Below are 144,179 nucleotides of genomic sequence, written 5' to 3' on the forward strand. Positions count from 1 at the left end.
GATAAAAAGAACCAAGGAAAAGCCAAATTGTCCAAGCTAGATGGATATTTTTTTCGCCCTACTCCTCCTCCTGCGGGAGATGAACCTGAAGTTTTTGCCACTGCCAGCCGTGTTTCATCCCCGAGCCCCAGCCCGCCAAAAACGTTAGTGAGGGTTAGCCAGATTTACAGGTAGGCTACAATCACGGACACACACTGTCAACAAGAAAATGTGAGTTTGTGGTAAATGTTGATATCATGGTTGTTGTTACTTCGTGTAGCTCGGCCGCCTAGCTTATTTCCTTTTCTGTATCTCGGCTGTAGTGATGATGATAATAATAATAATAATAATAATAATAATAATAATAATAGGGACGACTCAGCAGCTGCTAGCTGCTCGTCGAGAGGAGAGCCAGGCCTGACGCTTGACCAGCCGCACCCCTCCCCCTCCGGCTCCTTACCTGCTGCGCCGCAAGGTGAAGAAGTACCGGACACTGGGAATGAAAGCAGCAACAGGTCTCCTCCTCACGCTACTCCTACGGGTGAAACTCAGACCACGGATCATGATGTGTCCTGCAATTATCCTCTGGAGCGTTTTCCGACTGATCGGGCAAACTATTTTGAAAACATTGAGGACGCCAATATCAAAAGATATATCCTTAAAATGGGCCCATGCAAACCCAAAGGTCCATTTCCCAAAGACAAGGATAACCGTTGCTTTTCAGAAAGCTATTACACCTCCACCACTAAAGTTGGGATGAAATTTCCACGTAGCTGGATGTGCTATTCCCTGTTAATATAACTCTCACTCTAGCTTCAAGCAACTTGGCATTCAGGGGCCATCGAGAGGTTCTAGGTCAGGGAAAAGCTGGCAACTTTTTGTCAATAATAGAATTATTGGCTCGCTACGACCCTGTTTTGAAAGAGCTAATCAACCGACCAGAAGGGTCAGTGAAATACCTCAGTCACCAGATTCAAGATGAGATTATTTACATATTATCTCAACGTGTGAAAGCTGACATCATTGATGAAATAAACGAAGCCCCATTTTATTCTGTCATCATGGACACAACGCAAGATGTGTCAAAGATAGACCAGTTGAGTCAGGTTTACCGCTACATAACTGTTGTTAAGAACGACATGGATATTGCAACAGATATACAGATCAATGAAGTCTTTTTGGGTTTTGAAGTGACTGAAGGTTCCTCAGCTTCAGAGCTTGAAAACAAAATCCTTGGTTCTATAGAGAAAAACGGATTAGATCTGTCTAAATGTCGCGGACAGGGCTATGATGGGGCGGCTAATATGAGTGGTGTGTATTCAGGCGTGCAAGCAAGAATAGCCGAGAAGGAGCCCCTTGCCCACTATGTTCATTGCGCTGCTCATAATCTCAACCTAGCACTCAACGACTCTGTTAAAAATGTCCCTGGAGTGAAGCAGTTCTATGACACTGTAGAGATGCTCTACAACTTTTTTGGTCACAGTATCAAACGATGGGCATTGCTCAGTGAGTTAATGACGCCAGAGAGCAGAACTATCACATTAAAACGCTTATGTCCCACTCGCTGGTCATCTCGCCATGATGCGCTTGTTGCGTTAAGGCACAGATATGGAGACATTATAAAAGCCCTCGTCAAAATATCCCTTACCAGTGACAAAAAGGATGAGCGCAATGAAGCAAGTGCACTCAAGAATGCCATAAGCAAATTTAGCTTTCTATTTTTGGTCAACATGCAGACCAAGATTTTGGAAAGCATAAATTGTGCTTCAAATTTACTGCAAGCAAAAGACGCGGATATTCTCAAAGCATCTACTCTACTGCAAAATGCCATCAGTGTTTTGGTGGAGTATAGGGGACAATTTGATGAGGCGAAGTCCGCCACTCTTGCCCTGGCTACTAAATGGGGAAGTCAAACAAAGTTTGAAACAACCAGGGCCAGGAAAGTTAAGAGACACTTTGATGAACTTTCTGAAGACAGCCGCCTCACTGACGCAGAGAGCAACTTTCGGGTGACCGTTTTCAATGCATGTCTCGATATACAGATGTAGCGATTCATTTCAGACCGTTTGAAACGCGAGGGCCGTGATTGGTACGTAATCTGCCCTCGCTCAAGGGAAAACCTCCAGCTTGACTTGAGACCGCCCCCGTGATAGATAAACGTAATTATAATGAAGCCAGCTGCAATGGATCATTGATCCACCAGGGGGTGCAGTGGGGTTCCACACTGGAGCTCATGTGAAATAAAGTGAGATACAGTATGCTGGATGTACAGCGGAACTTTGTTAAGATCCATATGTCACGGATATCATACTACTGTGCTAAATAAGAGACATGTAATCATTTACAAAACATCAACAGTACTCTGTTTGCTTTAACACACTGAGGCTAGGCATTCCATCTTGGAAGTACTTCTGCTGGTAAAAGTGTATTGGCTGGTTTTGGGCAAATGTGTTTTGGCGGTTATGTGCTGTGTTGTTTAACCATAGTTTAATGTTCTTCCTATGTTAAAGATATTTTTAAGGGAAATAAGTTTCTCCTTGTTAAAAACAAATCAGTTTTGCAACAGCTATTCCCTAGTGGATTAAGCTGGAAATTAAAATAGCGCACTCTGGTGGTAGTACAGAATTATTACACAAATAGAAGAAACACCATAACATTGTGAAGTATAATTTTAAGTGTTATAAATAAACACATGTTTGATCGCCAAGATAGAATTGCAAGTGGTTTCTAATTATAAGAGAAGAAACTTTACATAATACTTTTTCAAACACCAATTTATTGAAGCTAACACAAGTAGTGACATTAGCATAATTTCATACATTTCGGTATGCACTGTACACAGGAGATTTGGATTTGAACCATATTCATATTTCAAAGTCAAAACCATACACGGTACAACTTTATTTTAACATTTCGCATAATTTTTAAATATTAATTAACTTTATTAATATTTTACCTCTGGTGGCCGGGCTTGCCATGGAGCCCGGCCGGGCACAGCCCGAAAAGGCGACGTGGGCAACACCTCCGCTTCTCCGTCCCGCGGGCCCACCACCTACGGGAAACAGCGATGGGGTCGGGTGCGCTGCCAGAAGGGTGGCAGTGAAGGCAGAGGGTCTCGACGGACCAGACCCGGGCGACAGAAGCTGGCTTTGGGGACGTGGAACGTCACCTCTCTGGGGGGGAAGGAGTCGGAGCTTGTGCGGGAGGTGGAGCGTTACCAGTTGGATCTGGTTGGGCTCACCTCTACGCACAGCGTCGGCTCTGGAACCTTACTTCTGGATAGGGGTTGGACTCTATTCTTCTCCGGAGTTGCTCAAGGTGTGAGGCGCCGGGCGGGTGTGGGGATACTCACAAGTCCCCGGTTGGGTGCTTCGTTGTTGGAGTCTACCCCAGTGGACGAGAGGGTTGCCTCCCTACGCCTGCGGGTTATGGGGGGGAAAACTCTGACTGTTGTGTGTGCTTATGCACCCAACAGCAGTTCAGAGTATATGGCCTTCTTGGAGACCCTGGAAAGAGTCCTGTATGGGGCTCCTGAAGGGGACTCTTTAATCTGGCTGGGAGACTTCAACGCACATGTGGGCAATGATGGAGACACTTGGAGGGGAGTGATTGGGAGGAACGGCCCCCCTGATCTGAACCGGAGTGGTGGTTTGTTACTGGACTTCTGTGCTAGTCATGGATTGGCCATAACAAACACCATGTTCGAACATAAGGATGCTCATAAGTGTAGAGCACCCTAGGCAGAAGGTCCATGATCGATTTTGTTATCGTATCATCGGACCTGAGGCCGTATGTTTTGGACACTCGGGTAAAGAGAGGGGCGGAGTTGTCAACTGATCACCTGATCTGGTGGTGAGTTGGGTCGACTGGCGGGGGAAGCCTCTGGATAGACCTGGTAAGCCCAAACGTGTAGTTCGGGTGAACTGGGAACGTCTGGAGGAGGCCCAAGTTCAGGAGGCCTTCAACTCACACCTCCGGCGGAGCTTTTCGGGCATTCCTGTGGAGGTTGGGGACATTGAACCAGAGTGGTCGGTGTTCAAAGCCTCTATTGCCGAAGCCGCGGCGGGGAGCTGTGGTCTCAAGGTCCTAGGTGCCTCAAGGGGCGGTAACCCTCGAACCTCCTGGTGGACACCGGTGGTCAGGGAAGCCGTCCGACTGAAGAAGGAGGCCTTCAGGGATTTATTATCCCGGGGGACTCCCGAGGCAGTTGTAAGGTACCGACAGGCCCGAAGGGCAGCGGCCTCAGCCGTGGCCGAGGCAAAGCAGCGGGTGTGGGAGAAGTTCGGAGAAGACATGGAGAAAGACTTTCGGGCGGCACCAAAGTTGTTCTGGAAAACTGTCCGACACCTCAGGAGGGGGAAGCAGGGAACCCTCCAAGCTGTACAGTAAGGATGGGACGTTGTTGACCTCAACTGATGGAGTGTTAGGGCATTGGAAGGAGCACTTTGAGGAACTCCTGAACCCGACAACTCCGCCCTCTATGTTAGAGGCAGAGCTGGAGTATGACGGGGGATCGACACCAATCTCCCGGGGGGAGGTCACTGAGGTCGTCAAACAACTTCACAGTGGCAAAGCCCCGGGGGTGGATGAGATCCGCCCAGAAATGCTGAAGGCTCTGGGTGTTGAGGGACTGTCATGGTTGACACGTCTCATCAACGTTGCGTGGAAGTCGGAAACAGTACCGAAGGAGTGGCAGACCGGGGTGGTGGTTCCCCTTTTCAAAAAGGGGGATCAGAGGGTGTGTGCCAATTACAGAGGCATCACACTACTCAGCCTCCCCGGGAAAGTTTACTCTAAGGTACTCGAAAGGAGGGTCAGGCCGATTGTCGAACCTCAGATTGAGGAGGAACAATGCGGATTCCGTCCTGGTTGTGGAACGACGGATCAGCTTTTTACTCTCGCAAGGATCCTGGAGGGGGCCTGGGAGTACGCTTATCCAGTCTACATGTGTTTTGTAGACTTGGAGAAGGCGTATGACCGGGTTCCCAGGGAGTCACTGTGGGAGGTGCTGCGGGAGTATGGGGTGAGGGGGTCTCTACTCAGGGCCATCCAATCTCTGTACTCCCAAAGCGAGAGCTGTGTCCGGGTCCTCGGTAGTAAGTCGGACCCATTTCAGGTGAGGGTTGGCCTCCGCCAGGGCTGCGCTTTGTCACCAATCCTGTTTGTAATATACATGGATCGGATTTCGAGGCGTAGTCGTGGGGGAGGGGGTCTGCAGTTCGGTGGACTAAGGATTGCACCACTGCTTTTTGCAGATGATGTGGTTCTGATGGCTTCATCGGTCTGCGACCTTCAGCACTCACTGGATCGGTTCGCAACCGAGTGTGAAGCGGCTGGGATGAGGATCAGCACCTCCAAATCTGAGGCCATGGTTCTCAGCAGGAAACCGATGGACTGTCCACTCCAAGTAGGGAATGAGTCCTTACCCCAAGTGAAGGAGTTCAAGTATCTCGGGGTCCTGTTCTCGAGTGGGGGAACAATGGAGCGTGAGATGGGTCGGAGAATCGGAGCAGCGGGAGCGGTACTGCAGTCTCTTTACCGCACCGTTGTGACGAAAAGGGAGCTGAGCCAGAAGGCAAAGCTCTCTGTCTACCGGGCCATTTTTGTTCCTACCCTCACCTATGGTCATGAAGGATGGGTCATGACCGAAAGAACGAGATCGCGGGTACAAGCGGCCGAGATGGGTTTTCTCCGCAGGGTGGCTGGTGTCTCCCTTAGGGATAAGGTGAGAAGTTCGGTCATCTGGGAGGGACTCGGAGTTGAACCACTCCTCCTTCGCGTCGAAAGGAGCCAGTTGAGGTGGTTCGGAAACCTAGTTAGGATGCCACCTGGGCGCCTCCCTAGGGAGGTGTTCCAGGCACGTCCAGCTGGGAAGAGACCAAGGGGTAGACCTAGAACCAGATGGAGGGATTATATCTCTTCTCTGGCCTGGGAGCGCCTTGGGATCCCCCAGTCAGAGCTGGTTGATGTGGCCAGGGAAAAGAAAGTTTGGGGCTCTCAGCTGGAACTGCTACCTCCGCGACCCGACCACGGATAAGCGGGAGAAGATGGATGGATGGATGGATGGAATATTTTACCTACAACTTAAAAAAATAAATAATAATCTATAACTTAATAAAACCTTGAGCAACTAAAAAAAAAAAAAAAAGGATTTAAAGTTCGGACGAACAGCAACGAAGGTGCTAGTCAGAAGATTAGTGCTTCATCTTTGATAAGTTAATAAATAATTAGAGAACATGTCACCAAAACAAACTAAGTTGAGACTAGACGCAGAGCCAGGCTCAACAGCAGATATCAAGGGAAGGATAAAAATCAGATCAGATGCTATAACAGTTCCAAATCTTAGACAAAAGACATGGAACCACATGGAGAAACTGTTGGAACAGTGGCAAACGAGAGGACTGTTTCCAGCAGATGATCAGCCTGGACCAACGAAAGCCCATAGAAAAGCTGTAGTTGAACATGAGAATGCTGAATACCTACAACAGGAAAAAGCATGGATCAAAGCCGGACAACCCTCTTGGTATGGACCTGCTAAAAGCGCTATGAACAGAGCTGAAAAAAGAAAATCTAGAGTTACAAGTCTGGTACTCCATCTAAAATATGTCAGCCAATAATCAACGAACAGCATGTATGTGGCTCAAGGAGCAGAGCTCACAGCAAAGGAAGATAAGAAAGAAAAGACAGAAGAAGCTCCAGTAATCCAACCTTCAAAGCTCCTTCCAAACCTGACAGATGCGCCTCCTCCCTACATGACAGATAGCGGCTGGAGAAGGAGGATTGAAATACCAATCATGGACTCACAGAGACATGGAAGCATTAGTGGCAAAGCTACCTCCACTCACGAAAGGAGGTCAGAAGTGGGTGAATGATCTGGAGAGATACACAGTCCAAGACCACCTGTGCTTGGGAGACATGAGGGCACTGCTTGGACGGATAGAAGGAAGACTAGAGGCAAGAGCAGTGGATTCCAAGGCCAAATGCACCAACTCTCCAGATTACATTTCCTTCAACAAAATCAGGTCGAGGTATTGGGCTGCCATTCGTCACATTTACCCAACAACACAGAGTTTACATGCCCTCAACAGCCTGAGAAAAGAACCGGGGGAAGACATGTATGCTTTCCTGAAGAGATGTAAAGGAGTGTGGGAGGACTGCACTGGAGAACGACATAACGTTTCACCGTCTGTCGTAATGCTGTGGAAGAACGCGGTCATTAACGCCCTTCCCCAATCAGTGCAGGCAAGCTTGGGAGATGTGGTGGCATTAGACGCTATACCCATTGAAGAATGAAGACAACATCTCATTTACCACGATATGAAATACCAAGCAACCCAGAGGGAAAAAGACGAAGAAATTAAAACATTACAACTAAGACTCTTGAAGATACAAATAGCTGAGAAAGATACCGAAGCTAATAAAAACAAGAAAGCGGCAAGGCAAATGGCAGCTACATCAGAGAAGGCAGGGCAGATACCTCCAACAATTCAAGCCCAGGAAGAACCAGAGAATGCAGGGCAGACATCTCAAACAGTTGAATCTCAGATAGTGCCAGAGAATCAGATGGAGAACCAACAACCAGGACGTTTCCGAGGAGGCAGAGGCAGAGGAAAAGTTCTCCGGTTTGAGGGATGCTACATATGCAATCAGCTGGGCCATTGAGCTAGAGATTGTCCACAACAACAAATGAAATACCCACCACATGCACCAAACAACGGCCCACCATGCAGTTTCCATGATAACGACGGAGGCAGGGGGTCCCAGAGATGTCAAAGACGTACAGGATTTCCAAACATGAACCAAATGCCACTGACAGCCTGGTATCAACCACAACAATGAGGAAGCTTAGAGGACCAGACCATCAGGTGATGCATCTTCAGCACTAGAGTATTTAGAAATCCAGCTACATAGAGCCACGTATGTCACCACAGGAGGGAGAGGTTGAATGTTATTTAAAAGATAGTGAGTAGAATATTGCATTTACACATAGAGCATCCACAGATTAGAAGTAGCAGAGTAGAACATTTAGCAGACTATTTTTGTAATTATGAGAAGGATACAGATTACAAGTGATGTTGTTCCCCCACACAGAAAACTATTGTGTCGACACAGCTAGTGAGGTCAAGACGATGGGCTTCCACCCAAAATATGCAAGGGGCGGCGATACACCTGACGTGAAGCTGTCCAGACCTGAAAATAGAAACTCCATTCTGCTGTGGTGAAGTCTGGCTACAAAGGGAGGTGTCCGATAGGGTCGCTTGTCTCAAACCAGTGAAGAAGTCAACAAGAACCCAGCTGAACTAGAGAGTGACTGTTAGTGGGAGAACTGTGACGGAGCGACAGAGACTGGCCCAACATTTTCCAGCCAGTACATAGATAGACCCCGTCAGAAGAGCGGGGCTGTGTTTAAAGGGGAACTTCATTTATTCTTAGCCAGAAGTGTAGTTTTTAATCAAACAATTATGTGATTTATGGAGTCAGATTACATTTTTCTCATAAACACAATTTTATAATCGGTCTGAAGTATCTGTTTTAAGGCATGAGCCGCAGATTAAATAACATAACACTGATTGAGAGCTTGGATGAAGAAGTTGTAGGGTTTTTACAACAGTTTCAAGAATCAGTCTTTATTTATTCTTGAGTAACTTTACTGATTTATAGTGTAGTGCGTAAGGCAATATCTCATTTTGAGTGAGGGGCACCAGCCCTTCATGCAGGTCACTCTCTGTGAGAATAGTTCATATTTTCCCTCCAGTTTGGAGAAATATTATTTTATCATAATTTAGTTCAGCAGTGTCAACCAATTCTCTAATCCTAGAATTATTGAGACGCATTAGCGGAACCAGGGGTATTGTTTTTCGCAGCAACGATGATGCATAATACCATGACAAAGGCCATTATTGAAACAAGTAAACTATTTGTTGTGCTAATGGCCGATTTTTTTGTGAATATGCATTTATGCCATCAGAAAGCCATACATCATATGATATTTTTGTACGCCTTGTGGGTACACGGAGAAGTTATATTTATTTAATGCAACGTTATGGGTTTTACATGTCCTGTTCATAATAGGGTAATCATTGCAATATTAATTGAGCATTTTATGCTCAAAGGAGGGAGTGTCATGATTATACAGATATGTTGATTTCAGTGACGTTGTAGTTAATAAATAATAACATGTAGTTAACAACAAGAGGTATGCCGAAGCTTGGGCCTTCTCCAAGGAGGGAGTGGTCCAGTTTTAGATATTAGACAAATAGAAGTGGATGAATATGTCAGAACTCTGAGTAATATTATGCAAGTTTTGTCTACACAGGCTAGGAAAACTAGAGATACCAAACGAGACACCAGAAGAGACTCCTGTTCGGCCAGGTGATTGGGTGAGGGTGAAAGTTCACAAAAGACAGTGGGCTCATCCCCGGTGGACGGAAGCGTGAAAAGTTGTAACAAACTTCACACGCGCTCCGGTTTAAAGGTAAAGAAAAAGGAGTAAATTGACACCACCTCACACATTGTCACCCTTCACTGGCAACTTCCAGAAAATTATTGGGAGTTAGGACTGATTTGGCAGAGTTGGAACAAAACAATAAATAGAAATAAGATAAAGATAGAAACAGCTCAAAAGACAAATTGTCTATAGATTTTTATAGATTGTACATTAAAGTGAAAACCTATTTTTTGTTTTACATCTGAAAAAGAGTCCAATTTTTTGTATGTTATTTTTGTACTCATTATTTAAATTCTGTAACGGACACAACCAGGGATAAAATAGAGATGATGACGAGAACAAAGCCAAACCAATTGTGGGGTCCCCTAGGGATAAGAGTCAGAATAGCATTGTTGATTGTGCTCATTACACTTGGCACCTTGTTGGTTGGATGGGGAGTACAATATCAAGTAAAAAATGGAACCATTAGTTCACTCATAAAGAATGCCCACATCACTAACAAGACTCCAGCTGTGTTTCAGAGACTTTCACTTATCCCCAGAGCCAAAAGGTCAGCTGAGTAACAAAAGGACGAGTTAGAAATACTCGTTCCCAAAGGTGAGGCGGTTATAATCAAGATGATTCACCCCCCTTATATGCAGTTCTTGTATCAAATGATGAGATGGGTTTAAGTGATCGGGATATGTAAGTGATGGGGATTAACAGATTAGGGGAATCTCTAAATACACTGGATCCATGTTTTAGTCAGTAGCAGAAACACCCCCTGTTAAGTTTATGAACAACCGACCGGTGACCTGAGTAGAATTATTGAAAATGATTACAGTTGAAACAGGCTACTAACCCACAAGTACAGCTTTGTACGTACAAACTCTATGAACAAAATTTCCCAGCAGATAGTGGCGACATTGCAGATATGTCCAGTCACCAAAGTTACTTATGTTCTAAATAACAGTGAGATTTAAAGTGATGAAGAAAATATGGAGACGTTCTTTTATAGTGTATGAAATATGTGGTGCTTGAAACATCTAGGTATTTAAATGTATGGAAGAAAGTGGTTTCCTGAAAGAGTTAATTGGAGTAAACATGTTACAGTGGGTGAAAACAATGTTTAGGGATATGGTACAATTATTAGAAGACATTAACTGGGCTTAGATGACATTTAACATCAAAGAAAGATAGTATGGTTAGGAAAATAGAGTGGGAAAAAAGTTTGGATTTATTTTACCTCAGTGTGTTAGAATTAACTATAGATAATGCGTCCCGAGATCTCTCTCTCTATCTCTCCGCCTGTCAGAACGCTACGACCCCAACTTCCAAGCAGACAAAAGACCTCACCACGGAAGACTCCTCCTTCTCCATCGAACAGACAGAGAACCAGAGCTGAACCAATAATGACAAGACTTTATCCACAAAACATCTCCACCTGAGGCATCCAGAACTACAGGTGACATAAAAGGCACACTCTCATCGGTCCCCCACAGGACATGAAGTTCCAAGCTGGGCCACAAGATTTGGACACAAGAGCAGAGTGTGGGACATGAGAGCAGAATACGCCCTCCATGCAACAAAGTAGAGATTGTAAAGGAGGAGATGAAAAGCAAAGCAGTTGGGCCACTCGAAAGAGTTACAGCAGAAGGATCCAAGAGCGGATGGACTGAGGAGAAGGTGGACGGAGGAGAAGACAGGACGGAGGAGTTGGCATGGTCCGGCAGAACGTGAGGGGGTCGTGGCTTGACAACCAGAGGGGGAGAGAAGGAAAACGGGAGTGAGTGAGTTTACACATAAACACACTTATTCACCAACGAGAAATACGTAAAGAAAAATATTTATTAGCCATGAATTAATCAATTGGTGAATTTATAAAGAAAGAAAGAGGAAACTATTAAATAACCCTAAAAACACACTGATGGTAGAACATATTATTCAATCTTTTCATCATATGAACAAATTATTCTTTAAGAGTTTTTTATTCATGTGTGAATTTGGGGAAGATTTAATTTGTTACAGTATAGACCTACAGTTTAAAGGGATGGTTTTAGTAACCATTCTATAAAAGCAGACAAATCTTTATTTGTATGGAAAATGTTAAAGGTAGAGCTAGTACCAAGCCAAAGATAGTATTCCAATGTAGAGTATTGATATCTCCATTGTAGCATGGTTATTACCTCAGGAGGGAAGATTAAGGTGGAAATAACATTTGTTTTTCGTCCAAGATGTAGAGTTTTAAAAACACACTGGGTAAAGAGAGATTGCACATTTTAATTAAAAAAAACTGATATAATTGGGAGTAATACATGCGGGGCCTTGGATCACTCATTGTGATGGTGCATATTTTACAACAAATATCGTTCAGGGAGAAGGGGTCGCTCGACCCACCATGCAGATGTTTTAAATCTTACTTGCAGCTTCAGAGGGAGCGCACGGCACCAGAGTATGAGTTTTAAAAGACAAGCGCCACCAGCTCCTAAAGGTCATCCATTCAATCAGTGATGACCTGACATTTAGAGATGTTATTTAAAGGAGAAACATATCTGCCATAAGTGTAAATTCCTGAATTGAACTGCAAACCATTAATGAAATGACTTCTGTTTTAAAGTCCTTGTTAAAGGAAGGAGTAATTATCACATGCTCGGGCACCCAAGGTTCCACACACTGTTAAAGGGGTTAGCATAGCTATTTAAGTAGACCATAATTGAAAATAAGAGTATAATGCGTTATTGATATTCCACCGGTTCTCACACCATTTTAGGGACTTTATCACTGCATTAGAACAGACCACCCAAAGGTACTTAGTAGGAACATTTAAGTGATGAAATTCTACAACTGTTGTAACTGACCAAAATCTTCTCCCAGAAATGACTGTCTAGAATGCCGTACCCCAGAGTAGAACGTACCGATTGATCACGACGGCCCCTTCTAGAGAACATATTACTTTCATACCTTAAATGGTATGAAAGGAGGGAGGGTAAATTTCCCATGAGGAGACAGTTACAAATGCTAGCAGAACAAGACGACCCACCCCGTATACAGATGTTGATGACAATGATGAGTTAGTTTAAATGATATGGATGTTCGGAGATGAGATTGATCAATGAATGTCCAGCTGATGTGATTCTTTAAATTATGAAATCATGTGAAGAAGTGAGCAAAATAAAATGCTAAAGTGGAGTGAATCCATTTCAATTTACTTTACACTATTCCAAGATAGTTTATTTTTATTTTTCAATTTACTTTGCCAATCCAAGATATTTTATTGTATTCTTTATTACTTTATATTACTCTAATATGGTGGATCTCATGTTGTAAAAATTATTGCTATTCTAAAATGGTTTGTTTCTTTTCACTTTGTAAAAACAAGTGCCTTAACACTGAGCGTGGTATGAGAACAGTTTCTGTGAAAGGAGGGACGAAGAAATGTTCTGATAGCAAGCCATTGCTGTTATTTTGAAGAATGATTGAATGTAAACACCAGAAGTTATGCACAAGGGAAAACTTTTATGTTTAAGCACAGGCAAATAATTTATTTAGTATTTTTGTAAAGTTAAGCCTACTGAACCATTCCAATTAGATTGTATGTTTGTAATATGAGTTATGTATTATGCGAAGTTCAGATGAAGAACTCATTGATTTCAGTATTATACACACCTTTTAGGTGTGTAAGGAGGGACTGTTAGAAATTAAAATCAATGTTTTATGGCATAATTTAGTTTAAACATGCCATCAGTTAAAATGCTGATTTATACTGAAAAAACAGAAGTTTTCGCGCACAATGTCTGATGTCAAGCTTTGTTGTGAAAATACTTCCCGTTAGTTTCCGCTTGTGATTAGAGTTTATTTTGAAAAGCTATTTCGGAAAGGATCTCCGAAATACCAACAGTAACTTGACTTCAGGCTTTACGGAAAACACGATTTATAGCCGGTAAAATGTGTTAAATGAATAGTGTTGAAAGAGAATATGAGGAGGAGAGGCGTGTTTATGTACATGTTGAATGTAAAAGGTCTGAATCCTCTGTTTAAACGCAATAACGGGAGTGATTAAGACGTGGAGGACCGGCCCCAGCTGCGCCAACCGGCTGACAAGGAGGAGCCAGCAGAAGAGATCTAGCAGCTGGAAACCAGGGGCTCGCTCTCTTCTCTTCCCTAACGAGGAGCGGATCACAGCTGTTTGTCTGACTGAACAATATCATGCTTGTGACATACCCGCGCCTTTTTTAATTAAAGTACCCAATTGAACCTTCACAGAGACTCCATTTAGTCTCCTTTTAAAGCTTCTCTCCTGGACGGGAGAATAACGAACAGTGGCGTTTTCTCCTGGAGGCCAAGGGAAGCCAGGCTTCCCCTGTTTTTTCGGATTGTAGTTATAATTTTAATAAATAAATAAAAACACTTCGTTTAGTTTCGGAAATTCTTTGTTGTGTGTTGCTGCCAGCCCGTCTCTCCCCCATTCTCATTGAGTATTTTACAAATAGTGAAACAGCGCCCCTCTAGATGTTATGGTGAAACAGTAGATTGCACTCTCTGTTGCGAGAGGAGGCCAGCCGAAATTTGCTTCCCTTGGTGAAAAAAAATGGAGGGATTGACCAATCAGATGAGGCTCACGTCATGTCCCTGCCAACCTGGGATTGGTCAGGGCCATGCCAAGGGAAGCCAGAGGCGGCTGGCTTCCCTTGCCTCACAATCCAATAAAATCGCATCAATTTAGTGGTGCAGTGACGCGTCCCAAAAAGCGGAAGTAAGCTGCGCTCGGTTTCCCTCGACAAAAAAGCAATGGGATTTCTCCATAGGATTTTGGAAAATAGCTCGAAAAAAGGTCAGTGGAAAACGAACCTGTTAGGTAAATGCACATTTTGTTCAGTCGGATAATATCCACATGTCTACCCTACTTTTATAATTTTCGAATGATAAATCTAATCGATAGAAGATAGATAGCGTCACTGCACCACTTACACCGCCGTTAGAAAGTAGCAAGCAACTGAAGCAAGTGCAATTATGGAGGGTGGAGATTTGGAGTATTTAATCAAAAATAATTGGACTAAACTTCCGCTGCAGCAGCAACAACAAATACAATCTGATGACAGGCCAATGTCCAAACTGGAGCCGTGTACAGCGAGGAACAAAGGAGCGAACCGGACGTAAAACGTTAAAGGTCTCCGGATTTAGTTTGTGAATGAATGCTTATTAGAGTTTCGGCTGGAGAGTGCGTGCGGACCTGTCGGTCAGATAACCGGCGTGTGTAAGTCCTGCATCTGTATGATACAAATGTGTGTAAAATGATACCGGGCGCTGTAATCACTCATCTGGCTACGTTATTACATTGACCACCACACCCCGCCCCCACCCCAAAAGAAAGGACGTATTATTGGCTTCCCCTAATTTTTTCCCCACGCCACGCTACTGATAACGAACACAGTTTACAACCCCCCCAACTAAAAATTAAACATTTCCCCCTTAAGAAAATGATTGACCTCTCAAGGACTAACGGACTCGTAAGGACTCTTAAGGACTAACGGACTCTAACGGACTCGAAGGACCCTAACGGACACTGAAGGACTCCGAAGGACTGTGAAGGATGCTGAAGGCATGGTGGCCTGAACGCCTCATCAATTGCGCTATCCTCCACGTTTGTTGCAACGTTTTTAAGGAGTGCGGCTTGGTTTGGATAAAACCTCTACCTGTCCTTTGCTCTTTCCTGTTTAGACTATGACAGGCGACGATGAGGTGTCCTTGCTCACGGCAGTAATAGCACTCCCTATTATTAGCTGTTTTGGCGCTACCACGGGGAGGAGATCTTACCCGTCTGTCACTTGCCACAGGCTCACGGCAAACTGAAAGATAAAAAGCATATTTATGAGTTAAAACAAATTCATCTACCAGTACTGCGGCAGCAGCAAGCGACACAACTTTTTGTTCATTTAAATAGGTGACAATATTTTCCGGCAGTTGATTTCTAAAATCCTCCAAAAGAATGAGCTCACGCATGTCTTCCCTGGACGTGGCTTTGCTGGCTTGACACCACCTATAAAAAAGGCCACCCTTTCCTCTTGCAAACTCTACATAGGTCTTTCTGACATTTTTCTTACCATTCCTAAATTTTTGTCTGTATGCCTCCGGTACCAATTCATACGCTCAAAGGACCGTGGTTTTTACTGTATCATAGTCCAGGCTCTCCTCAATAGTCAGGGCATTACAGACTTCGTGAGCTTTACCCACCAATTTGGAATGTAATAATAGAGGCCACACTCTCTTTGGCCACTGCAGCATAATAGCAATGCGTTCAAAAGCATTAAAGTACGTTTCTACCTCTGATTCTCTGAAAGGTGGGACTAATGTTAAGTGCCTATTCACATCAAAACTATCATCGGGATTTGTGTGTGATCTATGGGTAGGTGTTGGACTGGATGTTAGAGTGACTCCCCGCTCTATCTCCAGAACCTTTTTTGACTGACTGCATGAAGAAGATCGCAGGAAATTACGACAGAACAGCTAAAAAAGACATCTCACGCACACGAGGAGGGAAAAATCTCTACACACAATACACATAACGACCAGGGTCGTAACACCCCCCCCAACTAAAAACCAAACATTTCCCCCTAAAGAAAATGTTTGACCTCTCAAGGACTAACGGACTCATAAGGACTCTTAAGGACTAACGGACTCTAACAGACTCCAACGGACTCGAAGGACCCTAACGGACACTGAAGGACTCTGAAGGACTGAAGGACTCCGAAGGACTGTGAAGGACTCCGAAGGACTGTGAAGGATGCTGAAGGCATGGTGGCCTGAACGCCTCATCAATTGCGCTATCCTCCACGTTCGTTGTAACGGTTTTAAGGAGTGCGGCTTGGTTTGGATAAAACCTCTACCTGTCCTTTGCTCTTTCCTGTTTAGACTATGACAGGCGACGATGATGTGTCCTTGCTCGCGGCAGTAATAGCACTCCTTCAGCTGTTTTGGCGCTACCACGGGGAGGAGATCTTACCCGTGTGTCACTTGCCACAGGCTCACGGCAAACTGAAAGATAAAAAGCATATTTATGAGTTAACACAAATTCATCTGCCAGTACTGCGGCAGCAGCAAGCGACACAACTTTTTGTTCATTTAAATAGGTGACAATTTTTTCCGGCAGTTGATTTTTAAAATCCTCCAAAAGAATGAGCTCACGCATGTCCTCCCTGGACGTGGCTTTGCTGGCTTGACACCACCTATAAAAAAGGCCACCCTTTCCTCTTGCAAACTCTAGGTCTTTTTGACATTTTTGTCTGTATGCCTCCGGTACCAATTCATACGCTCAAAGGACCGTGGTTTTTACTATATCATAGTCGAGGCTCTCCTCAATAGTCAGGGCATTACAGACTTCCTGAGCTTTACCCACCAATTTGCAATGTAATAACAGAGACCACACTCTCTTTGGCCACTGCAGCATAATAGCGATGCGTTCAACAGCATTAAAGTACGCGTCTACCTCTGATTCTCTGAAAGGTGGGACTAATGTTATGTGCCTACTCGCATCAAAACTATCATCGGGATTTGTGTGTGATCTATGGGTAGGTGTTGGACTGGATGTTAGAGCGACTCCCGCTCTATCTCCAGAACTTCTACCCATGGCTTCCACCTCCAACTCCTTGTTTCTTAGCTCTACCCTGATGCGCAGAGTCAGCTGTAGCCCCTCTACAGACATCCCAGCTTGGGAAGGCAGGCCTTGGAGTGGGGCGGAAAAACCTGCCAGATCATCCACTTCACCTGTGCAAGTTGTCTCAAACACACCCCTCTTGATTAGTTTTTCACACAGGAGTTCTTTTAATTCCTGCTTTTTGGCATTTATAGGCACAAACACATCATAAGACTGGGCAATTAACACCAAATCTGCTCTTGTGCAGTCATCTAAACCCAGAATGGAAGGTTCTGTAGTAAACAACTCCAATTTACTACAAAAAAACTAAAAAACTGTCAACCAGAGATCCAGAATGTACAAGAAAAACAGATAGTAATGCTTACCCTACCCAACGAAAAGAACAGAAGTACCGGACGGACGAGCCCCCAATTATGTTACGCCCAGATCTAGGGGAACCTAGGCGCAACATAAAATGTGCACTCTCTCCTCTTTTCCCACTCCCAAGAACATGGACGCGAAGACAGAGAAAGCTTTCGGTAAATTTAATTACCCAAAATATACAGACACAGGAGTAACAAAACCACAAAACAAAGAAACCTTCTAACAGAAAAAACTTACCTAGCGAATGGGAAAAATAAATGTACAGACGTCTTACCTACTCTAACATTAAACAGGAGAAAACAAATTAACCAAAGAAAAAGGGTTTTGCACTCCTGAGTAAAAAAATACAGCGTGCCTGCAACGACAGGTAATGTGGCTTACTTTCTTAAGTCTCCCCGCGAGGAGAGACTGACAAGGTACACGGTCAAAGTGCGAACACAGCACAACAGGACAGATACAAATGCGCAACAATGTTGGGAGAGAGCAGCCGAGGAACTGCACGGCTGCAGTTAAATATCCTCCCGTCTCCCCAGGTGGACCAATCAGCCTGTTGAAGGTAGCTAATCAGCTAACGGGCACCACCTGCTTATCATATACACACACACACACACACACACACACACACACACACACACACACACACACACACACACACACACACACACACACACACACACACACAGGAGGAGGGAAAAATCTCTACACACAATACACATAACGACCAGGGTCGTAACACTGTTCAGGGCCGCAGTGTTAACCATCATGTGAAGTTTGGTGGAGTTCTGAGAATGTCAGTTGGCGTTATGACATCATCGTGTTCCATGGCGAGGGACCACCTAGCATCGAGCGAACGCGAACTTTGGCGCCAAATCACGGCTATGCCGTGCGAAAGAAAAAAGTTTCCGTGATAACTTTAAATTGCCCATGTCTTGAGAAGCTACCGACTTCCTGCACGTTATTTTATACCTCTCCAAGAGGTTTTTTTGTTCGTCTACGCACCCTAGATATGCATAGCGAGTTTCGTTCGTTTACGTGAAAGTTAAAGTAGGGGGACTTTACGTTAAAAATGGAAGTGGGCGTGGCCTACGCAATTTTTTACGCAAAATTCCAGAACCAATTAAACATTGACATTTTCACCACTTCTGACGCGCGTGCAAAATCACTGTAGTCGCATGGGCTACCTACTGCCATGATTTAGGCCACTTTTAATGGGCTTTTGCCCCTCGTTTTGCCTGTTTTTTGTGGGTTTTGCATGGTTATCGCTCGCTTTGCGAGCGACTAAATTGATCGTAACAATATCAATTATGCGAGTTGCAGTCACTGGGCTCACGCGGCCTATCAGCCGTCATGATTTCCAAACCTTTTCTGTGCTTTTGCCGGTCGTTTTCCCTGTTTTTGGGTGTTTTTCGCAGGTTTATCGGTCGCTATGCGACCGATTTCAATAGGGTCTTTGCCGACCTAGGTCTCAGACCCTAATAATACATGTGACTTGTATAGCGCTTTTTCTAAAAACTCAAAGACGCTTAGACAGAGAATAAAAAACAAAGAAAAATATGAAAAGAGATAAAGAGAAGAACAGAAAATAGGGGGGGGGTGGTCAATGGTTGAATGAAGTGTTGAACAGGTGGGTTTTTAGTGATGTTTTGAATGCGGTGAGGGAGGAAGAGTCTCTGATGGATTGGGGGTAGTGAACCAAGAGAGGGCAGTGCTGGTGATGTTGAAAGTGGTTTCAAGACGGATGAGGAGGATGGAGTGATTGATGATGTCGAAGGCAGCGCTGAGGTCAAGGAGGATGAGGATGTTGAGGTTACCGGCATCAGAGGAGAAGAGAAGGTCATTTTGGATTTTGAGGAGAGGTGATGCTTGAGTTGTGACGCTACAGCGCATTCCAGAACTTTGGACAGAAAGCGTAGGTTCGAGATTGGTCTGAAGTTATTAGGGTTGAGTCCGGGTTTTTGCAGAATAGGGGTGACAGCAGCTATTTTGAGGGATGGTGGGACGATGCCAGAAGACAGGGAGGAGTTGATTGTTACAGTGATGAGTGAAGAGAAAGTAATAATAATAATAATAATGCATTTTATTTATATAGCGCTTTTCACGACTCAAAGACGCTTTACAATATGAGGGAGGGTAGACAAACAAGGACAGGCAAACAAGTAAGTATAGTAAAATAAATAAAAAGGCAGTCAAGAGGAAATTGATTGAGAGGAGGGGGGCTTATGGGTAGGCAGAGTTGAAAAGATGTGTTTTGAGGCGGGACTGAAAGACTGTGAGGGACTCAGAGTCACGGAGATCTTGGGGGAGGGAATTCCAGAGCCTAGGAGCTGCCACTGAGAAGGCTCTGTCCCCAAAGCTGAGTGTGGATGTGGGAATGGATAGGAGTCTGGCTGCGGTGGATCTGAGGGACCGTGGGGGTTGATAAGGAGTGAGAAGGTTTGTGAGATAAGGGGGGGCCAAATGGTGGAGTGCTTTGTAGGTGAGGACCATCATTTTGTAATTGATGCGATGGGAGACAGGAAGCCAGTGGAGCTCTTTGAGGACTGGGCTGATGTGATGCCATGATTTGGTATGTGTGAGGAGACGTGCAGCTGCATTTTGAACCCGTTGGAGTCTGTTGAGGGATGTAGTGCTGATGCCGTAAAGAAGTGAGTTGCAGTAGTCAAGGCGGGAGGAAATGAAGGCATGGATTAGTCGTTCGGCTGCGGGGCGGGTGAGAGAGGGTAGGATTTTTGCAATATTGCGGAGGTGGAAAAATGAGGTTTTGACTGTTTGGCGGATGTGAGGTTCGAGGGAGAGGGTGGGGTCAAAGATTACGCCAAGGTTGCGTGCCTGATTGGAGGGGGAAACAATGGTGCCATCGATGGTGAGTGTTATGTTAGTGACCTTGCTGAGGGTGGATTTGGAGCCAATTAGGAGGAGTTCTGTTTTGTTGCTGTTCAGTTTGAGGAGGTTATGTTGCATCCAAGTTTTAATAGCTGTCAGACAGGAATCGATGTGGGTAAGGGGTGGGTTATGGAGGGATTTGGTGCTGAGGTAGATCTGAGTGTCATCAGCATAGCAGTGGAAGTCCAGGTTGAAGTGGCGGAGTATCTGACCGAGGGGCAGGATGTAAATGATGAAGAGCAGGGGTCCAAGTACTGATCCTTGAGGAACACCTTGGGTGACTGAAGCTGTGGCAGAGGAGTGGTTGGGGAGGGAGATGAAGTGGGATCGTTCAGTGAGGTAGGACTGGAGCTAGGGCTGGGCGATATATCGAGTTTTGAATTTATATCGATATATTTTCATGCGCGATATAGGATTACATCATATCGTATATATCGATATATATTAAAACAAGCTGCAAGTTGCTGCAAACTCCGCTGCAAACTCTCTCTGCCCCGCGGCCCGCCTCTCTGTATCTCCAAGCAGCAGCAACGGCGCCCTGCCGCCTCCCCCTCACTACCCCCTCGCCCTCACCCCCACCTCCCGACATTTGCATGAAGAAGCATGGCAGCAGCAGCGAACAATCCGGAGATAGAGGAGGAGACAGAAAGGAGAGAAGGTGATACAGAAAACGAGGATGAACTGGTTGTTAAGAAGAAAACAAACGGCTCTCTCATTTGGAGATGGTTTGGTTTTCAAGCGGCAGACGTGGAGCAGAAAAATGCACTTTGTAGACAATGCCGGAAAAAAGTTGCAACGAAAGGGTCGAGCACAACAAATCTCTTCCACCACTTACAACAGAAGCACAAAGTGCAGTATGAGGAGTGTATTAAACTGCGTGCTGCAACCCAGACCGTGAAGACTTGTCAGCCTCCTGCCTCAAAGCAAATCACGCTACACAACTCACTCACACGTGGTGTGCCTTATGAAAAAAAAAGCGAAAAGTGGCGTGAAATAACGACGGCAGTGGCATATCACTTAGCCAAAGACATGGTCCCCACGTCGACTGTGGAGCAGACCGGCTTTGTAAAGCTGCTAAAAGCTGTTGACCCCAGGTACGAGTTACCTGGTCGAAATTACTTTGCAAGAGAAGCCCTGCCCGAGATGTACACCGAAGTGAGAGAGCGTCTCCTCGCCCGGCTCGCTCTAGTGTCTCACTTCGCACTGACCACCGATATCTGGTCCAGCAGGACCTGCGAGCCGTACCTGAGTGTGACAATACATTTCCTAGATGGGTGGGAAATTAAAAGTGCCTGTCTCCAGACCAGCTACTTTCCCCAGGACCACACCGGGGAACACATAGCTGAAGCCCTGCAGGATGTCCTCGTAAACTGGAAGCTCAAACCAACGGGACTGGTCGCTATAACAACAGACAACGGGACTAATGTGGTTAAAGCAGCGCGACTTAACAAGTGGATGAGGATGCAGTGTTTTGGACACAGACTTCACCTGGCCATCGGTGAGTGCAATATTGAATTAACTAATATGAAATTAGAAAATAATGTTAATAAAATAAATAACTTAAACGGATAAACTATGTGCATGTGTTGTGTAATGTGTAAATTAAAGGCGTGTTGGTTAAAGCAAGGAAGGAGGGGGAGAAAGAAAGAATTGAGGGAGGAAGGATGGAAGAAAGAAATCAGGGACAGAAAGAATATGAAATGAAGGTAGTAAGGAGAAAAGAAGCAAGGAGGGAAGAAATTATAGAAGGAAAGAAGCAAGGAAGGAGGGGGGGAGAAAGAAGGAACAGAGGGAGTGAGGGAGGAATGAAGGACAGAAGGAGGGAGGGAAAGAAGGATTTGAAGATTGAAGGAAGGATGGGGGAGAGAAGGAAGGAAGGCAGTAAAGAAGCAAGTAAGGCGGGGGAGAAAGCAGTAATTGAGGGAATGAGGGAGGATGCAAGAAAGAAGGAAGAATGGTATCTTTATTTATTTATGCTGGTAGTTTTTGTTCCTGAATTATTTCATGCATGTTGATGTGCAGCTTCTAAACGTTAAATAAAGTGCCTGTGTGAGGTTTGGCTTCAAACTAGGACTGTCTGTTTTGTTTTTACTTTACGGAAAAAATATCGAGATATATATCGTATATCGCCATTCAGCTAAAAAATATCGAGATATGAATTTTGGCCCATATCGTGCAGCCCTAACTGGAGCCATCTGAGTGCAATACCTTCAATACCAATGTCCCTGAGTCGGGTGAGCAGGATGTTGTGGCTCACGGTATCGAAGGCTGCACTCAGGTCGAGGAGGATGAGAATATTGAGGGAACCAGTGTCAGCAGAGGTGAGGAGGTCATTGAGGACTTTGACGAGTGCAGTTTCTGTACTGTGGTGAGGACGAAATCCAGACTGAAGGGGTTCATAAAGCTGGTTGGTTTGGAGATGGCAGTGAATTTGATTGGCTACAATGCATTCAAGAGTTTTTGAGAGGAATGGTAGGTTGGAGATGGGGCGGTAATTAGTGAGGGAGGAGGGATCAAGACCAGTTTTTTTGAGGATTGGAGTAACGGCAGCAGTTTTGAAGGCAGAGGGGACGGTTCCATGGGACAGCGAGGAGTTGAAAAGGTTAGCAAGATAGGGGCAGAGGACGGGGAGGCAGGACTTCAGGAGAGGAGTGGGTAGAGGGTCAAGGGAGCAGGTTGTGGGATTTGAGGAACCGATCAGATGGAGTATTTCAATTGGGGTAACGAGGTTGAACTGGGAAAGGCGGCGCTGGGGAGGAGGAGTCAGGAGGTCAAGGGAGATGGGGGGAGAAATGGTAGCGGTGGAGGTTGGGGGAGATGCTTGTATATCAGATGGAGCTGAGAAGGAGTGGTTAATGGCGTTAATTTTGTCTGCGAAAAACTGGAGGAATGAGCTGCAAGTAGCGGAAGTAGAAGTAGGGAGGTTATCAGCACAAGGTTTGAAGAGCTTGTTAACTTTGGAGAAGAGGGTCCTGGGGTTACGGGAGGGGTCAGTGAAGATGTTGGAGAGGTAGGCAGATTTAGCGGCAATAAGAGCATCTCTGTATGCATTGAGATGGAGTTTGTAGCTTATGTAATGGACTGTGAGGGATGATTTCTTTGAAAGACGTTCAAGTTGGCGGCCTCGCTGCTTCATTTTACGCAGTGCGAGTGTGAACCAGGGTGAGGAGGTCTTGAAAGTAACAGTTTTATTTTTGAGGGGGGCTAAAGTGTTGAGGGAGGTGAGTAGGGTGGAGTTGAGGTGGTTGAGCAGATCGTCAGGTGAGCTGAGGGTTGCGTCCAGGGGGAGATTAGACGATAGCAGTTCAGCGAGATGGTTATGGTCAATGGAATGTAGATTACGGAAGGTGATGTTTCTGGGTGGGCAGGGGTTTCGGGTGGGGGGGGCAATGTTGAATTGTATGAGTTTGTGGTCGGAGAGGGGAAATGGGCAAGGGTGGAGGTCAATCACTGGGAGGTTGGTAGAGCAGACGAGATCAAGAATGTGTCCTTTCTCATGGGTGGGGAAGGTGACATGTTGGGTGATAGAGAAATTGTCCAGTAGGGTTGTGAATTCGGATGCCAGCTTGCAGGTGGGTGAGTCAATGTGAATGTTGAGGTCACCAAGTAGTAACAGACGTTGAGAGAGGGATGAGGCAAGTGTGAGGAACTCAGTGAAATCGGAGAGGAAGGAGGGATGAGGTTTAGGAGGCCGGTAGATGAGGATGACTGTCAGTGAGGGAGGGGCTTTGAAGGCAATGAATTCAAAGGATGATACTGAGGGGAGGGTTAGTTCTGTGATCTGGATGTTCTGATTGTGGATTACAGCAAGGCCGCCACCACGGCGGGAGGGGCGGGGTTTAGTGATGTATTTAAAGCCAGGGGGGGATGTTTGGTTGAGGGAGAAGAAGTCATCGGGCTGTTGCCAGGTTTCGGTGAGCAGAAGGAAATCAAGGGATTTTTCCAAGATTAGTTCATGGAGGATGAGGGCTTTCTTGTTGAGTGATCGGATGTTAAGGAGGGCAATATTAGTTGAGTGGGAGGGGCGTGGTATGGTCACAGGCTGAAGAGGTGAGAGGTTGTCCAGGTTGACAGTGCAGGGAGGAATGTGAGATGGGGGGGAGGAGCGGAGAGGAGGTGGAAGGAAGTGTGTTATTATCAGTTTTTGGTGGTTGAGGGCGGTGGAATCCACTCCAGGTATTTGGGCCAGCTCTGAGCAGAGGGCAGTGGAACCCACTCCAGGTATTTGGGCCAGCTCTGAGCAGAGGGCAGTGGAATCCACTCCAGGTATTTGGGCCAGCTCTGAGCAAAGGGCAGTGGAATCCACTCCAGGTATTTGGGCCAGCTCTGAGCAGAGGGCAGTGGGATCCACTCCAGGTATTTGGGCCAGCTCTGAGCAGAGGGCGGTGGAATCCACTCCAGGTATTTGGGCCAGCTCTGAGCAGAGGGCAGTGGGATCCACTCCAGGAATTTGGACCAGGTCTGAGAAGAGGGCAGTGGAATCCACTCCAGGTTTTTGGTACAGCTGGGATTGTAACGGACCAGTGGTGGGTGTATAATATGGAGTAATAAGTGCGCTCAGATGACATGACAGTTGTGGGACATGGCGGTTAGTCGACCAGATAGATGTTATGGATGATTTTCCGGACTGGGAGTAAACAAATCTGCGTTTGGAACCTCTATGGACATACCTCGGTCTGCGTAGAAGCCCGAGGCAATTGATGACAGACAAGCTTAGAGGAAGCGCAGAAAAGTTGTTGAGATTAAAAAGTTGGGAGACAGAGTATCGTAACATCGTAGTGCCGCGGTAGGATGCTAGCGTTAGCACAGCGCTGGCTATGGTTGTAGACCAGCGGCGCTGAAAGTGGAGCTGTTGGCAGCCGTCAGACAGGATGAGAGGTCAGTTGCAGGCTGTCCTTTACAGCAGATGGGGGGACCGGCAGGAAGAAGAACCAGAGTCAGGGCCCACGGGGAGGGGCAGGACGAAGAATGGGGCTGGTTATTTGATGGATGGAGCAGCGTTAGCAGGTAGGTGTAGCAGGGTAGAGAACCAAGCGTCCGTCAAAAATGGCAATCGGGTGTAACAAATATGTCCAGATCAGAACAAAAAAACAACAGAATAGTTAGCAATCTATAGCAGTAGAAAGTGGTCAGAAACTCTTAGATTAACACAAAGAAAGACGAGATTTTCGGACAGAGAAGCGGCGAACAGTCAGCGCCAGCGTCCTCTCACGCCGAAGAAAAAAAGATGATTGTAGGAAGGCAGGCCTTGACAAAGTTGGAGGGGGATGGGGTCCAGGGTGCAGGTGGCAGTTTTCATTCCTGTGAGGAGATGAGAGAGGTCAGTAGGGGAGAACTGGGACAGGGGTTGGCAGGATAAGGGGGGGCACGTGGCTTGAGGGGGAGCAGGTGTGGTGGTGGTTAAGCTGCTGTAAATGTTGTTTATTTTGCTTTGAAAAAATGTGAGAAAAGAGCGGCATTTGTCAACTGCAAATGACTGAGAGGTGGTGTCCAGGGGGCTGAGGAGTTTGTTTATTGTGGAGAAGAGTGTTTTGGGGTTTCCGGGGCCAGAGTGGATTAACTGAGAGTAGTAGGTGGAGTTGGCATGGGAGAGGGCATCTAGGTTTGAGAATTAATCGTGAGACCTGTTTTATTGCGTACCCTTTCCAGTTGCCGGGCACGGGTTTTCATCAGACGGAGTTCGGGATGAACCAGGGAGCAGAGTGGGTGAAGGAAACTGTTTTGGTTTTTATGGGTGCAAGCTGGTCAAGGCAGGAGGACCGAATGTTGTTGTAGTAGTCAGTGAAATCAGAGGGGCTACGAAGGGCCACAAAGGGAGTGGTTGATATTTTTTCTGAGAGCGAGGTAAGTGAAACACAGCTTAGTTTATGGAAGGTGATTTCGCGTTTTTGCTTTGGTGGTGGGGTGGGAATGTTGATGGTCACGGTGATGACTAAGTGGTCGGAGAGGAAGAGGTCTACAATCCAATCCATTTTATTTCTATAGCACATTTAAAAACAGAGTTTAACAACAACTGTATAAAAACATAGCATAAATACATAAAAACAGACAGGACATGAAACAAATGTAAAACACGAGACAATGAAAACAGATCAGAAGCCACCGACTGAAAAACTCTCCAACATGACGTAAAAACAATACAAAACACTAGTAAGATAAAAACCCACATTTAAAAGCACAGGTGTCCTGGCCTGTAAAGGCCAGGGGAAAGGAGTGGGTTTTTAAACGAGTTTTAAAAACAGGCAGAGTTGGAGCAAGTCTAACCTGGAGGGGTAATTCGTTCCATAATTTTGGAGCTGCAAAAGCAAAGGCTCTGTCTCCTCGCTGCTTTAACCTTGATTTATGGACGACCAGAAGGAGTCTGTCAGCAGACCTCAGTGACCGTGTGGGTGTGTGGTTTTAAAAGATCTGCCAGGTACGGTGGGGCTAAACCGTTTAGGGCCTTGTATGCGAACAGTAACATTTTCAATTATATTCTAAAATTGACTGGTAGCCAATGTAACGAGGCGAGTACAGGCGTAATATGTTCACGCCTGCCTGTCCTTGTAAGGAGGCGCGAAGCAGCATTCTTAACCAGCTGTAGGCGTGACAGGGAAGCCTTGTTTACACCTGTGAAGCTGACCGTTGAGCGGCCCAGACCAAGCAAGGAGGCAGAACGACCAAAAATATAACCCGACGTGGGCATTTATTCAAATATGTTTACAAAGTTCACAGCCTCAATCATGCTGTTCTCCTTCCTCATATCCTGCAGCCACAAGGATCTCACACACACTTCCAGCCAAGGGCGCCGGAAGCAGGGGGGCAAGGGGGCCATTGGCCCCCCCACTTTTCAGCCCTGCCCCACATTTTCGCAGCAGCAGATGCCGCGGAAAACTGTACAAATCCCGTTTCAATAATTCCCCTCTACTCTAAAGTCGCATCTAAAACGCGATCTGATCTAGCTGTGTACATTTTGTTATTTTTGATTGTTATATTCATTCTCACTAGCTTCAGGCATGTTTGAAGCTTGTAAAGGGAAGATGACAGCTCTCACTCGCCACTCTGCTGTTCCTCAGCGCCGCTCCCCCTCCCTCCCGCTGAAATTATGAAGGTAAGGTGTATAGTAATCATAGATAACACGGCAGGGTCCGTTACAGTTTGTTTTTATCTGATTTCAAATAAGCAAAGTCTTGGCTTTCAGTACATTAAACTTGTTTCGGCAAATTCAGATGATAAATAGGCCTACAACTTTGAAGCTTGTAACGGAATAATTACAAGCGGAGAACGGAGTAATTTAACGTCACTGCAGGCATAACAACAGCCGGTGTTTCTCGTGAGTCTTTTCCCCGGGAAACAAACACAATACACACAAACGCAAAAATACACAAACACACACGTATATACACGCGGCGCGGAACACTGTACAAATCCCGTTTCAATAATTCCCCTCTACTCTAAAGTCGCATCTAAAACGCGATCTGATCTAGCTGTGTATATTTTGTTATTTTGTATTGTTATATATATTCAATCTCATTAGCTACACGCATTTTTTAAGCTTGTAAAGGGAAGACCACAGCTCGCCTCTCACTGGCCACTCTGCTCTTCCGCAGCGCCGCTCCCCCTCCCTCCCGCTGAAATTATGAATGTAAGGCATAGTAATCATAGATAACACGGCAGGGTCCGTTACAGTTCGTTTTCATCTGATTTCAAATAAACAAAGTCTTGGCTTTCAGAATATTAAACTTGTTTCGGCAAATGCAGATGATAAATACAGGTTTGAAGTTTGTAATGGCATAATTACAAGCGGAGAACTGAGTAATTTAACGTCACAACAGGCATAACAACAGCCGGTGTTTCCCGTGAGTGCAGTAATCCAAACGAAAATATCTTCCCTCCGTAGTATTTTTGATCATTTGCTCCGCTAATAATCAATCAGATCGATGGATTCCAGAGAAGAGAAACACTTTAAAGGCCTTTTTCTCAAAACGATGACTCTGTAACAGTCATTATATAATGTGACATATTTTGCTTAATATTTGGAGTACAAAAACAATCCTGATCTCATTAGAAAGCTAGGAATCAAAATGTGTCTTCGGGTCAATGCGAACGATTTCGATGGAGCAGGTCACTTTGCATTAGGTAAAATAAAGCAGGCAGACATAACAGGAAGAATATGTACATTTTAACCCAATCAAATAGGACATTGTCACACCATTCAAATGTATCCATGTAAATTACAACCAATAAAAAAGCTTAGATTTGTTTATTTGTTACGTTGTTTACTTTATTTGTTACGTTGTTCTGCTGTGTGTGTCAGCCGTTAACCTAGAGATATAAAGAATATATACACTTGCAAACATGTCAGAAGAACCAGCGCAGAAGAAAACTAAATACGGTCAATCTAAACTTAAATTTAACAACTGGAAGGTCACATCCCTGACATCCACATCTCCGGAGGCTGGACCTTCTTCAAACAGCGAAGCCAGATGAACCCAAAAGCAGCAGCTCTAGTCTGCGGCCGCAGAAACTGTCAAAACCGCCGCCGACCCCACCGCCGCCGTTGTTGAACCGAAACAGGCTGGTTCCAACTGCATGGAGGTTTGCTGTCGGGACATTGAGGCGGTTAAAGCTGTACAGCTAACTATCAGAAAAAAGGAGACCGCTAGTAGATTATTTGGGCAAAGAGAAGGTACTTCAACGCAGAATGGTACAAAAACAGAGTGGTTAATTCTTTGCAAAACCACTAAACGATAGTGATAAATTGCGATGTTAACAACCTCATGATAACCTCATTTTTTTTTTTACTTAGGATCATACCTGTGTTTAGTCTAGAAAAAGGTGAATGTGTGCATTTTATTATAAAATTGTGTATATTTACAGACTGTTGCAAACACTAAGAAGCTTATAAACATCAGGTTTAAAACTAAGAGCTTTACAAAAAAGTAACACAATTAAAGATGTTTGGAGTTTTATTTGAGTTATTCATTTACATTTTTTGTCAAAGAGATGCTGATTTGAAACCGTTGTAGCCGTTACGGCATTTCCTGTTTCTGCCGGAGAGAGGGGAGTTTGTCCCAAAGGTTGCCGCTGTATTTACTCCCTCCATCTGACAGGAGGGAGCCTCATGTGTCACTCCACGGAGTTCACTCCGTCACGGAGGGGGAGTGTCTAGGGCAGGGGTGGGCAATTATTTTTTCCATGGGGCCACATGAGAAACAAAAAATATTGTGGAGGGCCGGGCCAAAAGGCTGAACTCAATTCTGCATAATATTAATTGTATTTCTTTATAAAAAGCAGTAAATAGCATTGTTTTGACAAGCTGGTAAGAGTATATGTTATAGTTGAGCAATGAAAAAGTGAGGTTGCCTTACAAAAAATGTAATTTATTCAATCAAATTTCCCAAAACAATGGTAAACAAAATGTGAACGTTTTTCACAATTTCTGACTCATATTAGTGAATATTTTCAGTCGCATTCACTACAAAACACATTTTGAGTTTAATATACTGTTGGAAAGTTGTGTAAAGGTTCTTAGCATTCTTAAGACATCACAACATTGTCTTTGTGCTCCAAACATTCAGCAAGATACATCATATTGAACTGTCACTGAACATCACTGAACTGTGATTTTGAGAAAAGGCTTCCAAAGAAAGTGTCCCAGTTCACTGCTAGTTGGTTCCTTTACATGCCTACATTTGTAGTCTAACCACCTCATTTGGTGTTTTTAAGTTCTTTTTTCTTGTTCAGTGAGAGAAATCTAGTCTCTGCTGTGCTTTAACGAGTGCATCGAAGTCAGGTTGAATGTCTGAGGTGGAGATGCGAAGCACAGCTGACAGATGATCATCAGTGAGAGAGGATCTATACCTGGATTTCGTAAACTTCATCTTTGAAAATGTTTGTTCACATATGTAGGTAGAGCCAAAGAGAACCAACATCTTCTGAGCATGTCTCCTCATGTTTGGAAAGTTCTCCTCCTCGAGAGAAGAGTAGAAATCCAGCAGAGATCCTGACTTAAAGCGCTCTGCCAGTACTGCATCAGACTGCAGGTCAATGAGTTCCAGCTGAACATCACTGGGTGCATTATCCATACTGCAGGTAAAGGGAGAGGAAATCATGAGCATTTCATCCTCGATTGTTCGGAGATCTTCAAATCGCCTTGAAAACTCACCATGCAATGCTCCTAACATGGATGAGTACCTGCGGAGGTGATCAGCTGATGGTGTGACTTCTTTCATGGTTTGCATGTGAGTGAGAGTGTTGCTCTCCAGTTGGCTTGAAAGAAACTGCATCTTTCTCATGAAAGCCTTCACCAGGCTGTGCATTTCATGAACAAAAAGGCCCTTGCCTTGCAGTTTGGTGTTCAGTTCATTCATCAGTGCAGTCACATCAACAGCAAATGCAAAATCTGCCATCCAGTCCTCGTCTGAGAGCTCTGGGATGTCTTTGCCTTTCTTCTCACAAAACTCTTGAATCTCTGCTTTCAGGTCCCAAACTCTTTTTAGCACTTTGCCCAGGCTGAGCCATCTGACAGCTGTGTGGTAGCCAATGTCACTATGCTCAGTCTCATGCTCCTCCAAAAGTGCAACAAACTGTCTGTGATTCAATGCCCGTGCCCTGATGAAGTTTACTATTTTAGTAACAACATCAATAACATGGTGAATTTTTAGCACTGACTTGCACAACACATGTTGGTGTATAATACAATGCAAAAATACCAATTTCTGATCTGCGTCGATTTCAGTCACTTTATCTTGCATACGTTTCAAAAGTCCAACATTTTTACCTGTAAGATTTGGACAACCGTCTGTTGTGACACCTGCCAGTCTGTCCCATTTCAGTCCCAGCGTGTCCATGCACGCATTTACCTCCGTGAACAGATCGCTCCCTGTCGTCGTCCCTTTCATCAGCCGCATTGCTGCCAGCTCCTCCGTAATCTTGAAGTCCGGCGTTATCCCACGGACAAATACGAGTAACTGCGCTGTGTCGCGGACATCACAGCTCTCGTCCAAAGCCAAGGAGATAAAGTCAAAACTTGCCACTTCATGTTGCAGCTGAAGCTCCAGATTCCCCGCAATGTCCTCGATCCTTCTCGTCACGGTTCGCCTGGACAGCGGGACTTGCTCAAAGGCTTCTTTTTTTTCAGGGCATATTAGTGCTGCAGAGTCCACTAAGCACTCTTTGACAAACTCCCCCTCTGAGAATGGCTTACTGTGTTTAGCTATTTTGTGGGATATCACGAAGCTGGTCTTGGTTGCTGCATCCTTGGATGTGTGAAGCTTGGTAAAAAAGCCTTGCTGCTTTTGCAGCTTAGCTAGCAAAGCGTTCGATGTGCGCGCCCTTTCAGCATCAGTCAAGTTGTTGTATTTCTCCGCGTGTTTCGTCTCGTAATGCCGACTCAAATTGTAGTCCTTGAACACGGCGATCTGCTCCCCGCAAACTAAACACACGGCTTTACCTCCGACTTCAGTAAATAAATACTTAGCAGTCCAATTTTTGTTGAAAACCCTACATTCGGCATCTACCTTTCTTTTTTTAGCATCAGCTGACATTTTTGAGCGCTAAAGTCGTCTTGTGACAATTATCCAATAACGCGCACGTCTTGATTTGACGTATTGCGTCATTATGTACGTGAATAAAAAACAACTTCAAAATAAAAGCATTGCAGCTTTAGTCCATGCATGAGGTAAAATGAGAAAATATGTTTATTTTGTAATTTCCAATTAACCTTACACGGGCCGGTCAGAGTCAACCAAAGGGCCGTATGTGGCCCGGGGGCCGTACAGTGCCCAGGTCTGGTCTAGGGCGTAGTTTGGGATTGGGCCATACACACGCACTTTTTTTGGCCCCCCCAATTCTAAAATGAATCCGGCGCGCCTGCTTCCAGCCCAACAAGAAACAGCACTTAAATACACAGACACTAACAAGACACAGGTGAGGGGGAGCAATTAAACACAGGTGAGGGGGGGAGGAGACAACCCAGGGCCCCAGGTGCACACAATTATTAGCCACAGACATTCAACATATTATTTGCACCCTGATTACACTCAACCGCTGTCATCCTTATACCAGCATCCAGATGACATTTCAATAAATACGGTTTAATCCGTTAATAAAAAAAATACTAATTCAATAATTTGTATAAATTATGTGCAAATACCAATACAATGTTAACTGTCCTTTGCAATCACGCTAATAAAGTGCAATATCACCCGGCCCAAAGCCGTCAGTCCATAGTGACGAAGTTCCCTTCGTCAAATTTCCTTCCTCCTCTCCCCAGGAAGCGCAGTGTCTTACAGTCTCGGTTTCGGGACCACCAGTCAGCCACCCGATTTCACCGCCGCCTCCTCTGCCACCTTCAGTGGGGCCGCTGAAGCCAGTGAAGCCGTTATCCGGAAGCTGTTTTGTCCTGTTGTAAGGCGTTGGTCTGCCTCTATTCCCTCCCAGGTTCTGTCGACTCCTCGTGGGTCCGTTAGCCCGTCCGTTGGCTCGTCCGTTGGCTAGTCCGTTAGCTAGTCCGTTAGCTAGTCTGTTAACTTCTCCTCCTTGTCTCTCGTCTCCTGCTGCTTCAGCAGCCGTGGCCCCCTGGTCAGTTCCAGGCATAGCCACCCCGTCATCGGTCTCCTCCATTTTGTTGTTTTGTTTTCCTCTCGGCATTGTCAACTCCTTACTTGGTCAATCCCACTTCTGACACCATTTGTGAAGCTGACCGTTGAGTGGCCCAGACCAAGCAAGGAGGCAGAGGCAGAACGTCCAAAAATATAACCCGACGTGGGCATTTATTCAAATATTTGTACAAAGTTCACAGCCTCAATCATGCTGTTCTCCTTCCTCATATCCTGCAGCCACAAGGATCTCACACAAACTTCCAGCCCTTCTTCTTCTTCTTCTCTTGCTTTTGGCGGATTGCAAACAACTTAAAAGGTGCATACCGCCACCTACTGTACATGAGTATGCATCATCACATCATTCCAACTCATTAACCTATGTTCTAATCAAAATAAAATAAAAATAAATTAATAAAACCATTAAATAAATAAAAACAAAACAAAACAAATCTATGTTCTTTCCTGACCTAATGTTAAATTCTTTTTCCTACCCCAGTTTCACTCAAAAATTTAAACAGTGCCTTTCTGGTAGCTTTTACTCCCTCTCCTTTTGTTCCCAAAACACCAACCACACTCCACTCCCTCTCTGTCTCTAAGACTTTAGCCTTTAATTGTTCTCTTTCCGCTTTATAGATGTCACAATTTAACAATATATGTTCTACATCTTCTTTTACTGCACAGTTCCCACACTTGTTACTGTCACTTTTCCCCATGATATACAGCGTACTATTCAAAGCCGTGTGATTTATTCGGAGTCTAGCCATCATGATTTCCTCCCTTCTGTTTCTTTCTTTATGAATATTAATTGTAATTGTATTTTATACTTTGTGATAGTCCTTGCCTTTCTGGTCTTTCTCCCACCTTTTCTACCAGATCTCCATCCCTTTCTTCTTAATGACTGCTTTTCCTTCTCCTTTACCAAGTTGAACTGGTAGTGTTATTTGCTTTTGTAGTGCAGTTTTTGCTAATCTATCAGCACACTCGTTCCCTTTCACCCCCTCATGTGCAGGCACCCAGCAGAACTGCAGATCTATGCCGCTTCTGTGCAGTCTTAACAGGCTATGATTCAGTTCTATGAGAATGTCTTCTCTAGTAGTTGTTGTTGATTGTATGCTTTGTAATATGGACAATGAATCTGTACATATAACCACCCTATCTGGTCTGACCTCTTCAACCCACTGCAATCCTATTATTACAGCAAGCATTTCTGCTGTATACACTGATAATTGATCAGATGTTCTTTTTAAAATAGATATTTTAAAGTCTGGGATGTATATGCCAACTCCAACACGCTCTTCCTTGTTCTTAGAGCCATCTGTATAAATTTGTAGGTAATTGTAGTACTTTTCGTTCAGATACATACTTGTTTTAATTCCCACTTCATTTATTTGCCACTCTTTTTTCCTTTCTATGATATTCATATCTATGTTAGCTTCTGGGAACAGCCATGGGGGAACACTGCTAAATGGAGTTGCTTTGGCAAACGGGATATTCTCCACTCCATATGCCCTCGTTCTTTCCTTACTCGTCCAGCCAAACCCACGTCCCTGGAATTTTGCATATTCCCAGCAATCCTGTAATATTCTGTTTGTAATATTTTCTTCTCCACTACCTTGTAGTCTGACCCAGTATGACAGAACTTCCAGCCCAACAAGAAACAGCACTTACATACACAGACACTAACAAGACACAGGTGAGGGGGAGCAATTAAACACAGGTGAGGGGGGAAGAGGCAACCCAGGGCCCCAGGTGCACACAATCATTAGCCACAGACATTCAACATATTATTTGCACCCCGATTACACTCAACCGCTGTCATCCTTATACCAGCATCCAGATGACATTTCAATAAATACGGTTTAATCAGTTAAAAAAATACTAATCCAATAATTTGTATAAATTATGTGCAAATACCAATACAATGTTAACTGTCTTTTGCAATCACGCTAATAAAGTGCAATATCACCCGGCCCAAAGCCGTCAGTCCATAGTGACGAAGTTCCCTTCGTCACAACTCCAATATAAAGAGCATTGCAGTAATCCAGTTCAGTGGATATAAAAAAATGTATAAAACGGACAAGTCAAATCAAGCAATCTGATTGGTTCTTAGCCGTGATATACTGAGCGTATACCACGGGTAGAATTGTAAGTTACTTTTCACAACAAGTCAGTATCCCTCCGCGTCTAAGAAAAACAGTATACCGTTGGGCTGAAAAGCAAACTGCTTGCAGTTTGCTTTTCATACTGGAACAAGAAAGCTGGAGACAAGAAAGCAGCGGAGAAGTAACGGGGCAGAAACCCTCCTTTTTACGCAGCGGTTCAGACATAGACATCAAACGGCAAGACATATTCAGTGTGCAGTTCCTTTGGCATTAGGGCAGGGATATCTAGACACTTTCCAAGGTGTGACATAATGAATTGTGCTACTTTTAAAGCAAGCAACGATTTTTTCAAATCTGTAATCAAAGAGGTCCTGTCGTGAGCTATTGCTTATGTATTACCTTCTCAAAGTCATTAAAAGAAAGGAAAGGCTTGACCTTTGCTAAAAGTCTGAGCTGAAAGAAGCTGGATTTGACCACAGAATTGATCTGTTTGTCTAGTTTAAAATCACGATCAATCCGTACACCCAGGTTTGTGACATTGGGTTTCACATATGGGACAAGAGAATCCAGCACAGGCGGGGCATTGGGTCCAAATATGATCACCTCTGTCTTTTTTTCATTGAATTTTAAAAAGTTCAAGGCCATCCAGGCTCTGATGTCCTGCAGAGAGTCGGACAGACGTTGCTGAGGGTTTGGGTCATTTATTTTCAGGGGCATGTAGATTTGCGAGTCATCTGCATAAAAATGAAATGAGACACCATATTTCTTAATGATAGCGCCCAGGGGGAGCAGGTACAGGGAAGATAAAATCGGCCCAAGAATGGAGCCTTGGGGTACCCCGTATGGGAGAGGAGCAGAAGAGGAAGTAAATTCATTAAGATTTACATTAAAACTTCTTTCAGACAGATACGACAAAAGGTAAAGAGGTCTGAGCCAGATAGATGGTGAAGGTTTAGTCCAGTTGAGCAAACCAGGTCCAGAGTGTGGCCACGGTTATGGCTGTAATTGATAAGCCTTGAAACATGCACTTGTCAAGGTTCAGAGGCAAATTTTGCAAATATGGCAGTAGCCATCGATCATCTTAAGATTTGTTGATCCCAAGTTGGGAAATGTTTTCGTTACAGCAGCATGTACAACATGCAATTTATTGTTACTTTGTAATTCTACTCCACTACAATTCAGAGGTTAACCTGGTATTTTTACTTCACTACGTAGTTACTTTGCAGATTCTGATTAATGATGTGAAATATAAAAAACCCTTAAAGCAGACTTTAGTTACACCTGAGTAAAATTCAGGGAAAGGTGATTGTCAACTGCCAACAATCAGGAGAGATATTTGATAGTTGGTGCTTGAGAAGACTAAACATTTATCTGCAGATCTCTATAAAGTATATTCATTACTCGTTATTCTCTACTAATAGTTAATTAAAGACTGTACATAATGGCTATTTTGAACCTCCCTTTCAAGATTTTCTAAGTTTGATTGAATTTGTATGGGCGGGTTCAGTATTGCACGTCGCGGGGCGGAAACGGGTCTTGATAATCCGACCTATGCAGGACTCTGGTGTACCTCCACCATTAAACTGTCATATTCTGCACATTTCTTATACTATCTACCTACATCTTATAAGAGTATAATTAATATGTATAGTATAAGTTAAAATAAGTGCTTGAGTTAACATTGCAGGGAAGTTGATTGTCAAGTCCCAAAACGAACTATGCAATATACTACACGTTAAGTACTTTTTCAGGCTTAATATTTATCTGTAGATACCCCCAAAACGTTTTTCTTATTTAAAAGAAGACCTTAACCTAAAGTATTTTTTAATGTTTTAATAAAGGTTAATTCGTTTGCCTGTTTTGCACATCCTCCTATTAATATCTTGGACGTCCTGCACTAAACTTTTTTATTGTAAAGATCACTTACAGTATCCTCTTGATATTTTCTATTCAATATTTCTATCATTGACCTCTTTCCCCCTATTTTGTATGTACTCTTAATATTTAAAAAAAATGTCATAAAATATAACATATTTAACAAAACATGCAGCAAAGATTACCTGCATTGCAATGACTTTAAACGTGTAATAACGTGCTTTAACCACGAGATGGTGCGGGTTAAAAAACTGTCAAGTTTAGTGTTAACACAATGAATTATACTGCTGTTTCCGGTTTAGTTTATGACGGATGTATTTTGTTATCCACACATATATTGTTTTGATATCTGTTACACCAAACCGACAGAAAAAGATGGTCTTAAACAGCTCTTTAGTCTGGCCCATGGTGGAGAGGTTGGAATCTGATTGATTGAATCTGTGGACAGGTGTTTTATACAGGTAACAAGTTGATATTAGGAGTACTTTCTTAAAGGAAGAGGAATTATGTAACCCGTCTGTGGGAGCCAGAATTCCTGTTGATTGCAAGGGCATCAAATACTTATTTCCCACAGTTAAATGCAAATACATTTTTATATTTTATATAATGTCATTTTCTGGATTTTCTTTTTGATATTCTTACTCTCACTGTTCAAATAAACCTACCATTAGACCGTTCATTTCTTTTTAAGTGGACAAACTTACAAAATCTGCAAGGGACCAAATACTTATTTCCTCCACTGTATTTCCCTGCATGGGATCAATGAATCTAATGGTATTTCACCAATTAAATTCAAGATTCAAAGGTTTTATTGTCTTATGCACATAAGCTAGAAATGGCAATGGAAATCTTATGACCCGAGCTCCTCCAACAATGCAACAACATAGTTATATAATAAAATACAAAAATACAAGTAAAATATAGAAGTCTATATGCACGTAAATAGAATATAGAATAGATGCTCTCTATGGTGCACCTGTAGAAGGTCAGGATGCTCTCTATGGTGCATCTGTAGAAGGTCAGGATGCTCTCTATGGTGCACCTGTAGAAGGTCAGGATCCTCTCTATGGTGCACCTGTAGAAGGTCAGGATCCTCTCTATGGTGCACCTGTAGAAGGTCAGGATCCTCTCTATGCTGCACCTGTAGAAGGTCAGGATGCTCTCTATGGTGCACCTGTAGAAGGTCAGGATCCTCTCTATGGTGCACCTGTAGAAGGTCAGGATGCTCTCTATGGTGCACCTGTAGAAGGTCAGGATGCTCTCTATGGTGCACCTGTAGAAGGTCAGGATCCTCTCTATGGTGCACCTGTAGAAGGTCAGGATCCTCTCTATGGTGCACCTGTAGAAGGTCAGGATCCTCTCTATGGTGCACCTGTAGAAGGTCAGGATCCTCTCTATGGAGCACCCATAGAAGGTTAGGATCCTCTCTATGGTGCACCTGTAGAAGTTCAGGATCCTCTCTATGGTGCACCTGTAGAAGTTCAGGATCCTCTCTATGGTGCACCTGTAGAAGGTCAGGATCCTCTCTAGGGTGCACCTGTAGAAGGTCAGGATCCTCTCTATGGTGCACCTTTAGAAGGTCAGGATCCTCTCTATGGTGCACCTTTAGAAGGTCAGGATGCTCTCTATGGTGCACCTTTAGAAGGTCAGGATGCTCTCTATGGTGCACCTGTAGAAGGTGAGGATGCTCTCTCTGGTGCACCTGTAGAAGGTCAGGATGCCCTCTCTGGTGCACCTTTAGAAGGTGAGGATGCTCTCTCTGGTGCACCTGTAGAAGGTCAGGATGCCCTCTCTGGTGCACCTGTAGAAGGTCAGGATCCTCTCTATGGTGCACCTGTAGAAGGTCAGGATGCTCTCTATGGTGCACCTGTAGAAGGTCAGGATGCTCTCTATGGTGCACCTGTAGAAGGTCAGGATCCTCTCTATGGTGCACCTGTAGAAGGTCAGGATCCTCTCTATGGTGCACCTGTAGAAGGTCAGGATCCTCTCTATGGTGCACCTGTAGAAGGTCAGGATCCTCTCTATGGAGCACCCGTAGAAGGTTAGGATCCTCTCTATGGTGCACCTGTAGAAGTTCAGGATCCTCTCTATGGTGCACCTTTAGAAGGTCAGGATGCTCTCTATGGTGCACCTGTAGAAGGTCAGGATCCTCTCTATGGTGCACCTGTAGAAGTTCAGGATCCTCTCTATGGTGCACCTTTAGAAGGTCAGGATGCTCTCTCTGGTGCACCTGTAGAAGGTCAGGATCCTCTCTATGGTGCACCTGTAGAAGGTCAGGATCCTCTCTATGGTGCACCTGTAGAAGGTCAGGATGCTCTCTATGGTGCACCTTTAGAAGGTCAGGATGCTCTCTATGGTGCACCTGTAGAAGGTCAGGATGCTCTCTATGGTGCACCTGTAGAAGGTCAGGATCCTCTCTATGGTGCACCTTTAGAAGGTCAGGATCCTCTCTATGGTGCACCTTTAGAAGGTCAGGATGCTCTCTATGGTGCACCTTTAGAAGGTCAGGATGCTCTCTATGGTGCACCTGTAGAAGGTGAGGATGCTCTCTCTGGTGCACCTGTAGAAGGTCAGGATGCCCTCTCTGGTGCACCTTTAGAAGGTGAGGATGCTCTCTCTGGTGCACCTGTAGAAGGTCAGGATGCCCTCTCTGGTGCACCTTTAGAAGGTCAGGATGCTCTCTATGGTGCACCTGTAGAAGGTGAGGATGCTCTATATGGTACACCTGTAGAAGGTCAGGATACTCGGTAGGCAAACTGCATGGGGTCCAGAGAGTCAGGGAGGGAGGAGGTGATGAATGTTTTGACTAACCGCTCAAAGCACTTCATGATGATGGAGGTGAGTGCTACTGGGCGGTAGTCGTTGAGGCTGGAGAATGTTTGTCTTTTTGGGGACAGTAATAATGGTGGAGTGCGGAGGAATCCTGAGGACAGTTCGGGCTGTAATCTGCTGACAGAGACAGATTAAAGCAGATTAAAAACACTTTTTATTTGGAGACATGTTCAGATGAATAATTTCCTGCTGTGAGTGTACCTGATGTTTTCTGAGCAGATTCAAAGCCGACCCCAGATCAGATCAAAAACTTTAATTATCTCAGATTAAAAGATTTTATCTCAGCACTGATTTTCACATTAAAGCTTTTTAGTCTCCAACAGTCTGGAATATTAAAGCTGCTCTCCTCACATGCTCATGAAATAAAACAAATTAATGTTTATTATTTATAACTGTTAGCTTTAATGCTGTTCAAATTAGCATTATAATCAATAGGGGACTTCCTGCTGTCTTTTGTTCACAGTGCACGCTCGGACATCATTCACAATGCTAATTGCTAGCCAGAGGGATGCTAATAGTTGCTAATGGGAGGAGGAAGTTCAGTTGATAGGAGGTATTCAGATCCTTTACTGCAGTAAAAGTACTAATAGCACACGGTGAAAATACTGCACAAGTCCCCACTCACCATTTCATATTGGTGTTAATGCACATGCAGTGTAAAAAAGAAAGGTACCACATATTCAGTAAAATGGCTAAAATATGTTAACATTTCAATGACTTAAAGGATTTGAACCACAGCTTCCCTGCGCTACATGAACTAAAAAAGATTAAAAGATTAAGATGTAAGAGATTTAGAAGGGCCCGGTTAGACGCCTTTTACTTTTATTTAACAGACTGAAGATTAGAGAAAAGTGGAGCTGCAAAGATGCATTTATTCATTTATAGATTCATTTAAAAACAACATTGATTAATAAATAATGTAATGTCACAAGATGATAAATCTAATTGTATACAAACATACTTAATACAAGATCCGCAGATACAACATTTGAAGTACAAATATTTTATACTTTATTTGCTTTTGGTTTTGTGAGCTGCGCTTTGTGATTTCGTATTTCTCTGTACAGAACTTTGGCCTGGAGGTTTTAAAGTGCTTTATGAATAAAGTTGGATTGGATTGGATTTCCTGGTTCATCCAAAATCCCAGATTAAACAGCCTCTTTCATTTTTTTATTCACTTGTTCTAAACCAGGGGTCTGCAACTTTTTGGACCAAAAGAGCCATTTTGCCCCCTTTACCACCAATGTTTTTGGTGTGGAGCCGCAAAACACATTTGATAGCTTATAACATTTTATATATTTTTATATCTTAGACAAAAACTACAGTTTTTTTGCATTGATTGGTAACACTTTATTTTGATATTCCATCTGTTGACACTCTATAAGTCACAATTTAGAAGATTCTGACACAATCTACTGGTTAATAACCTGTTGCAAAAAAACATGTTGACAGTCAACAGACACTTTTTGTAAAATCTATAGATCAACACTTGAGATGTACCTTATATTCTACTGGCAGTTAGTTGAATGCATGTTACTTGTCTGTTGAAACAGTGATGTTGAATGTCAACTGATGACTTATAGAGTGTCAACAGATGGACTATCAAAATAAAGTGTGACCAAAAAAAAGACATAGGCCTACTTTAAAATAAATTAACACAGCACTTGGGGAGTCTGCACATTTGAAGAAAAATAAATAACATTAAAATGGGCCCACTTTGAAATAAATAAAACATATAGCTGCACCCAGAAATAGTTAACGAATTGAATTATGACTGAAGATCGTCAGCTGTCTTCCTCTTCCGTGTTTGTCCTCCAATACGTAAAGGCTGCAGCACCTTTGACAACTTCTCTCCACATATCAAACATACCGGTAAGCCAGCATTGTTTGCTGAGTGTGAGCATATAACTCCAACCACGCAGAATAAAATCCTCTGTGTTCCTCCGATACTTTTCTTTTCTTTGATTTATCCATAGACTCAAATGCATGACCCGGGAGACAGAGGTAAAGTATGAGTAAAATACTTTATTCCAAACAGTAGGATTACAAAAAATGATGGACATTCTTAACGAGGTGAAAAAACGTTCTAAAGGCACAAAAGAAACTCGCTCACTGGGTGAGGAACAAAACAACTCGGGAGCATGAATCAGGCTTGAGACAAGAAATAGTAATCGCTGGTACGCTGACTACAGGCATGGAGACAGGACAAGACGAACTGACACAAGACAAGGGAAGGCTGGGGAGTTTAAAGAAAAAAAGTTAACTGGGCACAGGTGGAAACAATCAGGGGCGGGGCTGACGCTGATGAGAGCGGGAGACACACACAAGGATAGGGAGTCAAGGGACCTGGAATGAAACACAAAAGGTGAGCACCAAAATAAAACAGGAAGTGGGAGACAAGACAAAAAATGACTAAACAAAAACATGAAACATGACTGGACTCAACACTTTTGACGGGACACGACAAGTTCGCTCATCGAGCCGGGGGTCAGGTTATTCACCTGCAAGAAAAAGGCACTGGCCGTAGCAGGATATGACGCATATTTTAGTTGACCTAATTAAAACCATTTTTTATTTGCATTTATGTGTCACAGTAACACCTCAAAATACAAGATACGAAATTTTTTCAACCATGCAACAAAATATAAATAGTCCTACATTTGTATTGTATTGTATTTCCTTCTTATTTTTGGCTAAGCTCAAGGGAGCCAGAGCAGAGGGCTTAAAGAGCCGCATGCGGCTCCGGAGCCGCGGGTTACAGACCCCTGTTCTAAACAAATGATATCTGGAGTTCCCTGCTGCAGTATTGATTCCTAAACAGACTCGTAAAAAAGTTGAACATTTCTCACTCTGAACTTCTTTTTTGGTGTTTAGTGACGTTGTGAGACTGAAAATAGAAAACAGACTTTGAGTCCATTGTTTTAAATCCAGCTGTGGTCCAGGAACAGGAGGGGGCAGGGACTGTTTAAAAGAGCTGCTCCTAACACTAGGATGGGTCAAATGCAAAGAAATCATTTTGTTACATAATACCTGTACTATGTAATGACAATAAAAGTGCAAAAGAAAAAAAAAGAGCAGGCTGTGTTAACTCTTTAAACACGTACTCCTGTTTGTAATGGAGTGGACTTTTCTATAGGAGACAATGTGTGCTGGGACTCAAGCTAACAGGAAGTGTCAAAATAAAACACCTGGACCTGTCTGAGGAAGATATTTAATTATCTTTTGTATATTAATAAACTACATCACATTAGTTTCTCTAACTGCAGTCAGAAGCTTAGATATCTTGTTTTTTAAATGGAACTTGGTGCATCAGGATTAAGGGTTAATTTTCAGTGTTACCTTAAGATGATCAGGTCACATGTGTCCGCTCACATTCAAAGGAATATTTCCCAACAAAACAGTCATCAGTTTATCAGCGAATCAATCCATGTAAATCTAAACTCTTAAAACTTCTTCCATAGTGAATAAAGAAATCGTGGAATAATTTAATAATACCACTCACAACTTTCCAAATGTCCATTTTCAAAGTTAATTATCTGTAGTTTTATATAGGACATCAGATCGTCCCTTTTACAGAGTTGGAAAGTCATGATCTTTAAGTCACTTTATCGCATTGGTTATACATCTGCAGAATTACATGTACAAAGTACGAAAATAGAAAATGTTTTTTTCTTTCTCTTTTCATTTTAATCTTCTTTTCTTTTCACTGTCTGTTCCTTTCCCTCTCTTTGTCTCTGCTCATGTTTGGCAAACAGGAACAAACTTGACAGAGAACCAGAATCCTCCTCTCCCTCTCTCCTCCTCCCTCTCTCCTCCCCTTTTCTCCCCCTCTGTGTGTTCATTCAGGTCTCAGTCGATCAGCCATCAGTTCTCCCTCTCTTTGTCTCTCTGTATTGATCATGTGCAGTGTGAGTCTGCTGTCTGTTTATCTGAGCGGAGCCTCACTCATCCTACTGACTGCTGGTGAGTCCTCTGTGTGTGTGTGTGTGTGTGTGTGTGTGTGTGTGTGTGTGTGTGTGTGTGTGTGTGTGTGTGTGTGTGTGCGTGTGTGCGTGTGTGCGTGCGTGCGTGCGTGCGTGTGTAACTCTGTTTGACATCTTGTTCAAGTGACCTGTGTGTGTTTGGCAGCTGTTCAACGTCCTGTTCACTCATTGTGTGAGAGAGTTATGGTGAATGTATTTTACAGTTTAACTGTAACATGACATGTGTAGCCCCTCAGACTGGTGGCCATGGAGCCCCCCCACCTTTTTCTCTCTTACTATATTATTATACATTTGAAGCTAATGTTTACTGTTGGATTAGTTAAAAATAAAATTAAAATTCTACATCCAACTCACAGGTTTATCATTGCTTTGAGAAAAAAGATTATTAATTTACCCCTTTTAGAAGGGAATATATAGTCATTTGTTCTGGGAATGTCATTTTCGAACCTGAAACCTGTAAAACAGGCTCCGGGCTTAACAGTTTAAAGTGATCTAGTTAGCTTAGCATGGGATCAGAGGGAAACTGCTAGAATGCTGAATTTTTCATATGAAACCAAATAACTTCTCTAGGTTTATGCAATAACACGGTTTGATTAGTTTAGAAGTGACACGTTTAGATTGTTGTTTGGGTTAAATGAGCTTCATTAGGGGTAAAGTCAAAATGAATCTATGCTGTTTGTTTTAAACGGGACGTGAACCTTGCTGTCCAAGAAGAAAATTCTCACAAATTTGATAAATGGTCAAATAAATGATCATCAATCAATTAAATATGATGAAAGCCGTTGAATCTGGTCAGCTTACTTTAATGAGTTGATGGTGAGTTGTTTACTTTGTTATTTATTGAATGGGGATTTTTTGTCGGGAACTAGATCATAAATGTCACAGAAGAGGATATTTAGCAGATTTGTCTAGCAGCACGGATACTAATATTGAAATGTAATTTAAAATCAACCAAGGCTCAGAAAGAACCTGGAAGTAGAGGAAAGGAGAGGAAGTGTTTCCTGCTCTCCTTCCTTCCTGTCCTCTGTAGGAAACGTCATTGTCTCTGTTTGGGCTCAGCTTTGATGCACAGCTGCTTTCTGTAAAGTGTTCCTGAGAGTCATGTGAATCTGCCAACAAACGCCCCCACATGTTACGGCCCCCCCACGCTCTTATTTTCTTAACTTCCTTTTACTCTCCCCCACTTTGTTCCTTTAATTCTCCCTAATTTCTCTTCACCCGGTTTTAATTTCATCCTCCCTGCAGTGTTGGGATGACTCTCAGTGATTGACAGTCTGTTGAAGATGACACACTTCCTGTTTGGTAACAATTAACAGCCCACCCCCATAGTTCACATCAGCCCCCAGTGTGTTTGGGGGGGTCAGTTCACCCAAATCTCTTGAGACCAGAACAAAAATGCGGATTATGTTACAGGACAGGAAGTGATGTGAATCTGGGATTTGGGTGAACTGAGCCTTTAATCCCATGTTAAAGAGCTTCATGCTAACATGTTCAGCTGTCTGAGGTCAAAGGTCACAAACGAGGCGCCGACACATCAGAATTTTTTAGATTAACCATGAGAGATGATCACAGACTGACCCCATTCAGTGTGTGTGTGTGTGTGTGTGTGTGTGTGTGTGTGTGTGTGTGTGTGTGTGTGTGTGTGTGTGTGTGTGTGTGTGTGTGTGTGTGTGTGTGTGTGTGTGTGTGTGTGTGTGTGTGTGTGTGTGTGTGTGTGTGTGTGTGTGTGTGTGTGTGTGTGTGGAGGGAACAGAGAAGAAAAAGCAGGAAGTTGTTACCTGCAGGTTTGAGTTTAAGTATAAAAGCAGCTGTTTTTAAGTGAAAGTACTGTATTTTAGTAAAGTAACAGTACTGTATTTAAATAATAGTCTAGTTTTAGTGTGAACCCGGTAATGTTGAGTAACCCAAAGTTTTTTGTTAGAAATGTATAGTAGGGTCCCCAGCACATAGAAACTGCTGGATGCCAACCTGCATATGTTGGGCAATTTGGTAAATTTGCATAAATTGCATAAATTAGCATGAATTACCCATTATAGCCTATAGAGGACAACAGTACAAAAAAATGGTTTGGCCGATTTGGACAATTTCGAAGTGGTTTTGGGGATTACAAGGAAGCTGAATCCATTTCTGACATTTTCAGGATAAAACCAGTTAGTTTAAACCAGAAAATGGCAATCTTTGTACTCTGTTGGCTGAACTTAGCTACCATGAGTAGTGTTGCGACTATTGAATATAGAGAGCACAAGATGAACATTATGTCTACTGTGGACATTCTTTTTCAAATATATAGGCAATCTGTCAAATTGAAATGATCCAGAGTCCCCTAAATCTTCCAAATCTATCCAAGATGTATCAAAATCAGACCACAGAGAGTAAAGATGTTGCCACAACTTGGTTCAAACTGCATTTTCATACTGAAAATGTCAAAAATGGACTCAGCATACTCAATGATCCCCAAAACCACTGAAAAAACTGTCCAAATCGGCCAAGCCATTTAACTATTGTCCACTAGGATATAATTAATGCAAATTAATTGTGCAAATTTCCCTTTAAATGAAAGTTAGCAGCATGTGCTGGGGACCCATACTTTACAAGGGGGGGCGGGGGGGTGTCCAAGCCCCAGAACATGGGCTGCCAGCTCTACCAACCGTGCCCACTGTATACTGTACATTTCTAAGGACTTTAGGGTACTCAACATTTTTTACAATAGGACTCTATGAGCTCACAATTGGACTATAAAGTAAAAGTACTGTATTGAAGTAAAGTAAGAGTAAAGTACTGTATTGATATAAAGTAAGAGTACTGTATTTAAAGTTCTGCACTGTAAAACCCGACAAGTTAATACAACTCAAGGCGTTTTTTGAAACTGATTATATCGACATTTTTGATAACTTAAGTTTTAAGTTAAAGTATAATCTTATTAATTGTGTTCTATTTACTTTTTGACGATCAAGTATCGTTAACTTAAACATTTTCATATCTTTTGAACAAGGTATTTTGTTAGCACAGTACATATGACAATCAAGTATATTTAACTTAAATATTTGTATTATCTTTAAATAAAAAACACGTAAGTGGTACCAGAGCACCCTAGGCAGAAGGTGCATGATCGATTTTGTTATCGTATCATCGGACCTGAGCCGTATGTTTTGGACACTCGGGTAAAGAGAGGGACAGAGTTGCCAACTGATCACCATCTGGTGGTGAGTTGGGTCGAGTGGCGGGGGAAGCCTCTGGACAGACCTGGTAAGCCCAAACGTGTAGTTCGGGTGAACTGGGAACGTCTGGAGGATGCCCAAGTTCAGGAGGCCTTCAACTCACACCTCCGGCGGAGCTTTTCGGGCATTCCTGTGGGGGTTGGGGACATTGAACCAGAATGGGCGGTGTTCAAAGCCTCTATTGCCGAAGCCGCGGCGGGGAACTGTGGTCTCAAGGTCTTAGGTGCCTCAAGGGGCGGTAACCCTCGAACCTCCTGGTGGACACCGGTGGTCAGGGAAGCCGTCCGACTGAAGAAGGAGGCCTTCAGGGATTTGTTATCCCGGGGGACTCCCGAGGCAGTTGCAAGGTACCGACAGGCCCGAAGGGCAGCAGCCTCAGCCGTGCCCGAGGCAAAGCAGCAGGTTTGGGAGAAGTTCGGAGAAGACATGGAAAAGGACTTTCGGGCGGCACCAAAGGTGTCCTGGAAAACTGTCCCATACCTCAGGAGGAGGAAGCAGCGAACCATCAAAGCTGGTTACAGTAAGGATGGGTCGTTGTTGACCTCAACTGATAGAGTGTTAGGGCGTTGGAAGGAACACTTTGAGGAACTCCTGACCCCGACAACTCCGCCCTCTATGCTAGAGGCAGAGCTAGAGTGTGACGGGGGATCAACACCAATCTCCCGGGGGAAGGTCACTGAGGTTGTCAAACAACTCCACAGTGGCAAAGCCCCAGGGATGGATGAGATCCGCCCAGAAATGCTGAAGGCTCTGGGTGTTGAGGGACTGTCATGGTTGACACGTCTCTTCAACGTTGCGTGGAAGTCGGAAACAGTACCGAGGGAGTGGCAGACCGGGGTGGTGGTTCCCCTTTTCAAAAAGGGGGATCAGAGGGTGTGTGCCAATTACAGAGGCATCACACAACTCAGCCTCACCGGGAAAGTTTACTCTAAGGTACCCGAAAGGAGGGTCAGGCCGATTGTCGAACCTCAGATTGAGGAGGAACAATGCGGAGTCCGTCCTTGTCGTGGAACGACGGACCAGCATTTTACTCTCGCAAGGATCCTGGAGGGCGCCTGGGAGTACGCTTATCCGGTCTACATGCGTTCTGTAGACTTGGAGAAGGCGTATGACCGGGTTCCCAGGGAGTGAGGGGGTCTCTACTCAGGGCCATCCAATCTCTGTACTCCCAAAGCGAGAGCTGTGTCCAGGTCCTCTGCAGTAAGTCGGACCCATTTCCGGTGAGCGTTGGCCTCCGCCAGGGTTGTGCTTTGTCACCAATCCTGTTTGTAATATATATGGATAGGATTTTGAGGCGCAGTCGTGGGGGATGGGTCTGCAGTTCGGTGGACTAAGGATTGCACCACTGCTTTTTGCAGATGATGTGGTTCTAATGGCTTCATCGGTCTGCGACCTTCAGCACTCACTGGATTTGTTCGCAACCGAGTGTGAAGCGGCTGAGGCCATGGTTCTCAGCAGGAAACCGATGTACTGTCCGCTCCAAGTAGGGAATGAGTCCTTACCCCAAGTGAAGGAGTTCAAGTATCTTGGGGTCTTGTTCTCGAGTGAGGGAACAATGGAGCATGAGATGGGCCGGAGAATCGGAGCAGCGGGAGCGGTACTGCAGTCGCTTTACCGCACCGTTGTGACGAAAAGAGAGCTGAGCCAGAAGGTAAAGCTTTCTGTCTACCGGGGCATTTTCATGAAGAAATGACCGAAAGAACGAGATCGCGGATACAAGCGGCCGAGATGGGTTTTCTCCGCAGGGTGGCTGGCCTCTCCCTTAGGGATAAGGTGAGAAGTTCAGTCATCCGGCAGGGACTCGGAGTTGAACCGCTCCTCCTTCGCATCGAAAGGAGCCAGTTGAGGTGGTTCGGGCACCTAGTAAGGATGCCACCTGGGCGCCTCCCTAGGGAGGTGTTCCATGCACGTCCAGCTGGGAAGAGACCAAGGGGTAGACCTAGGACCAGGTGGAGGGATGATATCTCTTCGCTGGCCTGGGAGCACCTTGGGATCCCCCAGTCAGAGCTGGTTGATGTGGCCGGGGAAAGGAAAGTTTGGGGCTCTCAGCTGGAACTGCTACCCCCGCGATCCGACCACGGATAAGCGGGAGAAGATGGATGGATGGAAATGTTTGAGTTAAAACAACCCATTTTCTTTAAGAAGCTTGTAATGTTAGGTCAGTTTGTATTGAAGTAAAGTAAGAGTCCTGTATTCAGGGCCGGCCCTAGACTTTTGGGGGCCCTAAGCGAGCTTTGGCTTGGGGGCCCCCGTCACTCTAGCACGTTCTCACTACACACAACACGGAACCAACTTTTGTCTTATGATGTTAGCATAAGCACACATATTGTATAAATAAGCATGTAAACACCGTGGACCTAACATCCTCTAGGTCTAGGGGGGTCCTCACCTCCTCTAAGGGGGTCCGGGGGCATGCTCCCCCGGTAAGATTTTTTTTTAAATATTGAAGTTAAAAGCATCAATCTGGTGCACTTTGAGAGCAACATTAAGAAATCTATGGATACATCTCTCAACACCCATATGAAACAGAACAGTAAACCGATTTTTCTTTATGGATATTTTACAAATCACTGTATTCTTGTTTTGTCATATCGTATTTCGTAACTGTTTTTCATTTATTTTCTCTGGCTGTCCATCTCATAATGTTCACATAGAAACTTGCTGTCAATAGGAATATCATTCTGGAGAATTATAATTTCTTGCAAAAATCTGTCACAAAAAGAGGTTGCACATTTAAATTCAGGTGTTGTTATGGCAACGTCAGTGGCCAAACAGCCACATTTACTGCTGCAAATACGTTAAAACATGCTGTTGACACGTAAAGCAGTGGCAACTATGCCAAATTTCAGCTGACTTTTTCTCAGAAATACTATCACATAACATCCATATATTTCAGTGCTAGGTTTACACACTTTAACTGACAGGACTCCGGATCAACGGTGTACTGTAAGGTAGCTTCTAGCTTCATGTCGAAAAGTAAGTCAACATTTCCCAGAGAGCTTTCTTTTAAATCACCAGGTAACGCTAAAAAACATTACATTTAGATTGTATGACAAAGTGTTTATTTAATATATCTGGCTAGCTATAACTATTTGTTAACGGTTTAGCTTACCCCCGCGATTCAAAGTAACGTCAACGCAGCTGTAATTTATGCTTTGCTTACATGTTCGCATAACTTGGAAGTTTACTAACATTTACATACCTTGTTTACCTGGCTCAAGTGGTGGCTCTGGGGTTGTTGTGTGAGCCACAAGCGGCAAACTCTGGGGAACAGCCGGGACGCCAATACGGAAGTGCAACACACTGCAGTTCATACATGGGCCGCTAGGGACTGACTGCAGAAAGGAGCAATTTCCATAGACCCCCATTGTTAAAATTCCCAACTTTACAGCAGAAAAAAACATGTTTCTACCCATGGATGCAATAAATATTATTATCAATATAGTTAGATTCCACCTTCATGATTATGAATCTGTGAGTGAATTGTTTTCTAACACACCCGTCTTAAAGTTTTTGCATAAATTAGGGCGTGGTCACTTTGATGGACATGTACATGCCTCACTGTCAGCTAACAGCAACTTGTCCACTCTGCTAGGCTACAACCATAGAGGCTACAACGTTAGTTAGTCATAGTACTGTACTTGACCCTTTAGCTTTAGCCGTGTTCGTGGTGATTGTTCCTTTTAGGGAATATTGTCACAAATACCAGACAATTAAAATGTCGTGCTGTGCGCTTGAATGTACTAACAGAACTTCCAAGAAGTCTAAAATGATAATATTATACATGTTAATCCCTTTCGCAGGTGTTTGTGTGCTTGGTAGCTTAGCTTGTTACTTATTAGCCAGCTAAGGACCAGTGCTTGAATTGGGCCGGTACTCACCGGTACGCAGTACCGGCACTTCTGATTTTTACCCATGTGGTACCGGCACTTCTTACTGAGTACCGGCAAGGTGGCGGTACTCAGTAAAATGCCGGTACTCAGCCGCCGGCAATATACGTATATATTGTAAACGCAACGCAGCGCAAATGTGGGTCTGACTCTGCCTCACAGAGGGTGACTGGCTGTCTACATGACGTGGCCTGCCGACATTGCCACTTTCATACAGATCATACTAATGCCCTCCATTGGTCTCTGTGTGTCATTCAAGCTCGGGAGGGTGTGTGTTGGTGTATGTGTGGCGCGAGCGAGCGAGAAAGCGCGCGCACCGGTTACGTGTATTGTTGTTAGCATCTGGTGCTAGCTAGCTGCGCTAACGGATATACGGAGCTGTTTCAACAACAAGGTGGAGGGAGAGTCCTTTGCTGTCAGACTGAGAGGCTGATAACTACAGCTCTGGTGAGGTAAATTACTCTCTGAGTCTTTAGATAGTTAACTTAGTTTAAGTTATCTCAGTGGGTCTCAAACGGTTCGGTCACCATTTATGTAAACACATATTTCCATTTGAGGGGGTAGTGATTAGTAAAATATGCATGAATAATACAAACAAAATGTTAACTAGGTGAAAAAAGGTAAGATAAACTTGTTGAGAGCTAAAACTAGTCTTTGCTGTTGCCTCAAAGAGGAGCAGGGGGGAGAGGAGGGAGACAGGAGAGGCTGATTCAGGAGCCCAGACACACTCACAACTATAAATGAACCAAAAACAAATAAATAAACAAGTTTCAATGTTTTTTCATATTGGATATTGTATGTTATTGGTTATGGCCATGTACTTATGATTTTATGATTATTTAAATGTATACATTTTTGTTTCATATGGGTGTAGTCTCTTTATTTCCCCCTCAAAATGCACCAGATTGATGCATTTAAGTCCAACATTTAAAAAAAAATCTTACCGGGGGAGCATGCCCCCGGACCCCCCTATAGGATTTGAGGCCCGGCCCCACTGTTCCCAAATAGATTTACATTTTTTTTTAAATAGTAACCCATCTCCATATGTTTCTTTTTGGGTAGTAGATTTAAACTAGAGGGCTATCACTTTGTGCAGCAACGCTATTGACAAATAAATCCAGCAAAATGGCACAAAAAACTGGTAGTGGCCTTAGGGACGAGGAGTCATTTAACCAGCCAGTAGGAGTCAAGCTTTACTTTCTTTTATATCCATAAAGAAAAAGTAAATCTGTTTACAGTTGTTTCATTATGGATGTTGAGAGGTATCCATATATCTCTTCATTTTGCTCTCAAAGTGCACCAGATTGATGCATCTAACTTCAATATTTAAAATGTTCCCGGTGGGAGCATGCCCCCGGACCCCCCTAGACTAGAGGGTTTCAGGTCCACTCCCCACTTATAAAAATAGCACTTTACCACTGCACCCCCTCTAATCTCAGATGCACCCTGAGTCATTTTGTTTAAGTACAGTGAGCCTTTCTAAAATATACAGTAAAGAGACAAACCCACCAGCATTATAGGATATACTATGACTTTGTGCCAAATACTTGTTGCTGATTTAGAGTACTGGCACCTTTTTTATTCCAATTCAAGCACTGCTAAGGACATAACCCTTTATACATACATATACATTTTAGTTTATGATTCAGCCTTGGGTAAGACTTTTATAGTCAATGGCTTTGACGCCCATAATGCTAAACGGGAGCAAATGTTAATAGGGGACCCAATTATCCCAGTAGTGGCCGCCGGAGCTAACGGAGCCGCAGGGGGCTAGCTCCAGCCGGCGTCCCGGAGCTAGCCCACTGCAGCTCCGTTAGGTCCGGGCAATGGAGTCCGTCGTTATAACTGGAGATCAAGGAATGCAGCGAAACGCAGACTTGGTTCACCTGCTGTAGTATTAGCTAAATAAATTATGTTGAACAAGGCTTATTAAGCTGAACATTGCCACAATTGTTCTGTATTGGTACTTCTTTTCTTAACGTGTGAATGACAAGCATTAAGAATAACAAAATATAGCTAATTCTCTTGCAGATTGTCTCATTTGATTATGAATGTAACGTTTATATAGGGGAACTACACTGTTAGCAGTAACTTGGTATGCATGTATTTCATGTTAGCTTAGCTTCTTAGCCTGAGCTAGCTCTGTTTACTTCCAGTTCGGAGGCAGCAGGTCCCGCCTCGGCTCCGCCTCTTTGCCCTTATTTGGAGCAGGCGTGATTAGACTCTGACGTCGCTGTCAAACGTTAGTGGCCGACTCTGCCTACTAAGGGCTTCTCGGCGACTCTGCAGAATCCTATGGGTGACGTCACGGACACTACATCCATTTATATATACAGTCTATGGTGAGCCACCACTTGAGAATTTTCATCTTTTTTAAGAATTGTTTTTCTTATGTCCATCTTCAAAAACTCGGAGTCCGACTGACAGTTTATTTTAAACATTGTCACAGCTCACAGGATAGGTACCTGTCAGCCAATAAGACAGATGTTTATTTCCATTCAACTTTCTGGTTGGCCTGGTGTCTTGCCTCTGTTGCATTCACTGAACACGGGAAATTACAATCCTGCCGTCCTCTCTTGTGTCATGATGAGGTGCAGGTAAAGCACGGTTAATGTATTATATTATTGAATCAATAATATAATACATGACTTTGAGAGTAGGCAATCTAGGCATATTAACAAAATTAATTAAACATACTTATCACTTCGACGGTATACTGAGATTTTTTATTTATTTTTTGCTAGGGGGCCCCTTAGTGGCTGCAGGGCCCTAAGTGGCCGCTTATGTCGCTTAATGGGTCGGGCCGGCTCTGCCTGTATTTAAAGTACTGTATTGAAGTAAAGTACAAGTACTGTATTTAAAGTACTGTATTGAAGTCAAATAAGAGTACTGTATTTGAAGTACTGTATTGAAGTTAAGGAAGAGTACTGTATTTAAAGTATTGTACTTAAGTTACTTTTACTCAGAAACCATGTGAAGAGATGTACTGAGATGTTTTGTTCTGCAGCATCACAGCTGGAACATCACTCCACAATCCAGCTGTGTATTTTACCATTATCATCCCACATGGTCTTCATTGATCAATCCAAACCTTTAGATCAGAATAAAGTTCAGACTGCTAACAATGAAACATGTTTTATTACCCGTGATGCTTCACACAGCTGTGAGTTCATTAAGGAAATTATGTTATACTCTGATACTAACTCTGACCTCCCTGATCTATCACATATTATTATTATTATTACTATTATTATTATATGTTGAGTTTCCTTTGGCAGCTCGGGATGCACAACTTGTCTATTAAAGACAGATGGTGGAAGGCTGAACGCAGAGGGGAAACATGAAAAAGAAGACCATATGAGACACACCTTCAATGGAAGGTTTAATAAACCTCGCTGTCGGATGTTTCTGGTGTCAGTTTCATGTCTGTGTGTCAATGACACTCTTAGCTTAGCTTAGCATTAACACTGGAAGCACAGTCAAAGTCCAGGGGGAATCTGTTAGCCTAGCTTAGCACAAAGACACTTTCTGAGGTGTTTTTGCTGTGTGTTAACATGGCTGCTTGTGTTTTCAGTGTCCGAGGCGCAGTATTACGACTTAACTGCAGCTCCAGACTACGAGGACTACAACGTCACATTCGAGTACAGCTTCTACAGTAAGTCACATCATTTCCACCAAATAACATTTATCATGTGACACACAAATAGCGAAAGATTGTTTTAGATGTTTGCTAAAATATGATGCAAATTTAAGATTTTAAAGGAGGTGTTGCTGTGTTGCGTTCAGGTAACACCAGCATCGAGGACCTGGACAAGTTCAGTGAGCGGTTCATCGAAACGGAGGACGAGGAAGGGGAGGACACAGGGGAGCAGCAGCAGGAACAGGATGTGATTGTAACCACAGTAACTACCCAAGTAACCACTGAGCAGGGTTGGATCAAAGGTCGTAACGCTGCATCACTTCCTGTTTCTCTGGTGAGAACCAGCTGACCTCTTTATACTGGACTGTGTAACCTTAAACCAAAGTTAAACTCAGTTAAACCAGGTATGACATAACCTCAGATAAACAAGGTTCTGTTAAACCTAAGTTAAACTTCAGTTCAACTTCAGTTGAACCTAAGTTCAGTCAAGTTTCATTTAAACCTCAGTTGAACCAGGTATGACACAACCTCAGATAAACTAGGTAAGAAGGCTTGAATAAACCTAAGTTAAACCAGGGGAGGATCTAGAAAAATATTCATGGGGTGGCAAGAGGGTGGCAGGAGCATTTCAGGGGTGGCATCCCCTGGCAGAAGTATATACTGATTTAATCGCAGTCATATCAATCAATGTTAACTTGGAAAGCCACAATATTTATATTTTAACTCAATATCATTAGGTGACATTATTGTGGCCCATCAGTAAAGCCATAAATATATAAGGTGGCAGACATAATTTAATGAATTTTGATTGAATTAGTTGGTTTCACTCTTAGACCAGCAGGGGTACCAAATCTAGGCAGACTGCTGCAATAAGTACATTAATTAACTGTCTCATCGATGTGTGTCTGTATGAATATGATAATATTAACAATCATATTATTCCTATCAGCTGTCAATCACTGTTATGATTCACATATTCAGTGTTATTATTTATTTAAACTATATTTTTGGAGGAGTTAATGAGGAATGTTCCTCAAGATGCTTGCTCACCCTCCTTCAAATTTGAAAGACAAGTAATTACTATCATAAATCAAAATAATCAAAAGAACAGTTCAGCGCCACACAACTTCATTGCAAACACTTACAACTTTGACTTTACATCAGAAAGAACAAACATTAAAGAAGTGACTAACTGCATCAATTAGGGTTAAAAAAACGTGTATTTAGCTAAAACATATACATCGCTGCAGTTATGATCCAGTGGAAAGTCCTTACCTACTGGCCTAGTTAAATCAAAGTGGTTACACGTAAGGTCATCATGTTAACAGTTTTTTATGCTCATCGAGTCATCCGTGAGCAGAGCATCAAGTTGGCATGCCTATAACAGCTGAATGTGGCGATTACCATCTTGTTCAGCAAAACGCCTCACAAACTTATTAAGATTTAAAGCTATGGTACGTTTTGATTCAATGCTGAGTACAGCCAAACTTGACAGGCTCTTCTCTGTCATTGTAGACCGCAAACAGTGGCGGCGTCAGAGTATTTTTGTTGGGTAATCTATGGTAGGGCTAACCCATACAGTGGTGTGGCTCAAGTCAGTATTTGCAATGTAATTCACTTGACAGTGAAATGCCACGCGTGAGGTTTAGATTATTTCCCTGACTCAATCCAAATTTAACTGTAAGAAGAAAAAAAGGCACATTTGTCTTGTAGTAAATAAAAAGGGCGACCTGGAGCCAATCCTCCAATTTCCCCACAGGTGAAAGAGTTGACATGCTGAAAACCCAACCCCTGCAGGGGGGTCTGGGGGGATTCTCCCCCAGGAGATTTTTTGAAATACTAACATAAAATACACATTCTGGTACTCTCTTGAGAAGAAAAATAAACAAATCTATTAATCCACGACATATTTTAAAAAATGAATGCCATTTTAGTTTTTTTTTACTTTGTTCTGAAAGCTGAACCTGCTGCTCCTCACAGAGAGAAGAGGCTGTGTGAATGACTTTACTTTGTGGATAAGGGTCGATGTGGATAGCCCCCATTTTTCTGTGTGTCAAAATGAAAGACAGCCCACACACCTATCAATCATCAAACCGTGGGGTCTTAGTTCATTACGTGTTGATTTCTATCAAAAGTATTCTCCGTCTGGACTTCCTGCAACAACACCACGCCGTTATCGTGATTCTGATTGGCCAGAAGACATTATCAAAGATGTTCTATTGAGAAGACGATCACTAAGTGACAAAAGTTTTCAAAACCGTTTCTAGTCTTCGGTATTTCCAGACAAGTGGCTACTGAAATCAATAGAGAGGCGAAGTCCCTCCCCTTCCGGGAGCCTCCATGGGACCCCGGAAGCGGAAAATTATACATTGAAGTCAATGGAGAGAGAAAAGTTACCTTTTGATCCCGTTTGAATTGTGCCACGAATGACACATATGATGTTTGTCAATCTTAAACAATCATTTCCATGTAAAAAAAAAATAAAAAAGTCACAGTTTGTCGTAAAACTGTTGAAATATAAGACTATGAAAAATACGCAACGAGAAAGACTACAAATCCCAAATGCATTCTGGGTCGCGTAAGTGATGTCATAGGCGATAATGCTCCAAGACTGGTTGCGACGACATTCACTCGATTGCTCGGACAGCTGGACTGAGGATTCGACAACCCGGAAGTGGAAGTGAAGTCGGAGACGCGTGACAGAAAGCTCAGAGAGAATCGGAAAACTCGGATACATACAGAAACGGTAGCATTGGACTGTTATTTTTTGGCGGATTTGCATAAACTGTACATTGAGTGCTTCATCATGTCAATCAGCTCAGATGGTAGCCAAAGAGACGATATGGAATGGATGATATCCAAAGCTGCGAGGAAGAAAAGATCTTTGAAAGAAACAGATAGTTCAGAAAGAGCTAGAAGGTGGTCGGATTGGTCGGGTGAAGCCGACAAGGTTAATCAAAGCAAAAAATCAAAAATCAGTCAAAGTGTCAGCCAAGCAATGTTGGATAAAGAACTAGAACACGAGTGGAAAGTTGTAATATAATTCAATCAGGATGGTGGGCATTACCACCCGATTAAACTTACCAAAGCAATTGAAAAAGAGATTGGAAAAATTAAATTTGCTAAATTCATGAACAACAAGCGGGTTTTGATACATGCCAATAACAAACAGCAGCAGGAAAAGATTCTGGGAATGAACTCACTGAATGGGGAGAAAATGAAGGCGCATGTACCAGGAGCAATGGCAAAACTGAGAGGAGTAATTTCAGGAGTACCATTGGACATGTCAGTGGAAGATATTGAAAGTGAATTAAAAGGAGGTAAAGTAGTGGAAGTCACAAGGCTTAAAAGCAAACGGGATGGCACATTCAAAGAAACATTATCAGTTCTCATTCAGTTTGAGAGAACATTACCTAAGGCAGTACAAATGGGATATTTGAACTTCACTTTTAGGGAGTACATTCCCAAACCTCTCAGGCATGGGCGCGGGAAGTGGGGTGCTGAGGGCGCTGCAGCACCCCCTAGCGGCAGACAGGGGGTGCGGAGCTCCCCTGTCTGAATTATTATTTGACGGTTATTGCTGCTCCAGCTGTGCATAATCTGTGTAATATGTAGCCAATAAATCCCACATTGTTGGTAAAATGATATTTTGGCCTGCCCCGAATGTTTTTTCTGTAGCCCCGGACAATTCTACCTCAATAATATAATACATTAACCGTGCTTTACGTGAACCTCATCAAGACACTAGAAAGGACGGCAGGTTGGTAATTTCCCGTGTTCAGTGAATGCAACAGAGGCAAGACACCAGACCAATCAGAGAGTTGGATGGAAATAAAAGTGTGCTTGTGTCATTCAAGCTCGCGGCTCTGTGTGTGTGCGGAAATAGCGCATTTAGTGTGTGTGAGAGAGGGGGAGAGAGAGAGTGACCGGTGCCAGCAGCAGGGACCTTGTTGTTAGCATCTGGTTAGCTAGCTGCACTAACGGACATACGGAGCTGTTTGTTCCACAACAAGCTGGAGGAGAGCTCTCCTCTCAGACTGAGAGGCTCAGTTGAGCTAAAGGACTCTCTGAGTGTTTAGATAGTTAACTTTAGTCTAAGTTATCTCAGTGGGTCTCAAACGGTTTGGTCAAAAATTATTCAAAAGATTATTTCCGCGGCACACCTTCATATGATCATTATAGTTATGAAAAAAATAAGAGAATAAAGGAAAAACAATTATGAAATACTATATGACAGTAAAACAAGAATACAGTTTGAAAGGGGAGTGATTTGTAAAATATCCATAAAGAAAAAGAACATCTGCTTACAGTTGTGTTTCATCTGGGTGTTGAGAGATGTATCCATAGTTCTCTTAATGTTGCTCTCAAAGTGCACCAGATTGATGCTTTTAACTTCAATATTTAAAAAAAATCTTCCCGGGGGAGCATCCCCCCGGACCCCCCTAGAGGAGGTGAGGTCCGCTCCCCACTCGTAAAAAAAAAGCACTTTACCCCTGCCTATATCCCGTGAGCTGATTATCGAGCCTTCATTGTAACAGTCGCGGGTTTACTGTGTGTTTGCGTGTGGGGAGTTTTTTTGTGCGTGCTCTATAGTGCCCGTAATAGTGTTCACTGGAGTCCAGCACCTCAGCACCCCCACTCAAAATACCTTCCCGCGCCTCTGCTATCAGGTGTTACGCATGTCAACGAATGGGGCACAAAGCGCAGCAGTGTAAAGGGCAGCTAAGGTGTGCGAGATGCGGAGGAAAACATGAGTATGGAAAATGTGAAAAGGATGCAAAGGTTAAATGTTGTAACTGCGGAGGAGATCACAGTGCTGCGTTTGGAGGATGTGAAGTGCAGAGAGAGGCCAGAGAGGTGCAGAGGGTTAAGATTACAAACAAAGTTTCATACGCAGAAGCAATGAAGAAAGTAAGGGGAACAATAACAATCAATAAGACCCCTAGTGTAATGGAGCAGAGCATTACATTACAAAATGGCAGGAACACACCAAAAAGTAATCTTCAAATCCAACCCCACAGCGCCACCAAGAGTAAAGAGGATGATGATGTTCTAGGAGTGAAAAAGGTGAATCTTGTGGTATTCATATGCCATACTGTAAATGTTGCATTACAGTTAAAAAAGAAAAGTGATAGAATCAGAGCCATTGTGGAGGCAGCTGGAAAATTCCTAGACATGAAAGATATTAAAGCAGATCAGATACATGCAATGTTAGCTATAAATGGAGCTTGGGAAAATGAAAATCAGGATGAGGTTAGATCCTTAATCATGGTTCTGCACATACAGTGGAACGCAAGAAGCCTCATAGCTAATGGTCAAGAATTCAAGAAATATATATATGAGCTAGAGGTGGTCCCTGAGGTAATATGTGTGCAAGAAACCTGGTTACGACCTCAATTAGACTTTGTCATTCCAGGATTTAGCTGTATAAGGCATGATAGAGCTAATAGTCAAAATGGTGGAGGGTGTGCCACGTTTCTCAAAGATGGTGTGGCATATAGGGAGGTGCAATCTCCTGATGATATAGAGTGTATTATAGTGGAAATTTGCAACCCTAGGAAACAAGATAACATTAGGATAATCAATTTATACAACCCATGTAAAAATCTAACCACTGATATATTTAAAGAAATAGCAGGCAATAAACATAGGAAGGAAGTTTGGTGTGGTGATTTCAATGCACACAACAGTCTATGGGGCAGCAACCATACAGATAGTAACGGAAATATAGTGGAAGAAATGCTGGAGGAAAGAACACTAGTATGCCTTAATGATGGACATGGCACAAGAGTAGATGTACACAGGGGGAAAGTCTCATGCCTGGATCTGACATTAGTGTCAAACTGTTTGGTTCATACATGCGAATGGTTTGTTTTGAATAGCTCCACTGTAGGAAGTGACCATTATCCAGTGCTTACTAAAATGAATACTAATGTATATATGCAGGAAGGAGATGTAATAACCAGGTGGTGCTTTGCTAAAGCTGATTGGGGGAAATTTAGGATATGGTGTGAGGAGTCGGTACACCTGCTAACATCAGAGGGAAGCATAGAGGTCATTACAAGCCAAATAACGCAACATTGAATGCAGCAGAGAACAGTATACCCAAAACAACAATCAAGGGTAGGAAGAAAGTGGTGCCATGGTGGAATGAGGAATGCAGCAGGGCTATTAAAGAGCGAAATAATGCATTTAGAGAATTAAAGAAAAACATGACGCAAAATAATGTTATAGAGTTTCAAAGGAAAAGGGCATCTGCTCGAAGGACAATTAAATATACAAAAAAGAGAACATGGAGAGAATTTTGTTCTACCATTGGCAGAGGAGTTAAATTGGGTGATGTCTGGTCCATGTTTAAGCGGATGAGTGGGAAAAGGAAATCCATTAAAATTCCAGCCTTGGTGGATGGGGAGAGGCTGGCAGTGACAGATAAAGAGAAGGCAGATATGTTAGGAAGGACACTTGCAGCAGTACATAGTGGGGAGCATCTCAGTGATATGCATAGGCAGCAAAAACAGCAGTTAATAGCAGAGAATGAAAACGTGAAGGAGAAGAGACAGGATAATAGATCGGCTCTGGACGTGGAATTTACAATGTCAGAACTCAAAATAGCCTTACAAGGTACAGGATATACAGCCCCAGGACAAGACCAGCTATGCTATGCTATGTTTAGACAATTACCTATGGAAACTATGAAAATGGTGTTGAGTCTTTTCAATAAAATCTGGAGAGAAGGAGATATGCCAAGTGTGTGGAAAACAGCAATCGTGCTACCATTCAATAAGCCAGGGAAAGATACAGCTAACCCTAGTAACTCTACAGACCAATAGCTCTTACATCACACCTATGTAAATGGATGGAAAATATCATTGTCCGTAGGCTCTCACATGTACTGGAACAGAAAGGGCTGCTGAGTAGTTTTCAGAGCGGATTTCGTAAAGGGCGTTCCACAATGGATGCGCTAGTAAGAGTGAGTAACGATGTGGAAAAAACATTGAAAATGAAAGAGATAATGGCAATAGTGTACTTTGACATTGAAAAGGCGTATGACTCTACGTGGAGGGATGGGTTACTGATCAAATTGGGTAGAATGGGTATTGGAGGGAGAATGTACAATTGGGTAAGGGCCTTTTTAACAGACAGGACATTTAGAGTAAAGGTTGGAGCAGATATTTCCGACTATTTTGAAATAGAAAATGGTATTCCCCAAGGGAGTGCAGTCAGTCCAATATTATTTAACATCATGATTAATGATATATTTACATGCTTAGACACATGCATACAATCGGCTCTGTACGCAGATGATGGGGCTATTTGGATGAGGGTAAGAAATGCCCCATACGTAATGGAGAATATAGCTAGAGCGATTACAAAAGTGGAGAGGTGGTCATATAACTGGGGATTCAAAATGTCAGAAAGCAAGTCATGCTACATGGTATTTACAAACAAACGCAAGATTGATGGCCAACAGCTAACACTATATGAGCGTCCAATGACAAAGGTGAATGAGTTCAAATACCTAGGACTGTGGTTTGATAGCAAATACACATGGAAAATGCATATTAATCAAGTGGAAACAAAATGCAAAAAAGTATTAAATTTATTGCGAGCTGTAGCTGGATGCAACTGGGGCGCAGATAAACAAGCATTAATAGACATTTACAGATCAATTATGAGGTCCACAATAGATTCCGGTTGTATAGTATATGGAGCAGCAGCAAAAACATCGCTTTTAAAAATGGATAGAATACAATATAAAGCATTGCGGCTGTGTATTGGAGCAATAAAGTCATCCCCTATTAATGCAGTTCTGATAGAAGCAGGAGAGACACCTCTGGAGATCAGAAGAGAGAAACTTGCTCTGTCATACTGGGTCAGACTACAAGGTAGTGGAGAAGAAAATATTTCAAACAGAATATTACAGGATTGCTGGGAATATGCAAAATTCCAGGGACGTGGGTTTGGCTGGACGAGTAGGGAAAGAACGAGGGCATATGGAGTGGAGAATATCACGTTTGCCAAAGCAACTCCATTTAGCAGTGTTCCCCCATGGCTGTTCCCAGAAGCTAACATAGATATGAATATCATAGAAAGGAAAAAAGAGTGGCAAATAAATGAAGTGGGAATTAAAACAAGTATGTATCTGAACGAAAAGTACTACAATTACCTACAAATGTATACAGATGGCTCTAAGAACAAGGAAGAGTGTGTTGGAGTTGGCATATACATCCCAGACTTTAAAATATCTATTTTAAAAAGAACATCTGATCAATTATCAGTGTATACAGCAGAAATGCTTGCTGTAATAATAGGATTGTAGTGGGTTGAAGAGGTCAGACCAGATAGGGTGGTTATATGTACAGATTCATTGTCCATATTACAAAGCATACAATCAACAACAACTACTAGAGAAGACATTCTCATAGAACTGAATCATAGCCTGTTAAGACTGCACAGAAGCGGCATAGATCTGCAGTTCTGCTGGGTGCCTGCACATGAGGGGGTGAAAGGGAACGAGTGTGCTGATAGATTAGCAAAAACTGCACTACAAAAGCAAATAACACTACCAGTTCAACTTGGTAAAGGAGAAGGAAAAGCAGTCATTAAGAAGAAAGGGATGGATTTCTGGCAGAAAAGGTGGGAGAAAGACCAGAAAGGCAAGGACTATCACAAAGTACAAAATACAATTACAATTAATATTCATAAAGAAAGAAACAGAAGGGAGGAAATCATGATGGCTAGACTCCGAATAAATCACACGGCTTTGAACAGTACGCTGTATATCATGGGGAAAAGTGACAGTAACAAGTGTGCGAACTGTGCAGTAAAAGAAGATGTAGAACATATATTGTTAAATTGTGACATCTATAAAGCGGAAAGAGAACAATTAAAGGCTAAAGTCTTAGAGGCAGAGAGGGAGTGGAGTGTGGTTGGTGTTTTGGGAACAAAAGGAGAGGGAGTAAAAGCTACCAGAAAGGCACTGTTTAAATTTTTGAGTGAAACTGGGGTAGGAAAAAGAATTTAACATTAAGTGAGGAAAGAACATAGATTTGTTTTGTTTTGTTTTATTTATTTAATGGTTTTATTAATATATTTTTATTTTATTTTGATTAGAACATAGGTTAATGAGTTGGAATGATGTGATGATGTATACTCATGTACAGTAGGTGGCGGTATGCACCTTTTAAGTTGTTTGCAATCCGCCAAAAGCAAGAGAAGAAGAAGAAGAAGACTGGTTGCGACTCGCAAAGCAAAGAGGAAGAAGAAGACTGATTTATTCCCTCCAATAAATATAAGAGATTGCTCCAATAAATGCATTTTTACAAGATGCCTGTGTGCTTTGTACCAGGTTGTAATCACAAAAGAGATCATACCACTTGCTCGTTCTATCGCTTCCCGTCTTATGAAAAGACCAGGAGTCGTTGGACCAAACATATCAGGTAATATACATGTTTTGCATGGAACATAGTCAAGTTAGCTACCTAGCTAGTAGCGAGCATGTTAGTTAGCATTACATTACATTACTTAGCCTTGTCATTTGTATTAGCCTTAACATGAAGTAAACCACAAATGTTAAACAGTAAGAGTAGTCATGATGGTAAGTATTTTGTAAAACATTTGAAGAGTAGCCTATCGCCCCCTCCACCAGGTGCTAAGGGGGCGGGAGGTAGGCTAACGCTACATTAGCATATTTTCTACTTAATGCTATCTGCACAAATGGTTAACATTGAACATTAAAAGGTCAGGCAGTTCAGGGAGGGTCGAAGGAAGGAAGGCAGGCAGCTTTGCATGACATTCTTCTGGACGTGTTTCATTGTGATGATAGTGAGATTGAGTCAATCTGTTTGTTGGAAAGACAGTAGTTGAGTGATTACTGAGAGAAAATTATTAAAATAGATAATTATTCAGTGTTGTTACTTTAAAGTGTTGTTACTGACCTTTTTCTCTTTTATTTTCTTTACCTCACCTGTAACTGCTGAGACCCTGAGGAACATGCACACTGGACTGACCTGCTCTGGCAACCTGATTTCCACTGTACGTAATAGTATTTGGTTATGGTATATTATTTATATACATCAAATGCACAATGCACCCCCCAGAGACACACATGTATTGAGTGATATTTTGCATTGGTCATGTGAAATCATCTTTACATACTAGAAAACTTTAGGAGTGGCAACTTATTTTGAAATGTAATTTGTAATATCCGATAATAAAGTTGATCTGTTTTCTTTATTCTTCTCTCTTCCCAGCTCCATCCATCACCCTTCTCTGTTCCTGCAGGTCCTGCTTGCTAATCAATATTCATATTTTTTTACACAATTACAAATAAAGTCAATGTATTGTATGACATGAAGTTGTGCTTCATTCTGAGTCAATAATAAATTCATTCTGCCTTCAACTGCAAAATTATTGTGGACTGCACCGACATTCATGTAGCTGCCCCCCAGTAAGATGAACCAAGCAAAGCTGACATACTCAACATACAGCTGTGCTCTTAAGTTTACATGAAGAATTTGTGAAAAATTGATAATAACAGGTTAAAATGATTATTAGTAATTAATTATATAATTGTCTCATTGTAGATGAGCAGACAGGGAGCCAGATGAGAAAAGCAGAATATGCAGCTGCCATTTTCCACATGGAAAAGAGAAAGGGCCAAGTGTATTTGAGTGGACAAAAAAGAAATCCCAAATACGAAAAATAAAATTATACAATTTAAAGATATGTATACAAATATATCCTATATACACCATGTATAATGATGGTGTATGATGTAGAAGGAAGTGTGGTAGATAACAAGTAAATATAGAGTTACATACAGATCCATGTTACAGCAAAAGATGGAATAACTAAGAAGCACGCAGTATAATAATAATTAAATGCAACAATTAAATAACTGCTCAGCATCTCCACCACAATCCCAATCTGCTGTGTCCTGTTTTCCTCCCCTCTGCATTACACCCCATCACACATACGAAACACAACGCAGAGTCCGAGGGTGTTAAGAGTATGTTTATTTAAATGTCCTCTCTACTGGACAACACAGGGAGCATATGCTGGGTGTAGAATTGTTCCAGGAGGAGGAGATTTCCATGCCATGCAGGGCCTTTGGGGATGGGGATAATGATCGCCTCCTTCGTGGTCCACAGTAGCAGAGACTCCGGTCTGTGATGTGCAGCTTTTATATAATATACAATACATTTTTGAAAAACATTTGATCAATAAAAAAGGATTTGGTCAGGATCCGCTGTCGTGTCACGTCACGTCTGTCCCTCCGGTGCTAGAGCAACGCTGGCGTCTTGTCTGTTGACTGCCGCTTCTACCCCCGGACTGTTTCTGGATGTTTGTTTGTTTTGTCTACGGGTCTCTATGCTGGTTTTCGCCGATCCAAGGCTGCTCTTCACTCCGTTGTGCATCTCTCCAGCTCCGTTTCCATTCATAGGCTCCCTCACTACTGGACTGTATGCTACGTTAGCCATCAAAGCTAACAGCTGGCTCCACTCCGTCACCTTGACTACCCGGTCTGTATGCTACGTTAGCCACCGAAGCTAACAGCTGGCTCCCGTCACAATTGGACTACCTGATTACACCACTGGATTGTTTTTCCTGGCTCTGGGTGTGTTGATCGCTGCTCTGGACTCGGGTGAGTGGCTGTGTGTTTTGTGATGGTGATTGTGCCAACCTGGTCCGACCTGTTGTGCGCCGTACATCAACAGCAACAACACTCACTCTGTCTGGCTGCCCAGCCGGCGTTCTTGCGGGGAGCCTCCACTCCCCACCAGCTCGTCTACTGTTGGGTAGCTAGGTCCAGACATGGTGCCGCAGGGACGGTCTGGGGTAACCAACACCACACGCATCACTCACTCCAACACCTGGTCCACTGCTGCTTTCACATATCTCACTGCCTACCAACTCCTAGCCAATCAGTTAATAACCACTGCAAATACACTACCTTGGCTACTCTCATCTGCTGCTACCTTTCATCTGCTGCTTGGACTATCTCTCCCGCTGCTTCAGCCTACTACACCACCAACCTCTCGCCCTCTCATCTACACTGCTGCTGACCTCCACAGCCTCAACAACAACCATCGTCTCCCTGCTGCTACTGCCACCGCAGCTAGCGCCGCTGGGATCCTCCGCCGACGCCGCTACATCCACCGGGGCGCTGGCCTCCCCCGCAACCGACACCTCCCTGACGGTTCACTCATCCCCTCACTCTGGACTATCCCCCACCCCCCCGCCATCCCCATCCACCGCACTGCCAACCTCAACAACCTTTGTACCCCCTCCCCTGCTCCACCATCCATCTCCCTCGCACTCCTGAACTGCCGCTCCCTCTCCAACAAATCACCTGTTATACACGAACTGCTACTGGACAATAACATTGATCTGCTTCTCCTCTGTGAAACATGGCAACAGCCCCTGGACTTCTACGCTCTCAACCAAGCCACTCCCTCCAACTACAGTTTCACTGCCAGACCCCGCCTCTCCGGGCGCGGGGGTGGTCTCGCTGTTCTCCACAAACAATCCCTACACATCACTGAACTGAACCTCAACCTCCCACCTATCTCATCCTTTGAACACCTTGCTTTCTCCCTCCCCAACTCTATCACTACTGTTCTAATCTACCGTCCCCCGAAGCCACACCCCTCTTTCCTCTCTGAACTGTCTGAACTACTCACCATTGCATCCTCTCTATCTTCCCACCTCCTACTTACCGGTGACTTCAACATCCACATGGATCAGCCCAATGCCCCCCTGACATCTGACTTCCTCTCCCTCCTTGACTGCTTCCACCTCACCCAACACATTGACTTCCCCACCCATACCAAAGGCCACATTCTGGACTTAGTCTGCTCCTCCTTTCTACCATTATCTAACCCCCAGCCCCTCCCCTTCCCACTCTCTGATCATCTCTGCATCCTCTTCTCCGCCCCTCTACCCTCCCCCCACAACCCCAAAAAACGCACCATCTCCTACCGCAACATCAAGGCAGTCAACCCCCTCACGCTCTCCCAGCTCATATCCTCTGCCTTCCCGCCCGACTCTGCCCCCTCTTCCCCTGACGACTATGCCACCACACTCAACTCAATTCTCTCTGACTCCCTCGACTCTCTGGCCCCCTGGAAAACCTCCTCTGTTTCATTCACCAACCCCGCCCCCTGGTACACCCCGGAACTCCGTACCATGAAACAGACCGGCCGTCAACTTGAAAGATTGTTCAAACGAACCCACCTCACCGTCCACGCCGAAGCCTATAAAGTTCACATCTCCTCCTACCGTGATGCTCTCCAAGCCGCCAAATCTGCCCACTTCTCCACCCTCATCGACAGCACCAACCGGAACCCCCGCATCCTGTTTTCCACCATCAATAAATTGCTCCAGCCACCTGACATCAATCCACCCTCCTCCCCTGACCTATGCAACTCCTTCCTCCTCGCCTTCAACAACAAAGTTTCACAAATCAACAGCTCCCTAACTGCCATGACCACTATCTCCTCCAACCCCCACGCCCCCCCTCCTCTCCCAGTCCACCCGCCCTTCCCTCCCCTCACTGCCTTCTCTCCTGTTGACTCCTCCCACATCCTAGCCATCATCACCTCATCCAAAACAACCACCTGCTTTCTTGACCCCCTCCCTACGACCCTAACTAAGGCCTGCCTCCCTGTCCTCATCCCCCACCTCACCACCCTCTTCAACCAATCTCTATCCCTTGGTCTTGTTCCCTCCATCTACAAACTTGCCTCCATCACCCCCATCCTCAAAAAGCCCACCCTTGACCCAGCCAACCTCTCCAACTACCGCCCCATCTCCAACCTGCCATTCCTCTCCAAAACACTGGAGCGTATTGTCGCCACCCAGCTCCACACCCACCTCCAGTCCAACAACCTCTATGAACCCCTCCAGTCTGGTTTTCGCCCACTCCACAGCACTGAAACAGCCCTGGTCAAAGTAATCAACGATCTCCTCTCCTCTGCAGACTCCGGTGCCCTCAACATCCTGCTACTACTAGACCTCAGCGCAGCCTTTGACACTGTGAATCACTCAATCCTCCTACAAAGGCTGCGCCAACAGGGTGTTGAGGGCTCCGCTCTCGACTGGCTCACCTCCTACCTCACCGACAGGCAACAATTCATCTCCCTCTCTGGCCACACATCCGCCCTCTCCCCAGTCACACAGGGGGTCCCCCAGGGCTCAGTCCTCGGCCCCCTCCTCTTCATCTGCTATCTTTTCCCCCTTGGTCACATTATTCGCAACCTCAACCTTGATTTCCACTGTTACGCCGATGACACCCAGATCTACATCACCACCAAATCCCCTCACAACCCTCCCCTCACCCATATCGAAACCTGCATCTCTTCAATAAAAACATGGCTGACTCACAATTTCCTTAAACTCAACAGTGATAAAACAGAGCTACTCATCATAGGCACCAGATCAACCCTCAATAAAACAGGACCCATTTCACTCACCATTGAGAATTCGACCATCACCCCCTCCCCCCTGGCACGCAATCTTGGCGTTATCCTGGACCCCACCCTCTCCTTTGACCCCCATGTCAGCTCCATCATCAAGATCTCCTACTTCCACCTCCGCCGCATTGCCAAAATCAAACACTACCTCCCCCCCCGTGCTGCTGAATCCCTCATCCATGCCTTCATCACCTCCCGCCTTGACTATTGCAACGCCCTCCTCATTGGCATCTCCTCCCATTCCCTCCATAGACTCCAAATGGTACAAAACTCTGCTGCCCGCCTCCTCACCCACACCCGGACCCGTGAACACATCACTCCCGTTCTCCGCTCTCTTCACTGGCTCCCCATCAAACAACGCATCATCTTCAAAACACTCCTCCTCACCTATAAAGCCCTTCACCACCTAGCCCCCCCCTACCTCTCTGACCTCCTCATCCCCTACAACCCCCCCCGAGCCCTCCGATCCTCCTCCACTCTCTCCCTCACAGTACCACCATCAAGACTCAAAACATTTGGCAACAGAGCATTCTCCAGATCAGCACCCCGCCTCTGGAACTCCCTCCCCCAATCTGTCCGCCACTCTCCCACACTGTCTACCTTCAAAACCCAGCTGAAAACATACCTCTTCTCCCAAGCCTTCAACTTACCCTACCCCCCAACCCACTGACTTCACTCACACCCCACGCTGTATCTCTTATTCACCCCACGCTGCATCTCTTATTCATACATTCATCAACTTTTTCTTTCCTCTTTTCCATTATGTTGTCTTTTGCTCGTTGTCCTATGCTTGCTCCCCCCCTGTGTTGTCCTTTGCCTGTTCATGTAATGTTCATGTTCAATTTTCTTGTCCAATATGTTGTCTTCTGCCTGTTCACCCCCTTTCTGTACTTTTAATTTTTTTTGTAAGCGACTTTGGGTTATTGAAAAGCGCTATATAAATAAAAGTTATTATTATTATTATTATTAGTGTGTAGTTTATTAATTAATCAATGCTCTCTACATTAGGAAAGCACATACCAGTGTACCAGAGGGAGTCACACACAGCTGTGCCTAGATAACCAAACAAATTGACAACAGGGATGCAAACTCATCAGGTATGAAAAAGGTGACAAGGATCCGAGCCCCCTGACCCCACAGAATATCGGCTTTAAAATGAGGAATAACAGAGGATTTTAGCAGTCAGAACAACTAAAGCAGCAGTGTTAATAATAACAGAAACGCCATAGAGTCACATCTAATAGAAATATATAAAAAAGCATTTATTTTAATTGTGTAGCAGTCAGTTTATAATTTTGGCAGCACTGTTGAGCATTTTGAAAATGTATTTTCATGCCTCTGTGCAAGGCTTAGTCTTTCTATCTTTATAGCCACTGGTGTAAAGTAACTAAGTTCATAAACTCAACAAGTACTATAATTGGGCACAATTTTGAGATACTTGTACTTTACTTAAGTATTTCAATGTTTTGCTACTTTGTACTTCTACTCCACTACAGTTCAGAGGTACATGCTGTACTTTTACTCCACTACATGTATTTAATCCCTTTAGTTACTTTACAGATGTGGATGAATGATGTGAAATATAATCAAGTGTTAAAATCAGACTTTAGTTCCACCTGGAGTAAATCCACAAGCTACCGTGCAGTATACGCTTCTCTGCGCTCTCTCCTAGGCAGTCATCCATAGGAATCCCGAACCCAATAAAATATCCAATATTAACGGTGTGTGTGTCTGCCCAAGGACAATTTAAGGTAAAACCTAATAGAGGTGTCATATATAATAACCTAATAAAAGTAAATGTAACAACTACTACAGTGCAACAAAACAGGAAGATTAAATGTGGTCTCTTAAACATAAGATCTCTAGCATCTAAAGCAATACTGGTAAATGATTTAATATCAGATTATAATATTGATATATGCTGTCTCACTGAAACTTGGTTGAGACATGAAGAATATGTCAGCATAAATGAGGCCACTCCACCCAGCCATATCAATACTCATATTGCCCGAGGCACGGGCCGAGGAGGTGGAGTTGCAGCAATCTTTGACTCAAGTTTACTTATCAATACTAAACAAAAATTAAATTATACCTCCTTTGAAAGCCTCATTTTCAGTCTTACGCATCCGACCTGGAAAACTTTGCAGCCAATCTTATTTGTTACAGTGTACCGTGCACCAGGTCCTTATTCAGAATTCTTATCAGAATTCTCTGAGTTTTTATCAGCTTTGGTTCTTAAAACAGATAAAGTAATTATCGTAGGTGACTTTAATATTCATGTTGACGATGATAAAAATAGCCTTACTGTTGCATTTAACTCTATATTAGATTCTGTGGGTTTCTGTCAGAGTGTAAATAAACCAACCCACTGCTATAATCACACTCTTGACCTTGTTCTGACTTATGGTATTGAAATTGAGCAACTATTAGTCAAACCGCATAATCCTGCTTTATCCGACCATTTCTTAGTAACTTTTGAAGTACTGTTACTAGACTACAAAGCATTAGCCAAAAGCTCCTGCAGCAGAAACCTATCTGTTAGTGCTATAGCCAAATTTAAGGAAGAGATTCCACCAATACTTAACTCGATAGCATGTCTGCATGTAGGGGAGGAAACTTATACAAAATGTACACCACCCCAAATTGATCATGTTGTTTATAGTGCTACAGATGCGCTGCGAATAAAATTAGACTCTGTTGCTCCTTTGAAAAAGAAGAAAATAAAACAACATAGATTAGCTCCATGGCATAATGCCGAAACCCGCAAAATAAAGCAAAAGTCGAGACAACTTGAAAGGATATGGCGTTCCACTAAACTTGAAGAATCTCGTTTAATTTGGCATATTACACTCAATGAATATAAGAAAGCACTGCGTAAAGCGAGAGCAGCATACTACTCTTCATTAATAGATGAGAATAAGAATAATGCAAGATTTCTTTTCAGCACTGTAGCCAGGCTGACAGAGAGCCACAGCTCGACTGAGCCTTCTATTCCCATAGCACTCAGTAGTAATGATTTTATGTGCTTTTTTAACGATAAAATTGTTACTCTTAGAAACAAAATCAATGACCTCTTGCCTTTGACCAGTATAGTGTTATCAACAGCTCCCGGAAACGTAAGTTCTAATATTACACTAGATAGTAAACTAGAATGCTTTTCAGCCATAAACCTTGAACAATTAAATTCAATGATTCTCTCTTCTAAACCATCAACGTGTATCTTAGACCCGATTCCAACTAAGCTGTTAAAAGAAGTTTTTCCATTAATTAGCACTTCTTTATTAAATATTATGAATATGTCTTTATTATCAGGCTATGTTCCACAATCATTCAAAGTAGCAGTGATAAAACCGCTTCTTAAAAAGCACAACCTCGATCCAGAGGTTTTAGCCAACTATAGATATATATATAATTCTTGAGAAAGCAGTCGCAAAACAGCTGTGTGATTACTTAAAAAACTATGATTTATTTGAAGATTTTCAGTCTGGCTTTAGAACACAACATAGCACAGAGACAGCTCTGGTTAAAGTCACAAATGACATTCTAATAGCCTCTGACAAGGGACTTGTCTCTATTCTTGTCTTGCTCGATCTTAGTGCTGCATTTGATACTATCGACCATGATATCCTATTGCAAAGACTAGAGCACTTACAGTAGTTGGCATACAGGGAACTGCTTTAGGCTGGTTTAGGTCCTATCTATCTGAACGCTCTCAGTTTGTACGTGTCAACGATGAATCTTCCATGCAAACCAAAGTTAGCCATGGAGTGCCACAGGGCTCAGTGCTTGGACCTATTTTGTTCACCCTATATATGCTTCCGTTAGGCAGGATTATAAGGAATCATTCTGTAAACTTTCATTGTTATGCGGATGATACTCAACTATATTTATCAATCAAGCCTGATGAAATGAATCATCTAAATAAAATTCAAGACTGCCTCAAGGACTTAAAAACGTGGATGACCTTAACTTTTTTGATGTTAAACACGACCAAAACTGAAGTTATTGTACTTGGCCCGAAGAATCTACGAAACAAATTATCTAAAGATATATTAACTATGGATGGCATTAATTTGGCCTCCAGTGAGACTGTAAGGAATCTTGGTGTTATATTTGATCAGGATTTATCCTTTAACGCCCACATAAAATCAATTTCAAGGACCGCCTACTTCCATCTACGTAACATTGCAAAAATCAGGCATATCTTGCCTCAAAACGATGCAGAGAAACTAGTCCATGCATTTGTTACTTCAAGGCTGGATTATTGTAACTCCTTATTATCAGGGTGTACCAAGAAGTCAGTCAAGTCGCTTCAGCTGATTCAAAATGCTGTAGCTCGTGTACTAACCAGAGTTAGGAAAAGGGACCACATTACTCCTGTTCTGGCTGCCTTACACTGGCTCCCTATAGAACACAGGATAGAATTTAAAATTCTTCTTCTCGCCTACAAAGCCCTTAATGGGCAGGCGCCATCTTACCTTTAAGAACGATACCCTATTGTCCTACTAGGGCATTGCGTTCCAAGAATGCAGGGTTGTTGGTTGTTCCTAGAGTCTCTAAAAGTACAATGGGAGCCAGAGCCTTTTCTTATCAAGCTCCACTTTTGTGGAATCAGCTTCCAGATTGTGTTCGGACGGCAGACACCCTATCCGTTTTTAAGAGTGCGCTTAAGACCTTCCTTTTTGATAAAGCTTATAGTTAGGGCTGATTAGATTCAGCCCCTAGTTTTGCTGATATAGGCTTAGTTTTGTCGGGGGACATCTTACTTCTTCCTTCTCTCTGTCTATACCTGTGTACTCTCATGTTCCGATTAACCCAGCTTCCCCAAATTTCTTTCTTTTTGGTGTCTATATACGCCGGGATCCGGAGTCATGGATGATCCTGCGGTCCTGTGTCATGGATTGCGAGTCCTGGATCTTGAGTCGTGGCTGTGGTCCTGGATCATAAGTCCTGGATGGATATACTCGTGGATTCATCTTCCTATTATACACACATGCATTTCCAAACATTTGGACTACCTATGTTGCAAATGTATTATCTTTTCAATTTACACACGGCATCTATTGCACGTCTGTCCGTCCTGGGAGAGGGATCCCTCCTCTGTTGCTCTCCCTGAGGTTTCTCCCATTTTTCCCTTTAAACTGTGGGTTTTCTCTGGAAGTTTTTCCTTGTACGATGTGAGGGTCTAAGGACAGAAGGTGTCATATTGTCATACTGATATTCTGTACAAACTGTGAAGTCCACTGAGACAAATGTAACATTTGTGATATTGGGCTATATAAATAAACATTGATTGATTGATTGATTGATTGATATACAAAGTCATTCAAACTAGCTGCACCTTTACCAGCTTTGAGAACACTTTCATGATCAATCATTATAAAACATATCATATCTATTATTCTGAAATGGACCAATCTGCACAATGACTGCTTTTACTGTCGCTACTTTCAATATATTTTGATAATAATACTTTTACTTGAGGAACATTTGGAATGCAGGACTTTTACTGTAACAGAGTATTCCTACACTCTGGTACTTCTACTTTTACTCAAGTACAAGATCTGAGTACTTCTACTTTTACTCAAGTAGCCTACACGATCTGAGTAGGCTACTTCTACTTTTACTCAAGTACAAGAACTGAGTACTTCTACTTTTAATCAAGTACAAGATATATACTTATACCACCTCTGTTTATAGCCTATGTTTAGAAAACGAAGGCTAAAGCTAACGTTAGCAGATAGTGACAATGTATGCTAGTTAGCTAGCTCAACGATAATATTGCGAAGGGAAAAACAACTTTTCAGTGCACATCACGCTCTGCCGCTCCTACAGGGAGCTCTACTCTGAACACCTGAACGGCCCGTTTTAACAGCTGTTCACCAGCGGTCCAGTCTGTGCCACAGTGACTCCGGACGCACATTTAATATTAACGAACGCACCGTAGGTAATGTAGCTGCTGAAGCTAGACCATCATCGCCGAGCAGCAGAGGTTTATTATACATCGTGAGCAGAGCCGACAGGCAGGAAGACTCGAGCACACAGCTCGCGCTTCATTATAATAAATAAAAATGCTCGCGGCCGCACATTAATCCGGGTCCCAGACCCCCTCCCATACCCCAACATATTTTTATTGCAGATCTACATGAATCACACAAACGACCTATTTTGGATTCAAAACGGAGAATTTCGCCGAAAGGTGACAAGTTTGCATCCCTGGACAAGATAACCAAAATCCTTGAATCTACACACAGCAAATAAACTCAAATGACACAACGAGATGTAAAAAGGAGATCACACATATAGTCGATATAAAACTGGCCGCTTCAATCTGAAGAGCAACTAAAACAAAACACGGGAGTGCATCTTTTTCTTGTGAACACTAATGTTATCCACAGCATACAGACACCACAAAGTTCTTAAGGAGAAAACTAGTTGTTAAAACAAAACACGTTAGTGTACCTTGTTAGCTAGCTGACATTAACCTTAAACATTGCACTCACATTACTCACTGAAACCTTGTAAAGCCGGTCCCGCATGCTGGCTCTTACAGAACCGCTCCCTTTCGTGTATGTAAAGCTCTCAACATGCCCAGACTTGTAGTGATTTTCAGCTCGTTTTATACTTTTTCGCCTCATTCTGAAAGAAACAGGTGACATTTACTAACGTGACAGCCATCTTTGTGATTGTGACGCGTATTGTGCGAGACCAGAGACCTGTAGTTCACTGAGCGGTTTCACACAAAAAAAATTGTAACTTCACAGTTTTAAGACACATTTTTATTTTTTTGACTTGCAAAATGTTCTTTTAATTTGAAAAACATCATATGTGTCATTCGTGGCACAATTCAAACGGGATCGAAAGATGACTTTTCTCTCTCCATTGACGTCAATGTATAATTTTCCGCTTCCGGGGTCCCATGGGTCGGAAGTAGATGGGCGGGACTTCGCCTCTCTATCTTACTAACTGCTGTCTGTGCAATTTACTCCGCGCGAGTTGGCAGACTTTATCTTGCTTACTTTAACATCATTGTTCATGGTGGGGCTAAGCCATTTCTTGGTATGGCTGTAGCCTACCCCAGCCATACCCTGACCGCAAATACCTCATTCCTTCTGTCTACTTGGATACGAAATGCTTCTCGTTTTGCGCTATCCTCCCGTTCAAATGAAATCGCCGCCAATCATATTTCCAAGCTCGCGCCAGGGTGGGGGAGGGGTTACAAGGCTTGCGTCTTGTGCTGCATTCACTTGCACTAGGACATTCGAGATTTTCTCTCATAAATGTCCGATGAGCCACAACTTTTCTTTCAAAACAAAGCTGCCACCCCGTAAAACCGCCACTGAGTTAAACATAACGAAAACAAAATGTAAACATTAATTTAACCTCAGTTCAACTTTACCGAAGCCTATTCTAATTTAAGTCTTCAATTAAAATCACAGCATTTATCATAGGAAAAATAGAATGATCAACAAGTTTCCTCCAAACAACCTTAGGCTCCTAGCCATGAATTGTAGAGACAATCAGTGACGGGACAAACATTCTGAGAAATGTGTAGAGACCTGTTTCCCCAGAGCAGATCAAAAGATGAGTTTCATCTGATTATTTATAGAATTATTTATAAAAATGCTGATTCTTAACACTACAGCTGAGAGCAGGTGGCTCGTATTAAAGTGTGTGTGTGTGTGTATGTGTGTGTGTGTGTGTGTGTGTGTGTGTGTGTGTGTGTGTGTGTGTGTGTGTGTGTGTGTGTGTGTGTCCATCTGCTTCCTATTAATGTGAGGCGGATCTCTGCAAGCATCAACTCTCTTTTTCTTTAAATCAAACCATTTTAACTTAAAGAATAAACGAGATGTAAAGAATAAAAGTGATGTAAAGAAAACAAATGAGAAAAGAATACAAGTGATAAAAGAATAAAAGTGATAAAAGAATAAAAGTGATGTAAAGAATAATGTGAATGTGACAGTAAACAACTGGAGGATAACGAAGAGAAACCACACATGTTTGCAGACATAAAAGGTTCAGTTATTCACAGAAGAACATTAAATCACACCACAGAGGGGTCATCTCTGCTAAACATAATGTCATATTACATATAATATTACATAAAATATAACGTAGAACATGATGCACCGAGGGAGGACAAGTTCATGTAGAGGTTCACAGACTGAAAAACATCCAGAGGATTCTTTTTTCAGTTTAAATATTTTAAGTTCACCAACATCATCTAACAGCAAAATACGTAAATATTAATTTAGATAAATGTCAACAGAACATAAACATACAACCACTACTAACTGAGCGTTTCACATGGGAAAAAAAAACACGTCCGAACAGATCAAATCTGCATTTATGAATATTAGATCAACTTCATTACTGAATCTCTGAGGAATGTATCTCTCACGTGTTAGAAAGATATTCAGAAAATATAAAAACATGTTCTAAAATATATTTCATTAAAGCTCCATTGTCGAAACGTGCCAGATCGAAATCAGGAGAATATACCAACCAATCTGTGTTGTATTAATGATACGAAGAGATAAATAAAAGGGAATTAATCTCGTTCTCCTCACAATAATCAAAACACTTTAGTTTCTATTTCCCTGTGAATATAAATATGATCTCTGATGATGTGTTTAATGTCTGTAGGCAATCAGGAGGCTCGCCTTGACTCTGATGACCCTGATCAGCCTGCAACACACGCTGTGAGAACACACACACACACACACACACACACACACACACACACACACACACACACACACACACACACACACACACACACACACACACCAACTACATGTATGTGTGTACTGTCCATGTTTTTTGTGTGCTACAGCTTCACAAATAAATCCTGCAGTCTTATATCTTTAATTATTATAATATGTTATTCACATCACAATATAAATATGCACACCGATGCATCTGCTAGAGAAAAAAAAGACCATTTATTTGTTAATTGTGTTTTTTTTTTTTATCTAAACACATGATCAAAAACGTATTCAAAGTAAAGCTCCATTCTTTTCCCAATGTAAATCAGGAGCATGAACTTTCATTTTTGTCGTAACATGATGTAATGGGAAATATAGAATAACAACTCAAAACTCAGCCCTTTTTGCATTTGGTTTCCCTGCTGTAAAGTAAAAACATCTGAAATCTAAAACGGGGGGCTACATAATGTAACCCTAATTCTTTAAGCACAGGCTCCACCCTCTACTGGACTCCATGGGTACTACTGTCATCAATGATACGCGAGCGTTCACACACTGAAGTTGTATAAACGTAGCCAGCCAATCAGGGCGAGCCTACCTGAATGTGCACGCAGGCTCACAGTATATAAGGCCGCTACACCTGCTGACTGTCATCCTACACCCTCTTCAGCGAGTGGCATAGGGAAGACAGGGCCCCTAGGTAGAGGGCTCCGCCTGTGCTTATAGAACTAGGGTTACAATACGTAACCCCCCGTTCTATCTCACACAGGCTCCGCCCTCTACTGGACTCTATGGGTACAGTGGGTGGAGCCCCGATGAATAAACGCCCTGTCGCCCCACATATCGACCCACCACACTGCCCCTGACCAGCCTTTGGTTAACAGCCATCGCACCCCAACTTCCTATCACCCGGTTGTGACCGTGGAGAAGTCGGGGCCACAGCTTACTTGGCTGGATAGAGCCTAATTGGTCTGAATAAGCCCATATCTCCACCCTACAGGTGCCAGCGCAAGTGACTACTCACTGCGCACCACGTTTCCCAGGTCCCTAAGGAGCATGGGAAAGCGTAAGTGTACTATGTCCTCCACACTCACAAGCTTACCTCGTGTAGAGTGTGCACGGACCTCAGTGGGGAAGGCTCTCCCCGCCTGCTCCAGCCCTGTATGGGGCTTACTGCGCACCACGTTTCCCAGGTCCCTAAGGAGCATGGGAAAACCTAAGTGTATTATGTCCCAGGGGGTCAGATACAGCTTACCGACCCACAGCCCCCCTCTTTTCACCAGTCCTGTGATGAGAAGGAGCCAGACATATCCACAAGATAGAACCTTATGAACGGGCTTGGCGTAGACCAAGACGCCGCCGTACATATGTCCTCGACACTCACGCTGTCGAATAAGGCTGTCAACCCAGCCACACCACGTGTAGAGTGTGCACGGACCCCAGTTGGGAAAGCCTGTGGGCGGGCGGGGAGAGCCCTCCACCCCTGTATGGGGTGGAAGACTAAAGCCGTCTAGATGTATAACCTTTCAGGGAGAAGAGCTGCAGAGGCTCAAACGGTTCTGTAACCAAAGCCTCGAGCACCAATGGCAGTTCTTATTGCGGGGTGGAGACATGCACCACTGGGCGCTGTCTCCTGATCCCCTGCAAAAAACGCTTCATAAGCGGTTGGCTAAAGACTGGTCTTCCGCCAAATCCCTCATGACAGGACGATATGGCTGCTGCATACACCTTGACTGTGGCATGAGCAAGCCCCTTGTCCACCATTAGCTGTAGATAGAATAGAGCCCGATGTACCGGACAGAGGCTCTAGACTCCTTTCCTCGCACCAATGTTCAGTCTGCCTGAAGCAGGGACGTCTGTCTGTTCTCTGACAGAGTGGCACGTAGCCTGCTCTCCTTCTCGATGGGGCGTACACCTCTCTCTCGATGGGGGCATATACCTCGCTCTCGATGGGGGCTGCATCAAGCAAAATCCCCAGATACCCCACCTGCTGGCGAGGTATGGGACTGCTCTTCTTCCAATTGACCGCAAACCCCCAACTTGGTTAGGTGTAAGATCAATTGGGCTGTGTGGAACATCTGCCCATTCCCTGGACCTGGCCATGACTATGAGGTCATTGAAATAAAATAAAACCCTCATGCCATGGTCGTGAAGCGCTGTGGCCACAAATTTGCTGAACGTGCGTGGGGACAGGGAGTAGCCAAACGGTAGTCTGTTGTACTAGGCTATCCCCTTGTAGGCAAAACGCGAATACTTCCTGTGTTTTGGCTTTCTAGCAATTTCGACATCAAAGTAAGCGTCCTTCAGGTCGATGGTTGTGAACCAATCGCTCGGCTGCACCAGTTCCAGTAACTGCAGGAATCCCAACCACTTCGTCAGACTCTGTGTACCACGGCGACCTGGGGCTACCAGAATGATCGACAACTGTTCTCATCTCACCCCCTACAGGAGTGGGGGAATGAGACGCATCGTTGGAAAGGCGTAGAGCATGTTAATAGAATAGAATAGAGCTCAATGTACCGGACAGAGGCTCTAGACTCTCCTCCTCGCACCAACGTTGGAATCCCAAACACTTCGTCCTGTAACAGGCTGTGGTGGATCCCACTCTTGCTGCCTGGATAGTCTGTATAACGTTGTCAGACAGCTCACCCCTCTTCAGCCTGTCACTCTCAGGAGCCAAGTCTAGAGAGGTTGGCCCAGAGTGGGTGACGCCCCTATTGCACCTGCTTCATGAGGCAGCGCCCCCCAGAACTGAAGGACGGTCCAGGGCTGGCCCACCTTCAATTGTGTCATTTCTGCGTACCACGGCGCCGAGCGGTGACCTGGGGCCACCAGAATGACCGACAACTGTTCTCGTCTCACCCTCTCCAGGAGTGGGGGAATGAGACGTAGCGGTAAAAAGGCGTAGAGCAGCTATCTTGGCCATGGCTCGTGTGCAAACGTGTCCACCCCCAAGGGTGGATTGTCCTGCCGAGCCAGGGAGAAACACCATGGCTGGCAGGGGCCCGCCTCTTGATATGAGGCCGGCCCCACTTTTCTCCAGTCCCGGAATGTGGGGGGCCTTTAGAGATAAAAACATTCTCTGAGGCCCACAACCACAGGTTCTCTGCTGAGCTCAACAAGGCGGCGGAGCTGACTCCGTCCAACTTGTTAATGTAAGCCACTGTGGTGCGGTTGTCGCTCATCGCCAGCACATGTTTTCCCTGTAGTAAGGTTTTGAAGTACTGTATGACCAGTACTACTGCCTGTAGCTCGAGAAGGTTGATGTGCCGGGTCTCTGTCAGAGGCCAGCCACCACCTATAGCTGTCTCTAGGCAGGTCCCTCCCCTTCAGCAAATGCTTTGGGGACCCCCAGTATCGGAGGTTGCCCTCTACTGAAGGGGGGGATGGTCACCAGACGTCGTTTATGCCTCTTGGGATCCAAACGAAGGCTGCCAAACCACCTCTGTAAGCGACGCATGTGCAGTAGCCCCAGCACTACCACATTGTGAGCAGTCGCCATGAGACCCAAGGTCTGCATGATGGTCAGGGCTGTCAGCTGTGGAGCCGCAGCTAAGAAGCTGTGGTACTCTCTGGTGGCCCTCAATTTTTTCTCTCTCTCTTTCTGAGAGCATAGAGTCCCAATAGAGGGCTCCGCCTGTGCCTATAGAACTAGGGTTACGATAAGTAACCCACCGTTTTTGCAACAGGGCCAGAATTTATGTTGAAAGGAAACCTATCTCCTCCTGGGATGATAGATTTGCCTCTCTTAAAGCCCTGAATGGAGGAGGGACACTGCAGAACTGGAGTGAGTTACTCCCAGTGTCCTGTCCACCCATTCTGTCAGTACACAGCTGAGGAAGCATCTGTGGAGTCGCAGCTGAGAAGCTTTGGTACTCTCTGGTGGCCCTCTCCACCGCCAAACCTTCCATGAAAGGAAGATTGGCTCACAAAACGCTTGCGACTCGACTTGGACTTGAACACAAATGACTTGGGACTTGACTTGGACTTGAGCCTTCGGACTTGAGGTGACTTGATAATTTAATTCAGGGGTCTCCAACACGCCGATCACGAGATTACGCTAAAAGAGCAGACTCCCGTCGGGGAGAGCAGAATCTCCAGCCGCTTCTACTCTTGCTGAGAATCCTTGCAGGCAGGGGCGGGACTTTATTTAGCTGGGCCACCTTGCGGCCAATCATATGCGAGGACACAATAGGATCAAACCATTATGTGAAAGAAGGGTGGGGGGCACAGCAGGTGTAGTGGTACAAGCCAGCTGTACAGAGCGACGGGAGCCGGATTTAAATGCAAGCGCATCGGACAAAGTCAAGAAATTAGAGAAAAACAAAAAAATAAGCAGCATTTGGCTGCATTTCAATGATATTGGAGAAAGCATAGCTGAGTGCAGGATTTGTACAATGAAAATAACCTTCAGAGCAGGTTTTTTTTTTGCACTCAGGATTTATTGTCAGAGGTGGGAGAAGTTAAGATTGATTAAAAGTACCAGAGTGTAATACTCGGTTACAATAAAAAGTCCTGGATTCAAAATGTTTCAAGTTAAAGTACAAAAGTATTAGCATAAAAGTACCAACTGCAGAGGGATCTAGATTCAAGTGTTCTTTTCCCCATACAGACCGCCTCGCTGCACATTATCCCTTGCATAAAGATAGATTGTGGGTCCCTTATAAAATTGTGTACACAGTGGAAATAAACATTCTGGTCACCTCAACATCAGGGATCTTGCACATTTAACTCCTTCTGAATCAAACCGTCACGGTAGCCTTACCTTACTGATCCCTCTTAAATTAGAAAAAAAAACACGTTACTTTACCAGCAGAGAGAAAATTGATTATTAAATTATTAATGTGACTAATAAAGAGCAGTTTGATTATTAAGTATTATTCTGTTGATCGATGTCATTACATTTGGTGAAAAGCACATAATAACTTGTTTATGACTCGTTTTGTCAAAGTTTAGGACTTGGACTGGACTTGAACTTGCCCATCCTGACTTGAGACTTGACTTGGACTTGAGCGCAAAGACTTGAGACTTGACTCGGACTTGCAAAACAATGACTTGGTCCCACCTCTGGAAAGTGCCATGCGGCGTGATCCCACTGTGGCCAGGGACATCACACGGCAAGCAGCGGCGGCCACACCGTGGACCAGGATATTAATTTGGCCGATGCTGCGGCCAAATAATCACTCTGATCTGGTGGGGTCAACTTGTGGATGAGCAATCAGCGAGATGTCCAACACACCCGTGTTATTTGCAGCCGCCCTGTCACGCGGCAGCGGGGCCAAGGTTCTCCGCCCAGCCTGCTGCCTGTGAGTAGTAATAATGATCCCGCTTTCGTCTCATTATTATGCATAAAAGGGTGACAGGTCACACCTCCCCCCATTATGCAAATTAGCTAAGTCCCGCCTCCCCTTTGATCGAGGTGTGAGATCTCAAGTAGGTGTGATATCCCAAGTAGGTGTGAGATCCGTCGATAGGAGGGGGGTGATGTGTATTTACAGGTGTGAAAAGCCGCCACTGTTGCGCCTTATGGTGTATAATAAAAAATAAATAAAATGCTGTTAATCACATTAGTATGCATAAAAACAGGTGGGCCTGCCCCCAAGTGTGTGTGTGTGTGTGTGTGTGTGTGTGTGTGTGTGTGTGTGTGTGTGTGTGTGTGTGTGTGTGTGTGTGTGTGTGTGTGTGTGTGTGTGTGTGTGTGTGTGTGTGTGTGTGTGTGAGAGAGAGACAGAGAGAGAGTGTGTGTGTGTGTGTGTGTGTGTGTGTGTGTGTGTGACGGTCTCCCCTAACCCCTGCTGTGGACCGGGGCTACATCAAATCTTATTTTAGCCCCTAAAGAAAAGCCCACCATAAACATAATAATTAAAAATAGTATTGATGTGTGTTACCACTTTCCTTCTTCATCAGACAGCGGGGTGACTGTGTGAGCCTGGCCCTGCCCCCTCCTCCCCCCTTCCTGCCATCTTATCACTAGACAGAGGGGGGATGTAATTTAAAAACACTTACCTTATACTTGTATTTGTTCTCTCTAAAACACACAGTGTCTGTAAAGGTGGGGGAGACTGTCTCCCCCCTTCCTGCCATCTCTCTCTGTTTCTGCTGATGTGTAAAATATACAAAATAACGTTTTATATACTTACTCTCTTGTTAAAAGGTGATGAAGTTTGCAGCGTAAGCCAGCCATCAGTGTTCTAGTTTTAAGGTTTTGCATACCTCAAAGTGTGTCTAAAAGTATCTTGGCAAGAGAAAAACAAGCCAAAATTCGCCTAGGCCATTAAAAAGAAACCGAATTGCTGCTAAGAAATAAGTTCAGAAAGCTATGACTCCAGTGGAACACTGTTAGAGTCAAAAGTAACTCTCAATGTATTCAGACAGAGTATGCAGATTGGGGCTGATCAGAACAAAGAAAGCACCGTTTGCCTTCCTAGTCAAAAGTGTTGATTAAGTTAGTCTGCACACACTCCCTTAATGTCACCCTTACCTCTTCCTATGGCTGTCAGGCCTTTTGGTGTATGTGTGTGTGTGAGTGTGTGTGTATGTGTGTGTGTGTGTGTGTGTGTGTGTGTGTGTGTGTGTGTGTGTGTGTGTGTGTGTGTGTGTGTGTGTGTGTGTGTGTGTGTGTGTGTGTGTGTGTGTGTGAGCCTGGCCCCTCCTCCCCCCTTCCTGCCATCTTATCACTAGACAGAGGGGGGAGGGGTTCTCTCTAAAACACAGTGTCTGTAAAGGTGGGGGAGACTGTCTCCCCACTTCCTGCCATCTCTCTCTGTTTCTGCTGATGTGTAAAATATACAAAATAAAGTTTTATATACTTACTCACTTGTTAAAAGGTGATGAAGTTTACAGCGTAACCCAGCCATCAGTGTTCTAGTTTTAAGGTTTTGCATACCTCAAAGTGTGTCTAAAAGTATCTTGGCTAGAGAAAAAAGCCAAAATCCGCCTAGGCCACACAAATGCAGACTTGACTACTTGGCAGTTGATTAAAGCAGATTTGTCCTTTTTCATCTCTCAAAGGTTTGGGTCCTGTTCAACACTGGGTACAGAAATATATTCAAAATACAGTCATTTGTACGTAAAGTTTTTTTAAGTTGTAAGCACTTAGAAATATACATTTGATTGCATTTAAAGTGGCTGTAGACAACTTATCAAAATGAAGTAGTTGATTGCACAAATTTGTAATGGATGTAGAATAAAGACGACATTAGCATTTAAATTGGCTCCCTATAAGACTCGCTTGATGTCTGGCTCTGAGTAGTGTTCACCCTTTCACAATAAAAGCCCAAACACAATACTTTCTGAATCACTGCAGGAAGTAATGTGCTAAAATGCAAATACAAATAGCTTACAGTAGCTCCCAATTAGTTGAACAATTGGAAAACCGCAAAGACTGTGGAAACACCTACTGGCAAAGGATTGTGGAGGCAAATTATGCAAAGAGGAAGAAAAAACATTCTATCTAAAGCTATATAACACAATCCACGTATTGACAGTATGAGTACAACAAAAACAGTATGCATGTTGATGCAAACGACGATGTTCAGTAAACGATCAATCAAAATCGAAGAATCCAATGTGTTTTTAAATGGAGCAGAAATAGAACTAGTCTCCCGGTTCAAGTATCTTGAACAGGGAGTGTCTTATTGGACTCGCACTTGACTTTCTAAGAAACATATCCAGAAAGTATCAAATACCATTAAATTCAACTTGCAACATTTTAAACAAATTAGACCTTTTCTTAACTGTCAATGCTGCAAATTCATACCTCCACTGTATGATTCTATCCCACATTGAATACTGTTTTACAAACTGGTCGTTTGCTTGTGCCACACACCTGAAACCCATAGAACAGCTGTTCAAGAGAGCTATCCAGGTGTTTGACAGAAAGCCACAGTCATACCACCACTGTACCATCCTTGAAAATCACAATTTCTTGAGTTTTTGACAATTTTAAGTCTTTTAAAAGTATGTGTTTTTTTAAATAATATTTACATGGGCTGGCCCCCCTCCCCTTGGTGGAATTCATCCACAGAAAACACACTGGACGCAGTACTAGGTCAGAAACCAGAGGGGACTGTGAAGTCCACCACAGACGGACCACCTTTGGACAAAATGTCCTCTCCATTAAAGGCAGCTCATTGTGGAATAGCCCCCCAACTGAGATACGGGATTGTCCCACTCTCAATAGTTTTAAAGGTCAACTTAAAGAATGGTTGAGCAACAAACAGACGTGTAATCACCGCTAAATAAATGCACTTTAACACAGGTGTATCTCCTCTTGCACTTTATGTAGCGCTTTTATCTTATCTTGTACTTTATATATCATCGCTGCTACATTGTACTGCCATGTGGTAAATGCTTGTATGCTGCTCATGCTCTTCCTGCATATCATGTATTTATTTTTGCTGTATATATATATATATAAATGTCATGTTATTATATGCTGTAAGTGACGGGACTATAGATGGAAATTAGCTCAAAGCTAAAATCCGGCTCATTTACACTTTTAAGCATTATTTTTGTTTTAAAGTGTTCATCAATGTGCACTACGGTGGCCCTGAAGAAAATTAAACATTAAAATATGTTATCGATGTCCCCATTCCCAGTTTGTTTTGGGAATAATTGCGATGTTTACTATGTTTTGGTAGCTCTTAACAAAACAGAATCTTTGTAAAAGACTGCAACTCGAAAAGGCAAGTTTGTGATTTTATGAACCAATACATTATACAATATTACGACTTTTTGCCATATTTTTAACACAATATACTTGTACCTTTTTTTGTTTTTGTGGTTGTAGGGCTTCAAGATATTTTGCATGTCATGCATAAACACGGTGTCATCTTTTCTTGAAACTGACGTGCTGTCCGTTTTACAAACAAGTTCAAGCTGCCTTTAAGATGTGATTGCGCTCTGACTATTTCCCGTAAAATGGTGACAAACTATTACTTATTCTTAAATTTGACCTCTTGCTGCTTGGTTGAAAATGATATATGAAAAATAACTTTAAAAAAAAAGACTCAAACAGCGAGGGACATTATACTGGTGAAAAAACTCTCAATTCTACAGATGACTCCCCCCACTCAACGCAATAATTCCCACCCCACTCAGCAAAGCATCTAAAACTAAGGACCCCCACTAAGACGACAATTTGAAAACTCGCCATGGATCTGAGAAAAACCAAGTCTCCCCCCGCGAGTTGCAGCCAGGAACAAACTCCTGGACTACCATCATCACCACCATTCTGGACACCCGAATCTTGCAGTACTACTGCTGCGTATTTTGCTCCTTGGGCCAAGACGTCTCTGTTTATGGACACAGTGAAATCAGTGTTGGTTGATATTGTGGAGGGGGTGATACATCGGTACAGAGAAGAAATATGCAACGGATGCCGAGTCAGTCACCCCGGCCAGAGGCAACAGGATTGTCTGAATGACATGCCCGATGTTTTCTTCAGAAACAATTACAACGCGTTAATGAAAAGACTCTGGCTCACCGACTTCATTACTGAGATCGACCAGACTCTTATTGATAAAGACATTTTCACGGATGATTGGAGGATCCAAGGCGCTTCGGAGGCTTTTCTGCACAATCTCAAATATTGCAGACTTCTCAAGGAGAGACTTGAAAAGATCCATGCCGAGTTGGATGGAGAGGAAGAAGAATAATAACCTGCGGTTGATTGAAGCCAGGGATTTTTTCTTTTTCGATACATTGACTTTTTCTTTAAAGTAAAATAAAAATGGGGAACTACTATGCAAAACGCTCGGTATATATTGATCAGAATGTAGTCAATACCCTTTTAATAAGTGTGGTGGTGAGGACGATTGAAAACAGAGTGAATAGTGATCCCCGTTTAAACAGAATGGCTGAAGTTTGTAAACTAGAAGACATTTTGGATATCGTTCGTTCTGGCAGTACTATTCCTGGTCATTGGGAAACGATTGTAAACTAAACATTTAAAGTGGTCCTGGAATCTTCATTTTCCGAAACATTCTGTAACATTACCGAAGAAATGAAACAAACATCAAAAGTGTATCATGTGCTCTCATTGTATGCTCTGTTTGTAGATGTAATGCATCTCTTTGTCAAAAAACGCATAAATATGAATATTTTTGACTGAATTGAAAAAACTCCATCATGATATTTCCAGTAATCTGGGGAATTCTAAGCTGGAGACGGTCCTGGGGATGTTACAATCAGTATAACTGTTGATTTTCTGTGTGAAAAAATGTAAATGTAAATAGGAAAAAAATAAAAAATGAATAAAAAAGTGTTTTTTACATCTTAAAAACTGTTGTCTTCATTATAGCAAGGGGAGCGTGTCTGATACATGTGTATTACAGTCCTTCACATGCACTGTTGTCTTCATTATAACAAGGGGAGGGTAACAGGGAAGATGTATGATACATGTGTATTGAAACATGCGTATTATACCCCCACAGAAACACAGAAACACGGAAACACAGAAACACAGAAAACACTGAAACCAATGAAACACTGAAAAAACACAGAAACACTGAAACACTGACACACAGAAACACCGAAACACAGAGACACAGAACCACAGAAACACGGAAACACAGAAACACAAAAACACAGAAACACAGAAACACAGAAAACACAGAAACACTGAAAAAACACAGAAACACTGAAACACCGACACACAGAAACACAGAGACACAGAACCACAGAAACACGGAAACACAGAAACACAGAAAACACAAAAACACAGAAACACAGAAAAAACAGAAACACAGAAATACAAAAACACTGAAACACTGAAACAAAGAAACACAAAAACACAGAAACACAGAAAACACAAAAACACAGAAACACTGAAACACCGACACACAGAAACACAGAGACACAGAACCACAGAAACACTGAAACACAGAAACACAAAAACACAGAAACACAAAAACACAAAAACACTGAAACACTGAAACACAGAAACAAAAAAACACAAAAACACAGAAACACTGAAACACAGAAAACACAAAAACACAAAAACACAGAAACACAAAAACACAGAAACACAAAAACACAAAAACACAGAAAACACAGAAACACAAAAACGAAAAAAAACAGAAACACTGAAACACTGACACACAGAAACACCGAAAACACTGAAAACACAAAAAAAACAGGCTTGTGTTCTAGTATGGTTTTTGAATAAACACATCAGTATTTAAAAAAATCGATAGGAGGCTGATATAATTTGACTTTTTAAAATGAAACAAAGATACAGGGGGGCAAAGTACAAACACTCTGTTTTTCTGACTAAATTAATCCTGGCAGCTTTATGTAAAGTATAAGTGTCTTGTTCAGATAAATATTTAACTGCAGACACTTATACTTTACATAAAGCTGCCAGGATTAATTTAGTCAGAAAAACAGAGTGTTTGTACTTTGCCCCCCTGTATCTTTGTTTCATTTTAAAAAGTCAAATTGTATCAGCCTCCCATCGACTTTTTAAAATCCTAATGTGTTTATTCAAAAACCATACTAGCACACAAGCCGTTTTTTTGTGTGTTTTCAGTGTTTTCGGTGTTTCTATGTGTCGGTGTTTCAGTGTTTCTGTGTTTTTGTGTTTTCTGTGTTTCTATGTTTCTGTGTTTCCGTGTTTCTGTGGTTCCGTGTCTCTGTGTTTCGGTGTTTCTGTGTGTCGGTGTTTCAGTGTTTGTGTGTTTTTTCAGTGTTTCAGTGGTTTCAGTGTTTTCTGTGTTTCTGTGTTTCTGTGTTTCTGTGTTTCTGTGTTTTTGTGTTTCTGTGTTTCAGTGTTTTTTTGTTGTTGTTGTATTTCTGTGTTTCTGTGTTTCTGTGTTTTTGTGTTTCCGTGTTTCTTTGGTTCTGTGTCTCTGTGTTTCGGTGTTTCTGTGTGTCAGTGTTTCAGTGTTTCAGTGTTTGTGTTTTTTCAGTGTTTCAGTGGTTTCAGTGTTTTCTGTGTTTCTGTGTTTCCGTGTTTCTGTGGGGGTATAATACGCACGTTTCAATACACATGTATCATACATCTTCGCTGTTACCCTCCCCCTTTTTTTTTTCTTTTTTTTTCCTATTTACATTTTAATTTTTTCACACACAAAATCTATAGTTATACTGATCATAACATCCCCAGGACCGTCTCCAGCTTAGAATCCCCCAGATCAGTGGAATTACTGGAATTGTGTATCAGTGTTTCAGTGTTTCTGTGTTTTGTGTTTCGGTGTTTTTGTGTTTCTGTGTTTCTGTGTTTTTGTGTTTTTGTGTTTTTGTGTTTTCTGTGTTTCTGTGTTTCAGTGTTTCTGTGTTTTTGTGTTTGTGTTTCTGTGTTTGTGTTTCTGTGTTTCTGTGTTTCAGTGTTTCTCTGTTTTTGTGTTTTTGTGTTTCTGTGTTTCTGTGTTTCTGTGTTTCAGTGTTTCTGTGGTTCTGTGTCTCTGTGTTTCGGTGTTTCTGTGTGTCGGTGTTTCATTGTTTCTGTGTTTTTGTGTTTTCTGTGTTTTTGTGTTTTTGTGTTTCTGTGTTTTCTGTGTTTCTGTGTTTCTGTGTTTCAGTGTTTCTGTGTTTTTGTGTTTTTGTGTTTCTGTGTTTGTGTGTTTGTGTTTTTGTGTTTCTGTGTTTCAGTGTTTTTATGTTTTTGTGTTTCTGTGTTTCTGTGTTTCGGTGTTTCTGTGTGTCTGTGTTTCAGTGTTTCTGTTTTTTTTGTGTTTTCTGTGTTTCTGTGTTTCTGTGTTTCCGTTTTTCTGTGTGTCGGTGTTTCAGTGTTTCTCTGTTTTTTCAGTGTTTCAGTGGTTTCAGTGTTTTGTGTGTTTCTGTGTTTCTGTGTTTTTGTGTTTCTGTGTTTCAGTGTTTCAGTGTTTTTTTTTGTTGTATTTCTGTGTTTCTATGTTTTCTGTGTTTCTGTGTTTTTGTGTTTTTGTGGTTCTGTGTCTCTGTGTTTCAATGTTTCTGTTTGTCAGTGTTTCAGTGTTTCTGTGTTTTTTCAGTGTTTCAGTGGTTTCAGTGTTTTCTGTGTTTCTGTGTTTCCGTGTTTCTGTGGGGGTATAATACACACATTTCAATACACATGTATCATACATCTTCCCTGTTACCCTCCCCCTTTATTTTTTTTTAATTATACAATTAATTATATAATACAGCGACCTGAAAGTGAGACAAATGAGTTAAATCACTCAGTGAGGTGTTCTGTCAGAGAGAGATGTTTAGCTTACAGCAGCCTGTGACGGCCAATAATAATTTAAATGTCTTCCTTACTGTAAGCAGTTATGAAATACCTGTTTGTGAAAGGTTATTTGTTTTCTTTATTGTTCAGATAGAAACCACTGCTTTCTGCTCACTGGTGAGTTAGCCTCTGAGTGTTAAGCACATCAGGCTGGCAGCTGTATGGGCATTGCTCTATGGTAGCTGTTATTTGCACATTGTTAATCATGAGCAATGCATCCTTACATTGTTTAACTGTGAGGTGTTATACAATTGTACTCTGGAGAGCTTTTAAAGGTAAAAAAATAAACGGCATGATGGGATGTGCAGTACCAAATATGTAAAGCACTTTTTTGTTAATGTATGATTTGCTGCATATAAGGAATAAAATAAAAATCCTCTGTCGTACCATATTGAAGTATCATTATTTTTGCATCGTGTTGAATCGCATCGTATCGCACCGAATCGCATAATGTTGAATCAAATCGTATCGAACTGTATCGCAACAGGAGTGAATCGTATCGTATCGCATCGCCTGGTGTTTCAAAGGTATCGTTAATGTATCGTATCGTGGCAACGTATCGAGATGCGCATCGCATTGGCCTCAGTGATGGAGATGCACATCCCTATTCTACATCCATTACAAATTTGTGCAATCAACTACTTCATTATGATAAGTTGTCTACAGCCACTTTAAATGCAATCAAATGTATATTTCTAAGTGCTTACAACTTAAAAAATATGTACGTACAAATGACTGTATATTGAATATATTTCTGTACCCAGTGTTGAACAGGACCCAAACCTTTGAGAGATGAAAAAGGACAAATCTGCTTTAATCAACTGCCAAGTAGTCAAGTCTGCATTTGTGTATGTTCATTCGTAAAACGTGGAATTCGGTTTCTTTTTAATGGCCTAGGCGGATTTTGGCTTTTTTCTCTTGCCAACATACTTTTAGACACACTTTGAGGTATGCAAAACCTTAAAACTAGAACACTGATGGCTGGCTTACGCTGCCCACTTCATCACCTTTTAACAAGAGAGTAAGTATATAAAACTTTATTTTGTATATTTTACACATCAGCAGAAACAGAGAGAGATGGCAGGAAGGAGGGAGACAGTCTCCCCCACCTTTACAGACACTGTGTGTTTTAGAGAGAACAAATACAAGTGTAAGGTAAGTGTTTTTAAATTACATCCCCCCTCTGTCTAGTGATAAGATGGCAGGAAGGGGCAGGGCCAGGCTCACACAGTCACCCCGCTGTCTGATGAAGAAGGAAAGTGGTAACATACACCAATACTATTTTTAATTATTATGTTTATGGTGGGCTTTTCTGTAGGGGCTAAAATAAGATTTGATGTAGCCCCGGTCCACAGCAGGGGTTAGGGTAGACCGTCACACACACACACACACACACACACACACACACACACACACACACACACACACACACACACACACACACACACACACACACACACACACACACACACACACACACACACACACACACACACACACTTGGGGGCGGGCCCACCTGTCAGTTTTTATTACATGATTGAAACAGAATTTCTAAAATTAATTTATTTTTTATGATACACCATAAGGCGCAACAGTGGGGGCTTTTCACACCTGTGAATACACACCACCCCCCTCCTATCAACGGATCTCACACCTACTTGGGATATCACACCTACTTGAGATCTCACACCTCGATCTGAGGGGAGGCGGGACTTAGCTCATTTGCATAATGGGGGGAGGTGTGACCTGTCACTTTTTTATGCATACTAATGAGACGAAAGCGGGATCATTATTACTACTCCTGTGGGAGCAGATGTGTTGCCAGGCTCTCATCGAGGGGGGGCACGCCGGGATATGAGGTCTCCGTGCGGCCCTGCACCCTCAGAAAACCTGCCTTTCCTGCCACCGGAGCTCTTGCTTTCAGTGGCTGTTGCAACGACGCCTCAACACCCTGCCAGATATCTGGCAACGGGGGTGAGACGAAAGCCGGGTGCCCCGGGCGGGCCGGACCGTAACCGGCTTACCGGCTTCGGCGGCAGTGGTGCGGGGAGCGGTAATCCGACACGACCTGGCAGGCAGACATGTGCGGTGGACTTCCGCGGATTCCGGACCCGGAAGTGTCAGACACCGATGAGGCAAATTCATCTTCTTCCTCCTCCGAAAACAGAGCCATAACCCGCACGGCTGGGATGGCGAACGTTGGTGGCGTCGCCTCGGCCATATCCTGGTCTCCCACGTCCACCACCTGGAGCTCGTCTTCGGCTTGGTTTGGTCCCAGGAACTCCAACCAGAGCTGGTGGGGATCGACGCCCGCTATCAAGCCGGGCATGAGGGACAGGCCCGGGTTTCCTGCAGCCCTGAATGGAGGAGGGACGCTGCAGAACTGGAGTGAGTGACTCAGTCCCAGTGTCCTGTCCACCCATTCTGTCAGTACACAGCTGAGGAAGCAGCTGTGGAGCCGCAGCTAAGAAGCTGTGGTACTCTCTGGTGGCCCTCTCTGCCGCCAAACCTTCCATGAAAGGAAGATTGGCTCATGGGGAACCAACACGACAAGGGCCGAGCCTCCATTCGCTTGCCTGGAGGTAAGATACTTTTTACTTGTTTCGAATGCTTTTCTCAGGTGTTGTCCCGCTCGCTGAAGAGAAAAGGATGACAGCCGGCTACGTTTATAGAACTTCAGTGTGTGAACGCTCGCGTATCATTGATTAGAGTAGTACCCATAGAGTCCAGTAGAGGGCGGAGCCTGTGCGAGATAGAACGGTGAATATGAAATTGAATATGAACATTCATTCTGAATCTGTCAGAGACAGAATGTCCTCCTGATAAAGTTTATGTCATGAAATTATTTGTGATAAATGATCTTGTTTTATTGGTCGAAAATTGAAAGCTTGATTCATTCTAAGTTTTCAGATTTTAAAAAATGTAATCGCAAATATTACGTTTCATAAACAGCTTGTTACTTTATAAGATCTTTAAGTTGTGATTTTGTTTAATTAAATGTTAAAGCAAAGATAAATCATCAGGTTGTACTTTATTGTGATGAAGTATGCGGCCTCTAGGGGACGCTGACACACATCAGACACATTTTAAACCACATTCCAGTCAGTGACATCATCAAGGTTATTATTATTATACTTTTTTACCCTAGTGATGTTTAGAGAAAACTAATGAGAGTTTTATTGATTTTCTTTTTGCAGCTGAGGTCGGGTCACTGTCCCTCGATGACCTTTGACCTCTGCAGACGGGCCATGCTTCCTTCACTCAGTTCACAGACTCTTTGTATTCTTAGAAAAAACGTTTTCACTTTTATTTTAATGTGTTGACGAGCAACAGCAGTGAAATCTCTACATGGTGAGACTTTTATACAAATGCCGTAGGCTATATATATATATAAATATGGTCATTTATAAAAAATATGGAGGTTTAATAAAGATGAATCAACAGAGGCCCTGAGAGGCAAGTAAAAAAAAGGGTTCATTTCAAGTCTGATTAAAAGAGTTATCTCTCCTGTGTTGATAACGTAAGAACAGGTGAACAGATGTTATACTCTTTACAAGTTGATTTTTATGTTTCTTTTTCTGTCAAACAGCTGTTTTCTTGTCAGTCTTATTTTTTAAGTTTTTGATGTTGTCATACTCAATTTGGCCACTAGAGTGCCTCACTACCCCATGTAGAACACACTAAAACCTTAAAAAATATATATACTATAATATATATGTGAGGTTTGATTTTCCTATGTACTGTACTATACACAACATACACACATTGTTTGTTGGCATCAATCTCCTGACAACAACAACAACAACTCTCCTGCCAATAACGTCAGAGTTTAATGTATACAACATACAGTATGTTCTGTAGCAACAGGATTTTGGATAACAAATTATTTCATTTTTTCTATTATTGTTATTTATAATTCCTCCCCTGAACTCACATTTTGTCAGTAAAAATATTTCAGACTTTGCTCTTTGAAGACAGACAGCACTTCACAGTTTCATGTGTGTTTATCTGTTGTGGTTTGTTCTGAACAAGGAAATAATGAGCTGTTTGTTTTAATAAACCACTTTAAACTCCAAACTGTCAAGTTAAAGAGGAATTATTCCTGCTTCTGTCTTGTGCTGCAGCTAGAAGGAGATCACATGTCTGAAGGTCTTTTGAAGAACGTTTCTCTGCAGAAAGAGAATGGAAAACAGTTTTAGAGAAATACGTTTTAAATATTTCAGAAATGATTTTCATTGAAACATGTTGGTCTAAAGTTATTTTTGCATGTTTGATTTTATGTTTCACAATAAAATGTCTGAAGTTACTAACAGCTTCTTGTTTATCATTTAACACAGCAGAATGTCTTCATGATCAAACCTTAGGATGTCACTTTATCTTCAGTTGGTGCTTATTAAATCATAAATATCTGTGTTAAACACTGAAGGCCTCTTAATGCAGTTTGCATTCTCACTTTACACTTTTTGCTCGTACGTCTTTATTCCGTATTGCGGGATCAAGATGAAGTTCATCAAATTAAAATGATAACCCTGTTTATGTATATACTGTATATATATGATTATCCTGGGGCAGATCTTGTAAAGAGTAAGTATTGAACCCCTAAACTTCAGTATTTGGTAGAGCCAGCTTTTGCTGCATAACATCAAAAGCTGGGGGGGGGGTCGGATTTCTGCCGCTCTCTGCAGATCTGCTGGGGTTCTTCAGGTTAGTTGCTTGTTGCTTGTGGATGGCAGCTTTCGAAAAGACCCACAGATTCCGGGGGCAGGGGGGGGGGGGGGGGGTTGAGATCTGCTGTGGTCCCTGCAGTGTGGGGTTTCTGCCACACATAGCAGTTTGAAATCTCCATCTTCTTCTCATCAGACCACTAAACCTAGTCCCACATCTCAGCTGGTTCACTCTCATGGTTTCAAGATAACTCCTGGGTTGTGTTGGAATTGTCAGTTTAACTTAGGAACCTTTTCCAGGAGTGAAATGACCTGGAAGTACCTCAGTGGCAGCCATGATAAGAGCTGTTGTAATTCTCTAGAATCTAGAAAATTACAACAGCTATCTAGAGTCTAGATCAGGGGTGTCCAAACTTTTTTCACTGAGGGCCACATACAGAAAAATATGCGAAAGGTTGGGCCACTCACTAAAGTTAAGGTATATCGCCTCACCTCTAGTGTATTAACAGTAATAAAAATCAATCAATCAAATGTAGGTAAATCATTCTTGATAATTTATTATACTTAAAGAAAAAACTTTATACATCACATCTTTCTATGTATGGGTATTCATTTATCTATTTTCAAATAAAATCAATCAAATGTAGGTAAATTATTCTTGATAATTTATTATACTTAAAGAAAAAACTTTATACATCACATCTTTCTATGTATGGGTTTTAATTTTTTTTACAAAAAGGGTTGGCAGCTCATTCTCAAAACTGCAGCCTCAGATTGCTTCTTTGTCAGGATGGGGACCCCCTTCACAGCCCTGTATAAAGAGGGAAAAATAAAAGGACAAGGGAAAGGGTGGGCTTTATTTAACCTAGTTATGCAAATAATTTATTGCGGTTGTTAACAAATCAGCTAACGTTTTTTAGAAAAAGGTTATCAACTTTAATTGACTGAATTTATTAAGTAATTGGGCTTTTGAACACATGAATACTGTGCAATATATTTTAACTCACCTACAATGGGAACAGCGTTGCACTTAATGGGAGCAGTGATGCTGCGCTCTGGACTGAAGGATGGCTGGCAGGTCAGGAGTAAGTTTGGTGGTTGAGATGCGAAGGACATCACCGAGATGGCTGTCGGTCATTTTGGTTCTCAATCTGCTTTTGTTCAGAGTTAACAGAGAAAATGTTTGCTCGCATATGTATGTTGTGCCAAACAGACTCGTCATTCTTTTTGCGTGGCGTCGCATCAGAGGAAACTTGGCCTTTTCCAAGCTCTGGTAGAAGTCGGGTAGGGAGAGGAGCTGATGTTGATTCTTCAGAGAATCATCACACTGCATTTCGATGAGTTCTAATTGCAGACTCTCTTCCACTTCTTCTGCATCCATCAGGAAGGGAGTTGAGAACAGCTTGATTTCTTTCTCAATGACAGAAAAATCTTGGAAGCGCTGATTGAATTCTGTCATAAGAGTTGTGATCACAGACACATATTTCCCTTTTTTAGCAGAGAGGTCGGCCTTTGGATGAGCACATTTGATTTCGGACAGCGTAGGGAAGTGCGCAAGGTTGAAGTTGCGTAGTTGTGTCTCAAAAAGACGAAGCTTCGCACAGAATGCTTTCATGTGTGCATAAAGTTGTGGTACAAGCTGGTCTTTGCCTTGTAGGCTCTTGTTCAGTGAGTTAAGATGACCAGTAAGATCAACTAGAAAGGCCAGGTCTGCCAACCATAGAGGATCACTCAGTTCATGAAGAGGTCGGTCCTTCTCTTTCAAAAACTGGTCAATTTCTGATCTCAGGGAATAAAACCGCTTAAGCACGGAGCCGCGACTAAGCCAGCGCACATCACAATGATAGAGTACGTCCCCGTATTCAGCATCGACATCAGATAGGAAAGCTTGAAATTCTCTGTGGTAGAGCCCTCGTGCTCGAATTATGTTGACAGTTTTCACAACTGTGGTCATCACATCGCCAAGCTGGACTGTCTTGGCACAGAGAGCTTCTTGGTGGATGATACAGTGCAATTTTACAGCCTCGCCTCCACTCTCTCGCACCTTGGCGCACACCATAGATGCCATTCCTTTGCGCTCGCCTGTCATAGCGGGAGCCCCGTCCGTTGCAACTCCACACAGCTTGTCCCATTTAAGTTGCATCTTGTTAATTGCACCTGACACGGCTTCAAAAATGTCCTTACCCGTTGTTGTGCCCTTTAGACTCCGAAGATCAAGCAGCTCCTCCGTAATGCAAAAGTTATCGTCAACTCCCCGCAAAAAAATTAACAGTTGTGCGGTGTCTGTGGCATCTGTGCTTTCATCACATGCAATCGAGTAAAAATCAAAAGCACAAGCTTTATGTGACACTTGATTTTGTATGTTAGCTGACAAGTCTTCGATTCGCCGCACAATTGTGTTTCTGGACATGCTCACGTTGTTGAATTCCTGCATCTTTTCCGGGCACATTATTCCAGCGACTTTAATGAGGCACTGTTTAACGAAGTCACCGTCTGAGAAAGCTTTCCCGTGGCGCGCTATGAGTTGAGCTACCTCATAGCTAGCTATTGTAGCATTTTCTTGTGTTTTGTTAGCACGGTAAAAGTACTGTTGTTGAGCCTGCAGGTTAGCTATCATTTGCTTGACTTTCTCCTCTCGCTCAGCAGCAGTGTAGGACGTGAAGGTCGGATGCTTGGTTTCGTAGTGTCGTCGTACATTGTACTCTTTCATCACTGCAACCGTTTCATTGCAAATCAAACAGACACATTTCCCCCTGACTTCTTTGAAGAAATATTCATTTTCCCACTGTGTTTGACATTTTCTGCATTCACTTGCTATCTTGCGTTTCTTTGGTTCTGCCATTTTGTCGTCACGGATTTTTTTTATTTGAAACTTTTTTTTGTGGAGAAGCTGCATTAGGACTGCAGCTAGTGAGTAGCTCCACCTACTGGTCAAACTAAGAACTACAATAAAGTCAAGTGCAAGTTTCATGTGTGGGCCACATTCTATTCTATTTTTATAATTTGCTGCGGGCCAATAACAAATGGATCCCGGGCCGCAGTTGGCCCGCGGGCCGTACTTTGGACACCCCTGGTCTAGATGATAGGAAAGGAGCTTTGAAACTTCCGTTATAGCCTCCTTTAGCTTAGGAAACACTTGACTTTCCTTTACAAAAGGAAAGGAGAAACTGCTGCCCCACAATACCTTGCTGCAACATTTACCGTGACACAACATTCGGCTGTTCGCGGAAACAACCGATCGTGACCGAGAAATGATATCATGATCATAATGGTGCTTTACTTTGTTATTTCAGTTCTAACCTTGGTAATGAAGAATATATGTTTCACTGTCGTTGAGGTTGGTGGGCCTGAAATAATCTCTGAGTATTAATCAGATCTACTAATTGAACTAACAGAAGCTATTGAGTCTATGTACGTTTACCACCAAGCTCAGATCCACCTGGATCAGCAAGGTTTCACGTCTACTAACTTCTGGAGAACCAGGTTCAATGAACTGCTTTTTAAGGCAGACGATGCACTAAATCCGGATTCTGGTATCTGTAATGAGGTGTGGCCCTACTTAAGTGTGAGTGTGGCAGTCGTGCAAAATTACCTTATCCCAGTCCAAATGGGTGAGATGATTTTATTCAAAGAAATGGTACACACTTTTACACTGTTTTTATCTCCTCTCGTTACATTGTGACAATAATACAATTATTTCCCCCCGGTGTAAACTTCTAAGACCTAATCAGTGGTTCACTGGTTTACATTTATCCTTTTTTTAACACCTCCAGCAGATTTTCAGAGGAATGTCCTCATGGTGACCGGGTGTAAAATCAACTGTCCTCTTCAGTCGGTGCACACAGTGATTTGAGAGAACTTACTCTAGGGTTACATTTCCCAGTAAAAGAACCCTGTCTTCTTCCTCTCGGAGCTGCTGCATTTATATCCTTCCAACGGAAGCAGAAGGAAGTACGCACCCACATACCCATATGTGTGGGGGAGTGTCATTCTCTTCCAGGGGAGTGAGACTGGACATGTCCAGACTCACTTCAGATGGTACAGTCAAAATGAAACTAAAGCTTAAAGTAATGTCCCATCCAGTCAGGGGCCTCCTGTTGATTTAATCTTTCATATCAATTTACCAAACCGTTCACATTTAGTATATAAGTATAGAGCATCTACTAATATGATGCGTTTTATTTTATATTAAAAATTATATTTGATTAAATTAACGTTCTTTTTAATTATTTAACTCAATATGGAAACCTCCACACTGTTGTCCACATTTATAAAGCATAAAACACCAACACCGTATGAAACACCATCAGAGCACGGTGCAAAGTATCTAGATGTCTTATAGTAGTCCTCTGTACAGAAAACTGTAGTTTCCCCACGGCAGGCGCACATTAATAACATGCGCTGGTGCGTCATATATGCGTCTGATAGTATCAGTGCAGTCGGATTCTCTTGAAGCCCGGTCATCTTCTCCTAAGTCCTTTTGAATTCTCCCAACCACTTTTGCTTAACCCTGTGACGTTTCACACAGAGGTCAAGGAATAGTGGATAGGAGAAGACTATAGGAGCTGGTTTTTGGACAATTCGACCGCAATCCAGGTTGAAAATTGTTTCTTTATAGCCCCCCTCCCATACATACAGACTGTGGGGGAAAGTTCTGTGTAGCAATACAGTGGGAGTCACCGACTCAGGAAGGAGACACGGGGAGAGCTGGAGCTTTGATGTCAAACACTGATGGTTTATTTAGGAGCTTCGGCCGGAGGATTCACAAAACAAGTCCAAGAGCCAGAGGTTCTGACTTCACGATAGAGTTGCCACGTCAATCCTGAAGAACTCTACCCCAGACCCATGTGTTTAACTAGTTCAGAGAGAATCATCAACATGCTGCATAACAAGATAGAATGATAACACCTCTATCAGCTGACGCCAACAGGCAGGAACAGGGAGACAAAACACTGAGAGCAAAGCAGCCAAGGTTACAGATGCGTGTGCTCAGTCCGGACAGTATGAACTGATAAACTGGGTCAAAGTTATGGGCCTTGGAAAATATTTCCCCAACACAGACCAGTGTCATGCAGAGATGACATGGTTAACTGGTGCTCCGTATCTCCTCTCTCAGCCTCTGAACTCTGTCTCTCCCTCAGTGATTCTTGTCTCTCTGTCCCTGACTCGTCTCCTTCTTTTTCAGACGCTGAGTTTTGAGGGTTCATTCTAGGTGTTGTTGATTCAACATTCAAGGCTTTATCATTATCTGCACATTATATACAGTGTAGATATGGCAATGAAAAACTTAACAGGCTCCTCCAACAGAGCCACATAAATATATATAGGACATAAAAAAAATAAAACAGATAAAATAGTGCAAGACAATGTTTTGAGATGTGCAAGTAAATACAAATAAAATAGAAATAGTGGAATAAGAGTCCACAGGTAAATGGAATATGATATATTAGATAAATAATTTTCAAGATGCAAACAGATGAATGTTTATGGATGTTCTTTAAAAGGTTCAGGTGTTTAACAGTCTTATGGCCTGTGGGATGAAATTGTCTCTGATTCTGGTGGTTTTAGTCCGGATGCTGCGGTACCTCCTGCCAGACGGCAGCAGGCAGAATAGTTTATCGCTGGGGTGATGGGGGTCTTTGATAATCCTGAGGGCTTTCTTCCTGAGCCGCTGGTAGCAAAGGTCCTCCATGGATGGCAGCTCCGTCCTGGTGATGTGCTGTGCAGTTTTCACCACCCCCTGAAAAGCCTTACGATTGAGGGCGGTGCAGCTGCCGTACCAGGCCGTGATGCAGCCAGTAGGGGTGGGGGAAATAATCGATACAGCATAGTAACGCTATATTGTATCGATACACGGACGCCAAGTATCGATATTTTATTATATAAACTGTAGCATATCCATCCGAAAGATGGTCGTACACTTGACTGATGATTTTCATATACCAAGACACAAATCAACAAAGACATTTAAGCTACATCCATATTAGCATTACTTTAGCCAGGGCTGCCAACACTCACGCATTGAGCGTAAGAGTCACGCAATCAACCCATATCTCACGCACTCACGCCACACTTGCCTTTCCTCACGCTAAGTTTTCGTCCAAAATAAATGTATATAAAAATGAATTGAAGGAACAGCAAACCGAGCGGTCTACGAAATGAGACGGTCTTGTGGCTTAGTTCAGTAAAGTTTGAACGATATTCAGAGATTCTGATTTCACGGATCAATAACTCATGAACAAAACATTATTCAGACACAAATGACGTCTCCTAAGTACCGTGGTAAGGTTGACAACGAACTACAATCACATTTTGATTTAAAAAAAAAAGCCAATATGCGCCGTCCTCCGAGCTGGACACATTACATTGGTCTCTATCCGCAGCCGGAGAAGAAACGAGTGCTCAGGGACCGTTTGCAAAGTGCAACTCCGAAACAAGTGAATACAATAATATTCAATCACTATTATACAGCTTATTACTACCAAACTCACTACTACACAATAGTCTCCTGGTGGTCATACTACAGCAGAGAGTTTCAAGAATATGCCTTTGAATAATTTTGGGGAATATTTATAATGTAAAATCTTCAATAAATATGGCATCATCTTAAATAACTTTACTATTATACAGTATATTTCTACCAAACTCACTATTTGCATTGTTGTTGTTAGCATCTGGTTAGCTAGCTGCGCTAACGGATAGAAGCTGTTTCTCAAACAATGAGAGGGAGAGCTCTCTCCTGTCAGGCTGAGAGAGATAACTACAGCTCAGTGAGGTAAGGGACTCTGTTTAGATAGTTAACTTTAGTCTCGTTATCTCAGTGGGTCTTAAACGTTTTGGTCACCATTTATGAGAATAAATGAAAAACAGCTATGAAATAGCCTACTATGACAGTAAAACAAGAATACAGTTTAAAAGGGGAGTGATTTGTAAAATATCCATAAAGAAAAAGAAAATCTGTTTCCAGTTCTGTTTCATATGGGTGTTGAGAGATGTATCCTTAAATTCATTTTGCACCAGGTTGATGCATTTAACTTCAATATTTAAAAAAAAAATCTTCCCAGGGGATCAGGCCCCCGGACCCCCGGAGGGTGTGCTATAAAATAGCACTTTACCTCTGCTTACACCTATATGCCATTTTATATGCTCTGAGCTGATTATCGAGCCTTCATTGTAAGAGTCGCGGGTACACTGTGTATGTGCGTATTCCATTGTAGCGCCCGGTATATTAATGGGAAACCCTAGTTTGTACATGTTCAATACATTTTTTAACACTGTACACATGAAAGTATCTTTTTTCGGTTCACCAAAAAAAGATCTCAATCCAAGCTGAACTCAAATGTTGGCAGCCCTGCTTTAGCATACCATTAAACAAGTGAACTTCAAATAGTTAGCAAAGTTTACGACTTAAGACACAAACCACATTTTTATATTACAGTTAACACTAACCTTGTGCCTCTTCGGGGGGTGCTAATACTTTATGTTCTGATATCTCCGTTAACGTCTGTACTTTATCTCCGTTCTTTTTCTCAGTCATTTCTTTGCTTTGGGCACAGTAACTTCCTGTTAATAGCGCAAAGTTGCCTTCAAAATAAAAGCACGTCTAATTAAAACAGGAAGTTAAGCTAAATTACACTTAGCTGCTGAGCTTTTTCTTGTGGCCATGGCCATGAGTAAAGTCAGTGGGATTGGCAGGAAGTTAGTCAGAACAAAGATGGAATCAGCGGAGAAAGAAATCAGAAATGCGCCGGTCGCGTTTAAATCAAAGGTGTTTAACTATTTTAGATTTTTTAACCAGGAAGGGAAGACGGACATGGATATGACGCATGTGATTTGCAATATCGCAATATATCGTATTGCAATACTTATCATATCGTAGAATCGCAATACTATCGTATTCTGGCTTAAGTATTGCAATAGCATCGTATCGTGTGGAGCCTGGTGATTCCCACCCCAAGCCAGTCAGGATCCTCTCTATGGTGCACCTGTAGAAGGTCAGGATCCTCTCTATGGTGCACCTGTAGAAGGTCAGGATCCTCTCTATGGTGCACCTGTAGAAGGTCAGGATCCTCTCTATGGTGCACCTGTAGAAGGTCAGGATCCTCTCTATGGTGCACCTGTAGGTCAGGATCCTCTCTAGGGTGCACCTGTAGAAGGTCAGGATCCTCTCTATGGTGCACCTCTAGAAGGTCAGGATGCTCTCTATGGTGCACCTATAGGTCAGGATCCTCTCTATGGTGCACCTGTAGAAGGTCAGGATCCTCTCTATGATGCACCTGTAGAAGGTCAGGATGCTCTCTATGGAGCACCTGTAGGTCAGGATCCTCTCTATGATGCACCTGTAGAAGGCCTGTCTGATGTGGCTGGGGAGGGCGTTCAAGAGGGGGGGTGTGGCAGCCGAGAAGGCCCGGTCACCCCAGGTCCAGAGCGTAGTCCTGGTGGTCGGAAGGGTGTTTGCATCTCCGGACCTCAGGCAACGGGTGGGGGTGTGATGGTGGAGGAGGTCAGAGAGATAGGAGGGGCCAGGTTGTTGAGGGATTTGATGGTGGTGATGAGTAGTTTAAAGTCTATTCTGTGTGTGACTTGGAGCCAGTGGAGGTTGTGGAGGACCGGACTGAGGTGGTCTCGGCGGTTCTGGATGTATTGCAGTTTGTTGTTGATATTGTTTGGTGAACAGAAGAGGATGCTATTGCAGTAATTGAGTCTGGAAGTGATGAGGGTGTGGATTTCAGCGGCAGTAAAAGAGAGGCTCTTAATTTGTATCTTCCAAAGCACAATGGTTGAATACTTATGCAACAGCATATTTCAGTTATTATGTTCCTTAACCCCCCGCCCCCGCGAGGGTTCACAGATATTCCTGGGTTTGCGTGCAGGGCCTTTTGATGGTGATGGGAGATGTCGGGTATCGAACACGGAGCCGTCAGTGGCTCACAGCGTGGGGACGCCTCGGGCTGCTCGTTTATTTCAGGAGTCTGCAGACAGGAAACACTCACTCAACATCTGTCTGGTGAACAATATAAACAGAACAGAATAAAAGGAGCTGAGATGGAAACTACCGGATCATTCTGAAGGTCTCTGCAGCTAAATGGTTGTTGCTGTTGTCTTCTCTGGTTCCTCTGAATAAAGTGAATAATAAATAATAGTGTGTCCGTGTGTGTGTGTGTGTGTGTGTGTGTGTGTGTGTGTGTGTGTGTGTGTGTGTGTGTGTGTGTGTGTGTGCAGCTGGAGATGGATTGTCTGCTATTATTCATACAGAATGTACACTGACTCATTTATAAAGGGATATACGCTCAAAAAAAGACGTATGCCAGTTTCCACGCAATGTTTGCAATTTATAAAATACTAACTTGATGGAAAAACGTGCGGTCCTCCACGCAAACTCTAACCCATGCGTACGCACTAAGCACAAACACGGGAGGGACGAGAAACTGCAACGCCGTTGGCAGAAGGAAGAATGGAGAGAAATATGTGGAAATAATACCATAAATAAAATGTTACCTCTCATTTATCATATATGAAGAATTCATTTTCAAACATTGATTAAAGCCAATCTTAAAATCATTAAACAAACGCCTGTTTGCGACTCCCCAGTGCACACAAAAACATAACTTGGATAAATAAATAAATACGGATATGTTATTTCAAACCACCTCGAATATGTTGTGTTAATGTTATGAAATGTTTTCTCATAAATGATGCGGTAAGCAGGAGGACAGAATTACGTCTAAACTAACGCCGTTTTGCATTTCTATAGGTTGTATATACGAGCATGGTTTTATATACTACCATGTTTAATCATGTTTTATGCCGTTTGCCAAGACTTGATAAGTCGCTCATAAAACACAGGAGGTATGGAAACTAAGAACACCATATGTGGTAAATTGTACAGCTAATATAACAACACATTAGTTGTATTTCCTTCATGGTGGATTATGGATATATAGTTGCTGATCGACAGCCGGAACACAAACCACCAAATACAAACAAATAATTCAGATCCAGTCGCCATGACTCCACTCCGGAGGGATTCCCCGATAATTTCTTAGAGTTTCTCATCAAGGGGGGTCTCCTGTCCCCGGTACAAACACACTGACTGAGGAAGGTTAGGCTATGTGTATTTATTTTGTCATGAACCTTTTTCGGACCACTTATTTATTTATGTTGGTGACGATCCGACCTCCATGCTGCTACTCTGGTTCAAACTGCATCCACCAAACAATATGATTTATCTCGACCTCCCCAAAATAACCAAAATCTGACACGGTGTGAGATGTCTTTTTTAGCTGTTCTGTCGTCATTTCCTGCGATCTTCTTCATGCAGTCAGTAAAAATGAATGAATGAATGGGCGTTTCTTTGACTATTTATAGGCAAATATGGGCATTACGTGAAGCCCGCAAAAGCTGCACGGCATTTCGAGTCGTTTATGTACCTATTTATCGGATTTCTACTACGTAAGCAACCTTCCCACGTGAATCATAAGTACGGCGTTATACATGAGGCCCCAGGCCTTTACAAACTACGGAAAATAAACGCCAAACGTCCTCAGAAACACGACCAGATCATTTCACCATGTCGTGATTTTCACATTTATACTACATGTTTTCTTTCTGCTGGTTACATTTTTTTATTGGATGTTATTTGTTTTTATGAGGTTAACGGCTGTACAAAAAAAAAGTTTCAGATTGTTTTGCCATTTTTTATTGGACTTATACTCCTTGAGTATCGATGGCTGTGTGGTTGCACACTTGTGATGTACTTGTACTCCCTGTGTATCTATGGCTGTGTGTTTGTATGCTTGTGATGTACTTGTACTCCCTGAGTATCGATGGCTGTTTGTTTGTACGCTTGTGATGTACTTGTACTCCCTGAGTATCGATGGCTGTGTGTTTGTACGCTTGTGATGTTTGTACTCCCTGAGTATCGATGGCTGTGTGTTTGTACACTTGTGATGTACTTGTACTCCCTGAGTATCGATGGCTGTATGTTTGTACACTTACAGTATGATGTGCTTGTACTCCCCGATTATCGATGGCTGTGTGCAGCAAAGGTTTCCTGACTTTTCTGCGTTAATGAAACACGGAGCCTGGAGATGATAATCAGACGAGGAAAAGGGCACGAGCAGCTTTCTCCTGCGTCATCCTTAAATCACCTTCCTGATCTCAGGTCAGTCCAACAAACAGCGTCTAAAAGAAGGAGAGACAGATGCCTGACCTCTGACAGGAAGTGAACCTAAAGGTGGAGAGATGTTCACTCCTCAGTCCTCCTGAGGAGCTGCTAAAGAGACACAGACTCATCATTACCAGAAAATCCTGTCCATGATCCGACAGCCCCCCGAGGTTAATTTAGCCTCCTACTGTGAGTCACAGTCTGACCCTTGACCTTTGTACCACAACACGAGGACGCCATCGACATGTTAATATTAACCTCACAGACGCGTCATCGATCACAGCCAAACACGTCGGCAAGTTTATCTGATGTCTGAATACATGAATAATATCTGACAGCAGCAGGATCTATAAATATGGGGGGCTGAGCCAGCAGCAGAGAGGAGGAGAAGAAGAGGAAGACACATTTTAATCAACAAAGAAATAGTCCTAGGAGCTGAACATAGCCACCACAGAAGAAAAAATACTTGTGATCTTCTGTAGGACCTTCGTCATCTCTGTGAGTGACTTCACATTTTCCTGTTCCGTAGTTAGAGCTTTGAGAATTTCAGGGGTAGAAAACCATGCTCTGTGTTTTGCTCAGTTTCTGGAGATGGAGAGTGTTCGTGCGGCCGTCTACCTGTCCGTCTGTCTTTCCCTGCTGACCTCCCTGTGTCAGGGTCGAAGGTCACCGGAGACGCTCTTCGGACTCACAGACAAAGAGCTGGTGAGGCGTACAGGATCTCTGCAGCGTATTTACACGCTTTTATTCTGTACATCGTAAAGATCATAGCTAATTAAAGTTGTATCCAAATGTTTAAAGGGAACGTCGAAATAGAATTAATGAGGGTTTCAATGTTTTCAAAAGTAATTGATGTTGTCAAATTATGAATTTTAAGCTAATATAATGTGTAAAATGTTGTCAAGAGAATGTCATCGAGGGAATTATCAATAATCAAGAAGTTTTCATATTAACCAATGAAGCCAGGTTATGCTGCATTAAATTATTTAGTGACGATAATTTGAATAAATGAAATACTAAATTATACATTTAAAATAAGTTAGAGCCATAGGGTGACGAGATGATTTATAAGAAGCTAATCCAAAAGGTTAAAATTATCAATTTAACGGATTATGTTATTATTAAGTGATGAGTTAGATTATTAAATCGAAATATTTTTTACAAAAGTTATTTTAACGAATTATTATAAAATCAGATGTAATTTAGGTGGTGGGTTAATGTGTTAAAAATATGTTTCTATTAATAATACAAAACTAATAATATTAGTCTGTTCTTTATCTGACTGCACAGACAGCTTTAGTATACATAGACATTTAACACAAGTGAAAAAAATTATGATGTTAATTTGAAATTGAAAGTCAGCGTTATGAATTAAACACATAATGTCTAAAAGAGTTGGTAATGCTCAACATTTTCTTAATTCACTATACTAACAAGAAAATCTGATTGATGCACATTTAAAGAGCAAATAAATACTGTGTGTGTGTGTGTGTGTGTGTGTGTGTGTGTGTGTGTGTGTGTGTGTGTGTGTGTGTGTGTGTGTGTGTGTGCAGGCTGCTCTCCTGGATCAGGCTGACAGCAGTGTGTCTCTCTCTGTGGAGAAGAAGGCCAGCGTCATCCCCCGGGTAACACCAGCTGTCAATCAATCACATCTCATTCATCCATTCATTCCTACACTCCTTCAAATCCATTCATCCATTCAGTGATTCATGTCCTTTGTGTTTCCTGTTCTGCACTAACATGTTTACAGTCTGTCATATGAAACATGTTTATTTATCAAATGACATCACTTCCTGTCTCTGGGCTGTGTTCAGGGACATTTTGAAGAGAAAACCTGTCTCCCTGTCCCCTATCTCTCTCTTCCTCCCTCCTGTCTCCTGTCTCTCTCTCCCCTGTCTGTCTCTCCTGTATCCCTCTCTCCTGTCTCTCTCTCCTGTCCCCCCCTCCCTCCTGTCTCTCTCTCTCCCTCCCCCCTCTCTCCTGTCTCTCCCCCTCCCTCCTGTCTCCCTCTCTCCTGTCTCCCTCTCTCTCCTGTCTCCCCTGTCTCCCTCTCTCTCCTGTCTCCCTCTCTCCTGTGTCCCTCTTTCCTCTCCCCCTCCCTACTCTCTCCCTCTCCTGTCCCCCCTATCTCCTGTCTCCCCCTTTCTCCTGTCTCCCTCTCTCCTGTCTCCCTCTCCCCCGTCTCTCTCTCCTGTCTCCCTCTGTCTCCCTCTCTCTCTCCCCCTCTCTCATGTGTCTCCCTCTCTCCTGTCTCCCTCTCCCCCTCTCTCCTGTCTCTCTCTCTCTCTCCTGTCTCCCTCTCAGTGTGATGTGGGCGAGCGATGTGCGATGAAACATGGCCCTCGTATCGGTCGGCTGTGTGACTGTCTGAGAGGAACGGCTTGCAACACCTTCTTCCTTCGCTGCTACTGAACACACACACACACACACACACACACACACACACACACACACACACACACACACACACACACACACACACACACACACACACACACACACACACACACACACACACACACACACACACACACACACACACACACACACACACACACACACACACACACACACACACACACACACACACACACACACACACACACACACACACACACACCTGTCTCTCTGCATGTCTCTGTTTCAGTTTCAGTGTCTGCCCCTCAGATTCATTTATTTTTCTTAAAATAAAGGTTCTTCATTAAGCTGCTCGGCTCACATGACTCCATCATTTAAAGTACCTACATAACAAATATACCCAGTACAAGTTCCTGAAGTCAAAGTATATGCAGTAAAAATGTACTCTATGAAGTAAACATATACATGGTTAAAGTATCTGCCTTATAAATATATACAGTACAAGTTCCTGCAGTCAAAGAATTTGCAGTAAATGTATCAGCAGTAAAAGTAACGAAGGTAACTTTGTTACTATGGACTGACGGCTTCGGGCCTTGTAATATTGCACATGTGGGTTAGCACTTTATGAAACAACTTCTATTTGAACAGAAATAATGTAACCCAGCACTAGTAGTGAAAGGTTTGCACTTTATTAGCGTGATTTGCACAGTACAGTTTGGCATTGCATATTTGCAAATTTTTATATAAATTATACTATTTATTGAGGTAGTATTTATTAAATGATTAAACCGTATTCATTGGAATGTCGTCTGGCAAATGCTGGTCGGGTCCTCGGCTCCACCTGAAAAGATAGGGGGGTTAGCGAGAGCGCCAAAAGTGTTTATGATTGTGTAAGAATAACAGCGGTTGAGATTAATCATTGTGTGCAAATGTGTCCATCGCTTACCCATGCTGTTTCGTCCTGTGTCCGCGCCTCGGGTGTTATGTTCAATCTGAATTTTCTTTAAAATAAAAAACATCAATATTGATTCTGACTTTTCTACATCCAACTCACAGGTTTATCATTACTTTGAGATAAAAGATGATTAATTTAACCCTTTTAGAAGTGTAGATATGGTCATTTGTTCTGGGAATGTCATTTTCGAGCCTGAGACCTGAAAAACAGGCTCAGCGCTTAACAGGTTAATAAATGATCACTACACTATTAACTTTATTGTGAAACTAAAACAGAACGGTAAAAGAATAGTTTCCGGTCCATTCTGAGGCCCAATCTCTGTAGATAAATAAAGAACTACGAGAGATGTGTCATATTTAATGCAGCTGATGCATTTATTATAATGCATTTATGTGAAGACTTTCAAAGAGTAAAGCAAGCACTAGCTGAATAAAGTATGATTTTATCTTTTACGATACGTTTTTTTTCATATGGAATACAGTTGGAGGTCAACCAATCACAGAGCTTGAGGACTAATCACGGGGCTTGTCAAGCAAAGCACATGGTGTAGTCTCAAAAGATAGCTGAGGATTATGGGTAGTGTCAGAGGCGCGGGAAGGTATTTTGAGTGGGGGTGCTGAGGTGCTGGACTCCAGTGAACACTATTACGGGCACTATAGAGCACGCACAAAAAAACTCCCCACACGCAAACACACAGTAAACCCGCGACTGTTACAATGAAGGCTCGATAATCAGCTCACGGCATATAGGCAGGGGTAAAGTGCTATTTTTTACGAGTGGGGAGCAGACCTCACCTCCTCTAGGGGGGTCCGGGGGGATGCTCCCCCGGGAAGATTTTTTTTTAAATATTGAAGTTAAAGCGTCAATCTGGTGCACTTTGAGAGCAACATTAAGAGATCTATGGATACATCTCTCAACACCCAGATGAAACACAACTGTAAGCAGATGTTCTTTTTCTTTATGGATATTTTACAAATCACTCCCCTTTCAAACTGTATTCTTGTTTTACTGCCATATAGTATTTCATAACTGTTTTTCCTTTATTCTCTTTTTTTTTTTATAACTATAATGATCATATGAAGGTGTGCCGCGGAAATAATCTTTTGAATAATTTTTGACCTAACCGTTTGAGACTCACTGAGATAACTTAGACTAAAGTTAACTATCTAAACACTCAGAGAGTCCTTTAGCTCACCTGAGCCTCTCAGTCTGAGAGGAGAGCTCTCCTCCAGCTTGTTGTGGAACAAACAGCTCCGTATGTCCGTTAGTGCAGCTAGCTAACCAGATGCTAACAACACGGTCCCTGCTGCTGGCACCGGTCCCTCTCTCTCTCCCCCTCTCTCACACACACTAAATGCGCTATTTCCGCACACACACAGAGCCGCGAGCTTGAATGACACAAGCACACTTTTATTTCCATGCAACTCTCTGATTGGTCTGGTGTCTTGCCTCTGTTGCATTCACTGAACACGGGAAATTACAGTCCTAACGTCCTTTCTAGTGTCTTGATGAGGTTCAGGTAAAGCACGGTTAATGTATTATAATATTGAGGTAGAATTGTCCGGGGCTACAGAAAAAAAATTCGGGGCAGGCCAAAATATTATTTTACCAACAATGTGGAATGTATTGGCTACATATTACACAGATTATGCACAGCGGGAGCAGCAATAACCGTCAAATAATAATTCAGACAGGGGAGCTCCGCACCCCCTGCCTGCCGCTAGGGGGTGCTGCAGCGCCCTCAGCACCCCCCTTCCCGCGCCCATGGGTAGTGTAGTGTCTTCTGCCATCCTAAAACTCCGATACAACTATTTGTTTCTCAGCACAAAACACAAAAGCATTGTACACATTTCAAACCAATCAATGTTGTGTAATTAACAAGGATAATCTGGTGTTTTTGAGTTGATGAGTTGTGCAGATATCACTGTAAAGTCAATCGACAGTAAAGAGAATACTTATTTCCGGGTGTAAAATCCTCCGTTATCCAATGGGAATGGATGCTCACATTGCCTTTTACTGCCTCCGACATGGACCGATGCGGTGCTTCCCTGAGCGCCAAATACCGCCGCCGATGGGAATAGATTGCAATCAGTTGAAAGCTCTTTGCGTCCGTTTATGAAGCTGAAGGAGACTCGGTGCGTTACAACTGCACGCCAAAGGACCCTGACCAAGCTATTGGTCTATCAGGGAGGGATTGTGTTGGAAGAATACATCCGAACTGTGGAGAAAGTCCTGAATTAATTAGTGATTTTGAGTTCCAAATCAACATCACAATTGTTAGGCAGCTCTAAAGCCTAAAAGATTGTTCCTAATATTACATTGTTACGCCCCACCCTTAAAATGGCCCAATCGGGCTAACAAAATGTCGTTACAGCAACGCAAAGTGTAGAGGAACTAGAGGGAAAAGGAAGAGGGAACACTTACAGCCGTAACAACATCCTTTCTCTTTTCCTATATAGAAATTCTAATAACTCAGCGTTGTGCCTAGCCGAACATTTTAAAATGTAACTTTCTTAAAATAACAATAGGGTTTCATTAGAATGTTCAATATGAGGCCCATCTTTTGCTACTGAATTCAAGAACCGTCTAGCATAAGACAAATACTGTCTGACTGAATATCACAGCAAACTGCACATAACTTTTATATTTTCAAACATTAACTTCTACACTAACTTTCCAGTCAACTTAAATACATTCTCGTCTCCTTTTTTTTTCTTAAGCAACAATGTCCGTGTAACGTTGTCACCTCACTACAGTGCGACCACTTCTGGTGGTAACTGATGATTGCCCACCACCAGTGTCTCTGGCTGTGTGCAGGTGTGCGTCATATGCAAGGCCCCGCCTTAAATGGAGTGCGATTTCCGCCAAAGATTTTGGAAATTGGTCCGTGCGCAAAACATTGTGGGGATTTTAAGACCGCGGAGGATACAGATGTGCAGCCTCGAAATTTCCCGCAACAAAGGACGCCGGTCTCTGTAGAATTCCAAGGATCCTAGACATTGGAACAGTCCATCGGCGGGACTCGATCATGTAGCATCCTTGAAATAGTGGCTTTGGAGGAGCCTTCCTCGACATTGAGAAACACCCACAGTCTCTGAGTGACTGGTGTCAACAGTCTCTTTGTCAGTGAGATCACTAAAACCCAGTTCTTGAGTAAGTCTCAAGTGCTTCCGTTTCTCCTTAAAGGACCACATGAGTCCAACTTGATTTCGTAGAATCTAGCATCAATTGACCTCAACACTGTGCCTAATCTCCAAACAGTATGGGGTCAGAGTGGCTGTATCCTCACACAGTCACCTGGTTTCAGCTTTCCGAGGTCCCTCGCTGATCTGTCATAGTAGACACGCAGACGTTGTTGTTTATTCCTCAGATCCGGCTGTGCTTGAATTACTTCTGGATGCAAGAGACTTGCTCTCGTTGTCTTGTAGAAGTTATTCTGCTTCCTGTATGTTGCGTGGACCTGACAATTTGTTTCTGCATTTTCTCAGCTGATGAATTCAACTGTGTGTGATTCAGATAACCTTTAATTTGAGATCATTTATGAATTCAAGCTGAGATAATTAATCGATCAGACAGACATTTCATCCACGAGCATCACAGAGACAGGGTGACATTTAGCTCCCAGCAAGAGCAGAGAGATAGGACGTGGTCATTACAGCACCTAACACACACACACACACACACACACACACACACACACACACACACACACACACACACACACACACACACACACACACAGAGTGTTCTGACAGGAGGCATCAGTCTAGTCATTCGACATTAAGCATCAAAATATTGAAGATTAACTTTTTGTTTGTGGTCCCAGTGGTACATATATTTTTCATATCATAAATAGCCCAATTATGTTCATATTCACTTCAATGTATTCGAACTTTGGGAAAAATCAATACAATGTCCTCTATTTAAAAAAGTAATAGCTTTACAAGCACTTACATCAGCCTGTAAGTGTTTTCAAAGGCATACATCAGTACAAACAATCTGTATTCTTAATGATTATGAAAACTTTTCTGGATTCAAGTCTTGAAAATCAACTTACTGTAAGTATGTCTGCAGTTTTTGAAATATACACTGTTGCTTTTAGAAAAGTCAGGGGTGGGTGGAAACTATGAAACATGCAAGCGCAAACATGAATGTGTACGCCTGAACAAAACAACGTTTCAATAAAGCAATTTTTCTTTAGACCTCCCAGCTAGAGATGTTTGGTTCTAAAAACATTCTGAGAATGTTACATTCATTGTTCTCGGAATGTTTTCAGTGGGAAGTTTTCTTTTGGTTCCCATAACATTCTTCTGAAAGGTAGGATAACGTTCTCTAAAAACATTCTCAAAATGTTTGGTGATAACATTGTTGGATCATTATGCCCTACTATTTTTAAACGTTTTCAGCGGGAATTTTTTGTTTGGTTCCCAGAATGTTCTTCTGAAAGGTAGGATAACGTTCTCTAAAAACATTCTTAAAATGTTTGGTGAAAACCTTCTTAAAATGTTTTTTATAACATTTGTAGAACATTATGCCCTATTATTCTTAAAACGTTTTCAGCAGAAGCTTTTATTTTGGTTCCCAGAATGTTCTTCTGAAAGGTAGGATAATGTTCTCTAAAAATATTCTTTAAATGTTTTTGATAACATTGTTAGAACATTATGCCCTACTGTTCTTAAAATATTTTCAGCTGCAAGTTAGATTTGTTTATTTTGCCAGAACGTTATTATTTTAGAGAAGGATAACATGCTTTATGTTTAAAACATTATGCAAATGTTCTGTGGTAACAATTTACTAAAATATTTTTACATTATTAGAACATAAAGACATAATATTCCTGTAATTGTTCAACTCAAAATTCCTGGGTAAGTGGACTGACCACTGTGGTCATTAGGATGATTTTGATAGTTTACTTAACTATTGGAATTTGACTATTAACACATGTAAAAGGATGAATCGGAATCAGCTGGTGAAAGTAACATTTGTTTATTAGAAAAGGGGAGCTGGGAGTGGAGGTTGGTTATGGCAGCAGTGGGAAACAGTTGTTCCAGGGTGGAGAGGCCTGGCTGGTCTTGGGAGTGTGGAAGGCCTTGGATTCCTCCTGGGAGAGATATAACAATGAGTGTGAGGTAAAAGCAGGCAAAGTTGTCAAAGAATATGCTGATAAAAAGCCAGAGCGGCACGCAACAAACAGTTCACGGCAGCAATCCGGCAGGGAATGAGTGCAGGCTGCAGGCTTTCATAGTGTGGCTGATGAGCAGGTTGCAGGTGTGGTTGATTGGAGATTGCTCCCAGCCGTGTAGAGCAGACCAGCAGGCAGAGAGAGAGACACACAGTAGAAACAAACACATACAAACACTAACAGGGGTTTCAGGGACAGGCAGTCACAGTCGATCCGGTCCTCAATACAGTATGTCTGTCGGTCTCAAATCTAAAGGGTGCAATAACGATTTTATCCAATATGCATAAACAGCGGACACTGTTTATACGCAGCCCTCACAAACCACAGATAGCTTCTAACTGTTAGAACCTACATACGAGACACAACCTTTATAGTCAGAAAAAGTGTGATTATTTTCGGATATTTTACAAATATGATATTATGAATACTGTGGGCCTACATACCTTAGTGTGATTATAAGTGCATGTGAGTGAATATTGGCATGCATACATTCGTTTTTATACGTCCTATTCATTGTCTCAATGCGCTCATACATCTTAAGAAAGTTATCACCAAAAATGTTAAGAATGTTTTTAGAGAACGTTATCCTACCTTTCAGAAGAACATTCTGGGAACCAAAATAAAACGTCCCGCTGAAAACATTCTTCGAACAATGAATGGTAACAAACATTTCTAGCTGGGAACTCACACATGCCACCGCAAATATGCAATATCTGCTTACAGCTTAACATGAATTACGTGCATGATTGTTTTTTTCAAAAGGAAAATATGGTGACATCTTTTTTTTAAAACATCCTTTTCAAACAAATGCAACAAGTTTGTTTTTTAACGCGTTCTAAAAATAAATCTGACGTTGACCATGACGTGTTAATATTTGCCATAACAGGAACGTTTTATAAAAAAAGAATAACATCCTGAATTTTTTTTCTGAATGTTTCTTGGAGAATGTTCTTCATTTGTTATCATGTAACATTGAGGGAACACTTTATAAAGAACATCTTTAATGTGTTACCCAACAACGTCCAAAACACATCCTTAGAATGTTGCAGGCAAAACGTTCCACCTTTGTTAACATATCACATTAAAGGAACATTTCATAAAACACTTTCTATCATCTCAGGCCTCAATAACATCCTGAAAACATTTTCAGAATGTTGCTTGGAGAATATTCTTCATTTGTTATCATGTAACATGAAAGGAACATTTTATAAAACCCTTTCTGTCATCTCTGGTCTCAATAACATCCTGAAAACATTTTCAGAATGTTGCTTTGAAAATGTTCTTCATTTGTTATCATGTAACATTGAGGGAACGTTTTATAAAGAACATCTTTAATGTGTTACCCAACATCATCCAAAACACATCCTTAGAATGTTGTAGTTAAAACGTTCCACCTTTGTTAACACATCACATTAAAGGAAAGTTTTATAAAAAAACTTTCTGTCATCTCAGGTCTCAATAACATCCTCAAAACATCCTCTGAATGTTGCAGTTCAAACGTTATGTCTTAAACCTTATAGGAACATTATTTGAAAAAATAAACATCCTAAAAAGGTTCTTTGAACATCAGATTAAAATGTTTCTTTAAAACCTTATTAGAACCAATAGGTAACATTAGCCAAAGTTGTGATAACGTTCCCCGCTAGCTGGGCTTTCTCTCTGTGAAGGAACAATAAAAACGCACGGCGGAGAGGTTACGGTCTGTGTAAGAGAGAAAATTAAGATACGTACATGGCAGTAAACAAACGTCCGTTGTTGACGCATATTAAGGACTTAACTATTATCTCCAGCTCCTGGCTCTGCCATTCAGTTTTCCTCAGTTTGAGTCTGATGAAGCTGTGAGGAATGACGACCAACACATTCATGTGTATGGACCTGTTTACGCCAGGTACATTTGCGGTGACAAAATGAGGACCTTAAGAGAGTCTCTCCTGTGTCTCCAGAGATAGGGCTTGTTTCTGAATGTTTTAGCACAAACCGAGCAGCTGAACGGTTTCTCTACTGTGCGGGATACCATTTGGCTCCGCAAAACTACCTTCTGTGAGAAAGATTTCTCACACACTGAGCAGCTGAATGGTTTCTCTACTGCATGAGTTCTCATGTGTTTGTGGATGCCTGACAAATTAACTCTTGAAACATTTTTTTACAAAGGAGTAATAATGGACACTGGATAAACTTGAACATATAACCAAGGACTTTTCAGTGTATATGCCCTTTTTGTGGTCATTGGGGGCCGGAGTGTTGTAGGCATTTTTGATATTTGCTTAATTATAGTTACAATGAAATATGCATTTTTATGTAGTGTCATTTAAGCATATCTACTGTAGTTTAGGATGTGTTGATGTTTATTATTGTTTTGATTGATGTAGCTGTTATTCTCATTATCAATTATTGGACAAATAGTGACGTAACCTGTAGGCCTTTTATTTAGGACAGGTGAACAGGTGTTCACAATAAGTGGAAGGGTTAACAATTGTCACTGCACGGTACAAGCTACCAATTACACGCATTATACGCTTGGAATATTTTATTAAAAGTTATATTTACTATTTTCTCTGCTTTTCATTAATAAACTGGTGACAATGGATGATTAAAGTGGATTTTCTGACCACTCATAACATGCCTCAGGAGGCAAGCAGGATAGAGAAATATTCCTCAAACCACATTGTGAAATGATTGGATTTTTTTTTTGTTGTAGGTTCAAGGCTTTTAATAGGCATACATTCAAAGCTACAGTGTAGTTATGACGATGAATAGCATAATAAGATTGTGAACACCTCTGCGAGCTGAACTGCACACACCCGGAGAACACGGCCAGGGATGCCATCAGGTCTAGGAGCCTTGTGTTGGTTAACGCTTTTAAAGGATCTGCAGACATCTGCCCTGTTTAAAGCAAAAGGGCAGGGCTTCCGGTCCTTCTGTGCCTCCACTGCCTGGCTGCTCTCGAATCATGCAAAAAAACTGTTCAGCTAATCTGGGAGAGATGCGCATGCAGACAGTCCCGCAGTACCCTTCGCTGCTCCTTTGTAATCTGTCATTGTTCTTAGTCCCGCCCACATGTTCCGGGTGTTACAGCCTTTGAAGTCAGACTCCACTTTGTCTCTGTATTGTCTCAGCTAGAGCCAACCTGAAGAGAGGCATCAGGGATGCCAAAGCAGCCTACAAGAGGAAGATTGAGGACCACTTCACCAACAACGATCCACGGCGGGTGTGGCAAGGTATACAGCACATCACCAACCAAAAGAACAATAACAGCACAACGGTTGACGGGGACGCCTCACTGGCAGAGGAACTTAATTGTTTCTTTGCTCGTTTTGAGTTCAATGCAGTAGAGACGGACACAACAACCTCACAAGCATCCAACAGTCACACCCTCACTGTGCAGGAGCATGATGTGAGGCGTGTGCTCAGAGCGGTGAACCCGAGGAAAGCTGCAGGCCCTGATGGCGTGACGGGAAGGGTGTTGAAGGAGTGTGCAACAGAGTTCCTCTTCTGCCCTCACCACCCGTGTAAATGCATGGCTATGCAGCGAGCTAAACACTCTCCCAAAAATGACCGAGACAGGAGCTGACGTTTGGTATTTTAATAGGAGCGGTGTGAAACTGAAATGATACAAACAAAGACATGTATAAATATCTAACAACAACAAAATATAATGTACTTTTCCCCAAAAATAAACCAAATGCACTCCAACATCCAATAAGGGACAATTACTACTCATGCAGCAATTATATGGCTTAACTACATCTGCTGAATTTAGATAAATGTTACATAAGATGCAAAAATATAAGTAGCACATTATACAAAATGTTTCCCTAAACAAATGTACTCACAGATTATGCCTTCTCAAGGCTGAAAATAACCGGATGGACACAGATAGAGTCAGGGACCTGTTCCCCATGCGGCTCTCAAACAAAATGTCAGAACGGAAGCCTAACACAGACGTTTTACTAGGAACGCACTTGCCTGTCCCTAGAGGCCACTAAGGATATAGAAGTCAAGGACATAGATGTCAGTCATTAGAATGACAGAACAGTTCCCGTTAGCAGGTAATTACCGGACTACGACCGGTAAAATATGCTGGGCCCAGGAGTTCAAAACTTTGAATCCCTATCTGATCAAATCAGATTTGGATTTTGGGGATTTCAAAACCAAAAAACAGGATTAGGATCACTTTCATATCCGATCAGATCAGGAAATCCAATCCAAGCTTTAATCTGGATCAAATCTTTCAAAATGGGTAGTTCAAACCGACAACACAGGATTGGGATCAGTTTGATCCCAAAAAACTGGATTATCCTGATCCCACCAAAGGGGTGGATTTCCAGTGGATTACCAGAGCAAAATGTACTGTACAATTTATTTTAAAATATGTTTCAATTTAAATAAGATGGCAAAGTTTGTTCACTGAAATAATACACAATTTTTAGCCTTCATGGGAAATACATTTTATTTTTTCCATTTTTGCTCACGTTTGTGGTGGCCTATTTTGTTTTCAACCAAATGTTGATGACATAAATGTTTATGCTCGTAAAAGTATCACAGCAAAGATTGTCAATCACAAATGTAATTTAGATTAAAGTAAAAATATCTTCAACAAAAAAAAAGTCCATCATCTGTCATCACCTTTCAAATAAAAAAATATAATTAAACATTATAGATGTCTCTGCAATGTGGTCTCTTGTCTTCCTTGTATTATTTTTCATGTCCACTAGATGGCGATCGGTAGGATTAAAGCACTGATATTCAGGATCTAATCATCTTGAAACATCGTAATCTGGATCAGGCTGATCCTATCCTGAATTGCTTTGAACTCCAGGGACAAAATCTGGCCGACTTGTCTGATCCTGGATCACAAAAAATGGGATTTCAAAATCGGATCGGATCTGATTGAGATTAAAAGTTTTGAACTCCTGGGCCCTGAAGACCGGCAAATCTAAATCTCTCCGGTCAAAGTGTCCGTTCAAAATAATTTCCGCTTAGCGCAATACCACATCAGTTGCGCAACTTGCGCCACTTATGTGACAGACAAAAGAGTATGTGACAGACAAGAATAGTCAATTCTAATGTCTAACACTTAATATGGAGAAAGAGATGTCCTGTATGGGTTGATTGTGCGTTGATCTGTTGGTAATGCCTCTGGGTTCCGGTGGGCATGTAAACAAATGCATAATGCTGCGCTATACTTTGCGACCTCACCCGCATAGCGACGCTTATTGTTTAGGTGTCTTTTAATAAGCAGGTAGTCCTATCATTAGCTAGAACTTGCTAGATCTGATCGATATGGACATAAACGCGAGTGAAGTCTAATCTGACGGGAGAGAGAGATCAGATGCTGCTGACGAGTCGACACGCAGCTCTGCATAATCACCTGCAGCGGTGAGCGGAACAAAACACACACTTCAGGTTAGAATATCACACGTACTGTAGCTATTTTAATTACCTTTAAACTACCGTAACTAGTTATAGATATGTTTAGTTTTACTGTCGGGTCACTCATTACTGATCCGCGAGCTGCATGATATTGGCGGGCTGTCAGGAGAGGGCGAGAGCGCTATGTTTATTATTCCCGTGTTATTGTAAGTTACTGTTCACTTTCGAATAATGTAGTTAATCTACTATAATTCGTTTGTTTAATATCGAATTTGTTTTAAAGCACAATAAATAACCAAGAAGACCTTTGACCGGCACTTTTCGCATTTTGTCCGGAAGATTTAAACTTTAACGGACATGTTTACCGGCGAAAAAATATTCTAACGGGAACTAACTTACGGAGGTCTTCACAAAGATCTTCAAGCTGTCACTCTCCAAATCCATCATCCCTTTGAGCCTGAAATCTGCCACAATCATCCCTCTGCCGAAAAAAAACATCATCTCCAGCCTCAACGACTACCGCCCGGTAGCACTCACACCGCTCATCATGAAGTGTTTCGAGAGGCTGGTCCTGCAGCACATCAAAACCATTCTCCCACCCACCTTCGACCCAAATCAGTTTGCGTATAGAGCAAATAGGTCTACAGAGGATGCCATCGCTACTGTTCTTCACAGTGCACTGTCCCACCTTGAACACCAGGGGAGCTATGTGAGGATGCTCTTTGTTGATTACAGTTCTGCCTTTAATACAGTCATCCCGGCCAGATTGATTTCCAAGCTATCTGACCTAGGATTTTCCCCAAACATCTGCCAATGGATTAAGGACTTCCTAACTAACTGCCCCCAGACAGTGAGAATAGGCCCTCACCTCTCCTCCACCCTCACACTCAGCACTGGTTCGCCACAAGGCTGTTTGCTTAGCCCCATGCTCTACTCCCTGTACACCTATGACTGTGCCCCCACTCACCCCACCAACACCATCGTCAAGTTCGCGGACGACACAACTTTTGTTGGACGGATCACAAGAGGAGATGAGTCAGCCTAGAGGGATGAAATCCAGAGACTGGCAGTGTGGTGTTCAGATAATAACCTTGTTCTGAACTCCATAAAAACAAAATAACTCATTAGACTTCAGGAAAAACAGCACAACACCAGATCCACTGTACATCAACGGCAACTCAGTTTGCGTATAGAGCAAATAGGTCTACAGAGGATGCCATCGCCACTGTTCTTCACAGTGCACTGTCCCACCTTGAACACCAGGGGAGCTATGTAAGGATGCTCTTTGTTGATTACAGTTCTGCCTTTAATACAGTCATCCCGGCCAGATTGGTTTCCAAGCTATCTGACCTAGGATTTTCCCCAAACATCTGCCAATGGATTAAGGACTTCCGAACTAACCGCCCCCAGACAGTGAGAATAGGCCCTCACCTCTCCTCCACCCTCATACTCAGAACTGGTTCACCACAAGGCTGTTTGCTTAGCCCCATGCTCTACTCCCTGTACACCTATGACTGTACCCCCACTCACCCCACCAACACCATCGTCAAGTTCGCGGATGACACAACTTTTGTTGGACTGATCACAAGAGGAGATGAGTCAGCCTTTAGGGATGAAATCCAGAGACTGGCAGTGTGGTGTTCAGATAATAACCTTGTTCTGAACTTCATAAAAACAAAAGAACTCATTAGACTTCAGGAAAAACCGCACAACACCAGATCCACTGTACATCAACGGCAACTGTGTGGAAAGGGTTCCCGCCTTCAGATTCCTTGGCACACACATTGCTGAAGATCTATCCTGGTCTATCAACACCACAGCATCTGTAAAAAAGACCCAGCAGCGACTCCACTTCCTGAGGATCCTCAGGAAAAACAACCTGGAGGAGAAGCTTCTGGTGTCTTTCCACCGCTGCTCCATAGAGAGTGTGCTGGCATATTGCCTAAACACGTGGTGTGCCAGCTGCTCAGAAAAGGATAGGAAATCCCTTCAGAGGGTCATCAACACAGCCCATAAGGTCATCGGCTGCTCACTGCCTTCTCCGGAGGAACTCTTCAGCCAACGTTGCCTCAACAGAGCAGGCAAAAATAATTGCAGACTCTTCACACCCTGGACACTTCCTGTTTGCTCTTCTGCCCTCCGGTAGACGTTACAGGTCAATTCAATCAAGGACAAACCGACTGAAAAACTGTTTCTACCCCAGAACCATACGAGAACTGAACACCAATCAATAAGATCCAATCTTCCTATTCCAATCCCAAAAAACTATTTTCTATCTTCTCCACCCTCTTGGACCCCCCCAAAGCCCCTCCCCCTCCTCCCTTCTGTCAAACGACTTTGTTAACCACTTTGAAAAAAAGGTTGATGATATTCGCTCTTCTTTTTCTGACTCACCTTTACTCACCGCTGGGTCACCAGACCCACCTTTCACCCACACACTGACCTCCTTCTCCCCTCTCTCTCCAAGTGAGGTTCTTACCCTCATTACCTCTGCCCGTCCTACCACCTGTCCTCTGGACCCTATCCCCTCAAACCTCCTTCAGACTATCGCTCCTGATATTCTACCGTTTCTCAACCATTTCATCAACACTTCTCTAACTTCTGGTCTCTTTCCAAACAGTCTCAAGGAGGCAAGAGTAAACCCTCTCCTAAAGAAACCCACTCTCAACCCGTTTGAACGCGCTGTCTTTAAACAACTCTCCTGTTATCTCCATCAGAACAACCTTCTGGATCCGCACCAGTCTGGTTTCAAGGCAGGTCCCTCAACAGAAACTGCTCTCCTTGCTGTCTCTGACGAACTGCACACTGCTAAAGCAGACTCCCTCTTCTCTGTCATCATCCTTCTGGACCTGTCTGCTGCATTCGACACGGTGAACCATCAGATCCTCCTTCGCACTCTCCAAGAACTTGGAGTTTCAGGCACTGCACTTTCCCTCCTCACCTCATACTTCAAAGACCGCACCTACAGGGTTACTTGGAGAGGGTCCGAGTCCGACCCTTGTCAATTAACTACAGGGGTCCCTCAGGGCTCTGTTCTTGGTCCCCTCCTCTTCTCCTTGTACACAAACTCGCTCGGGTCTGTCATTAGCCCGCATGGTTTTTCATACCACTGCTACGCTGACGACACCCAACTAATTCTGTCCTTTCCCCGCTCAGAGACCCAGGTCGTCGCACGCATCTCTGCTTGCCTAGCAGACATCTCTCAGTGGATGTCTGCTCATCACCTCAAGCTCAACCTTGACAAGACTGAACTGCTTTTCCTTCCGGGAAAAGATTGTCCCACTCTTGACCTAACAATCAACATCGGCACCTCTGTTGTTTCCCCGACTCAGACTGCAAGGAATCTGGGTGTGGTCCTAGATAACAAACTGTCCTTCACTGCAAACATTGCTGCAACAACCCGCTGCTGCAGATACACGCTTTACAACATCAGGAGGATACTTCCCCAGCTGACCCAGACATCAGCGCAGGTTCTGGTCCAGGCCCTTGTCATCTCACGCCTAGACTACTGCAACTCCCTCCTGGCTGGTCTACCTGCATGTGCCATCCGACCTCTGCAGCTCATCCAGAATGCAGCGGCTCGTCTGGTCTTCAACCTTCCTAAATTCTCCCACACCACACCACTCTTCCGCTCCCTTCACTGGCTTCCAGTAACTGCTAGAATCAACTTCAAGACACTGGTACTTGCGTACCATGCTGCGAATGGATCTGGCCCTTCCTACATCCAGGACATGGTTAAACCATACACCCCAGCACGTGCACTCCGCTCTGCATCTGCCAAACAGCTCGCTGCACCCGCACAGCGAGGGGGACCCAAGTTCCTGTCAGCAAAAACACGTGGGTTTGCTATCCTGGCTCCAAAATGGTGGAATGAGCTCCCCATTGAAATCAGGACAGCAGAAAGCTTACACATCTTCCGGCGCAAACTGAAAACTCATCTCTTTGGACTCCACTTCGAGCGATTGAATTACTAACAAAGCACTTATATACTAATAAAGGGCTGGCTTTCTAAAGCCAGTTGAGTAGCACTTGAAATGTTTGGCTCTATGAAACCTGATGGAAATTTATGATTCTGTTTTCTTCAAGGTTGTATCTTCCTGGTCGAATGCACTTATTGTAAGTCGATTTGGATAAAATCGTCAGCTAAATGCAAAGTAATGTAATGTAATGTAATGTAACACCGTCAAACGCTGAACTGAACAGTTACAACTTGCAACTGCACTACTTTTTAATAGTTTTATTAACTTAATAATTGATCGACATCAGAGATGCAAAATATCACCCCTGTGTTTTTTATATTGTAAACTGTATTTAAATTATGTGTGGCATGTCGGTATGGATGTGTGAGCATATGTTTATGTGTGTATATGTTTATATAGATATATATTTATTCGTTTTATGTGAAAATGCACTGCGAGGATTGCTTTTTTAAATGTCGTTGTACCTGGTGCGATGACAATAAAGGAATTATATTCTATTATATTCTATTATATTCTTTGCACTGCTAATAGCTCTCCGTAGTTCATACCTAGATTTCTTGAACTCATCTGAATTTCCACCGCTGTGCGCGATAGTGCACGCTTTCAGCCTAGTACGTACCTCGCTGTTTATCATCATTGATGCATTTCCCACAATGGAACAATGGCGGAGTCCGGGATAGTGGAGTTGAGCTAAGTCTCAGTGAGAGTAACACGTTACTGTTCTTAATGTCCCGTTGAAAAGCAATCCGACTCCTGAGTTCATCTACACTGTAAATTATAATAGTGCCCCTTACTTAAACAAAATAGTGACATCAACTGATATCTACATTATTTGTTAACTTATCTCAATACAACAAGTTAAAACTACTTTCTTGTGAGAGAAGTTATTTAACTCATCAGCTTGAAGTAACCGTTACTTTAAAGTACGAGTGATCAGCTCTCTTTGAACACACGTGGGCGACTACGCATGCGCAGTTTGCCACAGAGACGTCAGACCGACGTCCAGACCCGGCGCCAGAACGAATCTACAGGGAGGGCATATGATTTTCATGGGAGGGCACACAAAACCGTCACGTGCTGCGGGTCTGCGGCACAATACATATCAAACAGCAAGACCAACAGCATTGTGTAAAGACGCACACTTATCGCAAATACATACACAAATAAAGGGCAATATAGAAACCAGTTTTGAAACATTGTTTGCGTGGCAACACAAACACTGGTAAATCACGAGCAAGGCACACTGGTTAAGGATGGCATCTTCCTCATCATTGCACTCGGAGAGAAATAGTAGAGACGGAGACGATGAACTGTTTAGCCCGCCTTGGGCATGGTTTATTTCTATGCACTGTAGGTGCATCCTTTCGCTCAACCGAGCCATAGCTTGTCAACCCTCCCGATTTTCGCGGGAGACTCCCGATTTCATTGCCCTCTCCCGGTTTCCTCCCGGGTTCATATTTCTCCCGCATTTCTGACATAATCAGATTTACTCTGTACTGTTTCCACTCAGACTTTAATACAGCTACACCATTGTTTCGTTTCCATGGTAGCGCGTCTCTTTAGTAGCGCGCAACTGAGGGTGAGTAAAATATATCACAGAAAACAGAACAAGAATCGACAACTCTATCCTCTGCTCACTCCTTTCCTGCTCCATCAAGGATGGTGCTACAGGCCGCAAGGCATTGCACTTAGAACTACAATAAGCATGTTAATGTTAATCTAACAGCTCCGGCGATAAACTGCTCCCGATTTCTGAGGTCTCAAGTTTGGCAAGTATGCTAACTTAGAACATTATTTTGGCCAACTCTGCATCTTTGTGCAGCGTATACTCAAACAGCGATAGGAAGAGCCCACTGCCTGACTCGGACATAATGTGGAGTGAATCGTGGTCAGGTCACCTCTGAGAGGGAGTTGGTTGACAGCCAAAAAAAAGCTATAATATCAACGACAGCTGACACGTAATAACGGTTCCGTGCCAGCTGATCAGTGTCCACCAAAGTACTCATTTCCTTATTTGTTTCCTCGCGTATCTGTCTCTCTCTCCAAAAACTCTCACATGAAATGTGTTCTTTTGATGCGGCATGCCTTAGCAGTTCTTTATCAGTCTGTAATGAGTGTTTCCAGTCGTAAAAACCTTTGACAGTAAGAGCCGCATCAGATGAAGACGCATTTACTTTAAAATGTCTACAGGGGAAACAAAAGGCTGCGTCTGCTTTTAACGAATATTTTGTACTGTTGTAGTACCATGGCAAAAGTGCGCTTCTTTCCTGAAAACACTCTCCCTGGATAACGATCCAGTTTCACCTGGTTGGGTTTATTAACGCCAAGATCACCTGGGGCTGTTGGTCTTTGAGCGGTTGCTGGCCCAAAAGTAGCCTACCTGTTGATGTGCTGCAAGGTAGCGTCTGTAGTGGAGGCACCGGCACGGAGGAGGAGGAAGATGCTGGCGGGTGTGGTACAGGGTGTGGCAACGCAGGTGGTGATGGTAGGGGCATAAGGAGCTGTGACTCGGAGGACAGCGTTGGTGGCGGCCGCCTTGATGAGTCAAGGATTGGGCTCGCTAACTCAGCCCCGGGGTTTGCCGAGGCCAAGCTTGTGACATTAAGGCGTGCTGCTGCAACGGCAGGTGCAGGGTCGCCAGCAGCACCATCGGCTGCAGTTCTTTCATCGCTATTTCGTTTTAATAAATCCTTTGACCTTTTAAGGAAATTTCTGATGTCCATTTTGTAATTCAAACAGAAATGGGAGTCTACAGAATGCACAATAAACAAATCAAGAATAGGCGGCAGAGTGTGACGCTTTGATTGGTCTAAATGTGGACACATCACAAATCACAACAGACAATTTATTTGAGGTAGCCTGCGATTTATTTATTTTTACTATCTGACATCACATACATCGTAGCATAAAAGTTCACAGTTTATTTATAATTAAAAAAATAAAATAAATACAAAATGTAAATGTTATAAATAATAAAAAACGTGTTTATTGGGGGAGGGCAGGAATGTCAAATGGGAGGGCCTGGCCTCCCACGGCGCCGGGCATGGCAGTGCGCCTCCCCCCTTGTCCCAACTGCATTTTTTACACAATTAAATGTCCATATTTCCTTTTACAAACATATACACCGTGATATTGGAACTCACCGTCACCGTACTGCTTGTTCCTTTCTGGGAGTATATAGCTCTTATCCCTGTAGTTTCTTTCACAAAGTAGTAATGCTACTCACTGCATTTGCTTGATGAACGTAGGTCATGTGTGTGCATAGTTCATATAATTAATTTGAAATGTAATCTTTAAATTGACTAAGAATCTAGAATATGTAAGTTAAGTCTAAGCTGTTGAATATTTTTAGATTCTAGACACCAGTGTTATGAATTGTAAGATGACTCAGATACTGCCTCGTCAACATCACTCCTCCCTTTTATATACATGGGATGGCATGACCCTGTCCTCACTGTGCAGCTCCTTCAGTGAGAGACTGATGCACCCCCGCTGTCTCACAGAGAGAGAGCAGCGGTCAGACGACTGTATACAACCAGCACGGCTCCTAGTAGACCCCCCCCACACACACACACACACAATAACACAGACTATAACACCCCCTGTTGTTAAATACCAACCAACTATGTGCAATATATATATATATATATATATATATATGTGCCGTTAATAACAGTGCAATATATACCTGGCTGCTAAATCCTCAGAAATGTTACAGGATGTGTATTTTGTAAATTGTGTAACTTTTTATCATAATTTTTTTATCTTTAATACTTTTTTATCCATGCTTCTTAGGTGACATTAAGCTGTCTTTGGCTCTTTTCTGCTGTAACAATGTAAATGTCCCCTCTGTGGGACTAATAAAGGTATTCTGATTCTGATGTGTTTTCGAACTGTGAAACAAAAATAGTCTGTGTGAAAATGTATAGGACTTTACTAATGCTAGAACCAAGTAGGGAATATTTCTGTCTTTACTCCTAGATATTTAACCTTTTCTGTGTGTTGACGTTTACGACCAAGCCTGGCTCTGGTATCTCTCTTAAGGAATGGGAGGCTCCAGCTATCTTGATAAACCAGTTCAACACTCGGTCACAAAATGGTTTACGGCTGTGGGAACACTGGCTTCGAGGCCATTAAGGGTCAGACGCAAGTGATTGAGGGTGCCCAACTGTTTAGTCTATCTCCCCAAATATGTTGTTTACTCTCTCTGAACTAGTTAAAAGATCTATCGAGAGAGAGGCGCGGCAGATTTGACATGGCAACCCACCAGGGCAGTCAGAACCTCTGGCTGCGTGACTTGCAGTGTTGGGACTAACGCGTTACTGTAACGTCGTTATTTTTGGCAGTAACTAGTACTCTAACACTCTTTACTAACAAGACTATCATGGCGGCGGCGGAGATCAAGTCGAGTTTCTCCGCCTGGAGATATTCTCACTATTTCACTTTTGTCGAGCACAAAGAAAAGAACGTTTTAGTTCAATCAGGAGAGACGTGATGTATGAAATACATGTTTATTATCGGATCACATTATATCAATGAAACATAATGATGACAGTTTATAACAAGTGAATTAAATGGTGTTTGGAGATTAGGCCCAGGTTTGGTAGGATGTCATTCGGGAAGGGAAGAACCGTTTCCGATGAACCCCCCGGGTCTAGACAATGGTGGTGGTGATAAGTGGTTAGGTCCGGTTGGAAGGGAGAAGGTTGAGCTTGGCCCTGAGTTGGAAGCAGGAGGCGAAGGGGTGGAGGAGGGTTGTGCGTTGACACCTGGAAGACAGCTGATGGAAAAGGGGAGAGCATATATAGAGGGATTAACAGGTGCGATGATTAGGCTTGTGAATGGAGGGAAGTGATAGGTTAGCTTGAGGAGTGGCGCTCCCTATCATTTAGTGAAGGGAGCGAGTATTGCCATGACGTGCAATACGAAGTGATAGGTCTTCCTGCCTGAACTTGCGCTGAGCTTCATTTCAATCAGGAGAGACGTGATGTATGAAATACATGTTTATTATCAGGTCACATTATATAAATGAAACATAATGATGACAGTTTATAACAAGTGAATGAAATGGTGTTTGGCGATTAGGCCCAGGTTTGGTAGGATGTCATTCGGGAAGGGAAGAACCATTTCCGATGAACCCCCAAAAAAAGTGAAAGTATGAAGTACTGAACGTGATGAAATCTTACCTTGTGGGATGCAGTGGAAATCTATGGATGAAATCAGAGGTTAATACATGTGGGGATTGAGACATGCTGATTCCTAGGCATCCTCCCTGGACGTACAGGGCTTCCTGGACGTACAGGGCATCCTGGACATACAGGGCTTCCCGGACGTACGGGGCATCCCGGACGTACGGGGCATCCCGGACGTACAGGGCGTCCTGGACATACAGGGCATCCCGGACGAACGGGGCATCCTGGACGTACAGGGCTTCCCGGACGTACGGGGCAACCTGACATCGCAGGGACACATTTTATACAGACCCGAAGGTTACAACCTGGAGGTACAGGGTTAGACATGGCAAGGATAAACATGAGCCTCGGGGCGAATATACGTGCTGACATGCTAAGAACCACCACCAGTTATATGCATACGTACCAATTTAAGGTTGGAGAGACCTTTGGATAGCCTGCACGGCACTGAGGTCCGGACGAATGTAGGATGAGAAAGCGGTTGTTGTAGGGAAGAGGAATAATTACCTTGATTGCGGCAGGTTTACTGCACCTATCCTGAACGAGCCCTGAAATGCTCTTAAGACACCACCACCAGTTATATGCATGTGTACCATAGGTAGCTGGAGAGATCTTGGATAGCCAGCACGAGCCGATGCCCGGCGAAGAGGGAGATGTAGACAATGTAATGCGGCTGTTTGCTTGAGTACAATGATGCATGAATATCATACCCTGCTTAACATAAGCCATGTCAGCATGAAACCAAACATATGAGTGCAATATGAGCAGCATGAAATAATGTTTGCTTAGGTAAATACTGAGACGTGACCCATGATATGTGCAGGGCTCAACGCTAACTTTAAAAGTGGTGGCTGGCAACCAGGCATCAGCTTTTGGTTGCGAAACAGAAAATACGGTTGCCATTTTTAGATACCTTGTATTTTAAACAATTAAGATACTATACAGTTATACATCAACTTAATAATGAACATGTGACACAAAGAATGTTCAAATGATTTACAATAAGTAATTAACACACTTATTTGAAGTAAACTTGTCCACCCTCAATTGCTGGTATACAAAATACCAGTGCTGTTGTCATGTTCTTCACAGATCCCCCAAAAATGAAATGAGCAAGACACTAGTTTCTTGATCATCCATTGTCTCCCTTTCAAATGTGGGTTTTCTTGACCTTGTGCTGACCCCCACCATAGACCCATTGGCCCTTCAGCATTGAAGTCTTGGATTGGCCAGACTAATACATTTCTAATGTTAAATAAATGAAAACCATTCACAGTTAAACATTTGATATTAATTAAAGATGCTGTAAATTACCTTTAATATGTCTTACTATATTTAACATGTGTTACCTTTTTATAGAAGTGATTATAATTTTATGCCAACATTTTTCTATGGTAAAGTTTCGTTTTGCACTTTATTGGTAGTAATACGATCGGGACTCTTATTTTGAAGGAACTTTTACCGGAAGTGAATGGAAATCATTCCTCTTGTTTTTCGTTCGGGTTTACCTTACGCTTTATCAGTTGAATCACTTTGAACATTCGTTTGAGAAGTTGAGGTGTTGGCTGAACTTTTTACCACACAGTCAAACAACTTAATTTGCTTCGCCATTTTTGTAAAACACACACATGGCGCACCGCGCACGCGAGTAAACGTGCATCGCTTTCTGGCTCCGTAATCACGCCAAGCACGTGCAATTAACTATCAGGTTCCGACTGGTCACAACAATTAGATATCACTCTTAATACAACAATTATGCACGTTTATCTATTTTGGGGTGCACGTTTTACTGTTTGCTGTCCTTATTTCTTTATGTTAAAAACTGGTTGCCACTGAAGGCAACCAAGGTCCAAGAAGTGGTTGACATTTTTCTGAATGGTTGCCAATGGCAACCTGGCAACCGTTACTGTCGAGCCCTGATATAGGACTAGCTTAATTAGCAGTTTAATTACGCCACGGTGAGACGTAGGTGCTGATGTGCTGTTTGGGTGATTAGACTGTCTTCTATCATCTTACATGAACTTCTCTTTCTCCCTGAAAGAAACCTCCCCCAAAAAAAACACGGATGGGCAGCATCCGTGACTGTGTGAAGCTTGAAACTGCGGTACTTACTGAGCATTGTGACGGGTAGTAGTTACCCGAACTGAATAACTCCATGCTGTAACGCGTTACACCCGACGCTGCCTGGAACTCACCTGAACTAAGGGCAACAATGCATATAACGAACATCTCTCTTTTTTCTCTCTCCTTATTCTTCTTCTCTTTTTTTTTCTCTTCCTTCTCTCTTTTCTTTCTCCTTCTTCTTCTTTCTTCCGTTCTTTTCTTTTTCTCTCTTTTCTCTCTCTCCTTTTTACTTGTTCTCTTCTTCTTCGTTCTTCTCTTGCTTTTCTCTTCCTTGTTCTTCTTCTTTTCTCTCTTCTCTTCTTTCTTTCTTATCTCTCGCTTCTTCCCCGTTCTCTTTCTCTTTTTCTCTCCTCTTCTTTCCTTTCTCTTTTCCCTTTTGCTCTTCTTCTTCTCTCTTTTCTTTTCCTCTTTTCTTTTCTTGCCTGTTTTAGCGGTGAGGCGCAGGGAAAGGAGGAGAGCCTGCTGTGCTCTGAACCTGCTAGCCGTCTATGACGCACTTAGTGTCCAGTACTGCTACTGAGCTGGGAGGAGAAGTAGCTTCGATGGGATTTAGCTTGAGCCCTGCCTGCCTGCAAGAGGGGTTGTGGTTGAAGCCAGAATGGGTGAAGCTTCGCAAGCGATGAGGGCCCGTTCCGCGTGAAGCCGGAAGCGCCGCATTTGAGAGGCCCTGATGCCAGTGATGCCCTCTCCAGAGACTGAAGGCGTGCATCAATTGTTTGCCTGAAGTAGCCCATTTCCATTAAGCCAGAGGAACTTCCGTGGAGCCCGATGTCCTTGTCTTTTCCTTCCACGTCCGGGTTTGCGGGGTGGCCGGCTAAAACCGCTAGCTAACTGGGGAACTCCGCCTGTAGCTTAATCCGCGAGACTGCGGAGCTGATGAATATATACCTGGAGCTGGGACGAAGCCCTGCTGCTGCTTGCGCGTTGACACCTGGAAGACAGCTGATGGAAAAGGGGAGAGCATATATAGAGGGATTAACAGGTGCGATGATTAGGCTTGTGAATGGAGGGAAGTGATAGGTTAGCTTGAGGGGCGCTCCCTATCATTTAGTGAAGGGAGCGAGTATTGCCATGACGTGCAATACGAAGTGATAGGTCTTCCTGCCTGAACTTGCGCTGAGCTTCATTTCAATGTAAGTTGTGTCTTGGCGGGTCAAAGATCCTATCTACTGACCAAAACATCAAATCTGTTGAAACATCTTCAGAAAAAACATGCTGGGACAAAGCTAGTAGCTAAGACCACAGACCCAGACTCATCCAACGCCACTCCACCTCCACCTAAGCAACAGCCGCTGGATTTTAACCGAGGGACTGCTAGCCAGGGAAAAGTTGATAAAGCCATTGCACGGTATGTTGTAGAACACATGCAGGCTATTTCTACTATTTCTATTGCTATTTCTTGATCAACAGATTGAATTATTCTCCAATGCAATAACAGTACTGAAATGAAGGCTATAAGGGCATTAATGGGAGCCCTTTTTTTAAGTAACTTTTTGGTGTAAGTAATCAGTAAAGTAACTGAGTTACTTTTGAAATGAAGTAACTAGTAATGGTAACTAGTTACTGGTTTTCAGTAACTAGCACAACACTGGTGACTTGTGATGGGAATTTCTCCGGCCGATACTTGTAAATAAATATCAGTGTTTGACATCAAAGCTCCAACTCTCCTCGTGTCTCTCTGAGTCCTGACTCTCCATTGCTGCAGAAGTTTCCCTTCCAATGCCTGAGTTGTCAAGCACTTTAATGTCAGAAAGGGGTTAGAAAATAACAGCACAAGCTGACAATTATTTTTGTATTGTTATCTAGTGTAAAATCCTGGCCTGCAACCCTGATTATATTTAAAATGTGCCTAATCAGTTTGGTTTGTCAATTTATTAAGACCAATTGAGAAATAAAAAAAAATAAAACATTGCAATTTATGTATAAATCACTTCATATGCACATCTACATGCACACACTTTCTGTTTCTAAAAAAATAGTATAATTCGGTGCCATGTTAAGACGGCAGTAAAGAAAGTGATATGTTGGTAATATTATGTATACATTCTGACTGCCAATTGTGCATATTAGGGCTTGTAATTAGAGGCTAGTCTTTTCAGGCCACATTTCACACTTGCAACATCAGCTTTTTGTAAACAGGATCTAACATAACTATCTTCCACATTACATATCAAACAGTGTTTTTCCGAGAGTTATCAAAAAGGACTGACTCTTTAACACCATAACGTCAACAATTAACAATTCGACCAGTGACGGACAACGCCGTTTAGCTTTCTTAGTAGCAAAAAAACACACAATATTAATCTCAGCCTCTAAACTGGGTTAGGATCAAACTGACAAAAATGAAAACTGCAGTCATTTTCAAAGCATATTAAAAAAAAAGGTAATACCCTTGTTAAAACTGAAAATATAGTTGCAGACTGCTCATTACACGGTTCAGTGCATCAGTTGTTTCAATGACAAAACAAACAACAAAAATATCAAAATAATATTCCAAACTGTTACTAATAGGCCTGACAACAACTGCTCTCAAGTTCAAAGGATATCCATTTTAAAGTACTTGCTTGACAGGATATTGTCAAATTCCGTGCAAAATTCAGGGAAAGAACTGTAGGTACACGGTACTTCAAGGCTAGCTCCAATGGTATGAGCAACAGGCCTTCTGCTGAGCCCAGTTTCAGCATTAAAGCACGCCCCAATTCTGTCAACACATATGACAGAAGAACCAGTGCAGAAACGCATGATTTAGTTTGCTTTGGCTTGGTCAGCATTTTTCACATATCGTTGGAGATGGTTGAAAGTTGTCTGTTCTCTCTGAGAAAGCACCACGTTTCAAACAGTTGGGAAATTCTTCTGCCTGTGGCTTTCTTCTTCTCATACAGAGACAACACACTGTCCTTGTCAGGCAGTTTCAGATGTACAAGCAGTGCTTGAATTGGGCCGGTACTCACCGGTACGCAGTACCGGCACTTCTGATTTTTACCCATGTGGTACCGGCACTTCTTACTGAGTACCGGCAAGGTGGCGGTACTCAGTAAAATGCCGGTACTCAGCCGCCGGCAATATACGTATATATTGTAAACGCAACACAGCACAAATGTGGGTCTGACTCTGCCTCACAGAGGGTGACTGGCTGTCTACATGACGTGGCCTGCCGACATTGCCACTTTCATACAGATCATACTAATGCCCTCGATTGGTCTCTGTGTGTCATTCAAGCTCGGGAGGGTGTGTGTTGGTGTATGTGTGGCGCGAGCGAGCGAGAAAGCGCGCGCACCGGTTACGTGTATTGTTGTTAGCATCAGGTGCTAGCTAGCTGCGCTAACGGATATAAGGAGCTGTTTCAACAACAAGGTGGAGGGAAAGTCCTTTGCTGTCAGACTGAGAGGCTGATAACTACAGCTCTGGTGAGGTAAATTACTCTCTGAGTCTTTAGATAGTTAACTTAGTTTAAGTTATCTCAGTGGGTCTCAAACGGTTCGGTCACCATTTATGTAAACACATATTTCCATTTGAGGGGGTAGTGATTAGTAAAATATGCATGAATAATACAAACATAATGTTAACTAGGTGAAAAAAGGCAGATTCAGGAGCCCAGACACACTCACAACTATAAATGAACCAAAAACAAATAAATAAACAAGTTTCAATGTTTTTTCATATTGGATATTGTATGTTATTGGTTATGGCCATGTACTTATGATTTTATGATTATTTAAATGTATACATTTTTGTTTCATATGGGTGTAGTCTCTTTATTTCCCCCTCAAAATGCACCAGATTGATGCATTTAACTCCAACATTTTAAACAAAAATCTTACCGGGGGAACATGCCCCCGGACCCCCTATAGGATTTGAGGCCCGGCCCCACTGTTCCCAAATAGATTTGCAATTGTTTTAAAATAGTAACCCATCTCCATATGTTTCTTTTTGGGTAGTAGATTTAAACTAGAGGGCTATCACTTTGTGCAGCAACACTATTGACAAATAAATCCAGCAAAATGGCACAAAAAACTGGTAGTGGCCTCAGGGACGAGGAGTCATTTAACCAGCCAGTAGGAGTCAAGCTTTACTTTCTTTTATATCCATAAAGAAAAAGTAAATCTGTTTACAGTTGTTTCATTATGGATGTTGAGAGGTATCCATATATCTCTTCATTTTGCTCTCAAATTGCACCAGATTGATGCATCTAACTTCAATATTTTAAAAAAAATGTTCCCGGTGGAGCATGCCCCCGGACCCCCCTAGACTAGAGGGTGTCAGGTCCACTCCCCACTTATAAAAATAGCACTTTACCACTGCACCCCCTCTAATCTCAGATGCACCCTGAGTCATTTTGTTTAAGTAAAGTGAGCCTTTTTAAAATATACAGTAAAGAGACAAACCCACCAGCATTATAGGATATACTATGACTTTGTGCCAAATACTTGTTGCTGATTTAGAGTACTGGCACCTTTTTTATTCCAATTCAAGCACTGTCTGCATGTGGTTGTGTGTGTGCGTGTTTATCCTTTGTGTTTTCATGTATATCCTCCCTTGTGTGTGTAATGTGTGTAAACACAACAGAGTGGGGAAATAAATGTCCCTGTAAGGGATTAACAAAGTATGTATTCTTCTTCTATCTGTGTAATACATACAATATATGTGGCGTGAAATTATGGTGGCTTCTGATACTCCTTAGTTGGAAAAAGGCAGCACCACTATCTCACAAGAGCTGGGTAGAGGAAGTTCTGTCCCATCTTAAACTTGAACAGCTAGAGCACACTCTTCTTTAATGTGAGGGGGGGCCTCTGGGTCCAACTCATTCTACTCAGGGGGAACCTCTTCTTTACCCTCCTCCAACACCTGCTGGACATCTGCAGGAAACAGGAAACACACACAGAGACGTTACACAGAAATGTTGTCGTCCATTATATTAAAGCTCAAAGACTCATTATTGGACTTCTACACATTCAACAAGCGTAACACTGTTCACTCAGCTGTGCCTTATAAGAGATTTAAAATTATTTTAAGAGAATAATTATTTTAGGCCACATTCACACCCAAAGCCTTTGTGATAAATTCCTATTTAGTTGTTGAGATCCGATTTCTTTGTTTAGTTGTTCTTATTACTCTTTAAATGTGGTCAATACCAGTTTCCAATGTGAAGGGATCCCGGCCCGAACTGTCCGGCATGTTCAAACCAACAATAATAAAGACGTGACATGCTGTTGCAAAGAAGTAAACACAACGCCTGCAAATGACTGAGCGGAATATTACGATGATGAGGAGAAATGGACAGATTTTACTGCTTTTTATAGAGCATTGGCTACTACTTCTACACAGTGTGCTGAGGTGGAGTTGCAGTCAGGGTGGTGGGAAAGTAACCTGAATGGCTCCACTAAAACAAAATTAAACTTTCAACAACAACTTCCAGTATGGGACTCAACCCAGCAGCAGCTAAACTAAGGGATCCCAGATGGTCTTACCCTCCACTCATAAAGTGTTGGCGTACAAGAAGAAAGTGTTTTATGTAGAATTAAGGGGATCTCAGAAAAAGACAACAGTAAAGATGGAGCAGAACCCAGGAATAAAATATAAAACAGAGTAATAGTGGAGACTCAGCCGACGGCGCAAGCAAAGTAGCAGAGCACGAGGCTATCCAAGCTAGCATCATAGCCGAGATAAAAGCTGTTCGGTAAGACGAGAACAAATAAATTACAGAATAGATGGGAATACTCGAGAGAACTAACGGACCTAAAAAGACACGGAGGAGTGGAGCGAAAAGTCCAAAGAGGCGCTCGCCTACACACTGGCACTTCAGGAGGCCATCCAAGCCCTACTTACCGATCTGGAAGCACGCTCACTTGGAAATAACATACGTACCCACGGAACTCTGGGGGAGATAATACACAAGAGTTCCCAGAAAAGTTGATAAAAGCAGAGCTGTCTCCCGGGCACCGCCCTCGGAAAACAACGCCGTCACCGGCCCCTCGGCTCAGGACCGCCGCAAGGCGCCAATCCCAGATCCATGGTCATCTATTTTCTGTACGAAGTACTAAGCTAAAGAGCTGGTACTTCGCTCCACTTGGAAAAATAAATAGAACAACCTTGACTGGAAAAAACTTTTTTTTTGGAAAGATTACCTGACCGAAATATTCATGAAAAGAAAGGCATACACCCACATCAGAAAAACTTAGAAGCAAGGGGGCTCTGTTCCAACACACGTCAGTGTTTTTCTGAACCCTCCCAATTGTGTATGACAATGCAACGGAGGTGAAGGAGGATCTGAAGAAAATAGATTTTGAACTAAGCCTCCATGTGTGGTGGCTGTACTCTTCCAGCCGCCTCCTTTGTGTTTGTTTTCCTTTTCCCTGTCTGTGTTTGTGTGGGATTGGTGGCTGTCACTCCTGGCTCCCGACTCAACCTCCACTCAAAAAGGCTTTGATCTCCCGGTACGGAGGAGGGACGCTTCCAGGCGCCTCCTTTCTCTCCGCCAGGGCTCCCGTAGTGTAGCCGAATTTTCAGTTGAGTTTAGAACAGTTGCTGCAGACTCAGGCTGGAATAAGGAGTCATTGCAGCTTGTTTTTTTTTCGTGGGCTGAACGAAGCAATTAAAGACGAGCTAGCTGCTAGGGATGATCCAGTTAGCTTGGATAATTTAATTGCCACAGCTATCAAAATTGATAATCGCCTCAGAGAGAGACGTAGGGATAGGAATAGCCGTCACCCCAATCCCAGCTGCTCCTCACCTGATACCCAAATTAGCACTGCCACTGCCCCAATCTCCAGATCCTTCCCGACTCCTTACACGGTCTCACCCCCAGGAGATGAGCCCATGCAAGTGGGAAGGGCCTGCCTCTCACCATCTGAGCGTGCTAGAAGGATCCAGGCTGGGGAATGTGTATATTGCAGCCAAACCAGCCATCTCGTTTCCTCCTGTCCTAATCTGCCAAAAGGTCAGGCTCGTCAGTAGCTGTGGGGATTCTGGCGAGCCCTTCCTCCTCTCTCAACCCCCAACCCAGAACGCAGCTAGAAGCTGTGCTTTGCTGCAACCAACAGTCCCTACCTCTGCTCGCCTTAGTGGATTCGGGGGCGGACGAGAACTTTTTTGACATTAACACTGCAGGTCAGGCAGGAATTCCCAGCAAAGTGTTAGATTCTTCTCTTAAGGCTAATGCTCTAAATTGAAAATTCCTGGCCCAAGTCTGTGTAATACATACAATATATGTGGCGTGAAATTATGGTGGCTTCTGATACTGTCTGGAAACCATCGTGAGTTTATTCAATTTCACCTAATTTCCTCACCTCATGCTCCCATAGTGTTGGGCCATCCCTGGTTAAGAGCACACAACCCCCAGATTGTTTGGGTAACTGGCAAAATCATTAGTTGGAGTTTTTTTTGTTTATCCTCATGCCTGCAGTCTGCCCTACCGCCAGCAGAGGCCGCCGCTTCACCACCCAAGATCGAGCCGCCTGACCTGTCATCTGTCCCCACTGAATGTCATAACCAAGTGTTCAGTAAACAGCGAGCTCTTTCTCTTCCTCCTCATCGACCCTACGACTGTGCCATTGACCTCCTTCCCGGGGCCCCTCTGCCTTCCTCCCGTCTGTTCAACCTGTCTCGCCCTGAGTGGAAACCCATGGAGAGTTACATCCATGACTCCCTGGCTGCCGGTGTCATCCGCCCATCCTCCTCCCCGGTTGGTGCTGGTTCTTTCTTCGTGTCCAAGAAGCACCGCTCACTGCGGCCCTGCATTGATTACAGGGGTCTTAATGCCATCACTGTAAAAAACAAATATCCATTACCCCTCATTAACTCCGCCTTTGAACCCCTCCAGGAAGACACAATTTTTTCCAAAATGGACCTCCGCAATGCCTACCACCTCGTCAGAATCCAAAAAGGGGACGAGCGGCCTTTCACACACCACTCGGTCACTTCGAGTACCTGGTGATGCCTTTTGGACTGACGAATGGCCCAGTGGTTTTCCAGTCGATGGTGAACGATGTGATGACCTCCTCAACCGGTCAGTCTTTGTCTACTTGGATGACATCCTCATATTCTCTCGTAACCAGGAGCAACACATTATCCATGTCAGGCAGGTGCTGCAGAGACTCCTGGAAAACAGACTCTTTGTGAAGGCGGAGAAATGCAAATTCCATGTCAACACAGTCTCATTCCTGGGCTACATCGTTGAGGAAGGAAAGATTAGGACCGACCCTGAGAAGATCCAAGCGGTAGTGGGGTGGCCCAAACCAACCTCAAACAGCTTCAACAGTTTCTTGGTTTTGCCAACTTCTATCGGCGCTTCATCAGACACTACAGCAGAGTGGCGGGCCCTTTAACCAAACTCACTTCCCCTACAACTGGCAGAACGACCTGACCCCAGAGTGCAATGCAGCCTTCTCGGAGCTAAAGAGACTCTTCACCAGGGTAGGATTTTCACCGGCGGCCATGACGGCCATGCCTATTTTACCGTGATTTAATTGTAATACACGTTTCAAAATGATGCCGAAGTAACTAAATACTGATAACGGTTCGTAAAAACCATGCTTTGACAAGTGTGCAGACAAGACGGCAGGCGAAAAACTTTTAAAATGCGCGTTCTCTGAATGGAGAGATCTCCATTCGATCAGATCAGAAACTAACCTGTATCTGCTCCGTCCAAACTCACAACAACGTCCTAAAGACCGAATTAAAGCAGCGACTGTATTCGCCATGACACAGACAGTTTGTGGTTTGTACATGTTTAACTTTTGTCTAGTTTCTGAACAGATATGAGGGGCTGTGAGGAGTTGATTAAAGAGACACACACACACACTTTTGCATTTCAAAGTATTGCTTGTTCATACAGTTGATTGTTTGAGCTTCACTGTGCACTGCTGAATGATGTATGTGCAGAGTTTGAGCCTTGAAGGCTGTTTCTTCTGCTCTGAAATGGAATATATTTGTTATATATTAATAGAATTTTAGAATTTTAGATTTAATTTTGGATTTGTGAATGGGAGAAGTAGATGGAAAAAATACCCAACACTAATTATTCAAAGTAGAGTATTTCATTTTATATAAGGTAATACTAAGGAGGCACAGGCCTATATGATGATATAATGTTTGACGTTATTGATATTAAAAAAGTTATTTGTTTTCCATGTCATTCGTGTGCTTTTCTTATAGAAATGTAAGTTATTTATTTGTAGGCTCCAAATCCAAATGTTTCCCTCAATGGCCTTTGTGCCCTGGCATGTGGCCTTTGCGCCCTGAAAAAATGTGTGACACCAAAGGCCAAATGGCTTTGCCCCTAAAATGACGAAAATCCAAGCCTGCTCTTCACCACTGCCCCTGTGCTCATCCACCCTGATCCCTCTCACCAGTTCGTTGTGGAGGTCAATGCCTCCAACACCGGGGTAGGGGCAGTTCTTTCCCAGCGCTCTGTACGAGACCAAAAATGACATCCTTGTGCATTTTTCTCTCGCCGCCTCACTCCAGCTGAGAAGAACTATGACGTGGGTAATAGAGACCTGCTGGCTGTCAAACTTGTCCTAGAGGAGTGGAGGCACTGGCTGGAGGGAGCTGAGCTCCCTTTTATTGTATGGACAGACCACAACAACTTGGCTTACATCCAATCTGCCAAGCGCCTTAACTCCCGTCAGGCTCGATGGGCCCTGTGTTTCGGCCGCTTCTCATTCACCCTTACCTACCGCCCAGGGTCACGGAACCTCAAGCCGGATGCTCTCTCTTTCCAGTTCGCTTCCGAAGGACCAGCTGCCAGTCCAGACACCATCCTGCCTACCTCCTGCGTGGTGGCGGCTGTTACTTGGGAGATTGAGTCATTGGTTAAGGAGGCTCAGCGGGCGCAGCCTAACCCAGGTAACTGCCCAGCTAATAGTCTCTTTGTGCCTACCTCTGTTCGCTCCAAATTCCTGCAGTGGGCACATGCCTCCCGTCTCTCGTGTCATCCTGGTGTCCATCGCACATTGTTTATACACAGACAGCGGTTCTGGTGGCCTTCCATAGCTCAGGACACCAGGGCCTTTGTTGCTGCCTGTACTCCCACCAACCTCCCTCTGGCCTGCTTCGCCCGCTGCCAGTACCTAGTCGCCCTTGGTCGTATGTGGTCTTGAATTTTGTTACTGGACTTCCACTCTCACTAGGTAATACAACCCGAGAGACTGCAGATCTTCTGGTCAACCATGTTATTCGACTCCATGGGATCCCCACTGAAATGGTTTCTGACCGGGGTCCCCAGTTCATTTTCCGCGTCTGGAAGGCCTTCTGTCAGGCTCTGGGAGGATTGGTGAGCCTGTCATCTGGTTACATAGCCGCGGGAAGTAGGGGTGCTGGGGGTGCTGCAGCACCCCCTGTTGGTGAGTGGTGTACATTTAAAAAACTGAGTGACCACCTACATAAAAATGAATAAACTACATAAAATAGTTATGATTTTACTTAAAATAAAATGTGCTGTATACATTAGCCTATAATAGTCATAGTATATATTTGTATCAGTCAGGTGGCTTGAATTTATTTTCCAAATAAATCAAATCAGTGTCATCTAGGTCGTAGGTCGTGGGATAGTAACGTAATTGACGCGACACACACTGCAGAGTGACAACTTTCTAGAATGGCGCAAAAAAGGATTTGGGATTTTTTTCTCCAACAAACAACCCAATAAAAAGAGTGGACCACCAGCTACTCCTTAGCCCACCACCTCTACAACAAGAGTAATATGACACAGAAGAGACTGACACATCTGACTTTGATGCATGTCCATAGTAACATTTTGGATAAAGTGGATGTATCTGCTCTAATGACGGTCTTCATTAGTGCCACCCCAGAGAGGAAGGCTACATTTAGAGTTTTGTGGAGCCCCAAAACAAGGTAAGACGATATTTTCCTTGAAGGCTGCTGCCGCTGTGCAGTGTTTTGCCTTGTCAATCAGTTAAAATTGAATTCATAGTTTTATTAATATTGTAAATAATATGTTCTGACTATTTGTAATGTTATGTAGGTTTGTAAGACCCATAGTTAGCATGTGGGCATGTGCAGCTGTTGCTGTGATGACCTACAAGTGATGTAGGTCTATAATGGTTTATTAAGCCTAACAGTTAAGGAGAGACAGGTGAATAGGGTAATTTTTTTTAACTTAAAGATATCAGCTAGACATTTCTCCAGTTCATTACCTACAATAAGGCAATTGTTTCTTGTATTACAAGTTTTCTGAATATGCAAATGAGCCAATCATTCATTAAATATGCGCCGGACCGAAATCTGAACTTTGGATAAAGCCAGGTTCAAAATTATTGTTTCATTTCGTAGTCATATTAGCATATAAGTCTTTTACAGAAGGGCTTTTGGAGATCTCTTTTTATCACTCCATAAATCAGAAAATACTGTCAACAGCCCTAAAATATCAATTTTCACCATGTTTTTAGGTATAAAATCTTATATAATACAGGCTATGAGTGACATATGAACAAACCCTTCAGTAAAAGCCTTCATAATATTGATAGGAATATAAAAGGAAGGTTTGGTGTATGTAAGTGCAACTGAAGTTGAAATTGAGCAACTATTAGTTGAACCGCATAATCCTGCTTTATCCGACCATTTCTTAGTAACTTTTGAAGTACTGTTACTAGACTACAAAGCATTAGCCAAAAGCTCCTGCAGCAGAAACCTATCTGTTAGTGCTATAGCCAAATTTAAGGAAGAGATTCCACCAATACTTAACTCGATAGCATGTCTGCATGTAGGGGAGGAAACTTATACAAAATGTACACCACCGCAAATTGATCATTATGTTGATAGTGCTACAGATGCGCTGCGAATAAAATTAGACTCTGTTGCTCCTTTGAAAAAGAAGAAAATAAAACAACATAGATTAGCTCCATGGCATAATGCCGAAACCCGCAAAATAAAGCAAAAGTCGAGACAACTTGAAAGGATATGGCGTTCCACTAAACTTGAAGAATCTCGTTTAATTTGGCATATTACACTCAATGAATATAAGAAAGCACTGCGTAAAGCGAGAGCAGCATACTACTCTTCATTAATAGATGAGAATAAGAATAATGCAAGATTTCTTTTCAGCACTGTAGCCAGGCTGACAGAGAGCCACAGCTCGACTGAGCCTTCTATTCCCATAGCACTCAGTAGTAATGATTTTATGTGCTTTTTTAACGATAAAATTGTTACTCTTAGAAACAAAATCAATGACCTCTTGCCTTTGACCAGTATAGTGTTATCAACAGCTCCCGGAAACGTAAGTTCTAATATTACACTAGAGAGTAAACTAGAATGCTTTTCAGCCATAAACCTTGAACAATTAAATTCAATGATTCTCTCTTCTAAACCATCAACGTGTATCTTAGACCCGATTCCAACTAAGCTGTTAAAATAAGTTTTTC

At 43.0% G+C, this 144,179-nt stretch overlaps 3 protein-coding genes and 1 long non-coding RNA gene across 6 annotated transcripts; 2 read left to right on the forward strand and 2 right to left on the reverse strand.

Moving 5' to 3' along the window:
* Positions 1–43,535: 43,535 nt before the first annotated feature.
* On the forward strand, positions 43,536–95,110 carry LOC307023318 (uncharacterized protein). Of its 2 annotated transcripts, XM_079656526.1 has the most exons (5): positions 43,536–43,659; positions 54,362–54,442; positions 54,574–54,761; positions 77,551–77,606; positions 94,002–95,110. In XM_079656526.1, the coding sequence occupies exons 1-5, from the start codon at positions 43,596–43,598 to the stop codon at positions 94,003–94,005; spliced, it is 393 nt and encodes a 130-aa protein (XP_079512652.1). In that variant the 5' UTR covers positions 43,536–43,595; the 3' UTR covers positions 94,006–95,110. The 2 variants fall into 2 exon arrangements, with proteins under 2 accessions (XP_079512652.1, XP_079512651.1); XM_079656525.1 differs by lacking the exons at positions 77,551–77,606; positions 94,002–95,110 and adding an exon at positions 69,913–74,571.
* A 590-nt stretch (positions 95,111–95,700) lies between these two features.
* Positions 95,701–98,547, reverse strand: LOC307022597 (general transcription factor II-I repeat domain-containing protein 2-like). 2 transcript variants are annotated; one of them, XM_079655439.1, is made up of 2 exons: positions 96,480–98,547; positions 95,701–96,279 (listed from the first exon to the last, which is right to left on the reverse strand). In XM_079655439.1, exon 1 carries the CDS (start codon positions 98,437–98,439, stop codon positions 96,499–96,501), a length of 1,941 nt encoding a protein of 646 aa, XP_079511565.1. In that variant the 5' UTR covers positions 98,440–98,547; the 3' UTR covers positions 95,701–96,279; positions 96,480–96,498. The 2 variants fall into 2 exon arrangements, with proteins under 2 accessions (XP_079511565.1, XP_079511564.1); XM_079655438.1 differs by having other exon boundaries at positions 95,702–96,279; positions 96,476–98,547.
* Positions 98,548–106,330: 7,783 nt separating this feature from the next.
* On the forward strand, positions 106,331–109,047 carry LOC307023383 (niq CART3-like; the record flags this gene model as incomplete). Its single annotated transcript, XM_079656612.1, has 3 exons — positions 106,331–107,340; positions 108,189–108,260; positions 108,940–109,047. The coding sequence occupies exons 1-3, from the start codon at positions 107,227–107,229 to the stop codon at positions 109,045–109,047; spliced, it is 294 nt and encodes a 97-aa protein (XP_079512738.1). The 5' UTR covers positions 106,331–107,226.
* Positions 109,048–109,160: 113 nt separating this feature from the next.
* On the reverse strand, positions 109,161–111,373 carry LOC307023328. Its single transcript, XR_013803675.1, has 3 exons — positions 111,144–111,373; positions 109,940–109,994; positions 109,161–109,834 (listed from the first exon to the last, which is right to left on the reverse strand). It is a non-coding gene; the product is annotated as an uncharacterized lncRNA (long non-coding RNA).
* Positions 111,374–144,179: the final 32,806 nt, after the last annotated feature.

Source organism: Notothenia rossii (genome assembly GCF_949606895.1).
Source record: "Notothenia rossii genome assembly, chromosome: 10".
Classification (NCBI taxonomy): domain Eukaryota; kingdom Metazoa; phylum Chordata; class Actinopteri; order Perciformes; family Nototheniidae; genus Notothenia; species Notothenia rossii.

Coding starts and splice junctions, on each gene's coding strand:
- LOC307023318 (XM_079656525.1), top strand. CDS start 43,596: ATGTGCAGTGTGAGTCTGCTGTCTGTTTATCTGAGCGGAGCCTCACTC. Junction 43,660..54,361: donor ACTCATCCTACTGACTGCTG/GTGAGTCCTCTG, acceptor TTGTGTTTTCAG/TGTCCGAGGCGCAGTATTAC. Junction 54,443..54,573: donor ATTCGAGTACAGCTTCTACA/GTAAGTCACATC, acceptor TGTTGCGTTCAG/GTAACACCAGCATCGAGGAC.
- LOC307022597 (XM_079655439.1), bottom strand. CDS start 98,439: ATGAAACTTGCACTTGACTTTATTGTAGTTCTTAGTTTGACCAGTAGG.